The sequence below is a fragment of the Siniperca chuatsi genome, linkage group LG16 (genome assembly GCF_020085105.1).
Source record: "Siniperca chuatsi isolate FFG_IHB_CAS linkage group LG16, ASM2008510v1, whole genome shotgun sequence".
Lineage (NCBI taxonomy): Eukaryota > Metazoa > Chordata > Actinopteri > Centrarchiformes > Sinipercidae > Siniperca > Siniperca chuatsi.
Window position 1 is genome coordinate 21,492,456 of NC_058057.1, and position 129,924 is coordinate 21,622,379.

A 129,924-nucleotide genomic window follows, 5' to 3' on the forward strand; every position below is an offset into this window, starting at 1 on the left:
ACTACTGAAACAAAGCTAGTTGTAGTCAGTGGTTGGTAACCTTTATCTCAACTCAGCCAGAGTTGTAGATTTGAGATTTAGGACCTGGACTCAAGTCTGATTTAAACCTGGTTACTAACTTTGTCTGCCTGCCCCATAATCTGGTCTGCCCTTCGGTGCTGAGCAGATAGTGTACAGTGGGTTTCATCTCTGCTTGAGGCTAGAGGCTAGAGGCTACATTAGCCGCTACTAGCATAACACACCCGATTCTCCAACCACGTTGCATTGTGGGTAATGTAGGCTCCAAGTTTTTACAAGGAAGAAGAATGTGAGGCATCCTTTTTGATCTTTTTTTAAACTGTCCATTGCGAGTCTGACAATGTTATAGGAGTGCAAGCAAAAACATTCAAGTCTGACCCAGTACAATCCCAGAAGAGTAAAATGTAAGACAGCAACATAGACCCCATTTACACTTAGTCACTTAATGTGTCTGTTATATAGCTCTAAGGACTTGATCTCGCAAGACTTGCACCTTGACTTGCAGCTGGCTTTTGAAGACTTGTGACTTGACTTGGACTTTCCCCAAAAGATCTAAAAACAGCTGTTGTTATGCTAGTGTTTCTTCAAATTAGGACCACATTTCCCAAAAACCCTGTTGCTTCTGTTGCTTCTTGCCCTGTTTCACTGGGTAAATATTTTCGCTTTGGAACATGTTGGGGAACATTTTTTCTATCTCCTTGTCACCCATATACAGTACCTCTCTGTTATTGTCAGAAACTCTGAAAACTTCGAAGTTTCCTTTGAAAAATCGGGATCCCACTGTTTTGTTCTTGTTCCACATTTACACTGATCATCTGCACAGCTATACAGCAGATTCCCTGCATGCAGCACAGGCTGTAAAATCCTGTGACCTGTAGAGGTCAATGCACTCTAGCTGTGGCGAACCATCACATTTTTAGACCAGCAGTTCCAGATCAACAACTTTAGGCAATGCAAGTAAAGGGCAAAAACAGAAAAAATGTCACAAAGAAGTACAACAACTCTTGAGGGGAAAACATCTGCATAAAGTTTATTTTGTTTTACTATTTTGTTTACAAGAGGTGAATTTAAAAAGACATCTTCTCCCGAATCCACACAGAAACACATGGTTGTACCATGCAAGCAAGATAACCTCATCACATTCACGGACCTGCTAATATGATGAAAAAGTGCAGTAAACTTAACTAGTTATACTAGTTGACATCACTACTAACACCATTAATATGTAAAACACCTTTGTTCCACATTCGTCTTAAAAACAAATGCCAAAAAACAATTGTTTTTTATTTTTTAGTATGTTTATCCAGGCGAAGGTCTTGCACAATCATTATTGTCTAAATATGTTGGACCAAAATAAATAGTGCATGTGTTGTCCAGACCTGTTTTTTTAGAAACTGTTGTGTTTCTGTAGCTACATCATGGTATTGGTAATTAATGTCAGTAACAATACAGTACCAATGTCTCAAAATGAGTGAAAATACTACATGCTTCAGTTATTTTTGTATTGCGTGTATGTGATGAGTAGCATCTCTTAGGAACTTTCACGCTGTGAGTGTGAGCTTTGATAAGAGTTCGGCGAGGCTGTAAATCAACGTAGAGGATAAACACTGCAAGATGCTCCAAGAATCCCATCTTGTGGACTGCCGTCTGACAGCAATTTGATGTTTTGCAACAACATCCATCTTGGTTTGATGAATCTCCATCCGGAGTATGTCGTGAAGTAAAGAAGTCTCCAGAAATAGAGACAGCGCGGGAGGAAAAAGAGGAACAAATGACAGACATGAAGTGACAGAAACACTTTTCAAATTAACATTTGGCTCTGAATGCAGGAGAAAATCGGCCCAGCGCCGCTCCTCACTGTGATTTAAGTACTGTCACATTTCCATGCCGTATTTTGAATGGATAGAAACTTTGTTTAATACATTCAGTCAACTAAAGCTGCTGCTAATGCAAACAGCCGCTGTTAAATGAGGGATGCTGTGTCACGGCGGGCTGAAAAGTCACACAAAATGTTTACAATTTTGAATTCATTCAGAATGCAGAATCAGCTTTATCAGCCAAGTACGTGCACAAATACAAGGAATTTGACAATGAAATCAACAATGAACAACAACATACAATGTTTATATACAAGTCGATTAAATTAACAGATTATTTTATATACGTGAAGTAGGTGGTTATGTACAGTATATACATGCATACATGTCTATATACAGTATATACAATGTGCTTAGATTTATATTTGACAATGATATGTACATGTTAAAAAAACTGTAATTTGAAGGATGTTTTAGTGTTAGTGTTAATGACACTATATGACTGATGGACTGTGGAAAGAAGCTGTTCTTGTGTCTGGTTGTTTTGGCGTACAGTGCTCTGTAGATGGGTGTGAAGGGTCTGCAGTGATGTTTCCTGCCCGTTTCCTGCCCTAAATGAAGGGCAGATCTGCACCAATGACTTTTTCTGCAGTCCTGACTGTCCATTGTAGTCTGTTCTTGTCCTGTTTGGTGGCAGATCCAAAACATACAGTGATGGATGTACAGAGAATAGTGTAGAAGTGGATCAGCAGCTCCTGAGGCAGGTTGAACTTGCTGAGCTGGCGCAGAAAGTACATCCTCTGCTGGGTCTTTCTGATGATTGGGTCGATGTTGGATGCCCACTTTAGGTCCTGGGGTATTGTGGATCCCAGAAATCTGAAGGTTTCCACAACAGACACAGTGTGAATAACCAGGTTTCTCATTCATGTACACGTCAAAGCCAGAATAAGATCAAAACCAGGATACAAATGTGCATGTAAACATACTTTAAGAACGTAATTTCTTTACGGGTTAAGACGGCAGATAAAATGTAGGTAACCATAATAATACTCTTGATTCATGCAACATTACCAGCTAACTCTCACTGGTGGACTAACCCAAACATGGGTTAAACACATTACAAACTTTTAAAATTGCAGTATGTCATTTTTCTGTGACGAGTGGTCATTATATATGTGCAATAACATGTTCTGGTTTGTGCTAATATAGTGATATAGATAATAATGGGCTTGGGGAAACACTTCTCTGCTTTGTAAAATTTTGGGTGGTTCACCTCAACCCCGTCCATTACTTTCTGATAACAAAGACACCCCATTATGCATTATAGCTTACTTAGTTCATTGCAGCTACAGGCTATTACAGCTGATAGAGATCACAGTCTGGATTTGATTGGAATGATTCTGGAAATAAGAGTTGCATATAATTCCATGTTGGACCATTGTGACATATTTGTTTTGTGATATATTGTTGATTAGATGAGATTTTTAAATATTTAAAGATCTAAAGCAGCCAAACTGAGAAAGCTGGAAGTTGGTTTCAAACTAACTAAAGTAACTAAAGTAACTGTTTGTCTCAAAGCACTATAGGTTATTTATATTTGGACTTTTTTTTAAGGAATATAAATATCCAACACATAGTAAACAATTGAAAATACAAAGTAAAATACTGTATGTTTACAGTGTTGGGATCTCTAGGGAGGAGAATTTACTGTATATGAATGGAGTTTCTGCCACCTAGTGTCACATTTGGCTTTTGCACTGAAGGATGAGACAGCCAGATCCCTCAAAAACATGCTCCAACAGGCTCAGAAGAGTATAATAAAAAACTTTGTTTTTAGTGAAACTCTGATAATTATTTTGTCATGGAGTAAACTTTGTGACGGTTTGTGAACAGAACATGACTGGGTTCTATTATTTGATTTTTTTGTGAAAGAGATCATCATTAACAATACTTAAAATACAACGGAGACCATTGAGAAAAGAAGATACTGTGCGACCAAACATTCAGATGATCAGTTCCACTTTTATCTGCCCTGGAGAGCATATTTAGGATGCTGTATTCTGCTAATGTGGGGTGCTGCATGAATATTTAGTGTGTTGTATATTTTTGTCTTTGAAAGAACATTTTTCTCTTGAACTATACTCTTTGCTCATTCCTCCCTCTTTCCTATTTGTTTGTATTTGATTATTTTAATTTGTTTACCCACCCACCGTGCAACAAGGGTACTGTACATATAAGTTGTCCCTGGTGTTTCAAAACAGTACATTTTTATCAAAAAATGTAAATCTACACAAAATTAACAAACCTTGCTGTTTGTCATTTAAGGTTATATCTTTTGTTGTTGTTTTGTTTTGTGGGATTTTATTTTTTTTATTTACAGTTTTTGTTTTTTTTACCATTGGTAACACAAATTTCTCAGTACTGAGTTCAGTTTGTTTTCTGAATTCTTCACACAGTCAGCACAACAGAAGTCAGTGGGCTAAACTGTTGTTCACTTTTCATTGCTTTGACACAAAATGCATTCAATGACCAAATGTTTCAAAATTCATGAACTCAAACTCAACCACCACCACAACTGTGTATTTACAGTCCATTTTGCACATGTTTACATGCTATTGCGAAAACGGTTAGAAATTTGCAGTTAAAACATAACTTACTAACGTAACAAAATTACTGTAAATTACACTGCAATTTGTTACATTCTGATACATCTAAAAAGAAATAAAAAAAAACATAAATGCATAAATTCCTAATTGGGACACTGAGCGCCTACTTTCAGTCCTTGCTGACCTTTATGAAAGACTTGTGCCAGGTGAGGAAGTGAGGCTGAATCCAGAAAGTTTTGTAATTGTATGTGACGATGTGAAGTTTGACCAGTTGTCTTCCAGTCACTGGGTGGTTTACAGCCCATCCCAGGATGGTGTCACTTTTCCTTCCACCTTACTCTCCATTCCTCAAGCCCACAGAGGAATTCTTCTTCTCATGGAGGCGGCCTGCCACATGATCAGATGTCCCTCTTGGACACAATGGATGCTGGATGTCTGGACATTTCTGCAGAAGATTGCCAGGGATGGATAAGGCATGCGCAAAGATCCCTTCCCAGGTGCATTGCAGGAGACGACATAAAGTGTGATGTCGAGGAGAACTTGCAGAAGACATGGTTGACTAGCACTGTTGTATTTCTATATCGGTGGACCTCCTCTACATGTATGTAAAGTGAATATAACATAGTGTTTTGTATTGTATAACAATTTGTGCACTTGGAATTACTCTACGCAAAAATGTCAAAAAACAGAAGCCTACTGAAGCATATTGCAGCTTTTCTGATTCATTTCGGTGACTTAGATAGATACAGTGTATACCGTAGATGCTTTATTTATCCCTGGGGGGAAATCTCCCACTCCCTCTGGTGAACCGCCACTCAGAATCTGACACACCTGCTACTCATCTGCTGCTACTCACCTGTTCTCCATCCACCAATCAAGACCATGCAGTATATCTACCTGGATCTTCTCACCAGTCTTCGCCAGATCGTCTGTTTACATTAATAGTACTATATTACTGATCGTGTATTGTAGAAAGTTTTCCTGCATGTTTTGTCCACGACTAATCCTCTGACTCCTTGTGTCCAGGTTCACTCCTCAAACCGCCCAGTCTACCTGTGCTCACGGACTGTCTGCCTCAGCCTGGGAATCATCCTCGCTTCGAGCTTCACTCCACACACCCGGTTAATCTACTTGTCCGTACAATAAACCAAAGACTAACCACTTTAACTCTCACACCTTTATCAAGGTGTGGTGTTAAAACATAAGAACAAATATCTCAAGTTTTAATATGGATACAGTGCAAATATTGTTGTTGTTGAACCATTAAACAGCAGATCACAACTCTGCAGAGATGACTGCTGCTGACACAGAGCTAAGGAATCTGTGTATGAGTGCATGAACGTGTGTGTGTACTAGTTCCCGCTACATAGTGAGGACTGAAAACATATATTTTTACCAACAGAGTGTTGACATTTTTGGAAAGTGAGGACATTTTGGCTGATCCTCACAACTTCAAAGGGCTGTTTGAAGGTTAAGACTTGGTTTTAAGGGTTAGGGTAAGGGGCTGGGAAATGCATTATTTCAATGACGGTCCTCACAAGGATAGAAGTGCAAGGATGTGTGTGTGTGTGTGCATGTGATTTACAGAAACATCCATCCCCTGAGATGATGCAGTCCTCACTTGATGTTTATTAGGATTAAAGTGATACTGTTTTGTTTAAAGATACTGAAGTATTAACAATACTTGATTTGACAGGCGCTTGATTTGTTTTTTTAACCCTTTTGTATTCCTCCTTTTGCTGTTTTAAATTCCCAAAAGTCCCGTCACACTTAGGGAAAGTTACAACACATGTTAGCGTAGGCTGATTTTCAGTCAAAACAGTCTGAACGTCTGACATCAGTGACCTCTGAGCTGTGAAAACCGTGTATCTTTTGTAGGAGCTAAGAAAAACTGTTTTTTCAGATAATCCCATGGGTTTTAAAATGGTTTATTTTGCTCAAGGAGTATGAATAGGAACACGCCATCCTTGACTTTAGCTGAAGAATTCACAATCTGGAGATACGTGGTTGTCAGGGAGGCTTCATTGACAAGACACTGACTAGTTTTTAAAAAAGAAGAAAGTTAATAAGAGCAGATTATGACTCCTTTAACATTTTTTCAGTAACTCCCACACCCTTCTGTTTCTGCAGTTTTACTAAAGAAACAAACAATAAGCCTTGTTTTGGAGCAAATAATTTGACTTGTAAAAGCAGGAAAAGCACAAGTGTAATACAGTCATGGCTGCACTGCATCCTGGTGTTAAGCATGGCTTGTTGACATTGGTTTACTGGGACACATAAACATAGCAGAGCCTTCGTTAATGATATTAGTTACACCTGTGCTTTTACTGCTTTGACATTCCAACATGTCTTCGGTGAAAAGGTCTGGAGCCTGTTAAAATGCTGAAAAATACAAATGTTGAAACAAAACTGTTAACAGGGCTACATTTAATAATACATATAGTAAAACTATGACTACATAGGAGATTTTTTAAAATGCCTGAAAGTATGATTAAGTTGCTTGACACAATGCAAGATGGATGAATGACTGAAATTAAAATATTGGTTTTCAAGTTTTGTATTTCATTATATTTGTAAAGCAACACACAACACATCCACACACAGACATATGGGCAGACACACTCTGGCATAAAGCTAAACTAAGGGATTATTCAATACCATTTTAAAGGCTTTGCTTAATACATGCTATCAATGTAGGAACTGTGTTATTATCTGTATTTTGCTAGTATTTTTTGTTTTATTAGCCTAGGCTATAGGCTATACACACACACACACACATATATATATATTTATATATATATATATATATATATATATATATATATATATATATATATATATGTACTGTATATATATAATGAAACTACATATAATTTGGTTTGATAATATGCAGATAATGAAGCTGAAGGTGAAGTTATGAAATGTTGAGTCACGCTCAAGATGAATCAGATGTTTGTCTTTCTGCTCAGCAGCTCTGAGTGCTGCTGCCAATAAATTAAATAACTTCTGGAAAAGTCCTCAGGCTCACGTCAAGTCAGGTAGAGTTAAACACCATAACGGAAAGAAATTGCATTCAAATTTCAAATTAAAAGCACTTTTGTTTTACTTAAAGTGGAGGAAAGGGTATAAAAATCAATTAATCAGAGTGGATTTACTGGCGTTATATTGAGTAAAGCTATTAAAATAAAATAAATAAAATATAAAGTAAGATGTTTCCTCATGACAGAAAAATGATCTAAGGCCAAGACTTATAGTACCTATGATATATAGCAAAATAAGATAACATACATTACAATAATATACAATACATACCATTGTGTGAAACTGGCACAGACATTACATTACATTACATCATCTTAGTACACAATTTCACTATTTTTATAATGATGTGATCAATTAGTTAAGAAATTAATGACATACTGGCAATGTTTTTGTAGTCTACACAGTTACTTTCTAAAAAAAAAACATCATGTGGAGTCTTATCACTTGCAGAAAGCACTTAGATGTTGTGTTTTACTATTTGGGCTGTTGTAAATTCATATCCAGGTTATGGGAAATCCTTTACCAGTTCTTAATATAATATGCAAGATTGGAAAGAAGGGGACTTCTGTTTTTAAAATTCCTTGTGAGGCTTTGTTTGATCATCAATGTTTTACATAAGAGATGTGAAATTTAAACACAAGATCTTGTCTGACAAGCTTATTCATAACAACATGTAATAGAAATAAGAAAAAAGTAAATTAAGTAACTACAATGCCCCCAAGGTGCCACCATCCTGGAAAGTGAAATATTAAAATACAGCTCTCTATGATTTACATTTCTTTTTTCCCCTTGACAGTGTTTTAATTTCTATAGCAGACATCTTTTTCTTTGTGATTTACAGTCATCAACATATTAAAAATGTTAATACAACTGTTATTTCATACATAGATATTATTAATTAATATGTCGCATAAACTGAGCTTGTAGGCCTATTTACTTTATGAAACTATCTGAATGTTCTGGAAAGACTTTTCCCTTTCTTTTTTTGTTTTTTTGACTTCTTTCTGAATTTGACTATTCTTTTCTCTCTCTACAAGTCAGCCCCACTTGCTTAAATTAAATTAAATATTCAAATAGGAGTCAAATTCCTTGTATGTGCACGTGTACACACGCCAGTGAAGCTGATTCTGTTTCTTGGCGCAGTGACTTCCTGGATTCCCCTCTGGTTGCCTGGCAACTACTCAGAGCAAAAGATTTAGCTAGCTAGTCTGGCTCATAAAAGGGCGAATTTCTACACTTCAGGGTTTTGTACAGATTCAACAAACAAGATATAATGTGTTCATTAGCCAACTTTAAAAGTGCTAGTAGGCTGCTTTTGTTACCAGCTAGGCTAGCTGTTTCTACCCATTTCCAGTCCTGATGCAAAGCTAAGCTAACCCGCTGCTGAATGTAGCTAGCTAACTTTATGCTTCATATTTAACCCACAGTGCAGATGGGCATAGGAGAAGCTATTACTATTCCTTTGATAACTTTACAAGCTATTAGATGCCACTTGAAATTTTCATATAGCTATACATCACATGAGAAAACACAGTTGTGTTTCCCCTATATGGCAGTTTTTGTCCAAACTTTGAAAGAAACATTCATGAGAACGATTTATTTTGAACTGTAATACAGGAAATTAGCGTTTGTGTTGATGTAGCTTGACAGTAGCGGTGGCGGGCAGCAGTTTGGTCAGATGAATCACATGTCTGCACCGTCCCCGTTATACGGTGCTATAAATACGAGCAGCAGGGAGACTGAAGCAGCTTCACACTGTCTGGAGTCTCAGGAAAACAGAGGTGAGTCAGAGGGGCTATTATTTATTTTTTATTTCAGAGTCTGCAGCTCGGTGATGCTCAGAGGAAACTTGTCTCTTTACATACAAGCAATGATAACAGTGTTATTATGATAAATTAGAATAGAATAGAGTTCAAAACATTAGCTCCATTCTCCAGGTTTAGCTTATTAAGTGTCAGATTGTGAACATTTCTAACTTTAATTCGGCAGCATAATGATTGATTTTTTTAATTTCAATTTTGTTCCCTTCAGTTGTTTTTGTTCCGAAATGCTGACTTCATGGCTGCTGTTTGTATTGCTTACTCATGGGTGTGACCTCCATCTTTGGATCAAAACAACTGGATTAGGGTACATGACATCATATTGTGGTTGGTTCACTTTAATAATCTTTAGGCTATAAACCTAGGCACACCCAGCGTATAAACATGCTATTTGACGATGAACTGTTAAAAGTGCTGAGTGAAGGAATACATGCAGGATGGATTTTAAAGGCATTTGCATGTAATATTCTAATAATCTTCCAAATTTACATATACTGTAGAATAGCTATTTGGCAATATTGACAGTTTAAAAAAAAACCCAAATTACTTTTTCTTTTCTTTTTTTGGTATATTTTCTACTTTAGAAATGACCTTAATTTCTCCCAAATCATATGACAAGGGAATCCTTTGGGTCCCCAAACACTTAAAATGAGGCCACATGTGCCAGTGTCCCATTTGTTGTAAATGGAGCCCAGATGATCCAGATTAGTTGATTGTTCCTTCTTATTCTGGCACTGGGAAAGTCTGTTTGTGCAGGTTTGAGCTTCTAAAAGAGAGATAATGAGACAGAAGCAGAGTTAATCAATAGCAGCAACCTGCAGTTATCAGCTGATGTATAAGTGTTGCTACAACAGATATTTTAGACATGGCAGTTCAAAAAGATAAGACAGGATAAGACTATACTGATCCCTGGAGGGAAATACATATGTTACAGCAGCACAGATACAGGTAGGGGACGTCTTCAAATAGCTCGTTTTGTTTGACCAGCCATCCCAAACCCAAAGATATTCAATTTATTATCATAAAACCAAAAGAAACCAAAGAAACCAAAGACAAGTATTCACATTTGGAACCAGGGCAGAATCTAGAATCAGTGTTTTGGCATTTTTGCTTAAAAATGACTAAATATAAATATAACATATAGTGTTATATATTGCAGTATGTATAATATACACACACTATACACTAATATTACAATGAATAATATGAAAATACTGTACAGAAATGGAAGAAAATATGATATAGTATATAATATAAAAATACAATAATAACAATATAATAGTAATATAGTATTGTTATACAGTGATGTCTATGTATAGCTTTAGATATGGACTCAAAGAAAACACTCCTACACAGCATCTGATGCAGATGTGTTTGCCTGAAAAAACTTTCTGGAAGGCCTTGCAGGCAACATCTGGACTGGAGGACGGTTGGTCGGTTTGCATTCTTTCACTTGTGTAACCAAGATCCTGCAGCTGCTATTCAGCAAATAATGTAGCTCGACCTCTGCATTGTAAATTATTTCTCCTTTCTTTCCTTTCTGTTTGTTTAACTTTGTCTCTGTCAACCTTTCTCTGTTTGACGCTCTCTGGCTTTGTCTGTTTTTTTCTGTCCTCTTATGCGTTGCTCATTTTCCCCCTCTCTGCACATCAAGGTCTACTCATTCTGGGGTTTTTTCTCAATAAAGGTCTCGCTGTGACTAGTCAGTCCCTGTTTACAAACCTTCCAGTAACTGGCATGCTGTAATTAAGCAAGAGCTTTATTGTTCATGGATAATGACCTCATTGTGTAATCGGCTGCAGTTTGCTGCACTGTACGTGTGAAACTCGTGAACACATGAGCTCACATAGAGAGGAGAAAGTGGGACTTTTTTTTAGCCCCCGGGTGGGCGTCCAGTCCTGCTGGGTTTGGAACAGTTGGTGACATTTTTTCCTGTTTTTTACTGCTGATTAAAAGCACAGTGATTCAGAGATTTTATATCATCAGTACACCGAACTGACACCAGAAACGCTGAATAATAGTTGCTACTAGCTTTATCTCAAAGGTGCAAAAATCCCATTATTCAAACCCAATTTCTTGTGTGATACTGTCAGACAGTGTGGAATAAGATGGGAAACAGTGGGAAATTGTATATTAAGAGGTCAAATAACAAATAAATGTAAAATAATAAAAAAATCTTTTTGTGTTGATTGGACAGCTTTATACCAAATATGATGCAAAAACAACATGCTATGCATGCTGCACTTGTTTCCATAGGAACAGGAGATGGTGGGCGACTGCACAAACATCACTGTGCAGGGGACGGACAAGTGCTGACGAACAAGATGTTTTCATGACATTTTATATTTAACATCAGATAGTAAACACAGCAAACAACTTTATCCTCTTAGCTTGGATAATATAATGACCCACTAAAGCATAACTTACCTTACATGGCCAAAAGTATGTGGACACTCCTGTCCAGCTGCTATAATCAATATTTTGTATATTAACAATTGATTAAACAATTATGTGTAATGTGAAAGGTGTCGCTCATGGTCATGAACCCAAAGAGAATCATCACCTGAGTGCAGTTCCCCTCAGCTTTACAGAGTGTTTTAGCATCTTTCAGCTCATTGTTTTTGTTTTCCGGCCAGCAAGTTTAGTGTTTTGGTTCAGTCTCAAGGCTCTCATCAGTATTGTTTCCAGCAGCAGCAGGCAGCTGTTTTCAGCTAAAAAGCTCTGATAAACCCACTGCCCGCTACCTGCCCAGCATCAAACGACAGACAAAGTTAGCGACTAGCTGGTGAACATAGTGGAGCATTTAGCAGCTAAAGAGCCAGATATTTCTTTCAGGAGCTGGTAGAGACCAAAAACAGAGCTGAAAGAAGTATGAATACTGGACTTACAGTCACCAGGTGGACTCCATTGATAATGTGGATATAGCTTGTTCAGTTATTGATCAGTTATTGTACTTTATGCTCACTTTGTGCCCCCGTGGACAAAGCTAGGTCTATAAAGAAATGGTTTTTTGAGAAGACATTGACTGGCCTGCACAGAGCCCTGACCTTCACCCCATCTGCGAGCCAGGACTTATCGGCAAACATCAGTGGCCGACCTCACTAATGCTCTTGTGGCTGAATGGGAGCAAATCCCTGCAGCCAGGTCCCCAAATCTAGTGGAAAGCCTGAACCAAGGCAAGAGTGGAGGCTTGGAATACCCATGGTTTTAGAATGAGACTTTTAACTTTGTCCATAGTGTTTAATGTATGCTAATTGTTATTCACCATTCTCCTTTTCATGGCTGGCCAACTTCCTTTTGCACATTACAATCATGTCATTGCTTTGCTTGACAGTGGCAGATAGATTGGTGCATTTAGATGCTGTGCTGTGAATTTAGAGGAAAAGGGAGGATTATGTCTGGCTGCAGAAATAATCAACAGAGAGTAGACTCACAGAGAGAGATTTATTCTGGCTGGGAAAAGCTGCACAGAGAGGAGGGAAGGCCAGTCCATCTGTCTGATGACTTTCTCCCTCTGTCTTTATCTTGTGTGCTACAGTCTCTCTCTGTTGAAGCTGTCAAAGTTGAAGATACGGGCAGCTGACCAAGCACACGTCAGAGAAAAAATGGCTAAACAGAGAAAGGGCCTGCTGTTCTCTTTATATAATACTTTTGAAAGGCACAGTTGGTCAAAGTCACAGGAAACACTGATCTGAGGTCAGTTTGGTGACAATGTCCTTGCTAATGGTTTAGTGAACGAAACTGGAGACGAGGGAAATGATCCATTCAGCAGGCACGATTTTGAATTATTTAGTAGTATTGATCAGTGCGGTTACTTTTATGTTATGGTGTAAGGGTGGAAAACTGCTGAGCAAGCATGGTCATTTTCTACTGCGTAGGTCTCTGTCTGTTTTTTTTTTCACAGCTTGTGTCGCCCTCTAGTGGACGTGGAGGGGCATTACAACAAATTTACAACAGGGGAGTGTAGACTGAACCTGGGGTTTTTTTTCAGGGTTTTTTTTTCCTCATCATTGACTGCTGGCCCTGTGAGAGTCAGAGAGGATGTTAATGATGATGATGATGATGAAGAAGAAGGGGTCGAAGTCTTTGGCTGTGGTGGCCCTTCTTCTGGCCTCAGTCAACTGTATCCTTCCTCCATCAAAAGAAGATCTTACCCGTAAGTTTCACTGCACACGCATTAGAAAACTTTAAGTTCACCCAAATTACAAAACAATACTTTTTGTGTTTGTACATTTTCATTTTTGTTATTATTTTATTAGAAAACTGTACAAAGTGAAGTCTGTGGATTATCCAGAGTAACCAGCACCTTGTGTCTTCAAAAACAAGCTGCTGTTGGAACTTTTAAATGCATTTTTTTGAATGAAATACCATTTACCTTCATTATATTGTAGTGGCAGCAGAAATCTCAGAGACAACTATCCAAAAGCCTGGACAAATAAAGAATAAAGTTACAGTATTTTAAATGCTAGAGAGGTAATTAAGAAATTGTAATTTGGGTGAACTGGTCCTTTAAAACCAACTCACCCTCTTGGAAATTGCTAAAGCTTTTGCAAAATTTAAGAGAAATAACCAAAAGTGATCTAGAATGATTATTACATTAATGTTTTAATGAAAATGCCTAAAATGGAAATTAGGGGATTTTGGCAGTATCAGGGGGTGCAGAACAGAAAACATTTTTTTATAAATAATATTAAATAGAAATAAACTTAAACAAACCCCTCATATATTTTATAATTTACTTTGTAATGGAACAATAATCAGTTTGGTCACATAGGGCAGAAATGCAGGAGCCTGTTACAGGAATCCACACCTGCAGTGAATATGTGATACTTTTCTTTTTACAGAGATCTCACTCAAGGGAGAGAAGTATCTGGATAAACAGATTGAAAATGCCATTAACGGAGTGAAGGAGATGCAGAGTGTGATGCAGAAATCTTCAGAGGACCACAAGAAGGTTTTGGATTCCCTGGAGAAGACCAAGGAGCAGAAGGAGGTAGAAACATGATTCAGTCAGATATCAGCACTGATGCCAGAATGAGACAGTGTTTCTTTATATTATAGAATTTCCTAATATATATGGATTAAAAATAACTTTTTCATACATAGATACAGTAGGTGTTAAGATATGATCCACTGGGGGGAAAAATAGGCGTAATTTGTCCCAGTAGAGTTGTCTACTGATTGTAGAAGAGTTAATATGCTTTTTTGGCAAAGCAGAGTAAAACTGTAAAGTTGCCAAGTACTACATCCAGTGGTGTATACCTCCTTTAAAGCAACTGGAAGAACCCAGTGTTATATCTTTTATTTTAGCAAGTGAAAATTTTAAATGGAAAACCTATTGGTCAGTCAGACATTTCAAATAATAATCAACTAATTAAAAAACATATTTTCTCACCGTTCATAAAACAGATTAAATCAATAGTTATATAAATTGTTTTCATATCTTTTTCTGAGATTCTTGTGAGTTACTGCAATGATATATTCACAAGGAATTAAGAAAAATATACACAACTTTATTGATGTTACATGTGGCTTGGGTAACATATGTTGAATTTTTTTGGAAGATATAATGATCCTTAGTTTGATCCCTGAACTAATAGGTTTAAAATGAAAGTGTATGGAGTTTCAATGCATAGCAATGATTGACTTTGAGTTTATATGTTAACTCTGATATAGGATATTATCAAGTAGTAAAACAGTGAGTTTGGACTATATTAAAAGCAATCTTCTAACACATTAAAGCAAAATATATTTAATTATCTTACAATCATTTTGTTCTGTTCTACTAACATTTGATCCCTAGGAAACGTGATGCCACGATAATAATTAGCAATGGCCTCTACGTTCTAATGATCCCACTAAAATAACTTATATTGTTGTAATATTGTTTGTGTTTCACTGCAGAAAGCGATGCGTGCAGCTCAGGAGATGGAAGCCAAGCTCGAGCAGGAGGAGGAGGTCTGCAATGAGACCATGAAGGCTCTGTGGGAGGAGTGTAAGCCTTGTCTGAAGAACACCTGCATTAAATACTACTCCCGAACATGTAGCAGTGGATCTGGACTGGTGGGACGCCAGGTCAGACCATCACACATACACACACATATAGATTATATATATGGGGCTGATATCAGCCTTTGATTATAATCCAGATATTAGCTGGTCAGGGCCATTTTATAAAGGATATAATGCAGTTTCATTGATTACATGTTGCTTTGAGAACCAATCAATACTGCTGGTTCTTTATAGGAACCTCTTAAACTAAAGTGACTGTAATGCAACTTTTCTTCTAGCACAAATAATGTTAATTATGATCAGTGGTTGAATGTGACTAAGTACATTTACTAAAGTACTGTACTTAAGTGCAAATTTGAAATACTTCACTTGAGTATTTTCTTCTCGTGGCACTTTTTACTTCTACTCCACAATTTTTTTTTATCACTTTAGTTACTAGCTACTTTACAAATTAAGATTTTTGCACACAAAACATGAAAAGTAGAGCTGAAATTATTAGTTGATTAATCGATTGACAGAAAATTAATTGGCAACTATTTTGATAAACGTTTTTCATGCAAAAATATTTTATATATAAATATATAAATATTTCCTGCTTCTCACATGTGAAGATTTGCTGCTTTTCCTTTTAATAATTGTAATAATTTTTGTTTATTTATGTTCATAGTTTTTGGTTTGGACTGTTGGTTGGACAAAACAAACATTGTGAAGGTGTCACTTTGGGCTCTGGGTCATTGTGACTGCATTTCTCACCATTTCCAGAATTTTTACAAACCAAACAATCAATTGATTAATGGAATTTCAGTGACATGTAAAGTGTCAAATTTAATGATACTGCATGGCACAAATACTCTGGCAACATTGGTACTTCAACACTCTTTCCCATTCCCTGTCTCTCTCTTCTTCACTCTCCTGATAAGATAGTAAGCTGAAAAGTATAAATAATTAAGGTTTGATTTGAAATCAAATGTTCTCCTTTTATCTGCAGCTGGAGGACGTGCTAAACAGAACGTCTCCCTTCTCCATCTGGATCAACGGGAAGAAGATAGATGTCCTGGAGCAGGAGGGACAACGACAGACGACAGAATTCAAGAACCTGGAGGAAAAATACACAGTGATGGCTGATGGTGTGGAGAACATATTTACAGACAGTATGAAGGTACTGTTTACCTGTTAGACCATAGATATAAACACTGGACACAGAGATGCATATTTGCTTCTATACATATATATCTGAGTGATGGATGTATTACTGTACCTGCTAAGGCTGGCCAATGACTGCATTTTCTAGACAATAACTTTAATATTAAGTAGTAATATACACTGAGAAAACAGATGTTCTGGTAGACATAATCAGATCATCTCATTTACTTTGAGATCTCTTTTTCAAGCAAGACCTGAGAACAGAGAAAACAATTTCCAGTCAGTCCTTCAGCAGAGACAATCAGCACATAATAAACTATGGCAACGGTTAAAGAAATGTAAATTATTCAAGTGGCAAGTCTGATCTGATAATAAAGCTTTTAAATCTCTGTACAGAATAAAATTGTCTACCTTCAATGCTGTTTGCAGATCATAACAAGTAGTGGTGGAAGAAGTACTCAGATCTTTTACTTAATTAAAAGTAGCAATACCACAGTGTAGAAATACTGAGGAGTAAAAGTCCTGCATTCAAAACTTTACTTATGTAAAAGTGTTAGCATTAAAATATACTTAAAGTACCAAAAGTAAAAGTACTCATTATGCAGACTGGCCAATTTCAGAAAAATGCATATTTTATTATTATTTATAATTAGCGATGCAATTAAGGTGTAACCATCACTAATGTTGCAGCTGGTAAAGGAGGGCATATTTTAACTACTTTATGTACTGCTGGGTAGCTTAATCAATAATAATGCATCATGATTTATTAGTTGAATTATATTTTGTAGTAATAATCTGACTCTGCAAAGTAACTACTAACTACAGCTGTCAAAATAAATACTCAAGTAAAGTACATGTACCTCAGTAGTAGTGTTTACAGCTTGTTCTGCTGCCCTCCAAGTGGCCAAAAGAAAAATTGTATTAATTCATTGAATAATGTACCATAAATGCGAGATTTAAATTAGAGAAGAGATGGCCGGTAGTTTTAGAGATGAATCTCAGAACAAAACTAGGGTGCGTCCTGATTATGGGTCTTGAATCACAATCAAGTATTTGTATGAGCCAACAAAAGTGATATGGATACAACAGCACACTCACAGAACAAAGAGGTTAACAGGTACAACATCAACTCTGTGTTGTTGATGTTCCTCAGGTGGCCGATGTGCACTACAACCCTCCAGTGTTCTTCCTTCCCAATTTCCTGGGACGGTACACTCGCCATAGCAGAAGCATTCGCTCTCTATTCCACGATCCTTTGCACGGCTTCCAGAGTTTGTTCTCGCCCATGATGGGCATGAGCAGGAACTTATTCAGTTCAATGGGATCCATGATGGACATCGACACAGACACACCTCCTAATGAGGGTACGTTTTCTGACATATCCTACTTAAATCACAACTATAGATGCCCTGTTTACTTTTTACTCAGTATTCAGAAAGCTTTTTGGAGTTTGCAGGAAGTTTGGCTGATAGCAAATAGAACTGGATTCACACAAGATTGAAACATGGGGAAAAAAATCAATCTACTGTAGATTAATCTACTGTGACCTTTTTTTCAGGTGTCAAAGTGCATACCAGTCTATTTTCATTATCTTTTGATTGTTTATTGTGATAAAACTGCACATTTCAGTCTAAAAGATATTTTTCATACGCAGGAAATAATAACAAAATAACTTGCACACTAACACTAACACTTCAAAGTTAGTCCAATTTAAAATGTCTGTTAACAGCATTTACTGTATCAGCTACATACTGTGGTATGTGAGTTTTCAAAGCAATGTGAAAGAACAAAAAAAAGCTTAAAAGAGGCCAAAACCACCTGTATCCAAAATGTAGATGCATCGGTAGAAAAACTGCACATCTTATGTGACAAGGGGAACTGTATGAAAAATCTTTCCCATTAAAGTCAAAATGTACTAGTTAAAACTCACAAGATATGATGGACAAATACACATTGTACTGCAAATTAATGAAGTGTAATGTTATTTTGTTTACATGCGTGCATATTCCCAGTCATTGCCAGAAAACTGACCTGCAGGCTTCTAGACTGGTTCCCAACCTAGGGGTCCCAACCCCTACTAGGCATAATCAAAGCTTCACGGAGGGGTCGCGAGGCCCTCTTAATTGTAAGGGGTGTAAGAATTTTTTTTTTTTAAAGTATATATCTTTATTTATTTAGTAAAGTTAAAGTGAAACCGTGGTCCTGTAAGGAAAAACGTTGGGAACCGACTTTTGTGGGACACAACTGGTTCTAATGTTAAGAGAGTATTAACAACAGCTTTATATTGTTGCTCTGTCAGCTTCACTCATCTGCACCAGGCTGGGCTCCTCATACGTGTATTCACATTTGTAGTCATGTGACCAGAAATCAAATTACAATCAGAGAATTTGAGTTTAAGATTGGAAACAAGTGGATTTGTGAGTGATCCCTGCAGAGTTTTTTAGTTAGTTTCAAACCATACATGTAAACCTAGAATGAACACTAGGTTGTGAATTGAAACCCCCCCCCCAACATTTTCCAAACTGTGTGTTTGTGTCTTGTCGCAGACGGCAGCATAAATGAGGACGTGGTCATCACCGAACCTTTTGGCAACGGCAGGATGACCTGCAGAGAGATTCGCCGCAACTCAGCCGGCTGCCTCAAGTTCCGTGACGAGTGTCAGAAATGCAAAGACATTCAGCATATTGGTAAGATAACTCTCTGGTGAAGTGTTTTATTCATTCTTTGATGTTGTGACCAATAGTATTAGTCCAAAATGTAAACATGGATACAAGAAGGTATAATAATAGAGACAATGAGAATGATACAAACTTTGAAACAAAAGTTAGAAAGTTAATAAGTTAAAAAATGTGTAACATATAGGCAGCAAAAAGAAACAAATAACGAGCAATACTGAGGGAAAATACATTAAATAAAAATAAAATATGGACAACATCCTTAATAATGAAATACATTATTTAAGATCTCATAAAACAACTAATAATTACCATTCAAAAGGTTAAGTGGGTGTAGTGAGGTCCGGCTGTGTTCTTTGATGCAGCCTCCTCCTGCAGAAAACAGGATATGGAGACCTGAATGATGATCCGGAGATGTTTTTATTAGAGCAACACAATTAGTATTCATGATAATGTTGGGAACAGGAAGGGCTTTAAATGAATGGCAGCGGATGCAGAGTGAGTGTAATTTAATTAATCCATTCCTTTGTGTTGATGATGTTTTTGTTCCCCAGACATCAAATAACGAATCACCTACATTGAGACATTTGGGAAATACAAAGAGGTTCATATTGATTTCGCATTCAGAGGGATGCTTCAGCTAGTTGGTATAAACACTATTGCCTAAAATCTACCTTTAGATTTTAGATAATATTATGCAGCAGAAACACAGATTAATTACAGCAAAGCGAACATAATGTTATGATCGATCACTCAATCACTAGCTGAACTGAATCAAACACATCCTCATCTCATTATCAGTTTAGTTACAAGATGATGTTCTTTCACCTCACTCATTAAATATGTGGCCTTTGCTGTACGATGGCACACAAGCTTAATATTATGTTTAGTAAAAATATGGAGGTGTGCTTTATTTTGGCGGGGCATGGCGCCTTATATAGAAGGACTGTTACAATGGGTGTCGTCCATACTTTTGAATAATCAGAAAAATCAGAGGACCTACCCTTTTCCCACTATGACAACAAAACATATTTATTTTGTTTAATGGCACTTTATACCTTTATTTGATAGACGACAGTAGAAAGAAACAGGAAGGGAGAGAGAGATGAGGATCAACATGCAACAAAGGTCCCCGACCAGACATGGTTGGCGCCTTTTCCCCCCTGAGCCACCTGGGCGCTCCTCAACAAGCATTTTTTCAAACTCACCGCCATTGAAGTAAACAGTGCTTACCCCAAGAATTTCAATGTCATTGGAGGCTGTTTTCAATTTTATAAATATTAACACATGATGAATGTAAGTCCAATATTCTCTCTCTTTTAGCTCTGCTTTTGCTCTCCACCAACTCCTGAGGGAAATATCTCTCTCTTTAGCTGCTAAATGCTCCACTATGTTCACCAGCTAGTTGCCAACTGTGTCTTTCTGTCGTTTGGTGCTGAGCAAGTAGTCTACAGCTGCCTGCTGCAACCAAAACGACGCTATGTGAGCGGTGAGAGTCAACCAAAACAGTAACGTTGCAGCCGGACAGCAAAACAATGAGCTGAAACTCACTAGCCGAGCAGAGCTGCAGATTAGGGTGATAATTCTCTGTAGGTTCATCATTACCAGCAACACCTTTCACATTGTCACATTGTTTTCATATTGTCAGTTGCTACATTGTCGTTATAAAAATAACGATTATAGTCGCTTTAAATACACCACAGTGAAAGTCTTTGGTCAGAGGTGATATAATCAGGGATCAAAATGCCAAACTACATAAAAAATCATGCAATTAAACAAATGTAACGTCCTCTTCTAATCAATGTAAGCCCAGTGTAGTCAGTAAAGTGATTTTTCTAACTTGACTCAAGCTCCATGATGATGTTCTTCTGTTACCTGTTTCCTTCCCAGACTGCTCCGGTAAGAAACCTCTGGAGGGCCCACTGAAGGAAGAGCTGGAGGAGGCGTTGGCCATGGCTGAGCGTTTCACTCAGCAGTACAACAGCCTCCTGAAGAGGTTGGAGGAGCAGATGTTTAACACCTCCTCCATCCTGGACATGCTCAACACACAGTTCGGCTGGGTGTCGTCTCTGGCAAACGACACCAACACCAAGGACAACATCTTCCGGGTTCAGACGGTATGTAGACCTGCTCGCTGCATTAATCTGTTCATTCACTGTGTCTTTCTCCATCTGGCTGTGTTGGTTAGAGACTGTAATGAGTGCTCTGGGGAAGCTGGAAACATACAGTACATATAGGAATACAGCAAATAAAGGAAATATAAAACGCACGGTATTAAGGGTGCAATTTGTAGCCAAAATCAAAATGTCATTATCAAATTACTTGTGACATGTTTTTTACTTGTGACCTGCTTTTATTTCATGTTAGTTGTGTAGTCAGTTATGGACATTTTAAATGAACAAAATATTAATTTCTAACAAGCTGCAGCTGAAGAAATATCCTAAATTTGTGGAGGATCCGCATAATGAAAAATGTGAAAAATATGAGAACTTGAAATCTCCCCAAAAAAAGTCAACTTTCAAGATGAACTTTAAATTTAAAGCAAACATTCTTGTATTTTAACCATTTTCATGTTTTTGTGAATTGTCTGTTTTCTTCGCAACAATTCCTTTAATCCATGACTCTGTCTCTTTTGGGATACAATAAAAGCCACCATAAACCCTACTTTCAGCTTGACAAACACCTTGCAAGTTGGTTTTTATGCTATTAATAAGTACTTAAAAGCTATAAGGGTTGAGAGTTTTACTTTTTGTAGGTGTACAGCAATAATATAACTGAAGTGAAAAGATCAAAATGACCAAAATTGGAGCCAGTATCTGCCCACTATATTTGCATGTGCGCAGTATAATAGTATTGTCTATATGGAAATGCAGATATGCTTAGGCTGTTTGCTGGAAAACTGTTCAGATGAAACCCTCCCTGTGCTGCAGGTGATCTGCAGGGACACTGAGGAGAAGCCAGGTGAGGAGAAGAAGCAGCCTGGAGAAACGAACGTGTCTGTGCAGCTCTTCGACTCTCCACCTATGAACATCAGCGTGCCGGGTGACATCCCCTGGACCGACCCCAAGTTCTCTGAGGTGGTGGCCCAGGAGGCTCTGGACCGCTACAAGGAATCCAGCATGTGAGTGCCGAGCAGGGGAAATAATAACCAAATTTAAAGGGATAGTTTTTCGGGTTATACTTATTCGCTTTCTTGCAGAGAGTTAGATGAGAAGATTGATACCACTCATGTGCGTATGGTAAAGATGAAGCTACAGCCAGCAGCTGGTTAGCTTAGCTTAGCATAGAGACTGGAAACAGGGGGCAAAAGCCAGCCTGGATAGGGGGGTGTTATTTGTTTCACTATTTCTTGGTCAGGACCCTAGACTGGATATAAAGATGGACGACGTGTCTCCACTTCCTCCCACTGTACAAAAATGAACCAAAATATCCCAGATACAGGCGCTGCCATCTTGCATTGGTGACGTCATTTGGAGCCAGAGTCTGTGCAGTAGTGATCTGGGTTGGAGCTGCGGTATCGAGGTCCCGCCCATACACCCGGCCGACTCGTGAGCAGAGCACAGCTGTCAATCATGACATGAAACCCCATTTTTATAGCATTAAATAACTAATTAAAACTTATCAGAAAAAATGAACACTTGAACATACATAAGCGTGATAAGAACTACCTAAAATGACAGAAACCATCTTTGGGAAAAATGTATTTGACGTGTATCTTGGCTGGAATCAGTAACCTTCAGGAATCTCTGCTGGTTGCCTGGCAACAGCTTTCCAGTCTCTATGCTAAGCTAAGCTAGCTGGAGCTTCATATAACACACACACACACACGTTGTGAGAAAGCGAATAAGTATATTTTCCAAAATGTCTAACTATTGCTTTAAGCATTTATAAAGCTGAAACCATCAAATGTTTGGTATGTTTTCTTGTTACTTGTTTATGTGTCTCCATTGAGCTGCTACATTTCCTCAAGGTTACCTAGAAAGTTTCAGAGCTGCTAGAATTTATTCATTCTCTAGATAATACTAATGGCTTTGGAAAAAAGTAACTGAGCAGATTTACTATACTGTACTTAAGTTCTTTAGTACAGATTTGAGGTAGTGGTTCTTTACTTGAGTATTTCCATTTTGAGTGACTTTCTGCTTTTAATCCACAACATTTCAGAGGGAAATATTACGATTACATTTCTACGATCACTGTAGTTACTAATTACTTAGTACATGAATATTTTTTAGAAATTCTGAATGCAGGACATGTAATGGGGTAGTTCTCCCCTGTGCTACTTTTACTTCAGTAAATTATTTGAGAACGTTTTGTGGTTTGAATTTTAGATTTGAAATCTCAGTTGTCAAAATCCCCCCCCCCCTTCAGGATTTTCCCAGACCCCCTCTCTGGAAAAATGGAAAATAGTAACAGGAAATTTAAAAAATCCACGTACTGGATTTTTCCATATTTTATACTATAAATTAGTGCGCATGCGCCAGCCCGCATGCTGCCTGTTGCTGTAGCTCCGTCTCGTCGTCTTACTTTTTCCAACTTTTAACTTTACTTTTTCTTCCAAACTTTTGTAACTTGTGTGTAAGTGTAATTTAAACTACGCTCTTTGCGAAAATGAGGGTAGAAAGTGTTTTTGTACTTTTTTCGCCGTGGAATTTCTTCTTCTGCTACTCGGTCGGGCACCGCTGCAGATCAGCTGTTTGGCCGCATTGTTTACACCAGGGAACAGCTGATCGCGCTGAAGCCGGGCAGCATGGCGCCCAGGACAACCGATGTCCCCACTGAGATCTGGAGGAGGACACACCGAGGATGCAGAGGTGGAACGAAGCGGCGAGGGAAGAGAGAGGTGCAGACAAAAGAGACTTAAGAATAAGAGATTTAAGCCGTGTCTGCCTTCTCTCGTAATGGGCAACGTGAGATCGCTGGCGAATAAAATGGACGAGCTAACGGCGTTAGCCCGGAGTCAGACGGAGTTCCGTGAGTGTAGCTTGATGTGCTTCTCAGGAAAAATGGAAAATAGTAAGACATCTTGCCTCGTTCCGTGCCGAAGACGCCACGTCCCAGTGGCTCCAAGGACTACAGACCAGTGGCACTGACCTCCCACATAATGAAGACCCTGGAGAGACTAGTGCTGGAACAGCTGCGCCCATGGTCAGACCCCTCCTGGATCCCCTTCAGTTCGCCTAAATTTAAGCACGGTGAGGATCATGTTTTTGACTTCTCCAGTGCTTTCAACACCATCCGGCCTGCCCTGCTGGGAGAGAAGCTGGCAGCGATGCAGGTGGACGCCCTTGTGTCCTGGATTGTGGACTACCTGACTGGCAGACCACAGCATGTGCGGCTGCAGCACTGTGTGTCAGACAGCGTGGTCAGCAACACTGGGGCCCTCAGGGACTGTCCTCTCTCCTTCCTCTTCACCATCTACACCACAGACTTCAGCTACCACACAGAGTCCTGCCACCTTCAGAAGTTTTCTGAAATGCAACAAAGTCATCCACGTGGCTAACTGGATTTTTCCATATTTTTCCCTCACATCTTGCAGTCTTTCTCAGCAGATCATCTGTGAACAAAGAAAGGATTATTATTATTTTTTTGTCTATTGTTTCCAAGGTCAAGAAAGAACGCTTTAACAACAGAGGCATTTTAAAGATATATTCAGTCTCGTCCATTTAGGCTCTTTGGTCTTCTGCTATCCCAAAATCCTGCTGTCCTCACTGACTTTCATTTGTAGAGAAACAGCAAAAATGAACTTTTTGAATAAACTTTTTACCTTCTAAGGAAGACATGATATAAAAGAATCACTGAAAATCTTTGACCTCCTTCTCTTTGTTTTTCCAGTGTGGTCAAATAAAGTCCCAGTTGGATTTGTGCCCCAACCTGAACTGTCTGCTGACAAGTGAATGTTCTGGATTCATCAAAACACACCTGAAACCAAGACGATAAACACACCTGGAAAAAAAACCCTGAAGCCAACCCACTGATTCTGATGTAAAGTCCTGCTTTTGCAAACGACAGAGTTTAACCTCAGATATTTATATTGTTACATTAGAGCTCTTTGTCCTGCTGCAAGAGAAGATATTCAGTAGATGTAGATAGCAGGCCTCTTCGTGTCTATAGTACCTCCAACATAAGGCCTTAACCATGTGTCAGCTGGGCTTTGACATGATTTATGCTTGAGTTTCTGTTAAAAGCCCAACTGTATGTGATTAACTCAGTTTATTCTCTGCATTAAGCCTTTCTAACACATGAAGATTAAACTGATATTTCCTCCACAACGGTTCAAAGATTTGATTTGTTGCAAAGATTTGTAGAAAACTAACATTTAAAGTTTATTCAGGCCATTTCAGTGACTTTAATGACCTGATCTGCCCTTCTACAGATCTCTGATAGCTTTTATCTGAGTTGGTTGAAGTGGTTGACTTGCTAGAGTTAAAATCACTGATTGGAGAGATTAAACTTGAGAAAGTGAAAATACGAGTTGATTATGTTCAGGATTTCTTTGAGCACCTCTGTACAACAGCCTAGCAATGAAACAGTACATAGAGATCAAATAAAAACCTGCTCAAACCCATTCTGTCTTTGTCATTTCTGTTGACAGTTTTTCTGAATTCAGGCTTCTTTTGTTAAGTTGACTTTGACATTTACACCTTTGTCAAATAAATGTTTTCTCATGTATGGAGTCAAAATAAATCTATGCTGCAAATGGTGGCCAGAGACTGTATTAATCAAACTGTTGAAATAAAAATTTTGGACTTAAGTGAAAGATAAAAGTGAAAGTTATCCATTTTACTCCCATTTTAATCTCAAGAATAAAACACTATTTATTAAAGTTCTTGTGACTTAGAAATACCTTTAAGTTTAGTGTCTTAGACAGCTTCAGTTCAGAAACAGGCGAGCACACACCTTCTGAGACACATTTTGGATTCAAATCCCTTGGCTTTTTGCAGACTGTGTTATAGATGTGATATGAAATTGATCTCATTTACTTTTTAGTACATCAGTCTACACACAATAGCCCATAATGAGCAAAAAAGTGCTTTTAAAAGGTTTTGCAAAATCAAGAACTGAGATCTCTCACTGAACTATTTAGATCCTTTGATTATCCTTGAGTTATCTCCAGAACTTGATTGGACTTGATGAACAATAGACTAGTTTTATCCAACAATTTGGAGCTGCTGCTTTCCCATCACTCTCCTTGCATCTTCATCTTCTGCTTGTCACTGTGGTACTAAATTCTTCCTTGCTCTGGTTTGGATTTGTATTTCTTTCAATTTTAGTTATTTCCTATTTTTTCCACATTTTTACATCATAAATACATTAGATTTTTTACCATTAATTGCTACTGGAGACATTAAAATATTTCACACAAACAAAATTAACTAACCATACAGGCTTTTTGCAAAATAACATCACTGAGAAAATGTAAGGATTTGCTTAGTTTTTCTGAAGAATGAATAATGGTTGGCCATTCCTCTCTAAGTACACGTGATTAATCACGTGATCACTTGAGAGCTGCTCTTAAAGCCCCTTGGTTTTGTCTTTTAGTATAACATAACTTTATATAACATCCATAACATTAAATATTCATCACATAACAACAATCAAAGTTTAAAAATACAGCCAATAACAAAAGTTTCAACAGTTCTAGGTCTCTGTAGGGATCCTTTCCATTATGTTGTCGGGCACAATCTGAGCCTCTCTGAGGCAAAAACAAGCACTTTTAGTGGACGTACTTTTGACAACCAATTCCAAAACCTTTTGTACCTATATTAGTCACTTAGCCCCCAAAATATGTAAAAATAGGGCCCAATTACCCTTTAAAGGTTCCTTCTACACCTGTACATATTCTAAGTAGGAATAAACTGCTTAATAAATTTGTATTATTCTTTACTGTTTGAGAAATACTTTTACCCCTAAGTTGGTCCTTAAACAGTATTCTTTAAGTGTAATTCTTGATAAATACAACCAATAAAGAAGTCAGTAAAGAGAGCAGTGTTTAAAATATTGTGCCGTTTTTATTTTTGTGTAAAAATCACACAGCTGCTAGTTGACTCTGCAGAGATACAGTACATCCATGCAGTTAAACATCTAGGATCCCACAGCCAAGAGAGAAGGAATTAAATAGAATATTCTTTCGCTGTTAGTCAGCAATTAATGCAAATTTACATATGAGTCCAAAAGTGTGTATCATATACAATATACAACACAGATCTGGGAGCAAATAGCATTCAAAATCCAATCAAAGACTTTGTTAACGACTGATTGCTTCTGCCTGCCTCGATTGCCTTTTGGGTTCAGGGATGGAGGGGAGCTATTGTGCTAGCAAACATAAATCTATCGCACAATAAGGTTTTTAATAGGGTTTTAAATGGTATTAGTTCCAGGTCTGGAAATAATATAACACACTCACACACCAAGTACATCATCGTCCTCGACAGCAGAAAAAAGAAGGCGAGCCTTGAAGAGGAAGGAAGAGAAGTCAGTCAGCCACCGTGGAAACCTGAACGCCAGTCAGGGAGTAAGGCTTTAGAAGAAGACAGATTCTTCGCGAACACACAGGACGCTCCAGGGACAAAACATTATATATATATATATATATATATAAACAAATTAACTAAAGACAGGGTATTTTATGGTACTGGCACAAAAACCTTTCAGTTTCCAAGTTGTACTGAAGAAATAAAACTTAATTGGTTCATTATTTTTCTTCTTAAAGCATCTTCTTTTTTTTTTTTAAATACATGTTAAAGACAAGAACAACATGCAGGTTAAAAGAAAGCAAAGAGAGACGTAACAAATAAAAAAACTCAAAAGAAATAAGGAGGGGGTTTAAGTCCAAAGTGCAGTTGGGTCATTCAGGTCTCCCATTCTGTTGACTGGTCTCCGTCTGTAGTCCTGTTAAGCTTCATCTACAACCAGCAAAGGGTCGTATCTTGCAAATTTAGGGTGAAAGTGCCCAGATAAAACACTGATCTGGAGTTTACTTCCCTCTGGAGCTGGGAGCGGGGGGAAGCAGACTGCTCGTCAGTACCAAAATAGAAACAAAAAGGCAAAATGAATCACAAACATACAGTAGATGGTGTTTTGGAAGATCTAAGATACAAAAACAAGAGTATACTGTTCACACAGTTGCTACTATCATAGTACAAACAGCTAAGTATAGTTGGTCTGTGAAGATGTATCGCCCATACTTGCATAGTGCCGACTGCCCGATTGAAAAAACAGAATTTTTGAAATCAATATCAACTCTATCTGCACCGTCAGTTTGGATCTGTGCACGTGTGTTTACCAACCGGAAAATCACAGGAAAACTTCTCGCTGATCAGCAACACAATTCTTCATGAATTCCGCCTCCTCCAGTCAAGCAGCTGGAATATCTAAAACCCTTCAAGTGAATGTCTGTTTTGACTAAATGCTTTCGCATCCATGTGAAGTTAAAGACTTGAAATAAACACAGCAACCGAGAATGAGAGGATTTAAAGGAAAGCTGAAATGCTGATGCACAGCTAATCAAGAGAAACCTGTAGGAAGGGAAAAGAGGTTGCAGCCCAAGTATAAAGACTGAGCAGGTGAGAGAGCAGAGAGTGATAGTTCAGTCATTTGGCATAAAGTTAAACCATTCAGTCACATCAAACCCCAAACACTGTGTAACAAAGAAAAAAAGACGACAAAGCACATTCATTCATTCACTGCATCAACCACACATGCACAGACACACGTAGACTTCGAGGGGCAGTGAGAAGAGGGAGGTGGGCTGAATTCATGTCACAGGATGAGTCAAAAAAGCCTTCACCATGATGATTTAGCCATTAAAGGCCTCACACAAACATACACAAAAAATCCTGTCAAGAAGTAGCCCCATATGTTTTATGGAGAGACCGACCACACCAAACTCCAGTCAAAAAAACATTGTTTTTTTAACGTTCCTTGCTTACTGGCATACGTAGAGTCCTGGTGTAGACTTTCTCATGTTTTAAAAGCCTCTAATATGTGTTGTAGCATGTTTCTGTGACCAATTTTTAACATTTTTTTTGAAAATGGTGACATTCAGGAGGTAAATGTTCAGTAGGCAGAATGTCTTTGATGATATTTAAGAAATGCTTTTAAAGTCCTGTTTTTCACAATTGTTGTCCAGTTTTGAATAAGTTTTCATTCACAGTAGTAGAAAAGTAGGTACACCAATAAGTGAGAAGACAATTAAAGTAATAGTTTGACATTTTGGGAAATACACTTACACGCTTTCCTTCCGAGAGTTAGATGAAGTAGTTTCAGCATGCAAAACCACAAATTGTTTTTACTTTTCTGTTTCTGTACGGATTAAACAAAAGAGAGACAGAGTGTGAGTTTTAGAGGTGCTGGTAGCTGTAGTTTTGAACTTTGGACAGAGCCAGGCTAGCTGTTTTCCCCTGCTTCCAGTCTTTATGCTAAGCTAAGCTAAGCTTATCATAGACTCCATCTCTGTACTTAACACACATTAGATTGATATTATATTAATATTGATATATTCTCATAACGAAGCGAAGAAGCGTATTTCCCAAAATACTGAACTGCGTCTTTAAATTTGCCTGACTTTTAATAGGAGTTTGGTGTGGCAAACCTTAAGAGAGAATAAACATATTGGTGCTAGCCTCAACTAAGTCACTAAACAGGAACACAACTACACAAACAATCTCACACACACACACACACGACAAACACACTCCGGCTTTCTTCTTCAGTCAGAGAGTAAAGTCATCAGACACCAGCAGTTTGTCTTCCGACCTCACTCGCAGTTGGAGCGTCTTGTCTGCCACTCCTAACAATTTCTCAGTCGGCTGTCATCCTCATGTTCACCTCTCTTTAAAAAAATTGGAAAGTGCCAGTTTGTAACATCCCCCCCGCCCCCACTCCTGTCACCTCCTCCTCTTATTAAGACCGCGCCCTCAGGTCCTTCCGGTTTATGATTAATAATTGTGTGATTGAGCGCAAGAGTTTTAACGGAGCACACTGCAGCAGGTCGGAGCCTTCAGGAAAAGCCAAGATGGTGGAAGGAGGGAGGGATTGAGGGAGGAGTTAAACCGAGGCCCGCAGCCTTGCTTCGGATGAACTACAGCAGAGTTTCCCTCTTCACGTTGGTTAAAGATGAGAGAAAGGTCTGAGCTGCTCCAGCTGGACTTCCAGGGATATCCTCTCTTCAAGCAGATCCTGGAAAATGACAAGATATGAGTCACATTTTTTGCCAGAAAGGAAAGAGTCAGAAAGAAAACATTCATGTGCACATCCTGCATACCTTCAGCTGTTGCTGCAGTTCACTGTTAAGTCGTGCCAACACTGTGTTCGTCTCCTTGTTTCTTCTAATTGAAGCTTGAATCGCCTTTTTGTCTTTTCCTACTGACCTAAAAACACACAAATACACACACTTCTTTATTAAAACGTGATACATACAAAAATAAAAAACAACTTACGTTAAACAAGACCTTCCACAGTCTTGCTAACTAACCAACCATGTCTTCTACCTGGGGATGGAGGGCTGAGTGGCCAGGACGGCAGCTATGACGTTTGATTTCTGCGGACCATGTTGCTCGTCCTCCGGTCGAAGCTCATCTTCAGACTTCAACCTTCGGCGCACAGGTTTTGGAGGAGGGGCTAGTGGACCAGATGAACCCTTGACCTGATGGGAAAACAAAACCAAGAGAAAAATCAACAAAAACATGAATTAAATTCTTCTCTGTTTGCAAGGAAGCTTTCATCTGTCTTTATGTTGTTTCTACAAGTTACAATTTATGTTATCAAATGCATTTAAAGCTGAAACGATGTTGATTAATTAGACGTTTTTGATAATCATTTTGACTACCTTTTTAAGTGAAAGTGCTGGTTCCAGCATCTCAAATGTGAGAATTTGCTGCGTTTCTGTCTCTTTTATGATAGTATACTGAATATCTTTGGGTTTGGGACGATTAGTTGGAGAAAACAACAGTTTGAAGACGTCACATATGGATCTGGGAAACTCTGATCAGCATTTTTCACCTTTTCTGTCATTTATAGACAAATCAATCAATCACTGAATCAAGTAAATAATCAGCAGCTTAACTGATAATAAAAATATTGGTTAGCTGCAGCCCTTACTCATATTGAGCTTTGTCACATTAATAAAAATGTTAATATTCTCACAATGTATACTCAGTAATTACTAAAGACGTGACACCTTCATTCAATTTCTCAGATATTGTTCAGTTGTGTACTGAATTGTTTCAAGTATAAGATCATCTATTCAGTTTATATTTGAAAGTAATTTTCAGAAGATGTTGACTTACAGAGTTGACAGTAGCTGAGGCCCTCTCGTCTGCTTGGCCTTCACTCTTGACTGTTCTCAAAGGGCCGGCTCCCTCTGATGACTTGTCCGCCTGTAGACACAAAAAACACATGTTCATGACAGGTGAAACTCTGAACTCTAAACAGCACAACAGACAACGAAACCTTTAGGTATCAACTATAGAATTATGGCTCTTGTGAGAGGAATCAGTTAGATTCATATTTAAGCATAATTACAAAACTGTCCCCACCAGTGGACACCACAATTATCAATTTTTGTGTGACCATGACCAAAAGGACATTTACAATATGATACTAAAAAGAAATTCAGACAAGAAGGTGAGAATTTTTGACATCCATCAAATTTGCTGTATTATGATTAGAACTTTAATTTTCTACAGACCATCGTTATGGCCCAGTTTGCTGCCAGATTTCTTTTCAGTAGTTACTGAATGATAAATGGCAGAACACACCCACCCATGTAATTTTAATCTGAATAAAAAATTTATTAGACGACTGTGGATGAATCCTTGTCACATACAAATGGTAAATAATGCTAATTTGTTTTAGTGGATATAAAGTTAAGTTACACAGTCTTATTTCACAGTTAACAGCTCAATGTTTGCATCTTGACTCACTGCTGTGAAAGCTTTGAACATAGAATGGCATTGTCAATAAAATGGCAGATGAGAAAGGTAAGAAATTATTTGTTAAAAAGGATTACCATGAACAACTTCCTAGAAGCAGAGATACACACACTCCAGGTAACAACCTACCTGTCCAGGCTCACTGTGCATATCGACCTCTGGCAGGCTGGAAGGCTGTTCAGACGCAGCGAAGGCCTGAAACTGACTGAAGTCTGCGAAATTGGGCTGCTGGGGAATCTGTTGGGGGGAAGTGCTGGTGAGCACCGCCCCGCCTCCCGGTGCACCCTCTGCCTCTACACGATGCCCAGTGTGTGGTGCTGATGTCTAGAGAGAGGGTAAGAGAGGGAAGAGTGGGGTGAAGGTCCCTAATATTGTCAAATCACACTTGTTGACGTGAATGCATTGTTGCTGCTGTTAAGTAAAAGAGTTTTTCTTACCTGTGTGGGCAGCGGTCGAGGAGGCACAGCAGGCGGGTAAGCTATCGTAGAGGGTTGTGGTTGTCCTGGTGCAGATGCCGCGGCGAAGGTGCGGTTCATGTCGAGAGACGAGGAGCGAGAGTGAGAGGGGTGGGGGCGGGGTGGCGGGGAGGGGGCTACCACCTTCAGCGCCTCTGGAGACGTACCCGACTGAGACCTGAACACAAACATTTATGTTTCTGGAGTTATGGAGAGCATACAAATTTTTACTCAATCTATTTAAAATGAGATTTATCAGAGCGCATGCTAATTAAAGTGGAAAGATGGTCATAGATACAGATGCAAGATGACTAAGATCCACTGATACTAGTGATGGGGAAATAACAGTGTATGAGCTGTAAGTGAGAAAGTGTATAAAATGTAACATGTAGTGATTGCCTGATAGATACAAAACTCAAAGACACGTCCACGGTGCCTGTCCATCAAAAGCAAGAAAACAACATAAACCCCAACAATAAACAAAATTAAATCACAAAATAGCAACTGACCTTTGTCTTGTGATTGGCTCCTGGTCTGAGGTGTAGGAGTCTGAACTGCTGTAACCATCACCTTCAAAACAAAAAATGCCCAAAAACATTGGATCAACCTATTGACCTATAATCCAGAAATGTGCAGTTCACAACACAAAGCACAGAAATATATATTTATAGAGTAAAGCCTTACTTAAAGCTAGGCTAGGTAATGTATTTCAGAAGCATTTTTTGTTATATTTGTTGAAATTCTCTTTACATCCAGACAGCAATCGATAAATCAAATGCTCTGAAAAACAAAAAAAAAGAAGAAAAAAAATTCGGCTGTCGCAGGTCTGTAATAAGCCCAGCCAATAATTTCATTCGGCCCGAATGAAATGCTGGCCTACCTGTCTACCAGCCTGTCTACCTGCCTGTCTACCTGCCTGTCTACCTGCACATTGAATTGTGTTTTGGGGGAGTGGCTTTAGAGGAAGGCCTGAAGGGAGGGAGTGGGATTTTTTCAGTTGGATACTTTCAAAATCTCTTGCCAGTTTCTCCAACGTTACCTACTCTAGCTTTTAAGGTGAACTCCACTGATTTTAAAAATCAAAGTCAGTTTACAGGTCTTGAGGAGAACTACTGCACATGTGAAAAAAAGTTGTATAAAGCCTTTTGTGGCTCCAGAGGGAGCTGCGCGAAATCTCATAAATTGCGTGTCCTGTTTTTTAAACTGTCCATCGTGAGTTCAACAATGTTTTAGGAGTGCAATGCTAAATTGGTGGAGTTCTCTTTTAAGCATGAACTCTTTGGCACAGCAGCCCATCCTTTACTCACCTACAGTGTTGGCGGCTACAAACTTCAGGGAGGCAGGTAAATTGGCTTCTTCGGACAGTTCGGGAGGTTTAGCCAGCAGTGGACTGGTAGGGTGGTTGTGGTCTAAAGGTTTGACAAATAACAGGGGAGGCAAAAGTGTTGAGTCTACTGCAGTCAATTATACAGGATGACAACAACAGAAAATTAACCGTCAGCAGTCCTACTACCAATTTCATCCCAAAATATCGTCAGTAGCAGCTTTAGAAACTGCTAATAAGCCTCACCACAAAACATTTCCACTGCATGTTTATGGAAAAAAAAAACCCCAGACGGATTAGGTTTAATGACGTTTCTGTTTACTCATAAATAATGGCAGCCTCTTGAGTTGTTATTACCTCTCCCACATTGCAAGTTCAGCAAGGGACACAATGTTCTGGGCCGTTAAACATGCACTCTCGTACTCGTCCAAAATGTCCTAGTGTGGCTTCTCATACAAGTTTTAATTTTTCTTTCATATTAGCTTTAAATCACATTCATAAGTGATTTCAAGCCCCTCGCATGGAGGGGGGATTGCATATCCATAAAAACAGTCAATAAGCGATGGAAAGGCTTGCGTCAGTCACAACAATTTGCACAGCAGTTTGTTGCTGCACACACATAATGACAGAAACTGACTAAACTGTCATTTATGCTATGATGATGTGAACAGTCAGCCTTAAGGCCAGAGGTCGTCTCACCACTGCCAGTCCTCTTCAGCTCCATCTCCTGCATGTGGATCTTGCTAGGTGTCATCCGGATGGGAACTGGGTGGACGATGGCCGTGTCCTGAAGGACAAATAAAGGGACATGAGGTGAGACAGACAAGTTTCACAGAAGGAGAAGAACTCTTTATTATCAGTTTACTTTGTCAGGCCTTGCCTCCATCTGTCAGTTGACTTGGTTTGATACAAAACAGCCCTGCCTTGTGTATCAAATGCAAACAAAGTGAAGATTCGACTTTATGATTGTTTTTGGATTGGTGTTGACCCATTTTCACAATTTTCAAATGTCATTATTTCAAGAGAATGCATGTATAATATTGACAAAATAATTTTGCAATTACTTTTTCTGAATATTCTAATTGAATTGTGATAAGAGGCACTGAGTATTTCCATTTTATGCTACTTTATAATGATTTTATTCCACTACAATTCAGATAGAAAGATTGTACTTTTACGTCACTTCAATTATTTGACAGCTTTAGTTACTATTTACTTAACAGATTAAGATATTACATACAAAACATATAGTTTATAAAATATGATGCACTGTTATACACTGAACTACCCAACAGTTTATAAAATAGTTTAAATTATCTCCATATTGAACAACTACAACAGTAAAATGCTGCTCACTCTCACTACTGTATCAGTAAGAAGCCAATGATATATGTAACAGTATAACACCCATCATTTTTCTGCATTATGAAAACTTATATTTTTGATACTTTAAGAACATACTTTTATTTGTGTATTTTTTATAATGCAGTATAGCTACTTCTAAATAAATAAAGGATTGTAAGACTTCTTCCACCACTGCGTGCACATTACACCCTCTTAGTAAAACATCTACCTGTGATATTTCATTAAAAGCATTTGCCATTCCAACTTGGGAGAAAAAGTAACTTAAAAGATTGAACGGGTACATTTTACGTCATTGTTCAGGTTCTGCTCAGTGATTTTTGCTGAGGTTTCTGCCCAGAATTTCAGAGCACCTAAAAATCAATCTAAAAAAGAAGCACTCTTGCAATAAAGCAAATTGTGGTAGTCAATACTGCACTTTTTGCCAGATTAATTGTGTAGAGCTATTCGTGCGCCAGTTATTCCTGTAAGGGACAAACAAAATTCACAAAGGACTTGGACAGTTCAACAGTAAATGACAAAAGCACCACACAATTTTAAGTACTTACACAGTATTGACCATATATGGAAAAATTTATCAAACTGCAAATGCACTAGTGATTGGTGGATGTCACTGTAGAAAAAAAAGGTGATGTCCAATAAAAGCCAAGCCACTAAGCCAGCCAAATCACAACACACACTGGCCACTGCTGATGCAGCAGACTGCACTTTGAAAGAACATCATGCACAGACAGAGTGGCAGAGACAGACAGAGAGAGAGAGAGGGAGAGAGAGAGAGAGACAGAGAGAGGGAGAGAGATCCATCATAGGGGGTTAATGTCTGTCCATTAATGGTGAAACCATGCATACTAAGTGATTGACTTACAGGGTCAGCTGGTGCAATGTTAGAGTCAAATTGGGTCAGAGTTTGTGAGCTGGAGGAGCGCTCGCTAAACGTCTCCCACTGCTGCAGGAGACAGACAGACAGTGAGAAAAAAACATGTCAGTCAGCCAGTGCAGTGACATCACAGATTTACATCATCAGCCTGAGCCTCTACCGTGATGCAACATCATCAGTCATCGGCAGACAACGTGGTGATGCGACATCATTAGTGGGAAACAAAACAGACATCGCTGACTTTCATACAGAACAGCAGGCTACCACCACAGTCCAGGAAGTGAGAGAAGAGGTGCTGAATTATCAATAATTACGTTTGATAATGAAGAGGATGAAGTGGCAATCAAATGATGATGGGCTTCACCTAATTAACCCTGAGCAATTAATTATGATGAAACAAATGCAAACACAGCACAAGCAAACAAACATGGAGCTTATAGGATGTGTGAAAACACAATAAGTAATCATGTGTGTCGTGTGCGGGTTGGAACCTCATTGTTCTGGTTCATCTCTGGCCAGGCCTGGTTGAGTGAAGGCATGGAGGGAGATTTGTTGGGGGTGACCTCCACCGGGGAGCCCGAGTATCCAACGTCAGCAGTCGATTCAGGGACCTCTGCATATGAAAAATTAGACACAGGTTAGCCAGATTCCTTAAGAACTAAAGACCCAAATATCAGGGATGTTAAACAAAATGTAATAAGTAATGGCCGCTGTTCAGCAAAAGTTGCATAGGTTTGCTTAAAAAAGTCATTAAATGCCATTCAAACAAACCCTCAGAAATATAAACTGATTATATGGATTATTGCCACTGAATACTACTTGACTTAATTCTGCATGTGGTTTTCTGTTCAGATGACGTCTATATTTAGGGTTTGCACCGCTGTTAAACACCAGGGACAGATTTGGCAAATTATAGGCAAAAAAGGGGAGAAACATTTGTTAATTTAATTTCAAATTCAAGATTAATTCCAATTTCTGTAAGCAGTTCACTAATACAATGTAGTGCAAAAAGTACAACCTGCTCTTCAGAGGACATAATATTAAAACGAACGCTAGTAGTTTTTGGCATGCACACAACACAGCAATGGTACCAAACACTCCAAAGGCATTATATTTGGCAGTCCATGGCTAAAAAGCTTTACATGAAACTTGAAACCCCCAATAGAGACAAATAATTTTGCCTATTGTGTTGCTATTCTCTTAAAAATACAATTCTCTTAAAATACAGAAAACAGTGATCTCCATTGCTAAGAATTTTGTCTTTCTTTGCTGTTCTGATGGTATCCAAAATGTATTAACAAGTTATGTGGAAAATAAACAATGCTTAATTAACAAGCTGAATTTGTCGATCAGCTAATGAGTAGATGTGACATTAAAAGGGCAGCAGAAACATACAGTAGCCCCATCATGGAAAGTAAATAATAAATAATTATAATAAATAAATTAACTACAACCATCGCAATTCAGGTTTTGCATGCTGCAGTGCTGTAACCTTATAGGTTTTATGAGGTCGGGAAATTAGGGCAGAAAGCAACAGAGAGAGAGGCTGTGTACCTGCTGAGTCATCCAGGTCAATCAGCTTTGGCATCAGGCTCTCAGGCAGCTTCTCTGGGAGGTCATAGCCATTCTTCCTGGCCACAACCAGGTGGAAGGCAGCGCAGAACTCATCCAGGGTGAGCGCTCCGTCTTTATCAAAGTCTGACAGCTCCCTTCAAACACACATTAGACATTAGTGAGTGTGTCGTCCTGACAAAACGCGTCCCAGTGGCAACTGTAGGTGCAGCGGAGAGCTTTTTCAAAATGGATCAGCTGCCTTTCAATCTGACTTTAACTTTCCCATATCATTCAAAAGGTTTAGTCTGCCCTCGCTAGTTCAGATGTTGCTTCTTCTTTTTTTTTTTTTTTTTTTTAACATTTAATGATTAATACAGTCTAGTTCACACTCTGTACTGTTATGAGTTAGTGATACTAGTAGCAACGAGTCCTGCTCAAAACAAGTTGTGACAACCAAAATCAAGGGTAGGTCCTACGGAAATGATTCTGTAAGACTCGTAACAGGAGCTGACCACTGGTTTTTGATATGCAGTAATGAACTGAGCAAGGATCCAGGAAAATGTTATTCCCCTTCAAAACAATAGCAGGTTTGTAGATTGGGGTTCAGATGCAAATTCAATTAATCATTTAGGTAATTTATCGAGTAAAAAGCCAATATTTTGCTTTCTACAGCTTCTCATTTATCAGAAAATGTAGATTTTCTGCATTTCCTATCACATATCGATGGCTGTACGACTTCATGCGAAGATACACAGACTAGTAGATCAGTAGCGCTAGATAACACACTGTAAACAAAATAATTAAAATGGTTGTTGTTACTGCCCAATCCACTATTTAATGGCTCTCCACATCAAGTTGAATAATTATGGAAATTACTGTCATCCTGCCACCGTGTAAAAAAAAATTATGAACTTTTGATATGATGGTCAAAAAGCCCAGTATTAGTTGCACTGCAGGTTCAGACATCTTTCTACATGGTACACTAAATATCTCCAGGACGGACAAACACAGCAGAGATTGGCAGAATAGTGACGACTCACCAAATATGTGACAACTCTAAAATCGGTAGTTTTGATTTAGTGAAGAACTCTTTTGCGGCTGAACCTGGAACACAAAGAAACAGAGTGCAGATGATTAAAACAATCCACCTTTGATAACACAAGTCTCGTTTTGTGTGGGTGTGTCTGCATTTTCCTACCAGGTATGAAGCCGGTGAGGTCTGGCTGGATGGTTTTGAACTGGTTAATATAATACTGTCTCTGCTCATCCGTGATCTTCCACGGATCATCGTAGCCGCTGGACTGTCGCTGGATCTCATTGGTTGTTGCTGCTGAGGCCACTGTTCGTATCGTTGTGCTTTCCTAAGGGAAACCACATGGGACATTTACACAAACATTTAAGAAAGTAGCACTGGTTAAAAGGAATACACACAATTAAGTATATTCTTCAGTGGCTATATGTACTACGTGTTTCTTTCTGGTCACAGTTTGGACTTAACACTTAAAACTGTTACAAATGCTCATAAATGTGGTACAAATATTGCATAGCAAAATACTTTTATTATACCCAAAACATATTATTCTGGGAATTTGGACTAGTGGGACAGACAGAAGCCCATCATCAGATCTCATGTTGTTTAGCTCAGAATGACAATTAATAATAAATAATACTGTCTAAGAAACTAAAAATCAGCATGATGCCTCTCTGAAATTAGGCACTGGGTACAGAGGCTGTATGTGTTTCCCTGTGCTGTTTGTCCCTTCTGTCTTCTCTAGCTCTGCCCAGGTGTGCTACATCTGATTGCTCAATGAGGTGCACCTGGCCTGGGAATGAAGTGCTTAAAAGCTGCTGTGCCAGCATCAGAAGAGAGGTTTTCTGGAGTGGGGAATGCTGGTCTTCCTGCTTCTCAGCCTGGGATTTTTGTGTTTTGACAGTCTTGAGTTAGTGTCTTGGTTGTTTGTATGTCTTTATGCTAAAAAATCCCATGGATTTGGTTGTTTTGGGTCAGTGGTGGAGTGTTGTTCGCTTCATAGGGCCGCCTAAGGGTGGAGCGTAACACCAAGCAATGTCAAACAAGTTGCTTGAGTTTTAGTTTTGCACCACTGGCAGAGAAAACACTTGTTGGCTCATGTTTGAGGCACCACTGTGGTTAGTAAGATATCTCATGTTTTATGTTTGCAATGTCTAATGGTGCCTTTTTATCTGATGAAAGAGGCTGATGATGTTTACCATCATTATTAACACAGCATGTCACAATATTGTGCACAGTCATAACTTGCTAATCTATGTTGATGACTTGTATAAACAGCACTACGCCGTTTTTGTTGCATGACTGGTGGTAGTAGTAGTTCAAGTCTATGCATGTGGACTAGGGAAAGACTTGGTTTTTATCAAATAAACCTAAATCCCAAACATTTTTTTAGTATCATAGCAAATAATAGTGGTGATAATGATGAATACATTTTTATAAGGGCCAGAGAGAGAATGTGTTTGCTTGCCAACTAAAGAATTTAAAGCTAAGTTGCTGCAACAAGTGCGTTGCCCAAAATTCAATTGTAATTTATCAGGGAAAATCAGTATGTGTGACCAGCCCAAGTATTGAGACAGTGACAGAAGCGTAACACTGCCCTACCTGGACTGACGAGGGATGCATTGCTGGGAGTGGATGGCTGGATGGTGGGGTGTCTGCTGTGAAACTGACCCAACTTTCCTGCCCTGGAGGAGGAGGCGAGTGGGACGACCACATGCCATCACCGGGCACTGGACCTGGAAGGGAGTAAAGCATACAGTGACATCCCATGGTACACAAATAAATATACTGCAAGTGTTATTAGGGCTGCAACTAATCCAAAACCCAAAGATGTTCAGTTTACTCTCTTTGCTTGAAAAATAATTGATTTATCAAAATAGCTGCAGATTTTGTCGATCGACTAACCGCTTAATCATTGCAGCTCTAGAAAGGATTATTTTCATACTCCACTTTGTTCCCCTAATGAGTAACCGCCACTCTCATCAAACATCATTTATGTACAAGCTGCACCAGGAAGTTGCAAATACCAGGAAGTAACACAAACAACCAATATGCTCTGTGCTGCCTCTTTCTGACCAAAGTCACAGCTAGAATCAACATTTCTGCAAAGTCTGTCACATTTTCATATTGGCTGTTGTCATCATCACCCACGAAGTGCCGCTTCTTTGCTATAGTCACCAAAATATGGTATGTGATCTCCTATAAGATAATGACATTTACTCTTTTCAACTTTAGAAAACACTCCGTTCTCCAGATAAAGAGACCACTATCATTCACCTTGTGGCCTCTGCCTACTGACTTTAATTTAGGGCTGCAACTAACATTTTTAGCATCAGTTAATCTAGATTATTTTCTCGAGTAATCTGTCTATAAAACAAAACAATCAGAAGTCCAAGGTGATGTCTTGTTTTGGCTGACCAACAGTCTTAAACCCCAAAGCTATTCAGTTTACAATGATATGAAACTGAGAAAAGCAGGAAACCTGAGACACTGGAGAAACTGACAGAATTTTTTCTTAAAAAATGACTCAAAATGATTGACTGTTGAATGACTAATAGTTGCAGCTCCACTTTAATTCAAAATGCTAACACATCGGCTAAATCCTAACAGTGTGAACATTGCATTACTGTTAAGAAACTACTATTGAGAGAGTCCTACTCCCCCCTCAACTGGCTCTCAGGCTAACGGCCCTCTCGTGACTGATGACTCCCCCCCCCGCCTGTAACCTCTGCTGTGTCCCTGACTGCTGACCAGGTGAGAGGACAGCTGATGAAACTCCACTCAAACAAGGCTGCAGGCCCTGATGGAGTTAACCCCAGGGTGCTAAAAGCCTGTGCCCCCCAGCTATGTGGAGTCCTTCAACATGTCTTCAACATGTCTTCAACCTGAGCCTGAGTCTTCAAAGGGTCCCTGTTCTGTGGAAGACATCTTGCCTTGTTCCTGTGCTGAAGACGCCACGTCCCAGTGGCTCCAAGGACTACAGACCGGTGCCACTGACCTCCCACATAACGAAGACCCTGGAGAGACTGGTGCTGGAACAGCTGCGGCCCATGGTCAGACACCTCCTGGACCCCCTTCAGTTCGCCTACCAGCCCCGGCTGGAGTTGAGGACGCCATCATCTTCTTGCTGAACTGCATCTAAACCCACCTGGACAAGCCGGCAAGCACGGTGAGGATCATGTTTTTTGACTTCCCCAGTGCTTTCAACACCATCCGGCCAGCCCTGCTGGGTAAGAAGCTGGCAGCGGTGCAGGTGGATGCCCCCCTCGTGTCCTGGATTGTTGACTACCTGACTGGCAGACCACAGCACGTGCGCCTACAGCACTGCGTGTCGGACAGCGTGGTCAGCAACACTGGGGCCCTCAGGGGACTGTCCTCTCTCCCTCCCTCTTCACCATCTACACCACAGACTTCAGCTACCACACAGAGTCCTGCCACCTTCAGAAGTTTTCTGATGACTCTGCTGTGGTGGGAGGTATCAGCAGTGGTGATGAGACTGAGTACAGGGCTGTGGTGGGGAACTTTATCTCACAGTGTGAGCAGAACCATCTGCAGTTCAATGTGACAAAGTCTAAGGAGCGGGTTGTAGATCTACAGAGGGCCAAGGCACCAGTGACCCCGGTTTCCATCCAGAAGGTCAGTGTGGACATTGTAGAGGATTACAAGTACCTGGGAGTACACATGGACAATAAACTGGACTGGGCTAAGAACACTCAAGCTCTTTACAGGAAGGGCCAGAGCCGCCTCTATTTCCTGAGGAGGCGGAGGTCCTTCAACATCTGCCGGACAATGCTGAGGATGTTTTATGAGTCTGTGGTGGCCAGTGCTATCCTGTACGCTGTTTCATGCTGGGGCAGCAGGTTGAGGGTAGCGGACGCTAACAGACTCAACAAACTGATCCGTAAGGCCAGTGACATTGTGGGGGTGGAGCTGGACTCTCTGGTGGTGGTGTCAGAGAGGAGGATGCTGGCCAAACTACATGCCATCTTGGACAGTGTCTCCCACCCACTCCATGACGTGCTGGTCAAACAAAGGAGTACCTTCAGCGGAGGACTCATCCCCCAAAAAAGCACCACAGAGCGCCACAGGAAGTCATTCCTGCCTGTGGCCATCAAACTCTTTAACTCCTCCCTCTAAGTCTATATGACCCTATTACTTATTACTTATATTATTATATTGTATTATTATTATTACATACTTATCAACCAGAAAATCCACTTTGTACTTTACACTTATTTTAATTTTATACTTATATCCACTTTGTACTTAATTTATCTTGCCTGTATTATAGTGTATTATATTTTGATTAGCTTAGTACTTCTATTCCTGTGTGCACTGACGTGATAGTGAGCAGCTGTAACAAAAGAGTTCCCCTCAGGGATCAATAAAGTATTTCTGATTCTGATTCTGAGCAGCTGTGGGTCAGTGGATGTTACCTGCTTGTGGTTCTCTGAACTGCGTCCACACAGCTCCAGCTGCAGCCACCACCGGCTGTCTTTCTGGGTTTCCTCCGCTGTGCTGCCGCTTGTGTTTCCTCCACGAGTGAGGGGAGGTGGGGGGAGACTGGTGAGGGGAGACCACCGGGGAAGTGGGCTCGGGCTGGTAACACACAAATACAATCAAACACATGAAATATGTATGCAGATTTAAAAAAAAAAAAAAAAAAAAAAAAATCAAACTGGGTCAACATGAAAACAACTGCAGATTTAATAACTATGAACGTCTCCAGGCATGCAATCTTTTAAAATCTTAATTTGACAATAAAGAAACAGACGTTCAGTGTGCAGAAGTGTAGCCACTACAAGATTTCCAACTTTAACATGCCACATCCGAGCCAAGTACAGGCAAATAAATACTGCATTGAACCTTTTTATCTGCTCATCACAGATATGGCATGTTCAAGCAACCAGTTAATGAACGTTTCACAACAGATGAAAATAGATATGAGGAAGAAGAGGTCTATATAACTGACAGGCAACACACTGCTGGTTTCAGCAAGCATAAAACTTCAGAGAGCAATTTCAGCTCAAGTACTCAGCCATGCACAGGAAAAAACACAGGAAACACATCAGTATTCCAGTGGCATATCTCTAGTAACTGCTGGTTTCAGCTGTAGAAAGAAACAAAATTTGTGTATCACGTTCCCCAAAAGATAGATAATAGTAAAGTCCATATTTAAGCCAGTTATTGCGGGACTAATTGTGGGAAAGCATGTTGTGTCTTTAAACATCAACCCTATGTCTAAGCCAATACCTTCATTTATTGTCTATGCACATATAAATGTATTTTTATATCAAAAGGACAGGTAATTATAGGAAAAACAGCAAAGAAACACAATGATATAAAACATTAAAAAGTACAAAATGAAAGTAAAATTACCAACCTGTGGTTCTATGCTGGGTGCCAGGGGCTGGATGACCTCGTGGACAGGAAGTGAAGTGGATGACGGGGGACCTTTCTTGTTCTGGAGAGCCCGGCCTGGTGGTCTGGGTATTACTGCGGTGGCAGAAGCCGGGTATAACCCCTGACTGTCTGTGTCCTGGTACAACGCTGCATGCCTCGCCTCTGCCTCATTCTTCCCCACTACGAACCTGGGCAGCGGCAGGTCTTTGACTGGCGAGACAGGAATCCATTCAAAGGATTAAAGGACAGATTTGTTTCATATTGATTTTCAGGTGCTTTAATGCACTAAGCGTGAAGACCGAAATCATTCCCCATTGCACTAAAATTGTCAGATATCATCAGTCTGTGATGTTTGTTATTTTTTGCTGATGAGTTTACTTTTTTGGTGTAGCCACTTTCCTTCATCCTGCTCCCATCTGCTTCTACTTCAGTTATTGACTCCTTACATTTCCCAGAATGCCTAGAGAAGGAGCATGAACTTGTTGCAATCAGCTGTGATTTACAGGTGTTCGACAGCTGTATAATGAGAACAACAGTGTGAGAGTATCCCCTACAGAAAGAGTCAGGTTGCTTCCTCAAAATAAAACATGTACTGACTGCTGGTACATTGAAGGTACTGTTGCTGCAGTAAATGGTGTTTGTTTCCTCTATACTGGACTTGTGTGATGTTGATTGTCAGAACTTTAACTTCCAACATTGCAGCACTGAGGACATCTACTTTATCTCTTTATCTACACAAAATAAATGATAAAAAAAATACAATAAAATAAGCCAGGCACAAATGAGTAAAACAGACATGCGACAAAAAAAGGAAGCGTATAAAACAGATATAAAACACACAGAAATGATTGACTGGCTAATATTTAAAAGAAGATAGTAATAAGAACGCTTATCTCTTTACCCAACTGATTAAAAACTCATTGTGTCATACTGAACAGGGAAGGAAATAAATGAGGTGTATGTTGTATTAGATTGTCATAATTAGCCATAATTAAGTAGGAGTTTAGTTGGCAGATACTGAACCCACTGTAGCCCGACCAATAGTGCATTTTTGGAGCCGATTGTGATATACATATATAAAACTTGACTGCCAACTATTTCGATAATCGATTAATCGTTCCAGTCATTTCTTCAGCAAAAATCCCCAATATTTGCTGGTTCCAGCATCTCAAATATGAGGATTTGCCACTTGTCTTTGTCACATATGATAGCAAATCAAATATATTTCTGTTTCGGACTGAGATAAACAAGCTATTTAAGGACGTTACTTTAGGCTCTGGAAAGCTGTGATAGGCATTTTTCACAACTTTTGACATTTCATAGACTAAATGATTAAGAAAATAATCGGCGGATTAATGAATTATGAAAATAATCATTAGTTGCAGCCCTGTCAAATGGTTTAAGAAAACAACTTTCTATTCAATATCTCAGCATGACCGAGGTGACTTTGGGCTTGCTGATAGCACAAAGTAAACGAACATTTTTAACTCACTGTATCTAATTCTGAGACAGCCTTATCTTTAAGAGAGAAAAGTACAAACATCCCCAAATCTAATAAGCATCACTTTGTACATCATGTCCATTTTGCTATGAGGAAGTGGCCTCTGTGCTTCCTTATATTTTTATCAAATTATGAAATATTTTCAGTAACTTCATGTTGCAATATTTCAGGCCAAACAAGTAACTTCATGCAGCGGGTGACTGTGACATCTTCCCTTGTGTGTCAAACTGAAAGATGCAATTTTGCAGATAAACCCTCAAGGGTTTCGACTACAAACTTTTTATTTAATTAATAGAAAGCTAGTAGAAACAGCCCTTATTGTCAAGCACCTGATAACACCAACATTGGGCTCCTGCCACCAAAATTACAGAATGGCTGCCATGAAATGTATCAAATAATTTCTGATAACATTACATTTTTGTCCGAAGTTTTCCACACACACACACAATGAGCAATTTTGGGTTCAGTGTCCTGCTCAAGGACACTTTGACATGTGGACAGAAGCAGGCGGGGATCGGGCCGCCAACTCTACGATTAATGGACAACCTTCCCTAGCAGCTGATTAAGATGAACTGTGATTGATTTATTTTAACTGGCACACAATGTGTCCACAGACTGCACGTTTTAAGCATCTAACACACCAAAGAGTATTTTTTTCAAGTATTATTCACATCCTTTTTAGTATTAAGCCCATCATTTGTGCAGTTAGGTAACACAGACTGCATTCTTCAGGACTTCCTCTGTAAGTTTTTTACACTGCTCTTTGCTTCCTGTCCCATGACCTCCTCAAATTCATTACGATTTTGACCACCCTGAATACACAAAAAGCTTTGAGATAAACAGAAAAGTGTGTTTGAGAACCCGGTGTGTTTTGTATGATGGTGCTGAGTGGGAATCTGTTCTTTCTTGTGTGAGAGGTGGTTCTGAAGTAAGGTCAATGATTTAATTCAACGGTGGACTCACCCGAGTTGAGGCTTTCCACCCTCAGGGGCAGACCGGCCTGGGCAACGGCAATGAGCTTCAGAGCGATGTAGAACTGGCTCCGCCCGAAGTGACCCAGCCGAGTGGCTCCACATAGCTCTGTGATCTAAACCCACACACAAGGACAAGGAGGAACCGTTAACAACATTGTATTAATCCAAAAACCTGAAATTAACCATCACTGAGATAAGAGAAGACCAGTCTTCCCTCTGACAATTCATAACTTACTAAATTTAACATGGAAGAGTTCAACAAGAAACTACACAATATATAACTAACATTTGGGGTTTACTTTAACACAAGTGTCACAAGCAACACTGCAAACACCTGATATATTGTTCTTAAGTTCTCCAAAGACTTACTGACTTCATGTGATGCAGTTTACCTGCTTTAAGTCACAAAAACAGCACAAGCAACAGTTTTATTTACTCTGTCCACTGGCAGATGTCCTGTGGGTCTCGCCACTACTAAGCCAGATTATCACATATTTTGTTGTACTTGACGTCATGCTGAGCAGGCTTTGTCCAAAATGGTAGAATGGGCAGCAAAACAGAAACTACAAAATGTTTAAAATGTGCACAGAAACATATAGGAGCATTTTTGGTGAGAGTGTATAATGCATAATGCGGTTACATGATTAATATGCGGACACCAGATACCTGTGGGGGATTAACACCCCGGGAGATAAACTTTTTAAACACATTAGGATGACTCCTCAAGTGTGAGTCTTTCAGTACTGAGAGCCACAACACCGACAGCCCGCCACAGCTGACTGATCCCTTTCTTGCTGACAAAGGACTTATTCTGAGTATGTGTGGATACAAAGCACCAATGACTTTTCTCAGCCTGTTACAACATGACACTGTAGCTGTATGTGTCTCACAGGCCACCACAGTGTACATTTTGAAATTGGAGGATTACAACACTGCCTAATTCTTCTATAACACAGCTGCTCCCCTTGTTGACCTTGAAACAGATTCTGACTCACAAACTACAAATATCGGCCTGCTGAGAGACCTGGAGCCATTGAAATGGGCTGCTGCAGTTTAACTGGCTACTCATAACTCATAGTTAACAGGACAGAGCAGGGGCAGTCTGCATGGCAACAATGGTTGGTGTGTGACCATAACATGAATACTGTAATCTGACAAGAAGCAAATGTATCTGTGGGTTAATATATATATATATACACAAGGTCTGTGTAAAGGCTGGACTGTATTGTTGAATGATAAATCATTCCTCAGTCTTGTAATTTTGAGACGGTTTCGGTTAGGTGACAACTTTTATAAATCACACTGACAAGTAGACACTGTGACATTGGGTCTGCATTTCCGCCATGTCAGCTGAACCCAGTAGCGAACAAAATAACAGATTTTGAGAGTGAGAAGACAGGAAATAGTGGGCAGTAATGTGAAGCAAGGGGCTGATGAGGACATAGTTTGCTACTAGCTACGTTATGTACATCAGGCGCTGTTCAACACATGCCCACAATAAGATACTTACACATACCAGCGTCTGTTACATGTATAACATGTTAATTTGAGCCAACATTTTCAGCTAACTATATGACTTTGCTGCCTACTATCTTGGGCTAAGGCTAACGTTAGCCAGAAGAAGGTGTGTCTCTTTTGCTGCGCAGCATTGCTAACCACCAAGGCTAACCATATATTTACTGGATGACAGGTCAGCTCTGACAGCCAGGCAAGTTTGTAAAACAGCGCTACGTTTCGTGGCCAGCCTCACAGTCTGATGATAACACTTTAAAAACTGGCACTCGCTAACGCTAGCTTACCTGCAGGACAACTTCGCTGGGTAGCTGGGCCGCCCGGAAAAGGTCAAGAACTCTTCCATTGGAAGCCACTTTTTTGGTGTTGTCCGTGTCGCAGTAAACGAACAAATCCGAGTAATATTTCTGCTCGATATCAGTCAACGTTAGACTTTCCATCGTAGTACCAATCGAACCTGAAAACCAGACTAGTTGGCTGTTGATTAGCCCTTAGCCAATGGCTGGGGTAGGATCCAAAAATGGGCGAGACTTCAGGATCCCAACTTAGCTAGCGTTACTGCACTAGCTAACGTTGAGGTTAGCAGTAATAATGTTCACAACGCGCTGTGTAGACTTGTTGTCGTCTGATCCCACTCTCTGTAAAAATCCGTAAAGCTATCTGTTGCCGAAGACAGCTGATCACCATTCAAAAAAAATCAAATAAGGAATGCTTTCATACAGTTATTCACTTAGTTAACTTGTTGGGCCAGCCAAGCCAAGCCAAGTAGCCAACAGCTGGCTAGTAGTGCAGCAAGCTAACTGCTACCTTGAATCAAAGTCAGTGGCACTAACGTTAAGCTAACTAGCAAGTCGCAAAGTGCGTCCACCTCCTCAGCCTGGACATCTACCGCGTTGATCTCACGTAATAGCACTTGTTCTCCCTTGAATCCGTTATGGGATGGTGTTTCTGCGTTTCGCTAGAAACAAATTCCTCTGCGCGGCCGTTAGAAGTAAAGTTTCATGGTCTTTGGGTTCCTTCCTCTAGTAATCTTAGCCGCCATTACTACCGCCAGTGTCAAGCCACTCAGAGTGAAAATACAACTTCCGGTAGGATTCTTCAAATTAAAACACCCGTTGACGTGCAATTCAGCTATGTATAGTGGCGTTGTTTCTCCTGCTCAAATTCAAGCTTTAATAACATTTTCACGGGCTATTTTCCTCCACGGCTCAAATGTGAGTATAATTGCAGTGAAGGCTGGATTAGCAACCAGGCAAAGTGAGCAACTGCCCTGGGGCCCTAGGCTGTTTGGGGCCCCGAATGCCCCAAACTCATTATACAAATTGTTTGTGGTAATTTGATTAATTGTAAATGTATTTGGCAACGTGTACCATTAATGATGCACTCTCTGTCTGCCTGTGTCTCTTTCATGAGTGATGCATTGTGCCTTGTGTTGAAATTCACATGGTGCACATTCCTAAATAAAGCAGGGGGTTAATGGGGGCTCTCTATTGGGTAAATCTGGCCATGACTGCAGTGACATTAAGGGACAGCCTAAGGTTGTGGTCTGAATATACAAGAGACTGATGAATACACATATTGTGTTGTGCTTTCATGTTGCATATTCCCTAATTAATTTCAGTTACCACAGGTCAAACCTGGGGCCAAGTAGTATTCCACCATAGAAAAACTGTTCACACTGCACAGAGAAAGAGGGAGGAAAATTAGGTTAGTAGGAGCCTTGCAGCTTCTTTTTGCTCTGGGGCCCCCAGAGCCAACATTAAATTTTAGAGTAGTTCTTACATCTTCTTTCTAAAGGTGAGAGTGTTTTTTTTTTAAATGTATGAATTAAAATAGCAAAAATATCACCCATGTCTCCCAAAATGTTCAACTTTAATTAATTAATTGTAGGCTACTTAAATACTAAGTATATAAATAAATGAAGATAAACGTAATTCAACTGCAACATAAAGTAATGTTCATAAACCGAGAACACTCCTCTAACAGGAGAATCTTCTGGCATATAGCCAATAAATACTATGCTCCCCGAAAAACAAAGTTACGCTTTTGTCCTGAAAACAAACTCGACACACTTCCGGTCTGATCTCGGGTGTCTTATGGCGAGCTTGATGTCTCGCTACGTCACTGGGCTACGGTCTGAGTCAGCGCGAGCTTGCTTGGCCTGCAGGGACCCGGATGAGTGATTTCAAAATAAAACCTACAGTGATACCATGACTGTTGTGATAGAGACGGGACAATTTGCTGTAGTGAGAATACAGCCAATACAGACGGGAAGATGTTAGACTCACAAGCGTTAATCAGGAGTAGGTCACTTACTGTTGTCTTTTTTAGTGTTTAATAATATGTTAATAAATACATTTTGTATCATGACCAAGATTTGGCCCAGATTTTCTTTGTGGTCATTTGATTAAACACATGAATCCAGGAATATGCACCATGTAGGCACAAAACTGAAATAAAGAAGGTACTACATTCTGACACAGGGACCCTCTTTAAGACAGGGCCTTAAGACCAGGTATAGCAAGACCCATCTTAAGGTCCTCATCATGCCACTTGATACTGTGCTTTGGTGATGCATACCCCCACATTTTCAACAAACTATCACAAACAATTGACAAACAATAAGTTTGGAGCTTTCAAAACTCCCCGCAGTTTATCGCTTTGTTCAGTTGGTAACACAGCACAGGAAGACACAACTTTCTGAACGTTGTGAAGAGGCGATGAGCGTCTTGGTGTTTGTGAAGGCCAGTGAGTCAACGGAGATAAGTGTAGAGCAGGCTGGTGAGAAGATTAAATCAGGAATGTCATGCAGGTGGAGTAGGTGGTGAAGGGGAAGAGCCGTAGGGAGGCAGGGAGAAGACAGGACAACGAGGAAGGAAGGGAAAGGAAGAGATATAGAAGAGGAGCAAGGTATATATCGAGATGCCAGTGAGCTGCTGTGGCCCAAGCACAGAAATGAACAGGCAAAAAAGCCATTAGTTTGCTTATTTTTCGTTGAAGCCGCTTCCACGCTGTAGTTATATGGCCCTTACTCAATTTCCCGTACAAACATGTGCATGTGTGCCAGAACCTAACTGCAATGGTCACAGTTGTGATGGACATACATGTGTCTCTATTGTACTGGTAATTTTATGGACAGTGCTCTGAAAGGCCTGACAACAAAAGCTATTTTTATTTAGTAGCTGGATGTGGACTCTTTGCCATTTAAACACCTGTTTAACAGACTGTAAGTCGTTTTTGGAGGAATAGAAAAGGTAACTTTTGCAGGCACAGGACATGCAGACATCCCTGCTCCACGCCATATATGGGCCAGTGCCCGTCAAAGTATCGCATTGTGTCACGATGAAGTCAGATGAGGCTTTTACGGTGCCTTCGGGTGTTATGGGAAATTTGACGACATATGAAACAACCCAATGACAGTAATACATAGAAAGCCTACATTTTTACACCGTACAGTTGCCACCTTAGCGGAAGGTCACTTATTGGAAATTTTGTGAAGCTCTCAGCCACATCTCATGACTTTCATTAGTGGATGAAGTTTGCTTACTGCTGAAAACTGGAAGTTTTTATGCTTAGCTGGTTCTATGTTTTATGTCTATTTAATTTTTTTCTTTTCTTTTAATAGTCACATACAACACCTTTTGAGCAAATAAGTTAAAGCTTGTTTGTAATATCTATCAACCCCTCTGCTCCCAATAGATACAACGAGTCTGATTATGAAATGAATATAGTGGAAGTTTCCGAGCAGACACTGAACGCAGCAACGCTATCCGCCGGATCAGTAAGTCGACCATCATCTAATTAAGAATCAAGAAGAAATAGAAGGTAAATATATGAATGATAATGTTACGTTTAAACTGGTTTTGTGTTGAGTTTAATTAAATCGTTTAGGACCACATATTACATCCGTTCAGCAGTCTGAAACTCCTCAGTCCTCCCTCAGCAGATCTTTTTTTTTTTTGTGCTAGAAGCTAACATTACCGGCGAGCTCATGTCTGCTGCTAATTTGAATGTTTTCTCTTGTACCTGAAGTTATGTAAACCATATCTAAACTGTGGATATTAACCCGCACTTAAAAATGACTACACGTCACTAAAATGAATGAATTACAGGAAGCATTTGTGCTTTGCGGTGGCTAGCTGGGAGTGCTAATCACCCATTTCCGCATTGACGATAGTCCGCCCTGTTCATGTTGTAGCTTGTTACGTTGATCTGAATGCTGCACAGTCAGTGCACTCCTATTAAATGTATTGCTTAGTGTTTTTGTGTATGCTTGATAAATGAAAATTGCATTTGTATTGACTTAATGTCCGTAACAGCAGTTTTCTTGAAAGGGGAGAATTCTAGTCCCAAACTCCGTTCACTAATCTGGCAAAATTTAAATTTCCTTGCTGATAATCAAGTATAATCATGGGGAAGAATATAAGTTACACATTTTTTCTGAATTACTACCCTCTTGTTGAAAATTCGGCATACAGTTAATCACCAAGCAGCATTTAATTTCAATTAAATCTTTTTTTTTTTTTAAATAATTACTTCACACTATCGTCCAAGGTGCCCATGATGTCATTCTAGAAAGTTGAAAATGTTATTGAAATAAACTCTGCTTTGCGAAATTGATTCGGGCCGAATTAAGGGATGTACTTTTATTAAAAATATCCTATGTTTGAGAAGGCATTTACTTTTCCTAGAAGCAACAGAACATGAAAATTACACAATTTTGAACGCAGTTTGGCTTGGTTGTCTCTTTCTTGCAAGAGAGTGGCATGTATCAGGGATCATTGCTCCCATCCCACAGTGTATTTGATGCTTTAAAAAAGTAAGCAGACTAATCTCAAGCTAACAAGTCTATTTGCGTTAATATATTTCTCTCTTGATTTTGTTTTCTCTTCTAGCAACAATGAATGTCTCTCATGAAATAAACTTGCTGGTGCAGGAGATTCAGCGGCTTGGCAGTAAAAGTGAGTCCGTGCTATGATTCTGTATTGTAGAAGAATACATCATCTTGGCCTCTGGGACATTGTTATGAGCTGTTCCCACTGTTTTGTTGTTGTTTAATTGATTACAGTGAGTCGAATAAATAATCGACATATTAATCGTTAAGAAAAGAGTGAAAGTAGTTGCAGCCCCAAAGCCACCATTACCAGCGGTTACAGCAACATCAAATCTAATATTAACACTAATTCAATCTATGGAGCTGTACAGTGTGTGTATTCGGTTTTGCCTGTTAATTAACCAATTTCAATACATGACACAAGAATAATGGATGAACGCTCAGGTCAGAAGAACGGGAGGTTTTTCATTCATTCTTCCCTTCTGCCATCACGGCATGAATGCAGCAGAGCATGCAGCTCATTGCTTTTCTGCAGGTTGAATCTCTATTGTTTTATTATAATTGGCTCAAAGGGTTGGGGAACTCTCTTTTTCTGTGATAATTTTAAGATCATAATCTATCCTACTTGGAAATAACTATCAGTGTGCACTGCTCTCTTGTTTCAGATGCTGATGGTCAAACCAGTGTGAAGTTTGGGGTCTTGTTTAATGACGAACAGTGTGCCAACATCTTCGAGGCGTTGGTGGGCACCCTGAAGGCAGCCAAGAAGAGGAAGGTGATCAACTTTCAGGGCGAGTTGCTTCTACAGGGCGTCCACGATAACGTTGATGTTGTCCTGCTCCAAGAATGAGGCCAAAGTTTGGACCAGATGGGCTTCTAGCAGCTGTGGGTCTTACTGAATCTTTCCAAATACTGAGCTTCTGCAGTGTACCGGCTTGTCGCTGAGCCTCTGTTTTCAGTTATCCTCCTTCACGTACAAGGCTCAGTATTTAAATTCAAACATAATTACCAAACAGATTAGATGAAACTGTACACTTCTGGACCCAGTTGGCATGGCTGCATATGATTTCATTTGATTTCACTAAGTCAAACAGAATCTCAAAAAGGTATTTGAGAATAATTTTAGGTTTTTCAGGGGCTGAATAATGGCCACATTCATAGTTTCAGATCATAAGGAAAAAATCTCTCTCTCTCTCACTCAGGCGCTGCTGTTTTATCAACCCACGGGTCTGACATGTCATTTTGATACACTTTTAAGACTATAAACGCACAAATCAGGAATGTAATAATTTGTGTAAAGCATTCATTTGGGTATCTTTTTGTTAATTTCTGAAAAAAAATACAGTATAGGGTAACTATCACAACCAAATGCCTCTCTTGATGGTATCAGCGTCAGGATAAAGGACGCACAGAACAAAATACGCGCTAGATTTAGCAACTTTGACAAACGTCTTCTTCACAGTTTTAATTAGAGCACTCTGATCTTGACAAATTGTTTGTAATGGATACTTGTTTCTAAAGCTTCACTAGGCAAATTCTCCATTTATCAGCCTCAAGTGGCAATGGGAGACCTCATTACCTAAAAATCATGTGTAGAGATATATTTAATCTAGTGCAGCTTTTAGACAACAGGTAGTGTGTGTCCACCAACAGTGTCACCAAATGGCAGTTCCATTTATTGTTTACATGAGCCATTTATACTACCTCTTGTGGACTTTGTAAAAAAGACGTTATTAGACCAGTGCTTTTGGAAATCTAAGAACAATTCCTTCATAGAAACTGCAAATACAGGTGCATTCCAAGAAAGACTTTTGCACCTTTTTGTACTCATTGCAATCTGCTAGAGTAGTTTTTATTCCTTCTTTTTATATAAGCGGTTAAAATGAATTTTCTCTACTAAACAAACTCCAAAACTATTTGCCTTTCGTAAGAAATAGTTGATGAGCAAATGGCGAATGTATTTCTTGTGCAATTTGTATTAGTGTATAATTACAGGGGGATTGGTAAATGTAAAAGATGAATTTGTAATGTTTCTCAGGACCAAATCGACACAACCAAAATATGTTTAATAATTGTCCTGTGGCTTAAATCAGGTGTCTTACTTGTGACACAAGATGTGCATTTATAGTTTTATTAGTTTGTTTGTTGTTGTTTTTTATTTTTATTTTACCACTCTATATTCTGTTCTGTAGGTCAAATGATACTTGCAGATCAGGCGTGACCACTTCACTTGGTTTCCCACTATCACAATCATCACTTGTGCATGTTTTATTGTGTCTGTTTTAAACAAAGGTCCTTTTTGTTATTTCACTTTGCTGAAATATCATTGCCAAGCACTCCAAGCTCTGTATGGAGGCTCAAAGTGGTAAAATTAAATAGACAAATAAGACATTATGAAATAGATAATCATATCAGTAAATACGGACAAAATATGAAATAAAACATGAAACAATGTATTTTTTAAAACTCACTTTTAAGCTTCTTTTTTTTTCACGATAACATGTCAGGTCATCATTATTTAACTCCAGCTGTTTTTATTTCCAAATGCCACTGTTCATTACAAAGACTTGGCATGGCGGATACAGCTGTGTGATTGGCTGTTCACTCATTCAGACCAAAGCAATAGCCAATCACATAACTGGTTTGTCTTGATTTACAAAAATATGGTGATGAAACGTGGCATTGATGGGTCATTAGGGAAAAAATACATTTTGAAATAAAAACTGCTGAAATAAAATAACCTGTAATAAACTCTTTTATTGTAAAAAGAAACAGAATCAACCAACATTTCATAATCATGAGCTGAGTTTTTAAAATGTATTGGATTATTTAACAATGTAATGTTTACATTTCATATTTTGTCTACATTTATTCAAATAATTTATTTAATAATATCTTATTTATTTATTTTATTATTTGTCGTGGATATACACCAGAAGGAACAACAATCTCCAAATTTTTTGCCTGAATGTAACATCTCCTACTTGGCAGCTGTTGTGCTTATCTGCATAATATCAAGCTCTTCTCATTATATTTTGGGCCTTGTTTCTGTTAGCATCGACACATAACGCCGCGTGAAATCACACCTCATCTGCCAGTGTTATAAGATCCATTTCACATTCACTGCTGTTGTATCAACCTAGCTAAATCTTTTAGGCTCAGGTGTTAGCTGTTTGACTTGAATTATGTGATTTTTGTTTTTCTTTTTTTTTTCTCTAAACCATATAGGAGACCATTCACATGCTTCGTGATTGTGTTTTAAACAGCGTTAGCGGCATAGATGGATCAAACTTTTGTGTAATCGTAGTCTACTTATGAATGAAACTCAAATGTTACCTAGAAAAGATCAGTCATGTGAAATGTAATCATCAGAAGACAAACAAAAGGCTAAGTAGAAGTCTGAACGGTTATGGAAATAATGGAGAAAAGCAAGAGTGAGGAAGAAACATGCTGCTCGCATCACTGTCATTTTAGATTATCCTGCTGTTGTTGATGCCTTCCTGAACATAAATGTAAACAGTACTGTACAAGTCAACATTTAGCAAGCGGAGAAAGTTGTGATCAGAGCAGAACCAATACCGTGAGCCATTTCTGTGAACTAGTGCGATGCCTGAATGATGTGTTCAAGTGCGTCATTACTGTCTTTTCTATTGGCAATAACACATTCCTAAAGGAACAGAGGTTCCTGTTACTGTGGAATACACTCCGGGGAATAAAATCTTTACAGTTGAAGCCTTGAAACTGCTTTGCTGCGTGTTTGGTCTGATGACTCTGTCTTGAAACACACTTTGTAACAACACTTGATTGGATATACTGTATTTATTTGATTTAAATGTGTGCCACTGAGACCGAACACGCTACATTGTTGCATGATTGAAATGTGTTGATTTGTAGTGGCAATGGAAAAGGGACAATCTTGGGAAATGCAAGGAGCTTATATTGTTATTTTTTTTTTACTTTTACTTTACCTTTTACTTTTTATTAACTCTGGTTAACATTTAAATACTAGCTAGTACTCAGCTGCTTTGGAATCACAGTTCATGTAATTAGTTTACACTGATTTGTTTAGATGCTACTATGTGGCGATTTGGTACGAGACGATTGTGGTAACAGCAGGAAAACAAGTTGAAACATTACTGAAACGGGTGTTGCTTGGTGTGTGTGTGTGAGCCGAACTGGAGAGCAGCTACTGTTGCTTTATAAATCGTAATAAGTCGTGGTTTAACAGGTTTGAACTCGAAAAGCAAGAAATCTTTAAATTGTAAGATTTATGAGTGGAGTTTGGCACCCCCGTTTTCTTTTGTCTTGCCATACTTTTCGTTCACTCTGGTATTAAAATATTTGGTTGAATTTAAATACCATTTATTGTTATACATGTACTTTGTTTTACAGTATATACTGCCTGGGTAAGTACTGATTTTGCTGCAAAGCTCCAGTTACCGACCAGGGATTTTGGGGAATATCACCAGGCTGATGAAATATATGATGCCATAACTGCTAAATAAGACAGTGATGCCTCCCCACAGGTATGTGACACTTACTGCTTCTTCTCACCAACTTCTGCTTAGTCTGCTGCTGCTGCATTCATGTACTGTGGGAATATCTGACATAGCTGTTTCAGGTTACATTTGATTTGATTAAGTTTTCCTGGGTACTTTTATATATGTCAATTAAAGGTCGAGAGTGTGTAACTGCCATGTTTATACAGTAGCCCAGAACGGACAAACCAAACACCGGCTCTAGATTGGGCCTTCCGCAAGTTTCGCACCCACCGTACTTTCTCCTACACGCTTGGAGAGATACACACTGCTCCTTTAACAGCAAGTCCTTGTGTTGCTCTACACCATTTGTATGATATACTCATAGTAAAACATACGACAAAAAGAAAAGGGTGGAAACAAGTGTGAACTATCTGGGGCCATTTACTTGTTTTGCTGAAGGAGTAATTAAATGATTAATATCATAGTAGATAATTTGCATTGTGATCAGTGATGGAAAAAAGACTATACTTAAAAGTACTATACTTTAACAATTTGAGGTACTTGGACTTTACATTTTGTACTACGTTACACATTTACTCCACTACATTTATCTGATAGCTGTAGCTACTAGTTACTTTGCAAATTAATATTTTACATACAATACCACATTATATATAATGATGCACTGTTAAAGATTTACAACCCAACAGTATATAAAGCAGTTATAAATAGCTCCACCTTATAACAGTAAAATGCTGCTTGCACATTTTAGTGTTAACAATCCAATAATACAATGTTTAATAATATAAAACTTACAGGGTGCTCAAAGCTCAAAGCAAAAAAAAAAAAGTCAGTGACTAGTTTCATGTAGGAACTATCGGGTGAAAGTAAATAGTTCCTACATGAAACTGAAAACACCATGTCTGGATTATCTTGAGTAACTGGGTCATGATTTGTGGAAAGAGACATTATTGTTGAGTTTTTCAAATGTTTTTTTATGCTACAAGCAGAGTGCCATATAGTCCCTTTTATATATAAAAAAAATGCTGACTCTCACACCAAAACAATCTAGATGGATAAATAGCACTACAGGTAAGAGGAAATTGATTTTGGGGTGTCCCAAACTGTCCCTTTAAGTAAAAGGTCTAAGTACTTCCTCCACCACTGTTTTTGCTAATAATACTAATGTACATTTACGCCAGTTTGGAATGCTTCTTCCTTCCACCATTGCTTGTGATATATAAACAAATAAATATAACAGATTAAATGCTTGTGTTGTAAGTATTAAATAATGTTCAACACAAGCATTTGAAGCGCTAAAGTCCGAGCTTTCCCACATGACTTGAACGCAGCAAGTCGTTGACGGCCAACGCGGGGGGCGGGGTCCTGTGACGTCAGGGGGTGGAAGAAAACAGCGGAGCAGGAATCAAAACAAGCGACGGACACGCCTTCGCTCTTAAAGGTTATAGCAGCTAATTCCTTATAACTGCTGCTGTCAGAGCTGCACAAAACCCCGCCTGTCGTCCACGAGGACGCCAAAAACAACAACTCAAATAGAAAAATACTGCAAAAACACTGCAGAAATGGAGTCCACAGAAATGTCAGGCAGCGTTGACAGCAGCCGTTGATAGAGGTCGAAAATAACACTTGACATCCGAATCCTTTAAAATGCCCAACCAGAAGAACAACAAGGGAAAGAAAAGCAAACGCACTAACAGTAGCGGAGATGAGCAGGAAAATGGAGCCTGTGCGGTCGCAACAGGAGGCGCGGCCGCGGCGGCTGCACCCAGACACGAGCGCTCAAGTGGTAAGAGAGGTAACGGACAGATGTAGAAGTTTAGTGATGCTGCCTTCTTGCAAGGGGGAAGCTATGTCTTGTCTGTGCGACTGTGACATACATGCACTGCGACGTTGCAAATGGCACTATCTCCCTCCACTTCTTTCTACTCTAGAGAACGCTGTGCCAAACCTCGATTTAAAAACGTATCAATATAATGGTTCCTTGATTATCGGCAAATATATGCTCTGTTGGTCGATCACGACTTGAGGCCTTGTATGAATGGATTGGATCTTTTTTTGGTCGTCTGTGTATATGTGAACTAGCAAGTAGCTAGTGCTCAGCTGCACTGAAATCTCGGTTTGCGTAATGGTTTCACGCTCATTTTTGAAAGTCCACTGTGATTTGCTTTGGTAGAAGAACATTGCGGGAACATCAGGCAAACAAGTTAAAATATTATTGAAACAGGTGTTGCTTGGTGTGTCTGATGTTAGCTGAATTGGAGAGCGGTTGTTGTATTTTCGCAAATAGTCTTTAGTCCTGTTTGAACACGTTTGAGGTGTACCCGATAAGTAAGAAATCTTTAAATTGTCAGATTTATGAATGGGTATTGGCGCCTCGAGCTCCTCTTGGAAAAAAAACATTATCACCTATGAAAACAATATTCCTTGTGCTCAAATGTAGCCTCATGGAGTCTTAATGACACAATGCAGCGCTTCTTTGAATGTTATTACATCCACGTTACTGATCTATGGCTGCTACATTACTATGCAGGCCTCAGCTGTCTTTTCCAGACACGCACCTTGTCCACACAGTGTTTGGTTGTGGCCTTCCTCATGGGTAATACTGACACCTCACCGCTTGTTTGCGCACTTAAGTGCAACTTCATCCCATTCAGACTTAGATTCAGTAGGTAGGGAAAAAAAGTCACACTGCCTGGCGTCTTGCACTTTTAAATTTGGTACACGTTTGGTTTAAAACAGACTTGGATTTGGAAAAACAGCATCTCAGAACATATGTAGGTTATTGCACTTTAGATATTAGTGGTGCAATATATTCTGAGTCATTTTCTTACATTTTTATAACAATTATCATGTTATAAGTTTGTTATGCCTACATTGCTTTAGAAAGGTAGGGATGCTCTTATGTTGTATTTATACTTATTTTTCAAAACAGTAAAGTGTATTCTTTAGTCATTATACTTTACATCCCACTGAAGTAGAGCTAAAACCATTAGCCTATTAATCATTAAGTTGATCAACAGAAAACTAATCTGCAATAATTTTGATGATTAATCATTTAAGTAATCTTTCCAAACATTACATTCTCAAATATGTAGATTTGCAGCTTTTTCTTGTCTTAAATTATAGTAAACATTAATTATCTTTGGGTTTTTGACTGTTGAATGAACAAAACATGCAATCTGAAAATGACACCTTGGGCTCTGGAAAATTGAGATGGGCATCTTTTGCTATTTTCTAATATAATATTGTCCAAAAATGAATCGATTAATCAAGAAAATAATCAGCAGATAAATCTGTAGTTGCAGCCCCAGATAAAATGCATGTATATTTTCCTTTCAGAACAGTAAAATAAGTTAAAGTTAAATCAACTTGTCAAAAATATCTTTTATGGAGCTATTGTTTATCCCTGGGTTTCTGTGTGTAACCAAGATTTATTTAAAGATTCATTCAAGCTGAACTATGAACTCACTGTAGCACTTTATTATTTCTATGCACTAAAATCCACAGAGCAAAAAATGCATGGGTAAGTATATTTTTTTTGTGTGTTGAGGGAGAAAAAAAACGCTGACAGTTTACCGGAAAAGGAAGGAGGAAACTATCCCCCTACACACACCCACAGTGTATTATCATGAGCTACTTCTCGTAGAGACTGCGTGCCCACATTTGAATGATTCACATCCAGACTTGACAATTGGCAGGGCTTGAATAAAGCTGCTCACAGGCTTGGATGGCCTAGTTGAATTTCATAAATCGATGACGAAGAGGCAGCAGGGCCACTGAATCACTCCTTTAACATTTTCACCTCATGTTGTGTTGTTGATATGCGATGATGATGATCCTGCTAATGTAACTTATGGTGGAGAGACTTCTTTAATGGCACCGTTGTCCAGTTAAATCAGTGGTGTTTAGAGATTTAGTGTCACCCAAAATGTTTGAGAATTTGTAAGTGCTGAAGATAGGAATCCATTATTTTATTGGTCAAGAAAAATTTACTGACATCAGTTTTGATAATAATGTTTAGGGCTGCAACTATTGTTGATTCATCTGAAGATTATTTTCTTATTCTAATTAACAGATTAATCGCCTATAGAAATCAGAAAATTGTGGAAAATGTCCATCACGATTTCCCAGAGCTAAAAGTCTTCGAATGTCTTGTTTTGTCCAACCGACAGTAAAAACCTTAAGATATTCACCATATTAGAAAAAGAAAAGAAATTCTCCATTTGAGAACTTGGAATTATCAGATGTTAAAATGACTTAAACATTACTCTATTATCAAAGTAGTTGTTGATTAATTCTCTGTGATCATTTCATTTAGCTGTTCTGCCCAGTCCAATTCATTATTGTATATATCCATCAGTATACTTCTGTTTATAGTAATGCCATTTGGGGCGACTGTGGCTTAGTGGTAGAGCGGGTTGTCCACCGATCGGAAGGTCGGCGGTTTGATCCCAGCTTCCCACGTGTCCTTGGGCAAATTGTGTGTGTGAATGATTAGTTTCTTTCTCTTTCAACTGATGAGCAGTTGGCACCTGCCATCAGTGTGTGAATGTGATATGTAGTTGAAGCGCTTTAAGTAGTCAGAAAGACTAGAAAGGCGCTATATAAGTACAGTTCATTTATCTGTATTTAACTGTCCATAGTACTACTTGTAAAATATTTTCATTATACTATCCTGCATTTATGCACACACTTTATATCCTGCACTTAGACCTAAACTGCATTTCGTCGCCATGTACCATGCCATGTACTTGTACATGTGTAATGACAATTGCACATGTACAAGTTTGATTGCAAAGTTGAATCTAATCTAATATCATTGTAAATTAAATATATTTGGGGTTTTTGAACTGTTTCTCAGACAAAACAAGCATTTTGAAGCCTTGACCTTTGGCTCTGGGAAGTTGTGATGGGCATTTTTCACGTTTTTCTGACATTTTATATACTAAAAGATTAATCGATTAATCGTTTGCAGCCCAAGGAACTAAATCAGGCTTTTTGAGAATGTGTGATGAGAACACAACAAAATCATTATCTCTCTGATTGTCACATTTATTGTCAAATATCTGATAAACACACACCTGTGACCATGTAACAATTGATTTGAATATTAGTGATATCAAATATGGAAGAATGCTTTTAAATGTAGGAAAGCAATTACTTTGTTTTACATAATATATTGAAAGTAACAAAAAGCCATGTTAAAGACAAATTATATTGCTTTGTATTGGACTATCTGAATTCAATCTACAGAAAAATAATCAAGAGCAATTTTGATAACTGTTTAAGTCATTTATTATGTAAAAATTGTTGCAACTGTTTGCTGGTTCCAGATTGTTTTTCTTTTCTGTTTTATATCAGTGTAAATGAATGAATATCTTTGGGTTTTGGACTGTTTCTCAGATAAGACAAAAAGATGTCAACATTTGATGGTTCTAGCTTCTTAAATGTGAGAATTTGCTGCATTTCTTTGTCCTCTTTTATAGTAAATTGATTATCTTTGGACATTTGAAGACATCACCTTGAGCTCTGGGAGATAGTGAGGGAAAATTTGTATCTTTTTTCTGATGTTTAATGGACTAAACAATTAATCGAGAAAATAATAAGCAGATGAATCACAACAAAATCCTCCTCTCTCCTCCCCCCTCCTGTCTCTACTTATTCAGAGGTCCAGTGTGCGACCCCCCTTGGCTGCAGCTTGGGCCGTCCCATCGACCTGGAGAAGGATGACTACCAGCGGGTGCTCTGCAACAACGAGCTCTGCCCTTATGGCAACTGGATGCATCTGCAGTGTTTCTACGAGTGGGAGAGCTCCATCCTCGTCCAGTTCAACTGCATCGGCCGCGCACGGTCCTGGAACGAGAAGCAGTGTCGGCAGAACATGTGGACCAAGAAGGGCTACGACCTGGCCTTCAGGTTCTGCTCATGCCGCTGTGGCCAGGGCCACCTAAAGAAAGACACCGACTGGTATCAGGTGAAACGTATGCAGGATGACCGCAAGAAGAAGCCATCTGAGAGGAGCATGGGCAGGAATGGGGCCAGTGGTGGGGCGGCAGGGGACGGGCTTTTTGAGGAGCCCAAGAAAAGCAAGCTACCAGGAGGAGCAGTAGGAGGAGGTAAACTATCCCACAGAGCCTCTAGTCAGGAGTTACCTCGGAGACAATCAATGGACCGTCAGAACTCTACAGAGAGAGGAGCAGCAGCCGCAGGAGGAGGACCCTTTTGTCTGGGGCCTCCTCAGAAGTCTCCATGTGACTCCCCGGGACAGTCTCCTCCAACTGGTTTCCCTTTCTCCCCCACTGCTGTCCTTGGAGCAGGAGGCGGAGGAGCAGGCTTACGAGGTTCCCGTCCACTGGGAGAGTTCCTCAAATCAGCCGTCCACATGGACCCGCAGAGGAAACACCTTCTGGTCGGGGGAGCTCTCGGTCGGGGCGGTGGCTGCTCGATGGGAGCCTCCGGTGGTGGAGCTCACCTCGACCCCGGGTCTGTTCTTTCCCTGCCGCTGTCCTTCGCCCTCCCACTCCACAACAGGCTCACCTCTGGCAGTTTGGGTGACGGCACCCACTCTCACCCAGTGCAGTTCCTGAGGAGGCTGGACCTCTCGGAGCTCCTCACCCACATCCCTCGACATAAACTCAACACCTACCATGTCCGCATGGAGGACGATGCCCAAGCAGGCCAGGGAGAAGAGCTGCGCAGGTACATTGTAAAACATTTTAAGCTGGTCCAACTTAAAAACAGAAGTTTCCCCTCTGGCTAAAATGTGAGTTAACTGAACTAATGTTGAATAATTAGTGTGGTGTGGTGGCAATCGAACAACAAAAAGGCCACTTGAGGGAATTTGAAGGCATTTCCAAAGCGTGGTGGTGCAAAAAATGAGGTCTGCCATGGAATATGCGTTTGACACTTTATTTATATGTAGATTAAAAACACCTACAAAAGCTGCGTGCATTGAATGAATGATATAAAAACGAGCTCGTAAATATGAAAACAAACAAAAAATACTAACAATACGACAGGACAAAACCAGCACAGATGTACACGTACCGTTGAAAAACTGTGTGGCTTCCCCAGTTCTTAATTCCCTGCAACTGTTCACCTGTGACTAATGTGATTACCATCCAATGCCCTCAGGTGCGCAGGTAAAGTAGTAACAGCAATATTTACACAACTTACCACACACACCAGTCCCTAATTGTTACTGTAAAATAACATAATTCAACACCATACAAACAATGGAGCCAATGAAAATTCTATAATGCACGTGCTTGTTTTCAGTCCATAATGTTCATGTATGTGTCCGTAGGGTCAGAGGTAGTGTTGGGATATGGGTTTTACATCAGTCTTTATTCAGCTTCCTGCCAAATACAGATCTTTGTGGCCGGTCGCTCCAGTATGTTGCATTTGGTCTGGACTTTAATAGACCGCACAAGTCCTTGTGTGTCAGGAAAGGTCTGCAGTACCTTCCCCAACAACCAGGATCTGCGAGGGCCAGTAGAGTCTGCTACAATGACAATGTCTCCTGTGACAAAGGTTCTCTTGTCCTTTGACCAACGTTGTCGTGCCAGAAGAGATCTGATTGAACTCACCTCCATCATCGTTTTTTGGTGTACAAGTCACTTTTCTCGAAAAGCCCAGGTGGTAGAGCAGGTTTGCCTTTCAACAAGAGGATGTGATTTGGAGTCAGGTGTTCGAGATCATTAGGATTATTGGAGATTTTAGTGATGGGACGGTCATTCAATACGGCTTCCCCCTCACACAGAAGAGTTTGTAATCCTCCACACTTTGCTGATGAAGTACCGAGTTCAGCACCTTTCTGACCATGCAAATGATTCTTTCCCATGCTCCGCCATGATGTGATGCAGCAGAAGTGTTGAAGCTCAATTTCACTCCAGACTGAAGTAATGAGTTTTGAATTTTCTTGTGATTAAGATCAGATAGAGCTTCTTTCAATTCACGTTCTGCATGTGAGATATTGGCCTCTTCTGGAAATGAATCTGCGCAGTGCACTGATGCAAGAACTGGTGTCTAATGAGTATGCCATTTCCAAATGCTCTGCCCTACTGGCCATGCAGGTGAAGATACTATTTGATGAGGCTGCAGCCTCTCTTCACCTCAAAGGGGCCAAAATAATTAACGGCCACATTTGTGAATGGTGGGAAGTCAGGTTGAAGTCTTTCTTTCAGCAAATCTGCCATCTTTTGTTCACCAAGCTTTCCCCTATAATGTCTGCAAAGGACACAGGAAGAGAGGATCTTTCTAGCAGCAGCATTTGCGCTGGTGATACAATACTTTTGACAAAGTCTGGAAAGCAGGTGATTTCTTCCACAATGTCCTAATTGCTCATGAATGTGGTGTAAAATGAGAGTGGAGATGTGCTGCTCTTTAGCAAGAAAGACTAGGTGTTTCATGCCATCAGGCATTGCTGCTTTGCTGAGCCTTACCCCCACTCTCAAGAGCCTCTTTTCCAGCACCTGATCAAGTTTGTAAATGTGACTACTTTTTTCCACTTCAGATATTCCGCTTTTCAAAGTAGTTATTTCATCACTGAACTTGTCCAGTTCGCAGTACTGAATAATGGCACTTTCAGCAGTGTCACTATCTTGAGACAAGATTTGACCACCCAGTGTGGCTCATAACCTTTGCATCTCCTTTTCCACTTTGTTCTTTTGTTGGGTTATGTCAAGTCCACTGCTGGACACAGAAGTATTTCTTTTCTCTTCTGACTAAACAACTGCAACATCTTTCTCACCTGGTGAAAGCAAGGAACTCAGGTCTTTAGCCTTTTCCATGAAGAGAAATAGGTTATGAGCTGGTTCGTTGCATTCTGTGCATCTTTGTTGATGTCAATATTTGTTGCATTTGGTACATCTTTGATGATGACAGTATTCACTGTAGCCTGTTCTTTGACATCTGGGTCATCACTGCTGATAGAATCAGAATCCATGATGTTAATAGGTTATTCTCTTTCATTCTTGAAAAGAAAGTCTGGGCCATGAGTCCATCTGCTGCCTGCATGTGAGTAGGTACTCAACTTCTCATCAACCGGGTTCTGCTTTGTATCAACGTACCACCATTGTGAGACGGCATCAAAGGATTCCAACACTGACCTGCTGTTGCTGATGGTTTTCACCAGCTGAAACCCTCCCAACTGGCATACAGCTGTCAGGTCTCTCACCAAGGCCATGGCTTCTGCCTCTGAAGGCAGGGACTTCAAGCAGTCATCCACATAGAAATTGTGCTTGATGGTGTCAGTCACATCAGTACAATATATATTGAGTTGAATTAACTTACATTAAGTAAGTTTAAAGCCAAAAGTTTAGTTGATTCCACTAAATTCCTGCATGTTTTACAGTGTAGGGCCTATGGGACATTTGATTTCTTATGCTTGGTTAAAAAATGGGTTACATTTTTTTTAAGTGGTTTTACTGTAGCTTATAGTTTGTGTGTTATTATAAACCAGATTTGTCTGCTTCTCAGCCCTGATTTGCTCAGTCACGGTAATTGTGATTTAATATATTAAAGATGGCTCATAATTGTAGGAAAGCAACCAACTTTTTTTACATGTAGTATAAGTTTTAAAAAAAAAACACATCAAAGACAAAAAGTGATGGACACTAAAGTTTTTCTGAATCTCAATCTTTGTTCAGATACTGTTTGAATAACAAGGCAATTCAAAGTTCTGTACATAAGACATAAAAGGCATTAAGACAAGCTATATAAGAAACAGAAAGCAATATAAAAAGACATAGAAGGTATTTTAAAAGAGTAAATATAAAATATAAGATAAAACATAAGCTAAACCTGAATAAAATACATAAAACAGCTACAGTGCAATGCAAGATATGGATGAATACTCCCAAATTTAATTTAATAAAATGCAGTTGCAAACAGAGTCTTAAGCCTTAATTTAAAAGAGTCTCCTATTTAATATCATTAGTATCTGCCTGAAAAGTCGGCAAACTGAGGAATCAGTTGAATTCCAGGTTTGTACCTGACAACTAATATTTTTCTGATTCTCAGAGGAAAGGAAAGAAAAGTACCAACTCACGGGATTAATTCTTTAGATTAAGCACAACTCAGCTTCATAAAGACAATTCTACTAAAACAATACCAAAGAAAAAAGCATGTCACATAAATCTGCCAGAACCATTCAGCGTAGAGGACTTAATAATGGTGTTTCAAACATGTCGTCCATACTCTGAGTCTGTCCATGTTGTTCTATAGGTTTATCCTGTCAGCCCTCAGTGCAAGCCAGAGAAACATGGTCAACTGTGCGCTGTGCCACAGAGCGCTGCCTGTGTTTGAACAGTTTCCTTTGGTGGACGGGACTCTGTTTCTCAGCCCTTCACGCCATGACGAGATTGAGTATGACGTCCCCTGCCATCTTCAAGGTCAGACCTGGTTTCAAGATCATGGCATGAGACCTGAGATTACTTTACACAAATACTTGTATGGAGTTAACTTAGCTCAAAATAGTGCAAATATTTTGTACATTTGATACATAAATATGAAAAATATTTGACACATTTTCATTTGTCCCACTATGATGCTGTGGAAAACCCATCAAATCAGATTTTCTACAGATAATAAAAGCAAGAGCTTGGAAAACCTTATGAGACAAAGACATTTATATTTGAAGATATTATTGACAAATCGTTACTCACAAATGAAGATTTTTTACTAGCCACACTAGCAGAGTCTAGGCAGGCTCTATGGATGGCAATAAAGGTCTGTTGGTCGGTTGGTCCACCACTTTGGTCCAGACTGAAATATCTCAACAACTATTTGATGGATTGCCATGAAATTTGGTTCAGACATTCATGGTTCCCAGAGGATGAATCCTACTGACTTTGGTGATCCTCTGACTTTTCCTCTAGCGCCGCCATGAGGTTGACATTTTTGGTTTTTAGTGAAATCTCTCTACTATTTGGATGGATTGCCATAAAATTTGGTTCAGACGTTCATTTTACCCTCAGGATGAATTGTAATAACTTCGGTGATCCATCATTTGGTCAAAATTCTAATTTGTCCAATGCTTTGGTTTTTCCATCAACCTCAGCTACAGTTTGTGTTTAGTGCTAATCGGCAAATGTTAGCATGCTAACATGCTAAACTAAGAAGGTGAACATGGTAAACCTGCTAAACATCAGCTTGTTAGCTTTGTCATTGTGATCATGTTAGCATGCTGACGTTAACATTTAGCCTGAAGCACCACTGTGTACATGCAGCCTCACAGAAAACCAAAATTACCATTTGTGAAATATAGAAAACATGTTAATACTATTTACACTATGTTCAGTTTGTACTGTAGGTATAGTGTTTAATCTGAAAACCAACAGAAACACATGAAGCAAGTACTGTTATGAAGCTCTGGATCTCCAGGACAGAATTGCTTGTAATCAAGTGGTTACATGAATTGCAATCATTAACATGTTATTTTGCTCAATTATATATTCTCTTTCTATCTAAAATGCTCAAACTGTGATAGCTGTCCTTTTTATAAAGACAAATTAGGGCTGGTTAATCCATCAATAAGTCCAGTCCATACTGTGTATGTAGACATAAAGGTTTTCTGCTGGCTTCTGCACAGTCCAACATGAATGTGAATTAGCACAGCGGCAGCATGAAGCTTCTTTGATGTGCTGGCCCACAAGCTTTGATATGTATGGTCGTTGATATGCATCAGTATGAAAGGATTATTTATTCAGTTTTTAATGCTTCTGTCAGTCACAATATAAATGTTGGCGTAAGAGAAATGGTTGAATCATGCAGGACAGTTTTGAGAGAGATTTAATTAAAAATGGTTTTGTGTGGATGTTGCTTTGTTTATTCAATGGGAGTTAACAGTTAAGATATTTTTCCCCCTTAAGAGGGTAAAGTTTGGAGCTTGATTTTGTCTTGAAAAAATGGAATTGCATGTGTATTTTTTAGTGAGCAAGTTTACAGGGACTTATTAACACAAGTTAAATGAAAAACACACCAGAACACCATAATCATGACTCTCTTGTGACCAGTTTGCGACTGTGTGAGTGGCTCTGAATGCATTTATGTTTACAGTGATTTGGATGGTAAGCTGCATTGTATTTCCTCCATAACTTCAGTTTGATGAGGTTTAAAGCTCTACTTGGGTAGCATAGATATTTAAAAAAGCATGAACTTTTTGGCACACTGGGAGTGAATCACATGGAAGTTGTACAGAGCTGAGAAAGTTTCCTTTTGTTACTTGCCCAGCATTTTTTTTAAGAAATGTAATCACATCAGTTATAGGCATCATGATAATGAGTTATAGTCAACTTTTATTTGCGGACAAGCTTGCTGCCTGTCCAGTAGCTCAGTCACACAACCTGCTCTGGTCTATATACTGTATGACAGGAATCAGAAACCGTTATTTTATTGATTATCTATAATGAGCCGAGTTTTTTATTTTATTGATTTTCCTGGCTGATTAACAGACCGTTCTGGCTCGATGACAAACTGACTGACTTGTTAGTAAATTTAATACCTCACTATATTTCTTTATTTCCAACAGGCAGGTTAATGCACCTCTACGCCATCTGTGTGGACTGTTTAGAAGGCGTCCACAAGATTGTCTGCATCAAGTGCAAGTCACGCTGGGACGGGAGCTGGCACCAACTGGGCACCATGTACACCTACGATATACTGGCTGCTTCACCGTGTTGCCAGGTAGAAACACTGATCTGTGAGGGGCTTTGATGTGCACATTACTAAAAAAAAGTAAAAAACAACCCTGATTTCACTAATGTGTGAATCCGTTGCTAGGAAACACCTCTAGCAGCATCCAATGAAAAGCAATCAGTTAGGAGCTATAACTAAATTAAACAATATGTTTAGGGGGCCTAGCAATATATTTATGTCAATCCTTTGTGAATGTAGTTATGAATTAGTTTTGTTTGTAAGTGCATACATGGAGAAATATGCGTTTCAAATTGAATAGTATTCATGCAGCTTAGAATGAATGGGAAGTACCTGATTAAGTTATCAGCATAACAGTTTGTAATTTGAGGTATATTGTGTTGTTTTTGTGAAATATGATTTAAAATCTTCCTAGTTTATATCATTATCAAACAGCATTTTGATCAAGTGTCTGGTCAGATGTGTCGAATATATCCCATTACCTCTTTTACTCTTCAATCTATATGTGTATATTAGCAAGCTATGGAACACTTACAGCTGACAGTTACTGTGTGTAAATATTTAATAACTATAATCTCTCTGGTTTGTGTGGTGAAAACCATTCGAATTTTTGGTTAGCAAACACTTAGCTTATAACAAGGCTAAGTTTGAACTTAGAACAGCTGGTGAACCCCAGGTCCAGGGTTATTGCTGTTTCACCAATGTAGTGTTCCCCACAGTGATGAACACTGTGAGATGCAGTTGAAAGCTCAGAAAAAGATAGCAAGTGGACCTTTGAGTTGAGATTATTTCGTCACACATTCTGAACTAAGTGCGTCCCTTCTCCTCCCTTTGTGTCCTCAGGCTCGTCTCAACTGTAAACACTGTGGGAAGCCGGTGGTGGACGTTCGAGTTGGGATGCAGTATTTCTCTGAGTACAGCAACGTCCAGCAGTGCCCTCACTGTGGCAACCTGGACTATCACTTTGTTAAACCTTTCTCCTCCTACAAAGTACTCGAGGCTTATTGACAAATGCTGTTTATGCATGCTAGTTAAGCTGCTTTTGTTCCAATCTAGGAAAGATTTTATTTTTGGGGTCTAAAGGTGGTTTTGTTTTAAAGTTCTCTCTCTCTCGATTTCTTTTTTATGTATAGGAAAAATATGACTAGTTAAACATTTTTTTAAAAAAGTTCCAAGACAGTATCTCTGCTGTTAGAGAAAAGTGTTGATAAAGTGTGGAACTGACACATTAGTCAAACACATTTATCTGTGACAAGTGAATGTATCTGTATGCCAAATTTGCTTTTATTTTTATTTTTTACCAAAAACATAAAAATAAATCTTGAATAAAGCAGAGAAAGTTATGCATATGCATTGGTGTTGGTTTGGAGTGACTGCCTCTTCCACGCAATTTTGACACATTATTGTGAAAATCATCATCAGGCTATTTATTGATGATCTTCAAGTGATTCACACAGATCGGCAACTTTTATTATCTGATCATCATCATCCTTTAGCTCTACGTCTAGGTGGACAACAATCAATGAAATCCACATCTTCTGTGCTGTCAACGTGTTCATAGTAGACTGCCGGGGACATCAGTGAGCCATGTATTCATCACGTAGGTTACATTAACAGACATGAGATAAATAAAAGGAAAAAGCTTTATAAATTATTAGAGAAACATAACGAATGCGGATGCTTCCATATTGGTGTAATGCATGATATCATTAAGCAATTTCCTGGCATGCTGTGTGACGAATAAAAAGTCCTCAGTGGCCTCAGTTTTGGATCAAGCTAGCAGGAGGAAAAGATTTGAGTGACTTTATTCTATGTGATTAAACAGTTTGATGGAAGTGGTCTCTTCCAGAGGGGTCAATGAATGGTTTGCATGAAAATTATGTGAATCATATGCACCTCACTAACACACTCAATGTCACTACAGTGCAATGTAGGCAGTACAATGTCCTCACAAGTCCAGTAGTACGAGATTGTGTGTGTTCTTGATTTTTGGACATTTTTGTGCCTTTACCAGGCTGGCCAAGATGTGTTCTAGTACAGATGTATTAGAACTGAATACAGTGTTCAAACATGGGGCCCCATCTAACTACAATGGAAGGAGTCTGTCTGTCTGTCCTTCCATTTTCTCGACAACAGTTCATCCGATCGACTTAACACTTGGCGGGTGTATTGCTGAGGATCCAAGAAGTAAAGCGTGAAGTTGTCTGGATAAGCAGTTCTCAAGAAAGCTGCAAGCAGCGATACCAGAGACTAAGCAATCGGCCCGTTCCGAACAGGGACGTTTTTAACAGGCACTGCATTAGTTCATTAAAAATAAAGGTCTTTACTCAGCACATATATTAAGAAGGTTTTGGTACCAGTGTTGCTCTGCCACCTTCAAAAGGACACAGCGCACACAGATGAAACTTTCAGAGGACTAATGTCTCCTCCCTTTTGCAGGATGCATCTTTGTTAAATACCGACATAACACACTACAAGTAGAGCCTGATTAAGGAACTCACACCAAACTGTGACATTTAAGCGCAGACTTCAATTTGCTTTTGTCAAAATGTTTTATTTCCATCAGGTCACTGCTGTATAGACCCTTCTGTTGTGTCAGTGTTGCTATCAGGGGAGGTTGTGCTCTGAGTGGTTTTCGAACTGGAGTCGGCAGATTGCGAAGCTGCAGCCTTATTCTTCTCTTTTTGTGACAGTTCCTTCCCTGAAGGTGGTCGGAGGATGCACATGGCGGCTTGACCGTCACGTATGGCTTTTGGCTTGGAAACAAATCCCACCATTACCTCCATTTGTTGCACTATCTGCTCCAGAGTTGTGTCCTGTGGAAAATTAAAAAACACAATGTGAACACATTTCTGTACTGCAATTTCTTGTAACTTTTTGGCAGACGTATACGAAGATAACGTTAAATCTGTGATATCGGCCGTACAAATATTTCATTTGGGAGTGCACATCTCTAATGCACACAGACACTATTATGAACCTGTTTCAGTGGAAGGAGCAGACAATAGAAAGCCTGGAACAGACAATATGACAGATAACATGTTGTCATGTAACATATTCTATATCTAGTCTATAACAGATGCAACAAAATTATTATAACAATAATAATACAATGTTCATACATAGATTTTATTCTGTCAAGGTCAAGAATTGATGTGATAAATACTTGTAACCATGTCTGCTGCATCTCCAGACATATTTTGTTGCAATTCACACTTATACTGAGTTGAATAACATCATTTGCTGTTTATACTACTTAAATTTGTGAGTGTGTTAGGTGCATCGCTGGCCTAGGAGTTAAGGTGCTGACCGTGAACTCCTCATTTCCTGTCATCCCCCTACTGTCCCAAAAAAAATGCCCCAAAAAATAAATGAAAAGAAAATGTGAGTGTTCTTCCTTACCAGGTTGACTGCAGGTCCCCCACGTCCTGATCGCAGAGTAATTCTAACATGGTGCTTCTTCTCCAGCCAGCTCACCACTTGTTTCAGCTTGGTGGTGAGGTCATGAGCTGCGATGCCAGATGAAAAGGTGAGCTCTTTCACCTGCACTGGGGCTGTGGAGAGAATATAGTCGGTCCCGTTTTATATGATGTGTTAGATTGTGTTTCACATACTGTGTGTACAATGTTTTTACTGTTGAATACTGATGTTACTGAGAGGTTACAAAGCAATGCCTTTCTTCACAGAGTAATTGGCTTGTTTAATGAAACATTTTGACTAGATCCCAAAAGGTAATTATTTCGTTAATACCTCTAATCGCTTTGGGCCAGAGGTGGTTTCGGAAGAACAAAAAGGTATGATCTGCAAGTTGTAAGTGTTTTCACTCTTCATCAGTCAGACTACTTGTTCAATGTATATTAAAACAGTGGTTCCCAATCTTTTTGGCCTGTGACACGTCCCTGCCAGGACACCACTTACCTGCTTTTGCTTTCTGTTTCTCCCGCAGTTTCAGCTGCTCTTCGTGGATCTGTTTGCCGCTCATCAGCCGGTAGACGGGGGGATCTTTGTGTTCACTGAGCAGCACCAATTTGAGACCCTGCTCGTCCATGATTCTGATCACATCTGCACGGTGCATGGTTCCCAGGTTCTCGCCTGTGTCACTTATCACCTGTATCTGACGCTGCGGGATCTTACGGCCAATAGTGTTGATTGTGGCATGAGCTCGGGAATCCTGCTTTTTTTTCTTTGGTGCAGGAGTCTGTTCTGTGTCGTTTACAGCAGTGGAGAATGGAGACCATCTCCAGGAGGAAGCAACGATGTTAGATCTTTCACTGCATATGGTAAATCTTGATGCTGGTGTCCAGTAGCCAGGACCGCCACCACACACGGCTCTCACTGTTCGGCTTAGCACCCACCTCACACAACCTGCAGACATGTCCTAGATAAAAAGCGAGGGGACAATTGAGCTGCCAGATGTGATTTATGTGAAACAGCATGCTTCAGGAAAAGGCCACTATTGAGAAATGTTTTTTATATTTTGCTGTCCATTTTATCACGATCTTAGAGTTAAACTTTTCCTGAAATTGTTTACAAAAGTTTATGTCTGATATAATGTGTTTGACACATACATACAGTGCCATGTATTGGCCTGCTTTCCTCATGTTTTTTCTTCCCTCTGTAGGTAATATAAGCAGTGTCTTGTAAGCCATATGGGCTGGGCACCTTTGGGTGTATGACACTTGAATACAAAAATATTCATTAATTAATTCAGTCATTTATTTCCTATCTGACAGGTTAGGCAGAGCTGACACCACAAAATTTTCAATGGATGTCAATTTTATCTGTGCATCATTAGTGGCATCTCGTTTGAAACTTGCAATGCAAAGTTTACAATGCATCATCAGCCAGTTCATACAGCTGTGAAATAATTTTCCAGCTTTGTCAGCACCCCACCAGGCCAGCCTCCATTAAAACATCGGCCAATTAAAGTTAGCCTCTCTTATCTTTCACTGCACACACCACAAATAAGACACTTTTCAAGCCGTCAGGGTCGACTGTGGTATTCGGGATACAACACACTTACTTCATTACTTACTTTTGGAAGTTTTAGGCATATTTGCATTTCAATGAAGTTGGTTCACCTGATATTTTCACAAGCGTCTGCAGTTAAAACAATCGGTGTAAGCAGATTGTAAAAGTTAACATATAATTGGAAGTTCATCAGTAACGTTATGCCGAACTGACCAGCAAACCTTAATAATTCATAAAATGCATAGCAGCAAATGCATCGGGTTGCACTGGGTGTGGAGTTAACATGTCAACATTAAACTGTAAGGTTTTAGATGGGAGTCTGGAATTGATCGAGAGAGCCGTTCACAGTCATCTAGGCTGAGTTTAGTGCAGGCTTAACGTTATGGAGACAATGTCATTTGAATTAATAAAATCGATGTCATTGGCACAAGTTGTCCTGGACGTATTAGCTTGATCTCCGATTACACACAAAGTGAGTTGTGTTAAAAACATTAATGTAGGCACAAAAGGTCAAAGTAGAGATTGACGCCAATCTCGCCAGTAAGTAAATTCCCCAAATGTGTCTTCAGTTCCTGTGATTTTTACTCACTGTAGATCACCGTTGTTCATGCTCTCTGTTGGGTTGCAGGGTGACTGTTGTGTCTTCTTCCGCCATGTACTTCTTCGTTTAATGTGAGTCAGAATATGTGCAAAAAAAAACCACGATGCTGCCCTCTTCCGGACAAAGCAAGACACGTCCCTACTCCATTAAAGGGTCGGTTCACCCAAATCACTAAAAGGAATAACATATGTTCTCATTCGTCCCTAGTAATCTTGCCATCCAGATAGTTCTAGTTTTACTTGCCTAGGTTTTGAAATGTCTGTCTATTACATTTCTGTCTCGATCCTAATGCAATGGAGGTGAAAGGAATTTAACTAGTGGTTAATTAATGGTCGCACGAAACAGATCAGCCTGTGGTGGAAGAAGTATTCAGGTCCCCTACTCACACCTTTAACGTAATTAAAATTGGCCCCTTGAGGACAGTGGAAACAAGCTGTGAACTGCTGGCAAACATGTTAGCGTAATGCACAGTTGCCTATTTACACTCACGTAGCAACATTAGCATTTCATTTGGAGTCGTGTTTCTCGCCATCTGTTGAACTTAGGTCCAATATTTACTCTCCTTTTAGCTCTGTTTTAGTCTCCACCAACCTCGCTAACTTTGTCTGTCTGCTGTTTGGTGCTGGACAGACAGCTAGCATACGATGAGTTTATCAGAGCTTTTTCGCTCAGAACAGGTGTGAAGAGTAATGTTGTGGACCATAAAACCAAAATAATTAGCTGAAAGACGCTGAAACACTATGTAGAGATGAGAGGAACTGCAAAGTTGGTTGATCATTTTCTGTAGGTTTGTTATGAGCAAAGCGTCATCCTTTCACATTACACACAGTCTTTCGACCTATTTTTAACATATTAATGCAGCTTTATCGTCCCAGTCAAAGGGGCGATCACACAGAGATGCGTCTCTAGAAACGTGTCGCCAACAAAACCATTGTTTTCCTATTGTACGGCGCGCCTGGTGTGCGCTCCTCTCTTGTGCAGCGCAGTTTTTTGGGGGGTTTTTAGACTTAAAGGTTAACATATTCTCAACTTTTCAGTGCGAGACGCGGAGTCGCACCACTCGTCAATGTCACACTTGGCCTAGGCAGCCAATCAAATCAAGCAAGAGGCGGGCTTTACTACTTTTTTCCTGTTGCTTGAACGGCCAGGTGAGTCTCTCTGGTGAGTATTATGCTGTTCACTATGCCGATAAATTGTCTAACTAGCTAGCTAGCTAGTTTGGTGTTGGATGCAGCCCCGCTCCAAAGGCACACCAGCTGTATTGCCCGACTCACTTTGACAAGGCGTTTCTGTGTGATCCCCTTTAAGAAGAGAAGATTGATACCTTTCTCATAAAGTTTAGACCTCTCTCATAGATGTCCATTCAATATAAATCTATAACCAGCAGCCGATTAGCTTAGCTTAGCATAAAGACTAGAAATGGGGGGAAACAGTTAGCCTGGCTCTGTCCAAAAATAACAAATGAGTGCATATAATATATAAAGGTAACAAAAAGACTATTTCTTGGTCAGGTGTGACTTCAGAAAGTCTTGGTGTCACTGCTGTTTCCAATCATTATGCTAAGCTAAGCTAACCAGTTGCCTGTATCTCATATGAGAGTCGAAGAAACTTTCATTAACGTTCATTTCATTAATTAAAGGAAACTTTTCCTTTAAAGTAATTAAGCTACTTTACTATTTTTTTTTTTACTTTTTGTGTACAGTTACAAAGAAATAGTGTTTTTTTCATAATTGGTTTATGAAAGTGAGAATTTAATGATCATATGTTTGATAGCAATTTATGTTTTGAGCAACATATCACTAAGCTTGTCCAATCATGTTTTTATCACCTCAGAAACATTGCAAAAATCCGATCTATTTTAAATCTTAGTGATGCAGAAACTGTTGTGCATGCTTTTATCTCCTCACACCTTGATTATTGTAACAGCCTGTTCACTTGTCTTAATCAAAAAACTTTGACACGACTGCAGACTGTACAGAACTCAGCTGCTCGGTTGTTAACCAGGACCAAGAGGTACGACCACATCACACCTGTTTTAGCCTCTTTACATTGGCTCCCTGTTTGTTTTAGGATTGATTTTAAGATCTTGTTGATTACTTTTAAGGCTCTTCATGGCCTGGTTCCATATGATATTTTAGACCTTGTAATCCCTTATGAACCTTCACGTAGTTTGAGATCTTCAGGCAGGAGTCTCCTGTCTGTTCATGAGTCCAGGATGAAAACTAAGGGGGACAGAGCTTTTGCTATCAGGGCCCAGAGGCTCTGGAACAACCTGCCCGAAGAAATTAGGTTGTCTGAGTCAGTGTCTTCGTTTAAGTCTCGTCTCAAAACACATTTTTATCTGAAAGCATATCCTGATTTTACCTGAACTGGCTGTTTATTTTATTGCTTTCGTGTCATTCACTGTGGTATTTTATTTCTCTTGTTGTGAAGCACTTTGTACTTTGTTTTGATAAGTGCTCTATAAATAAAGTTTTATTATTATTATTATTATTATTATTATTATTATTATTATTAGCTGTTGTAAAATTGAAACGTTTGAGCAGATTGCTGTGTGTGTATAGGCAATGAAACAAACGCAGTGAGCCATGCAAATAACAAATACCACAGGCGAAGGGAAATTTAATTGAAAAATATTAAAATTTCCTCTCTCTCACACATGATGCTACAAATACTTCAGCAGCTAGAGCTTATCAGCTGAGCTTACCAGAATTTACACTGTATCGAAACTGGATTTGGCTCTGTTGCCTGCGTAGTTGACTGGTTGGGTTTTTAGGTGCATTTTGTTGTATCTGCACATTTAATATGCTGTTTTCTTTGAAATGATACATTTCTATGGAATGAAACATTTTTATATGGCAAAATAAATGTCAACCAGTCAGATTCTGGTCTTAACAAAATTTTGACTAAATATGTAGTTGCATTTTATAGCGACACATCTCCAAAAAGGTAATCTGGATTTATAGTGAAAGCTCATAATCTTGGTTATTTATTTAAATTTTGTTATTTATTGTATATACAGGCCCAATCTTTACACAAGCTGCATTGCAGACTGGTCTTTGTACATTTTATATTGTTTCAGAGCGATGAAATAATTTGGATGTATTTGATCTGTATAATATATAAATATGTTAATTACTTTTTGTGACCCAGTCAATGTTTTAACAGGTTTTTGTGTGTGTGTGTTTAGCTAAGAACAAATGAAATTTTATGGAGTGGAGATGTTTGGAAAATCCATTTCCAAATGCAATTATAAATGACAAGTAAAATATAATTCAAATTTTAATTTAAATTATTCCTCATCATTTATACTTTCCTCCTGAATATTTACTATTTACTTTACATTAAAAAATATAGGCTGTTATTAAAAATAGTTAGCAGACATGATCCTTCTGAAAAATGATCAAGTATTCTTGATGATGTTTTTGTAAAGGTTATACTCTTCCCACACCCCTGAATTATTTGGTATTCACACATTTAATATATTTTCACCACAAGACAACAAGCCACTGTACATCACAACCACCATTCAGTCTGTTACATCATCACTGGATGTTCACCAAGCATATTGTTATTTGGGTTATTTTGCATGGGAGAGTGGCACAAGGATTAATTTGCAAAACAAAATTTCTGCGGCAAGCAGCTATGCAAAGTCAGTTTGACAACATATTCATCTGGCCAAAATATTCAGCTGCTCTTATTTAGTGCTGCTGTTCAGTGTTTTGACATTACTTCAACCAGAGAAAGGTAAGAATTTAAATACTTGGGTCATTTTTGGCTGATGATCCCTTGCAGAAAAGTACACTATAATAATACTTGTTATTCATCTACTGTAGCAGTGATTGGATCACACATCTTGACTGAGCCTTCATGCCATCAAAAGAACATGAACTGGATGACTTGGGTTTTCTTTGTGAGCCTTCTGAGTATTTGTCTTGTATGTAAGTAGACACAATCTCCAAGTACTAAAGCCTGATGGGATCTCTGTTGAACTTCAAACAACTGCTTGAATATCACATTGTATTGTTCTCTTAAGGAATTACATGTTTTGAGCATGAATATAGAAAACTGGAAAAACATCTACTATGGTTCTTATAATGTGTAAGAAATATTGTGAGAAGAATATGGAATTTTTGTTTAACTTGTTATGTTATGTGAATCTGGTATTTTAGCCCAAGAAACGAACAATACCTGCCCAAAGGATAAGAGTTGTGACAAACTCAGAACATGTTTGAGCGACAAAAATCCACATTTGGTTGTTGTTGATAACTTCAATGGCGTCATCAGTGCACAAAAACAGTGGAATCAAAGTAAGTCAAAACTATAATAAACATTTTAATTACAGTAGTCACACAAGCTATATAAATATTTCAGGCTCTATTTTTTTTTCTTAACCATTGTTTGTTGTAAAATCTTTGACTGGCATGATTAAGGGGTTAAGGTGTGGTACTGCAGCCTACCACATAGGACTGGTAGAGATGGGAAAGATCAGTGGTGGAAAGTAACTAAGTACATTTACTCAGTTACTGTACTAGTGCAATTCTGAGGTACTTTTACTTTACTTGAGTATTTCCATTTTATGCTACTTGATACTTATACTCCACCTGAGACCACAACCATTTTTATGGCAAAAACACCGCTTGTTTTTAGCAACAAAACCAGATATTTTTTGCGAGGCGTTGGGACATTTGCGGATGTTTTTATGGTGACAACACCGGGTGTTTTAACCCAAATCATGTTCCTAATCATAACCAAGTGTTTATTGTGCCTAAACCTAACCAGACCAATCACAGCATTTGAAACGTAGAGATTAAATGCTTTAAATGTACAGACTGCAGGTATCTGTGGTTTCCAGAAATGCATAATTCATACATTTTATTCCAGCGATTGGGTTGCCATGAGCCATCAGTCTAGACTAAATGGCCAGGTCAGATTTCTTGTGTATCCATTGAACTATAATAAATTATTTTGATTTTATTATTTGTAGATATTCCTTTTTGTTTGTAAGTATATCTGCTTTTGGGTAACTGCTGTAAAATATTGTGTAAACGTATGTAAGAGTATTATGAAATTACTACGTGACATAAAAAAGACTGCATTCTTTACCTCTTAGCAGGAAATGGTTGCATAATATTTCTGAAGAAAAACTCAACAGAAAAACGTGAGTACAACCAAATTGTTATACTCACAGAATAATAAATATTTAAAAAAAATGACATCAGCATTTCAACAAGCTAAAAATATGACTCTATTTCTGTTTTTAATTAATAGAGTTGAAGAGACAGTGGCCTCAAATAGAGAAAAAGGATGGTGCCTATCTACTACTCCTTTCAAAATGGCATTTCAACGATAAATGTCCAATACGTCTGTTTGTCCTGCAAGGAAACTGCAACACCACAGTGTCTGGCCTCACAGGTGATACTACATAACTGTATAACTATAACTGTTTTACCTTTTCCAGTGTCATTTTTCAACATTTTTAGCACCACAAAATTAAATTATATTCACCTTCACTGTGTTTATTGTCCAGGGCAGATGAGGAAAGTTGAAAAATATGTCTGTTTTCTTGTTTGTGTGTGTGTATATGTGTGTGAAAGAGAGAGATTTGGGTGAACAGGCCCTTTAAAAATGTAAAACAACAGTTCCTCTTTAAAGATACAAAGATAAAATATGTTTTTGTTAATATAAATTTCTTTTACGATCCAGATTCAGAGTGCATCTTCAATCACACTGTCACAGGTAAGCTGACAGTTCAGTCTGTAAAAATTAAATGACAAAAACAGGTCTAATAAAATATAATTACATTTGCACTTAACTTAAACATTTGCAATGATAAATAGTCTCTTTTAATTAAGTTATTAAATATTAGTTAAATAATGTAGAAGTCTACTATTCACTTTTTTACCACCCCTCATACAGTCAGAGTAATATCAAAGACATTTTAAAATAATTTTAGATATTTACTTTCTGAAGTTGTGTGCCTTCATAGCTCTGTCACGCTTGGCTTATATTTCTTCTTTACTGTGGATGGGTACCAATTCTGACAGTGTTTCCATTAATAGGATCTTGCCAGGTTAGATGTTTGGATACAAAGACCATATGTGAACAATCAACTTATGAAGAAAAATACTGCAGGGGTAAGTTCCCTTCAGAGAAGCAAAAAATGAATGTGTAAATGTTGCTTCTGCAGCTCTCCAAACTTCTATCATATCTGGCTTGTTTTGCTGATAGCAATGAGCGCACAATATAATGCACAACATGCTAATTAATGCTGTGGACACTTGCTTTAATTGTCACAAACTGTTACATACAACTGTGTATTTTACCATACAGATGTTTGATCTAGTGAAAGGAAATGGAATGAATGAAAAACAAGATGACCTAATGAATTAAACTGACAGGAGTGAATTTTGAAAGTTGTCAAAAATGCTAGCTAACGCTTGAGATAAAACTAGATGTCCCTTTCTTTCAGATCAACAGGTCCAGGACAAGTACTTCATCAACATAACAGCAACAAACAAAAGCTGTCTCAACTGTGATAATCCAGTGAAAAAGCCTGAGAAGGAACTTGATTCCGATTATCTCAATAAGCGCAATATGACATTAAACCATAATGTAGGAGAAGAAACTGATGCTGCCCAAGCTGCGTAAGACATGCTCCAAGAATTTATTAAAGGAATAGTTAGACATTTTAGGAAATATATGTGTGTGGTTAATGTTTTTTGTACATGGTCCTGACAGATACATGTAAAGAACTAAACTAAACTAAACTATTCACTTTCTTTCCAATAGTGAGGTGAGAAGATGAATACCACTGTGGAGTTTGAGCAAGGAGGCGATTAACTTAGTTCAGCATGAAGATTGGAAGCAGGGGGAAACAGCTAGCCTGGTTCAGTCCAAAGTTTAAAAATCTGTTTTCCAAACCCCCTTACGCTCACTAATAACAGAAATGCAAAACTGATAATTTGCCAGGAAGCTGTTGTTCACCAAGAAATAGTTACAGCACGAAACTCTCCGTGAAACCATACAGCTTTACATTTCTGAATGTGTGAGCATTAAGCACACAAGATAGAATGTGTTCATTTGTGAACTTTAGAGGTGCTATTAAGCAGATTTTTTAAACTTTGGACAGTGCCAGGCTAGCTGTTTCTCCCTGCATCCAGTCTTTGAGCTAAGCTAAGTTAATCACTTCCAAGCTCCAGCACCATAGTTAATGCACAAACATGAGAGTGGTATTGGTCTTCTCATCTGACTGGAACTATTCCTTCTAAACATTGAAATTAAAACAGGGAAAATGTGTTAGGCTACCATGGTAATGTATATACTCAGGTTTTGACCTTAAAGAAAATGTATGCAAAAACTATTAAAGTACTGATTACAGAGTTGCATGTATGATACCTCATCTATAAGGCATGAATATTCTTCCATCTGTCAACAGTGGATTTATGAACAAAATGGCCAACCTCGCCGCCTCCATCAATGGGTCTTCAGCTACAGTGACTGTGGGAGAAGGAGTCACGGGTATCTTAGTGAGAGAAACAGACCCTGTGAACATAGACGAAGTCTCCTTTGCTTATGTGTCTCCAAATGACAGCATGAGTGTGGGTGCATTACTTTTATTTGACCTCCATACATGTGCTATGTCAACAGAATAACTTCAGAATAACAGTATGTGTTGGATGTGATGATTATCTAACTTGAGAGTGATGAAATGAGTGGTCAATATAAACTTTAAGGACATGTCATCCAGCCACCCTGTCTCTCATTTGTAAATAATTTGTGGTGGTGTAAATGAAGGACTTGTTCAACATTTTGGGAAATACTCTTACTTGCTTTTTTTTCCAAGAGCAAGGTGAAAGGATCATAACCAACATCATGTGTATACGTTAAGTTGTGAGCTGGAATCAGGAAGCGTTTAGCCTAGCATAGCATAAAGGCTGGAAGACTTAAAAAATATGTATACCAAAAACTCAAAAGCATATTAGTTAATGTCATGTGTCATGTTTGGTTAATCTGTATGTACACAAAAATGTAACAAGACTGAGTCTGTTGCCATGCTAGCAGGCTGTAGGTGCAGCAGTACTTTACAGAAATTGCTAAAATGCTGATGTTTACCATCTTAGTTTAGCATGTTAGCATGCTAACATTTGCCAATTAGCGCTAAACACAAAGTACAGCTGAGGCTGATGGGAATATCATTAGTTTTGCAAGTATTTGGTCATAAAAAGTATCGAGCAAACTGATATTTTGACCTGATAATGGCGCTAGGAGAAACTTCAGAGGATCACTAAAGTTATTACAATATCTGTACCAAATTTCATGGCAATCCATCCAAATTTTACTAAAACCGAAAGTGTGAAGCTCGTGTTAGGGTGAGAGGAAAAGTTAGGGGATCACCAAAGTCTGTAGGAGTCATCCTCTTGGAATCACAAATGTCAAAAGTTCATGGCAATCCATCAAATTGTTACTGAGATATTTCAGTCTGGACCAAAGTGGTGGACTGACCGACAGAAAGACTGACATTGTCATCCACAGAGCCATGCTAATGAAAACAGCAGTGTGTTTTATGGGGAGTTACTTGCTGGAACAATTTCTTGGCAAACAACAGCCAGGTGCAGTGACAGTGTGCTGCATTACCATTGTACCTGTACAGAGACAACCTCTGTTCGCCACCTGAATCTGGCAACCTGCGCTATAGCCGGAGATGCTGCACAGAATCACTGGGCGAATGGATTAACATTTGTCTGTCAAGAAATAGTTACAGCACGTATCTCTTCCTAAAATCGCAACAGTAGCACAGTAGTTTCCAAAATGTTGAACTATTCCTTTAACTGATTACATTTACTGAAGTACTTAAATAGCAACTTGAAGGACACAATGTGTTGGTCCTTCCCTCAATACTTTCCAACTTCTCTAATCTGTTTGTGGCCCATTTACTGAAGATGTAAATGTTTAAAAACAGGTCACAAATTTTTGTTTCATTTTAAAAAAAAAAAAGCAAAGTAATTTCCTAAATGCTAAGTAATTTCCTGGATTATAATTGGATGCAGTTAAAGTGAATATTTTCGTAAGTCTTTAGACTTTAAAACTGCACTGTACACGATTTATACAACACACTTGTTATGCTCTTCCTTGCAGATTATAGAAAGCAGAGATAATCTGCCTCAATTTTCAAGATCTGTTACAGTGTCAAAAGAAGCGTTTGAAAAAGCTGTCAGTTTGAACGTTAGAGTTCCATTTGCAGCTCTTTTCCGATTCACCAATCTAACTAAGGTAAGAAAAAATATCTCATTTCACCTTCAGTGATACTGTAAATACTCCTTACATATTTGATCATGTTACTATTTTGTAGTTGTTCCATTTTTTCAGGATGAGATGAACAGCGCTGTTCTCGGTAATGAGGTTTTAGCGGTCGAAATGGGAACCAGTATCACCAATCTCACAGACAAAATATCCCTCAATTTTCTGAATATGAAATACGTAAGTTAAAAGAAATGCATCATCAAATGTGTATTAGTTGTACTTCTTTGAGTTTGTTTACCATCCAAGAGCATATTGTTAATGCAGTTCTGTTGTTTTCTTTACAGGAAGGAATTGCATCTTGTCAATCATGGAATGGTGAAGGTATTTATCCCACTTGCTTATTTGCATGTTGATGTACAGTAAGATGTTGCTTTAAGATTAAATTTTGGATGGGTCTACATCTATGAGTGATGGTGCCCTCTTTTCTCTCTATCATTTATAGGTCATTTAATGTGTTACATGTGTTACATTTTCAGAGCAGACATTTGGACACATCAGCACAAGTGTAATTGATAACAGAAACAATGGCTTTTAGGATCAAAACCCCACAACGTGACTGCTGCTATGACCCAAGTATTTTAGAATAGTACATGAAACATGTCACAGAATACACTGACGATCTGGTGTAATACGCCTTTTTCACAGAAGACATTTTGACATGTAAGAAAAGCACAGGTGTAAATAATAAAATGAACGATGGCTGAATTCCATTTAGATGCTTGTTATTGTGCATGCTAGCACACTGTGCTTTTCCTACTATAAGTCAAAATTTCTGCTGTGAAAAAGGCCTATGAACGTGTAAGATATACCGTGTATAGGCACCATTATTGGGACACATAAATGGGGCAGAACCATCATTAATGGTATTAGTTACGGCCTTTTATGTCCTTTTCTGATGATGGTATTTATTAAATAAAGAAATCTTCATTACAGCTGGAAATCAGTCACATTATATTTTTGGCCATCTGTATATTGAAGGGGCACTACACATGCCTGAATTTTAATTTATTTTATTTGATAGAAAACAGAAGTTAAAAATTTATTTCAAACCAATCTGAAATTTACCACTCTCATCAGGAGTACCAAACATCTAATCAGTTAAATTCTGGGTGACATTGGGGTAAATTGGATTAAACCTGACTTGTCGGAGTGTTGATATTTAAGTCTTCTTGTCGTTCATCACTCAAATGCAAGTTTCAGCTCTGCACTGTTTGCATGCTCCTGTCTTTTAGGAAGACGACCAAACTGGACGGGTGACGGATGTCGGACAATAAATGTTGGAGAGAACATTACATGCCTGTGTTCACATTTGACATTTTTTGCTATCTTATTGGTGCGTTTTACTTTTTGTATTATTTTCATGATATACATTCCGATACAAATATTTGGACATTCCTCTGTATGAGCGTATTAGATGATTGCACTCTGTACCATAGTTACCTCATTTTAAATTTCTCTCCACAGTTTTAAAGGTGGGGTATGCGATTCCAATCCAGTACACGTTTGTTGTCAGATTCAGCGAATGTCTCCTTATGGTCCGCTAGCTGTCCGTTCAGTGTGCGCGCTGAAAAAGAATCCGGTGTTTGTACACAGCCCTGGCTCTGTAAATGGGAAACAAACAAAGTGGCTCGGACCATGATTTGTGTGTCAGGTAACGTTCAATGACTTGCCCACGGACATTCAGCTTACTTTCTAATTTGCCAAGATATGCTGTTGTTGAAATGTTAGCTATAGCAGCAGGAGAGTTGTGAGCATCGCTGTCTGCAGCTGCTGTGCTGGCTCTGGGAAACCGTCCAGTCCTCTCTGGCTGTTCGCTTCACAGCAGCAACTGTAGCGACAGTTTACAAACCCACAACCTAGACAACCTAACATTACTTGCTGTGTCGTCGTTCGCTCTATATCACAGAGTATTTGTCATGGTATTGGATTTCTCCAGAATCGCACCCCACCTTTAAATTTCCCCCTTCAGTAATTAAGTTCATCATAAATCATCCTGATTACCAATGCCAGTGCTTGTGACAAAATGCTTAAAAGTGTTACATTTTTGCTCTTTGCAGACTCCTCCTAATGAAACAGTGTCTAGTTATGACCTGAACAACCTTACCATCATCACCCAAGTTGGCTGTGGATTGTCCATATTCTTCCTCAGCATAATCCTCTTCATGCACTTCCTTCTGAGGTAATGATAACAAAACTTTGTCTCTATAATTAGTTTCAGATTAAATAGTTCTTTCTTTCCAAGAAACATCCAGGAAATTACAGACATGCAAAATAAAGTGAGTAAAGCCTTCTCCACACTAGTACGAATAATACACACACACACACACACACACACATATTATTAGTAATCTCTCTCTCTCTCTCTCTCTCTCTCTCTCTCTCTCTATATATATATATATATATATATATATATATATATATACACACACATATATATTTAGAGTTTTTAAGTAATATCCACCATCTTTTGCACAGGACACGTAGAGATATGAGTATTCAGGCCTTTGCGTGCTAAGTTTTCTCATTATGTAGCCATACATACTGAGATATTTCCTGTACAAAAATTAATTAGAGAGAAATTTTGGTTTTAGTCACAATTAGTAAAAACAGAGTGAACAAATAACAAATAAAAGAGATGAAGGCAACTTGTAAAATCAATAAATCAATCAATCAAACTTTATTTCCATAGCACCTTCCAACAACCGAAGCTGAACCAAAGTGCTGTACAACATTAAAAACAAGATAAAAAATAATAATGATAATAACAAATAATAATAAAAGTACAAATAGGTCAGCAGAGCACAATACAACATTAAGATAAAGAGAAGTGTCACAGGGCCACTAAGTGTTAAAACCTATTCTAAATAAGTGGGTTTTAAGTTTCAAAATCGATTCACAATTGACACAAAGATGCTTAAGTCTTTATTCTAACTATTTATAATGTAAAAACAAGCATCACCGAGTGCAGTAGTATAAAACATTAAGGTAATACAATACAAATGATAGCATGTGTTGTAGTGTGTTGTTCCACAGCGGTTAATGTAGGGAAAGTTCATGTAAATGAGCCCACTTTCGAGAACAGCAGAACACTGTGGTGGGTAAAATGTGAAGACATTTGCAGTAGGTAAATGAGACTGCTGAATAGTAGCTTCATTGTTGGAGTGCTATGGAAATAACTGTGATATGTACCCAATGAATGCCTTATGAAAACAAACATCCATCTATCCCTTACCTCACCTTGTATGGTCACAGGAATATTTTGCACCTAACTTTGCATTCAAATCAGAATCAGAATCAAAAATACTTTATTGATCCCCGAGGGGAAACTCTTTCGTTACAGCTGCTCACTATCACGTCAATGCACACAGGAATAGAAGGAATTAATGTACTAAGCAAATCAAAATATAATACGCTATAATACAGGTAAGATAAATCAAGTACAAGTCGGTATAGAGGTTGATAAGTATGTAAACACTGTTTAGAGACCAAAGGAGTGATTATGTAATATGTAAATAAATATTACTTATATGACCCACGTTTTGAACAGCCTTTATGGCCAGAGTTTGCATTATATATGTAATTCTTTCTATATCTGTGCGTGTGTTTGTTTTCAGTCCAAGAGACATTGGTTATATGGTAACCTCATTTATTTACTATGTACTATATAGTACACTATATCAAATAATACTTTATCAAAAAATAAAGCAAGTAATGAAAACATTTCCAGAGGTGGAGCAAGTATTCAGTTTCTTTACTTAAGTACTAATACCACACTGTAAAAAATACTCCATTACAAGCAAAAGTCCTGCATTGAAAAGGTTACTCAAGTAAAATTAAATAAGTATTATCAGGAAAATGTACTTTAAGTATCAAAAGTAAAAGTACTCAATGCAGAGTAATGGTCCATGTGAGTGTATAAACGATAGTATATGTAATGATATAATATATATGTACTATTATATAGTATATCATTAGATTATTATTACTCATGCATTAATGTGTAAGCAGCATTTTACTCTTTTCATTTCATACAGGGCTGTAACAAATGATTATTTTCATTATCTGCTGGTTATTTTCTTGATCAATCCATTTATTGTTTGGTTTGTAAAAAATTAGAAAATAGTGAGAAATTCCCATCACAATTACCCAGAACTCAAAGTGACACCAGGACCTTGTTTTGTCTGACCAACAGTCCACACCTCAAAATGATTCCGTTTACTGTAATTTAAGACGACGAAAAGCAGAAAATCGTTACATTTGAGAAGCTGAAACCATGAAATCTTTGGCATTTTTGCATGAAAAATGTTTTATTAATTTTGTTTATTAATGTTTTATTAATTTATTGATAGTTGACAAGTCAGCTAATTAATCGTTTAGGGTAAAATTTTATAAACTGTTGGGTAGTTGTTTTTTTAACAATGCATCATATTTTAAAGGTTTTTAAATGTAAAAGCTTTTTGTAAAGTAACTAGTAATTACAGCTGTCATAAAAATAAATGTAGAGGAGAACAAAGTACAATCTTTCCCTCTGAAATGTAGTGTAGTAGAAGTAGAAGTGTCACAAAATGGAAATAATCAAGTAAAGTACAGATACCTCAAATTTGTACTTAAGTACAGTACCTGAGTAAATGTACTTAATTATATTCCACCACTGTAAATCTCATCTAAATGCTTTGTTTGAGGCTTCTCCATCCTCACCATATTTATAATATAACTTCCTTCAATGTGTGAAGCCTCCTCTCCTGCCTTTTCTCTCTCATAGACCTCATCTAAACTGGTCAATAAACATTACTGCCATATAGAACTGTATATTTGGCCTTTATGGTTGTTGACATCCAATACTGTTCCATTAAAATATATAGCTTTATTTAAAATATGCCTCTGCCTCGAATTCCTTTGAATAAATTCCATTTGGTAAATGACAGATGATCACAGTCACATTTTAAATTAATATTCTAATCAAGTGAAAAGACTTTCACATTGTGGTTTTAACGATCATTTTTGTGAACAATTGATCTTTTTTTTGATTAATCGTTTAATTGTCCAGTCTATAAAATGTCCTAAAACAGTGAAAAATGCCTTTCACAATTTCCCAGAGTTCCCAGTTTACAATGATGTAAAACAGAGAAAAGCAGCAAATTGTCATATTTGAGAAACTGAAATCAGTGAATGTTTGGTGTTTATTGGCGATATATTGATTAATATTCTGTCAGTCAGCTAATTCCTTAATTGTCTAAATGTTTCAGTCACATATCATCATCATTTGTTCAAGATATATTTAACTCTTTCACCAGATGGGGTAATTGTAACCCTGTTTTCTTGCTAGCATTCTCCAGTCCCTCTGGCCTGTGGGTAATAAGCACTACAATTTCTCTTTGACTAATCTTCTTTAAATAACACCAACATGGCAAAACAGTGTACACCCAACTTCACTTTCTTCAGGGTCACAGCAGACTCTCCACTCTACTGTTGTATATGTTACTCTGAGTCTGTTACACTCACAACTGTCCCTCATAAAACAATGGCATGTACAAACTAAAATTACTTTCAGGCAAAGGGACATGAAATAGCTACACATATATAAATAAAATAATAGTGCTGTAAATGATAATGAAATAATCATTGTATGTAATAATAAAACTGTCCAAAATAACATTGTGGAATTATTCCTACTGAAATATATATATTCCGTAGGAACATGTATATACAGTATACTGTACAGCTTAATAAGTGGCATAAAGTAGTATGGTAAACTTAGGTAATTAAAATGACCCAAAAAATGTAACATGGAAAGTAACTAAGGTTACATAATAATAAAAAAGATGATTTGTCTATTAGAAATCATAAAGTTATGGGCACCAAGAAGACAAATCTAACTTATTTGACTTCTCTGTTCGTCTCTTTTGACAGGAGGACCAAGGCCAGTAAAGCCACAAGGATTCTCATCCACCTGGTGTCCGCCATGTTCCTGCTTAACTTTACTTTCCTGATCAACAGCTATGTGGCAAAACTGAAGAGCACTGTGGTCTGTAAGATCATGGCTGCTTTCATGCACTACTTTATGTTGGCCACTTTCACTTGGTTTGCTGCGCAGGCTTTCCACCTCTGGCTGCAGCTGTACAATGGGGGCAAAATTGCAATCCATCACTACATACTCAAAGTCTCCATTACCACTTGGGGTGAGTACACATCATGATTTTCTGCTGTTTGACTTGATCATGGACATGACATTTGCAATTCAGTGGTTAGTTGGTTATCATTAATTTTCTTTCTTCATTTCCAGTACTACCAAGTGTTGTTGCGATTGTCCTGCTCATCATAGGAAAATATGGTGAACAAGTCATCTACACTAATGACACTAAAAAAAACGTGGCCATGTGAGTTGGCAAATCATTTTCTGTGGATTATATATTTAATATACAGAATCATACAATAGAACCACGTTTCCTTTCCTTTACTTCCTTTACAGGTGCTGGATAACAGACAGCAACGTCCACTACATTGTTAACATAGGCTACTATGTGTTGATCTTCCTCTTCACCTTCACTACCTTCATCATCATACTGTCCTGGCTCATTTGTCTCAAGAGAACCAAAGCAGGCAACGTAAAGAACATTGGCAGAAATGGCAAAAGTATTGTAGCCATCCTGGGATTGTGTTGCTTGCTGGGGATCACATGGGGTTTTGCCTTCTTCGCTTACGGTGTCCTCCGAATCCCTGCTTACTACATTTTCACGGTCCTCAATTCTTTCCAAGGTATCCACAACTGTGATCAGCCTGGATGTGATCCAGCAGTTCTAAATTATAATCTTTCAATTTATTGCTTTGTTACATTTTAAATAATTTAATTTAATCCTATTTTATATTCACTGCTCATGTAGGTGGGGTTTTACTACTTTACTCAGGATAAAACTGCTTGAATGCTATAATACTTTTATATTAACAAGAGATGAATAGACTGTGTGTAATGTGAAAGGGGTCGCAACTTTACTGGTGTGTAAATAGGCAACTGTTTGCTAACAAGTTTGCCATTTCAACTTTAGAAGGTGAAATGTTGTTTACAGCTTGTTTCACTGCTGCCAAGTGGTAAAAAAAAAAAAACAATTAATAAAACGATGAACTAATGGGGGACCAATGCACAATACTTGTTCGATGCAAAAAAAGCAAAACATTTGATGGTACATGGAGTCATATTTTGCACTGAATGACAATCTTGTATTATTCTCCTGTTAACTGCATTAAAACCTGAAAGGCACGCTGAAGCTGAAGGATGGATGACTGTGAAAATAAATCCCACCTATGTATTACATGAGCAATGAGTGTAAAGTAGGGATAAACTAAAAGTAAATTACATTTCATAGGCTCAGCTTGTCCTTGTGAGTGACCATCTTTTTTTGCCCGGCAGGTTTCTTCCTGTTCATCTACTACTACAACACCAGCCACTCAGGAGAAATAAACAGAGGCGAGAATGGTCATAAAAACACCAGCACCTCCAGCACCCTTAAAACCAACCTGGACAGCTTCGAGAACCCCTACATCAACCTACCAGACACAAAATAAACCCTTGCAAGATGAATGGGGACTAAAGATCGATGAAGAGGCAGTGGTAGAAGTACTCAGATCTTTTACTTAAATAAAAGTAACAAAAACCAGTGAAAAAATACTCCTTTACAAGTAAAAGTCCAGTATTCAAAAATTAAAAGTAAGACGTACGAACCATCAGTAGAAAGAAAATAGTTCCTACATGAAACTGTTCACAAGGTCTGTGGATTATCTTAAGTAACCGTGTCGTGATTTCTGGAAAGAGACTTTGCTGTTTTTCAAATTAATTTTTTTTGCCGCTTTGAGCACAAGCCGAGTGCCATGTAGTCCCATTATATTCAAAAAAGGCAGAAATCTCTACAGCTGATATCTCCAATACTTTGCAGCTGACAACAAAACAATCTAGATGGATAAAGAGCACTACAGGTAAGAGGAAAAAATATTTTTTGGGGGGGTGAACTGTCCCTTTAAAGTATCAAATTTTTTTTTCTAAATTACATTTTCAGGCCCCTCTGATCTCCAACCTACATACAAAATATCATCAGTTGTGGAGATACTGGTGAAAAATTGTTTCCTCTCAAACAGGACATTGATAATTGCAAATAAGGTGACATATCTAAAATATTGTACATCCTGTTCGACCCGTAAGAACTTGCTGTATGTAAAAGCTTGCTTTGACTGTTTGAAATATTAGGAGATGAGGAACATGAGAAAATAAGAATCCTTTATTCAGTTTAATTAATACTAACATTAAAACAAACATTATGCATCAATATACACATTTTCAAACAACTCATTTTAAATTGGGAAATTATTGTACACTTTTACAACAAGAGAGCTTCTGCTTCCTTGAGAGCTTTTTCCATTTCAGCAGCCTCCAGGGAAAAGTTCTCCCTTTCCTGCATCATATGTTCCCGTGCTTTAGCGAGTTCTGTCATTGTAGTTTGGATTTCCTAAAGTGTGTACAATGAGGAACATTTAAAATACACTCCAACCATTCCTTAAATCAACTACTACAAATAGCAAAGTTACATAGTCAACGAGTTTGACTCACCTCTAACCGAGCACGTTGCTGTGATGCAATGTCTCCAAACGCTTTTAATTCATGCAGCAGGTCTGTGGAGACACTCTGAAATAGAGAAAATGGAAGTTGTGTTTACTAGACGGCACTGCCTTTGATAGCCAAAAAGCCTGTAACCCTTTATGTGTAGAACACAAGTATAGTGTACATTTGAATTATTTATATATAACAGGTAATATTTTTTCTCAATTTTCTGTAATTGTGTGGTAATGTGGCATGGAACTGATAACTGCATGTTTCTACTGTAATTTCACCTATTTTCCAGTTTGTAGTTATTTGTGTGAGTTTGATTCAAATGCGCTTTGATTTGAAGTTTGATAAAGCATATGGTAAATAAAACATGACTGTACGTATAACATCAAGTAAACTGAAATAAAATATATTAATATGTATACCATGACTTCTTTTCTTTGCTCTTCATTTTGTAGTGCAGCTTCTCCAGCCCTTTCTCCTAAAACTAAAAATTAAAGAGATTTTATGTTATTTTCTAACAAGCAACAACTGAAATTAGGTTGACAAATATGCATTTTGTAAATGGTGATACATTTTCACCTGGGTCTATTTTGGCTGCGACTAGGAGAACATGACAGTCCTTCAGGTTTTTCTGTACCTCTGCATTTTCCTTTTCAAGGTCACTGAACTGCAGCTCCAACTCAGCTACTCTTTGCTGCAATATAACAAGGACTTTATCAAAGCAACACAGATTCTAATAGCACAAAGTAAAAAAAAAAAAGAAGAAATAAATGCTCTACAATTCCAGCTGACAAGAAGGCGGCGGCATACTTTATTAATCCCTCTAGGTATTGCACACATGCATTAATTTATTGAGAGATGACCCAAGCAGTTAGTGTTTTGGTGCCTTGCTCAAGGGTACCTTGGCAGTGCCCAGGAGGTGAACTGGCACCTCCCCAGCTACCAGTCCACACTCCGTTCCCAAGCCAAGTCCCTACTGACTGAGCTACTGCTGCCTTTAAGTGACATGCGTTCTACCAGGAGCCTAACCGATGTATTCATAAATAATGCTAGTATTACACTAGAGTATAAATACAAGCACTTAGTTATGTTACAATCCCACAAGTACTTCATTAAAATTGCTTTCTGCACCTGTGTGTCTGTGAGGTTTTTCTGCAGCTCCTCATTGGTAGCCATCAAATGCTGATTTTGCTCCTTGAGCTCTGCCTGTTGCCCATACCTGGTGGAGACCCTATAGAAAGGTACAACATAAAGTTGTGGGAAAAAAAGGCTGAATGCACTGCATGTTCATGATATGCAACATAATGTATGACTTACCCTTTGTGAACTTTAGGAGCAACATTTTTTCTGGAAGACAAAGGTGAAAAAAAATTTAATCAATAGATGTGAAGCAAACATACAGAGCCTGACAGGTATCAGGGGTTTGTGATGTTTGTGAGATTAAAAAGCTTTGATTTGTAACTTCCTGACAACAGTGTTAACCCTTGAATTGTGTCTACCTGTGGCAGAAGAGTCGTGTGGAGTGTGGTATTTAGTTCATCTTTATCAGCCTATTGTGTGCCACACCGCCTAGATGGGTTTGTTACGGGTCTACCCCACAGTTTACCATATTCTTCTAAGTCGTAACGTGCAGTTTTTACTTTGAATAGTGTTGATTAGCAATTTCTTACCTTGGCACATTTTCTTTTTGAGATTTAAGGATACCATCTGATTTTTGGACAGCATGTGCTGTTGCAGATACAGCTGCTGTGTCTCTGGATTCAAGTTTATGACCTGTTTTCTTTGTTTCTGCAGGTAACTGCACACCTGGAAAACACACAAGATTGTTAATCAGACATCAGCTTTGTTTGACTTTATAAAATTAAAATGCACATTAATTCAGTCACCAACAAAGTGCAAAAATGGTTAATTCTGCTCACCTCTTGGGATTTTTGAAGACATTGCTCTATCTGCAATGAATATAATGCCAGCAATGACAAAGGAACCTGTGTGAAGACATAATCTGATTAAACACGTTTAGTCTATCCTGGATATCTTTACTGAACCAGCTGTTTAATTACAATTTAACTAGGTAACTGTTAGGCTCTTTTCAAACATATTCTGCTTATATGTATTCAAAAGATTCTATAACTAAATAATGTCTTACCATGCCCTATATATTTGCTATTCAGCTGAATATAAAAATTGACAGATTTTGAATGGAGTTTGGTGCGATTTCCCAAATACAAGGCCTTCAAAAACGTAACATAACAAGCGTCTAGTTAGCTTAGCTTAGCTTAGCTTAGGTGCAAGTTAAGCGTTCAACATAACTAAAACATACTATTATGTGTGACATGGTTCAATAACACAACGTCAATGCTTACCTTTATGGATACGTTAATAAATATGAGATTTGTCACCAGTCAAAACTGAGCCGCACGAATTCAAAAACCTCCCGCCCACTATGGTCAATTCCGGTTTGTTTACGTTATTTCCTGTATAGATAAAACTACTTTTCGCTATTTCTGGTGGACAGAAGGTTTTTATCTCTTGATTAATTCGAGCTAAACGTTATAAGCATTTGTATGAGCAATCTTTTGTTGAGTTAATTTTACTACAGTAAACTGAAATAAGCAGAGGAATCGAGAAAGTAGACCAAAAAAAAACCACACAGACTAGACTGCACTGCGCATGCGTGGAGGCGGCTAAATTCAAAACTCAAGACGTTAGCATCGAGGCTCGTTGACGTTAGCTGCAGTTTGCAGGTTCGCACATCGACCCAGCTATTAGAGTAAGTGACATGAAAACTATTTTAAGTTAGTTTACCTGTAATAACACAACCGTATCCGTTGTAAAACGGCAGGAATAAGCTCTTAACAGCTACAAGGTATGCGCTGTAATGTTTCTTTGGTGTTCAGTTATTTTCTTGTTCATATTGTGAATGGCACGCGAACACGAACGTTAGCATAACTAAAAAAAAGTGCACTAAAAATTTCTTGCTAGCGAGCTCAGTAATGATCAGTTTGTTTTCTGTAATGAATGAATATAAATGTAAACTCATTAAATATTTGGGGGGGGAAAGGTGTTTTGCGGTGGAATACGTAACGTTAGCGTTTGTTGACAAAGGAGAAATCCATATCCGGCTAACGTAGCACTTATTAATTGATCATTTCAGCTCTGTATCGATAGCATCAGTTATTGTGCCGATTATTAAGTTAAAATCCTAAACTGTTGTATGGAAAAGCATGTAATTTCTGTTCATCCAGTCCCATATTTCCCTGATGTCATTGAGGCCCAATACCTTCTTAACAGAGATTGAAGGACGGACACTTCGTAGTTTATTTTCATACCATGGAGGTCATTTTATTTTTCACACTTATCACTTAGTAAGCTTATCACTGCTCTGAAAAACAGTCTTTGTCAACCTGACACACCGGTTTGCTATACCTTTGTGCACCTGATCTACCTATTATTCCACCCCAAAAAACCTTTTTGGTTATTAATTTAATAATCCAGCTAAAGAGAGGCATTCATACTGTATGCAAATGAAAAGGCAAGCAAATTTTGCACATGTCACTGAAAAGGCCTTGTCTTATCAACTTCTATTTAATCATATACTGCAGAAGCTGTGATTTACTGTACCAAGCACTGTTTCTATTTATTCACAGTTGAAAATGGAGCCTCTGGATCCTGCCAAGAATGAGTGAGTGAAAATTATAATATTGAGAGAAAGCAGCCATGTGTGCTTTGTGCCTGAACCTAAAGGCCAATTACACCTGGAATTAACATTAACTTGTGATAGATATGACTGTATTCACGTTGTATATAATAATAAACACCTCGCATGCACATACTCTAGAGCTGAATAGTGTGTTTCATGTTGTGTGTTACAGAGAAAGCAGTGGATTCTCCAGGCGGCGCATTTCTTCGGTCAGTGCTACAAATAATTTTATGGACAAAGTATATATACTTTTTACTGTTTAAAAAAATAATAATAATTTGCCTAAACCATATTGTCTGCAATGTATCATTTTCAGATTTTAAAAGCACCACGGAAATCAATCAGATTCCCTGACCCAGAGCAACAGGAAAATGTGGTAAATGGATTGCTTGATTTAAGAGCTTTACCTTACTGTTTTTATATGCAAAAATGGAGAATTTGGTTGTAATTAAAGTGACTCTCCAACCGTAATATGTTTTTAAGTATCGATTCTCAACTTAACAAGGATAAGATTGAGTGCTAATAACTTTGATTATGGTTTTATATTTTACTTTATACTGTATGTTATTTTTATTTTCACTAAGGTGGAGTGTGCCAAACCAGTGGAAAAGAGGAATTCAAGAAGAGTCAGTTTTGCCCCTGCCAATGATGTCCTCCTGTTTTCAAAGTGAGACCAAAAAAAGCCAGGCTTAATTTTCCATGACACTGACATTTTAACCTAATCAGTATTTTCTCTTTACAGGGATATAAAAAATGCCTCTCCTGCCCGAAGTCCTTTACAAGAGTTAATAACAACAAGTAAGTATGTAATGTAGCATGTATAAGTATGTAATCGTTTTAAATTTTATTTTAAGCAGCTTTTTATAATTTGTCCTGTGTTATTCACAGCAACGGAAGCTACACAAAATAGGTAAGGTGACTTGATCTGTTTTATGATCTACCCATTCAGCTGTATTTCAAATGAAAATTTTCTGTCTTAACATAAATATTGTGTTTTCTTTCATTAGGGTCCGGGTAGCGATCACTGAAGATGGGATTCAACAAATTACGGGTAGGAATATTAATTCTTCAACTTAAAACAACTATTACCAAGTGCTCACATTATCTGTTGCAGTGTAAGATGACTCTTATTAAATTCAAGTCTTAAAATTTAGGAATGGAAACCCTACTGAATGCTCCTCTACATGCTTCTCAACAAAGGGATAAGGTGAGCTTGAAGTCACTTTGATGTGTTGCTTTGTAGTTTTATCAATGTTGTGTTTCTTACCACTGTCACAGCCACCAAATGGTTAAATTGCTTAATCTTAATCTTAATCTTAATATTTAGTGACCGTTCATTGACATAAAGCTACTTATCTTCACCAGGTCAACTTTGATACTGGGGCTGACTTTGGGGAGAAAACTGTGATGTTTTCTACAGATGATGCATTCATGGACATGACCCACAGTCACACTATAAACATTGCCGGTGATGCAGATTTACTTGCAGATATTTCCCTCCAAAACTATAACATTTTACCGAGTAGCGGAGAGAAAACGGTGATGTTCACTGCGGATGATGGATCCATGGATATGACCCTAAGTCATACTTTGAACATGTTGAGTGGGTCAACATCACTACCCACTAGCAGAAACATGGATTTAAGTGTCGAGAAGGGAAACATATCATCATCGGTGCCTTGTTTGGATCCTGGATTTGAAAACTTCCTTGCAAGTCTCTCTAAACCAGGTGGCCCCAGCGTTAATCCTGTGATCACCAGAATGACGCCTCCTACTGGAGGATCCTCTGAAGAAACAAATGGCTCCCTGGCCCAAATTAAAACACAAAGGGCTGATGTGGATAAAGAAAATCAGGCTCCAACTTCTGTTTCAGCTGTGATGGAGAAGTCACTAAATACATCCAGGAAGATTGGTGAATCATCTTATGGAAGTGCACTCTATCCAGAGGGTGATTTAAGCATGGGTATGACTGAAGCTCAGACAGGCCGCATTCAGGGATTCACTGATGATGATGATGATGATGATGATCCCTTTCAGTGTCTTTTTCCCACACAAGAAATGTACTCCCACCTCGACAACAGAGTGTCGCAGACTGCACAGAAGACCAAGCAACAGCAGAGCAGTAAACCACTGGCATCATTCAACCCTAAAGGTATTCAACTTTCTATCAACTAACTAAATGATTAATGGACTAAATGATGACTTAATACATGGCATCTTGTGTGTGTGTGGGGATGCTGGTATTATTTCACAACTTATGTTTGAATAGAGTTTAAATTGCATCTTATTACATTTTAATTTCCAAATTTAGATATGACATCCTTGAAGAATCCTACTCTAAATGCTTCTCATGAAAGACCAAAGGTGAGTTTTATCATTGGTTTACTTTGCTGAACGAATTTCCTATCTTGCCAAAATTTTAAGTCTGAAAATAATCCTTCACATCGTACTGACATTAACCGAAACTAATGACTGCATGGAAACTACGACATGTATGTGAAATCATATGCTAGGTTTTGGAAAATGGTCAGTTTAAGTATATATGAGTTGCTGTTCATTCAACATTCATTAGTATAGTTTTCAAAATGTCATGGATCCTCATTAAAGATTACACATGAAAGTAAATTCTTAGTATGTGATAACATACTGTATTTTCTTTTACAGGTCAACCTTGATGCAAAAGATGAAGGCAGAGAGAAAACAATAATGTTTACTGCAGGTGATGAGTTCATGGACATGACTCAGAGTCACACAGTAAACATTGCCAGTGGTTCATTAGCTCCTCCAAACCAAACTTTTGACATTTTTTTGAGTGGAAAAATGGAGAATGCTTCATCTCTGGAGGAGAGAAAACGTGAGGCTTGTGGTCTGCCAGGCTCTTCAGCAAATGGTTTGGATCTAGGGTTTAAAAACTTCCTTGTAAGTCTCTCTAAACCAAGTGCCCCCAGTGATAATCCTGCAGCATCCTCCAGGAGCTTTGGAGAATCATATAATGGCGGTGCAATCTGTCCTGAATATGATGTGAGCATGGATATGACTGAAGCTCAGACAGGCCGCATTAACGGACTCACTGGCTCAGATGATCCTTTTCAGCTTCTTTTTCCCACACAAGACATGTACCCCCTCTGTGAAAATCTGAAGAGCGCAGAGATGGATTCAGGACAGCAGCACAGAGAAGTACTGGGATCATCTAACTGTACAGGTATGGAAACCACATACCTTCCAGTTTTGTTTTGTTTTTCTCAAATGTTGACCAAATAATCTAGTGTGAGCATAACCAAAATGGGACCTTATTTTGGTAATGTGAATGATGTATGGATTTAAATACCTATATTTATAACATGTTAAGACTAAGAACAACTTCAAAATGAATTCTGTTTTATTATTTTTTAAATGGGGGAATTTGGGTCTGCTTTTTATTCGGTTTATTAGGTATGGAAACCTCATTGCAGCCATCTTTAAAGACAAAGGGGCAACGACATCAGGTGGGCTTAAAAACTCACTTACATTTTTTACGCATGTATTTTTTTTTTTTGCAGAATGAATTAATATACAGCCTACTTGCACTGAATACTGTGTATTTAAAATGTAACATATTTAGAGCTGTATTTGGTCTGTACTGTGTTGTTACATATTGATTTACCTGAAAGAAATACATTTGTCAAGTTATGCAGAATCACAGTGATTGCTTCTTTTTTCTTTTTTTTTTTAAATGGTTACATTCTTTCTTTTCTATGACTGTCCCCCCCAAGGTAAAATTTGATGCTGAAGATGACAGCAGAGAGAAAACAGTGAGGTTTTCTGCAGATGATGCCTGTATGGATGTGACACGAAGTCACACTGTAAACATTGCCACTGATTTCGGACTGCAATCGCTCCAAAATTTGGACTTTCTACCCACATGCGGAGAGAAAACAGCGAGGTTCAGTGAAAATGATGCAGCTATAAATATTGCTAGTAAGTTAGTGTCAGATTCAGTTCCTCCAGTGAAGAAACAAGAAGGTGAGACATGTGGTCTGCCTAGAAACAGATCTTCATCAGCACACAGTTTGGATCCAGGATTTAATAACTTGCTTACAAGTCTCTCAAAACAAAGTGACCTCAGTTTTAATCCAGTGATCCCAAGAATGACGCCTACAGCCGCACAATCGTCTAACATTGGAGACTCATCTAATGGAGGTACAATCTGTCCAGAAGATGATGTGAGCATGGACATGACAGAAGCTCAGACAGGCCACATTTTAGGAATCACAGGTACAGATGATCTTCAGTGTCTTTTTCCCACACAAGACACGTACCCCCAAAGTGGGGAAGCCGAGATGACTTCACAACAGCAGCACAGTGAAGCGCTGGGATCATCTAACCGAAAAGGTATGGAAACACCAAACCTTCCAAATTATTTTACTTAACTGTAGTGAAGTGAGACTTGTAACCAACCCAAAATGAGACTTTTGGGACAATGATGAGAATGAAAACATAAACCAAAAATGTATCATTATTTTTTTCCAAAATAATGTTATTTTGGTAATCTGAATTATGATATATGGCTTTAAAAAGTTTTTTTTTTTTTTTGGGGATGCCTCTTTTATAGTTCAATGTCTTTTTCCCCAGTATGTGGAACAAGGCAACAGAGATTGTAATAATTGAAATAATTCAGTTACATACATTTTAAATGTTGGAATTAGGGTCAGATAGCTGTTCTTGTTTATGTTTATATTGTTTCTTACTTATTTCCCATCTCCACATTTAGGTATGGAAACATCATTGACTGCTCCTTTAAAGTTGAAAGTGCAAAGACATCAGGTGAGTTTTGCTTAATTTGATCTTTTACACATTTGTTTTCTGAATTAATCACTATACTGCCTGCTTGCCCAGAATACTGCATCTTTAAACTAACATTAAAGCTGCACTGATCAATATTTTTTACTATGAACAATTGATGAATTAACTATGTGTAATGTGACAGGAGTCAGTCATAGTGACAAACCCACAGAGAAGTATTACTTAACTCTGCAGGTCCACTCAGTTTTATGGAGGCTTTTAATGCAATTGGGATTATTGTTTTGGTTTTCTGCCCTATAGTTCTTTAGAGTTATTCTATATGAGAGCCTCATGCTCATCAACCTCGTTTCAGCGAAACAGCTCTGATAAACCCATGAACATAGTAGAGCATCTAGCAAGCTAAAGAGCGAGATAGTTTGTAGAGACCAAAACAGAGCTAAAAGGAGTGAATTTTGGACATTGTCAGGTGGCCAGAAACAAAATTCCAAATGAATGCTAACATTGCCCCATATCTGCTGGATGTGTATATAGAGAATTGTTTGCTAACATGTTTGCCGTAACAACTTTGAGTTGATAATATGTTCATTCATCTTGATCCACTGCTCCAGTGGCCATTAGAAAAACAAAACAATGAATACAGCTTTAAATGCTGTATTTGTCCGACCATTTCTGTAATGTCGTGGTGAACTTCTTTCTCTAGCTCTCTTTTTTCATTCTTGACACAACCATTTCTGTCACTTTTCATGACAACAACCAAGTGCGACACTATGGATATCTTCCAGGAGAGACTGACTGAAAATGTTACCCCCATATTCAAACAATATCGCGTCTCACCCCTCATTATAATCACACTTTTCTCTCCGCCTTCCAGTGTGACAGTACGGAACAGCTATATAGACTTTTGATTTTCGACATGGTCTTGCAAACCTTCTTTTCGAGCATAACCAGACCCTAAGTGGGATAGATGCACATATCCTAAAATAAACACATTTGTTGAGGTATAAAGAAACACAGTGACTACGTTCTTTGCTTTAGAAAGGGATAGCAGGCTTTTTTTTCCATGGATGGTGGCACTGAGATGATAAAATGTTTGAAAATGTTATGAAATGTCTAACTCACTGTCATATAAAAGTTGACACACTTTTTATGACTTTCTCCCTCAGGTCAAGTTAGATGCTGAAGACGACTGCAGAGAGAAAACAGTGAGGTTTACTACGGACGAAGCCTGTATGGATGTGACACAAAGTCACACGGTAAACATTGCCACCAATTTGGAACCACAGTCACACCAAAATGTGGGCCTTTTACCTCCATGGGGAGAGAAAACGGTGAGGTTCACTGCAAATGATGCCTGTATGGATGTGACACAAAGTCACACGGTAAACATTGCCACCAATTTGGAACCACAGTCACACCAAAATGTGGACTTTTTACCTTCACTTGGAGAGAAAACGGTGAGGTTCACTGTAAATGATGCCGCCATGGATGTGACACGAAGTCACACGGTAAACATTGCCACCAATTTGGAACCACAGTCGCGCCAAAATGTGGACTTTTTACCTTCAAGTGGAGAGAAAACGGTGAGGTTCACTGCAAATGATGCCGCCATGGATGTGACACGAAGTCACACTGTAAACATTGCCACCAATTTGGAACCACAGTCACACCAAAATCTGGGCCTTTTACCTCCATGGGGAGAGAAAACGGTGAGGTTCACTGCAAATGATGCCTGTATGGATGTGACGCAAAGTCACACAGTAAACATTGCCACCAATTTGGAACCACAGTCACACCAAAATGTAGACCTTTTACCTCCAACTGGGGAGAAAACGGTGAGGTTCACTGCAAATGATGCCGCCATGGATGTGACACGAAGTCACACGGTAAACATTGCCAGCAATTCAGTATCAGACTCATTTCTTCCACACCAAGATTCTAACGTTTTATCTACCCTATCTGTAAAGAAGAGAGAAAATGAGACATGTCGTCCGCGTAGAAACCGATCTTCATCAGCACGCACTTTGGATCCAGGACTGTATAAGACGAGTGGCCCCTGGGCTAATCCTGTGATCACCAAAGCAGTGGCTCCTGCTTCACCGTCCCCTCAAGAAATTGTCAACACAAATGGTTTCTTGGACCAACTTAAAACACAGAAGCCTGATGTGGATATTGAAAATGAAGCTCCAGGTTTTGTTTCAGCTGGTATGGAGAAACCAGTAAATAAAACCATGACCGACTGTCCAGAGGACGATGTAAGCATGGATATGACTGGAGCTCAAACAGCCCATATTTTGGGACAAACATATACAGATGAGCCACCTCAATGCCTTTCTTCCACGCAGGACTTGTACCCCAATTCTGACGATTTGAAGAAAACAGAAGTTACTTCACAACAGAGCAATGAAGCACTAGGATCATCCAGCCCTAATGGTGTGCAAATGACAAACTGTCCATATTCTCTAGACTCAAATGAAACTGACACCAGGAAGGAACCAAGAAATCAAAATTGTTCACAGAGTGCTGTGGACCATGATGTTGATGCAGTGCCTTCACGAAAGTCTAGACGAATAAGTTTAGCCGATCTTCATTCAAAAGTAAGGCGTTTAAGCCACATGATAAATACAGCTCCTGTTACTACTGCCATGGACAGCTGCACAGCACCTATGCCACAGCTGGAACACGACATGGGAAAAAACTCAAAAGACAAAACCGAATCTCTACCTGTAATGGAGCCTGATCTCAAAAGGGGTTTGGTAAACACTGAAGAAAATACACAAGCTCAATGTCTTATGCAAGGAGAACAACCCTCTTCTACTACTACTACTCCTTTCAACTTGAAGACTAAACAACTAATGTCAAGACTCTCAGTGGGAGGCTTTAAGCCGAAACTCCCCCAAAGAAACAAACCAGATGATCCAAAGAAGGTGAATTCTGTGGGAGAACATACAAGGTCGATCACTGTCAATGTTACTAATCAACTGAGCAACTTTGACAATGATGTGAGCGATATTTACGATGAAGAGCTTGGTAGCTGTGAAGATATGTCAGAAATGCTGGACACAAGGAGTCCTCAGAAAGCCACAGAGAAAGTGAGTCCTTCCCAGGAGTTCAACATGGATGAGCCTTTAGAGGATCATGTATTTGAACAGGACTCTATTAGTGCTGTCTATGGAAATAAGAGACCTTTGCCAGTAGATGACAATGATATGGAGGATGAGAAGAGAATGAAAGCATCCACTGAGACGGCCACTGACTTTGAAATGGTATGTCAAATTACAGTACTGTAAATTCTCAAATCATGGCTTGGGTCTGTATTTACCTTATTTACCTTTTCATTAACTGCAGAGAAAACCAGGTTTATATAAGAGACAAGCCTTAAATTTTATTAGTATACATATCATATTTTCTTAAGAAGCCTCCCTGTTTCCTGATGTGCTCCTGTTTTAATTTCCTGTTAATGCAAACTCATGACTTCCTCCATGTTTGCCTGCTGTTCTGATGATTTCAGGATAATTTACATTTACACAGCACTGATTTCATTAGTACAAAAACTTGCTATACTCACCACTCTGTTGCTCTGAGTTATTCTTCTCTAATATATATTAGGCCTGCACAATATGAGGAAAATCTGCGGTGTGCAATAACTTAATGACGATATGATTTGTGATAAATAAAATTAATATTTTAAATATAACAAAATATTGTTTCTAGAGCAGCAACAGAAAAGTTTACAAAGTTTACTATACAGACTTAATATCTCACTGGGAAAAAAAATCTAAAATGTTAATAAAATAAATCATATACACCAAAACACCATATACTCTAAAACATATAAATCAAAATACTGAGTGAAAATGAGAAAGAATGAAGAACACAGAGTCAGTCAGTATCAGTCCTTCCTGCTGTCGTCTGTCCTCCTCCCTCTGCTGCTGCTGTGATTCACCTGCAGGTACTGCTGGTAGAGAGAGAAGGGGCTGGTTTGTCTCAGCCAGCAGTAAGTTTACAAGAATCTGCCAAATTTTAAGGTACGTGGCAAACTAAGCAAAAAAGTTAGACTACATACATACGTGCGTATGTACATACATAGTTTTAGCTTGTTTGTAACAATCCACTATTAGCTGAGCTAGTGCGCGGTGTTTGTGCAAAACACGAGACTGCGAACAGAGCAGATTAAAATATTTAATTTACATATTTATGCTTGTTGAACAGTTGTATTGGCTTTTTACTCGCTAAGGTTTTATTGCACTTACAGTAACAAGTGTAGTTGTCCTCAGCTCGAGTAATCTTCGAGTTCTCTTCACTTCACTGTCTCCACCGCGGTTCTGCATGTGTATGTGGAGGAGCTCAGTTGGACACAGAGAGCAGGGCAGAGGCTGCAGCGTGATGATAAAGACCCCAGGGCCAATTTAATACCGGGCTTCAGTGCCCATCCCTAAATTATATTATTATTCTTATTCATTGCGTCTTTTGCAATGTGTTTATTGCACATGTTCATATCCCAATGATGATGAAAATACGATTAATTGGTCAGCACTAATAGAAATGCAGTTTTTATTCACTAATTATTTACTGTTGTTTCCATTTGGCCATTTTTTGATTGCGGTTAAGTTTGAAACTCACCAATTCCTGAGGTTTTGCTTACTCAGAATGGGGAGTGACTATGCACATCACTAAGCATGATCGGTCCACGTGCGGACTTAGGGCTGGCCATATAAATAATATCTCGATATTTTTAGGCTAATATGCCACGATATACGATATATATCTCGATATACACATTTTCTCTAGAATAACATACCGTAAATTCTCAAATAGCCCAAACATATGATGCATTGCTGTAGATTAAACTACCCAACAGTATATGAAGTAGTTAAAGCTCAACCTTAAACATCTACAGCAGTAAAATACAACACACACATTAATGCAGCAATAATATTAATCCAAAAGCGTCATATATAATAGTAAAACACTGACAGGGACCATTTACTACACAATGAGTACTTTAAGTAAATGTGTTATTATGCACTTTTACAGTAGTAAGGTTTAGAATGCAGCACTTTTACTTGTGATGGAGCATTTTCAAAGTGGGGATGGTATTTGTACTTTTGCTTAAAGGGACAGTTCACCCCGCTCAAAGCGCCCAAAAAAAAAATTTGACAAATAAACAGCAATGTCTCTTTCCAGAAATCATGACCCAGTTACTCAAGATAATCCACAGATTTGCTGTGAGCAGTTTCATGTAGGAACTAATTTGAAACTAATTAGGGAATGAAAACTATTTGTACTTGGACAAACTAGTATTTGTATTCAAAAGTCAAACTTGGATTGGTGAGTATGACATGACGTATGAAATGTATTATACTGAATATATAGGTACTTGCCTCTCTTCAGTTATTTCAGATTTATTTGAATACTGACTTTGATTTGAGAATTTACAGTATATTATATTACAGTTTGTTATGTTTTTTTAAAGAGGAAATTCTTCATTTGTTTTTCTATGTTCTTTGTTTTATTTGTTGCCAGGGATTACAGTCTCATGTTGCAGAGTGTGATGGTAACATTACTACAGCTCCAACCATGACAGCACAGACCACAGATTACTGCAACAGCAGTCACACAGCCAGCATCAGATGTGAAGCTACATTTGAATCAAGTAAGTTGTTATGGATTCACATTGTGTAGTTGAGTATCATTAAGATCTTTATGTTGCAATGTTTTCCTGACGTAATTGTGCTTTTTCAGCTTTCAAACAAAGCCTGTTTGAATCCCAGCTTGAAGACTACGCCAATGATGTACAGAGGGTACAATGTTGACATATTTTATAAAAATATCTTTGAAATTTAATTAACATGTTTTCATGTCAGTTATTTATTGCCTTCAATGTTTTGATTACAGAAACTTGATGATGGCACCATTACAGTGTTAGAGTTCTTTAAACTCTTCAACATAGACTTTGTCATCCATAATCCTCGGCAAAGTGTCCTTCCTGGCAGAGTAGGTTAATCTTCATTTTTATAAAAAAAAAAAAAAAAAAAACAACAGTCAAATGTAGTGATGTGACTTTTTCTTTTGTTTTTACAGCTTTTGTCAGACACAGATCATACACCAATGGATTTATTGAAAGACAGGCATATCAACCGTCCTAAACAGATGGTGTATGAGACAAACGTCCTGAACCTCACAGAAAATGTGGAGGGGTATGTACGCTTAAGATTGTATAATGCATTTATGACTAAGATTAAAGTTTACATATAATAGTTTGTCACATTTAACCTTGTGGTCTTTCTTCCATGTGAGGTGTTCATGTCTCATTTTAGGTTTAAACTTGAATGCTCTTAAAACCTTTAGAAAACTCCCACTAGGAGTTTGTTAAAATGTACAAAGTAATCCTTGATTAACAGCTTTGTAATGTGCAAAGCAGCATATCTCGTTTGGCAGTGTGCCAGAAATTATAGAATAAAATTGGAAGTGGCATAGATAGACAGTTATAAGAACTGTTTAAGTTGTCTCTGAAAATACACATATTAAGACTTTTGTCCTTCCCAGGTTGAAGGAGCGAATGCAGGGTCTGGACAAACCACTGAAGATTGTGAATAGACCTTTGTGGGAAGAAATGAGAAATTCTTCAGAGAAAGAGGTATTAAAGGATAACTTTAACTTTGTTTTTCAAACTGCATTTTGTTTTTCTATTTCTTACCATGATAACTATGTTCATGTGACATGTGCAGTCACATTTGCAGTATAATTGTCAGTTTGTTAAAAGGATGCTTGTGAATACTTTTTGGGATTTAGCTGTTCCCCTTTGCTGTGTATGTAGATGTAGCAGTGGGAAGAGTATCAGTTGGGCATACGATCTTATTCCTAACCCTCACTTTGTTTATTTGAATTCACAGCTCAAATCGTTTGGTGCAAAACTAAAAGAGAGAAATAACTTGTTCAGAAAGATGAGCAAAGTTCAGTCACATGAAATGAAGGAGGTCTTGTACTCAAACCTTGTGCAGGCTAATCTGGTAAGAGCCTTCACACACAAACACTGAATTTCAACATCAGGGATCTTTTGAGAGCATTGAAGGTAATTGACATTTTTCATCTTTTCAGGACGAGCAACAGAGTTTGAGAGGAACGATCAAGAAAGCAGATGAGATGATAAAAAGTTTGGATGACTGTATTCGTAAATTAGAAACAGGTATGGCTGCTGTGGGGAAATGACTTATGGCTGTCCAGTTTACAATGCCACGTCTGTATGAATGGACTAATGATTCAGACCGACAGTGACGCCAAAAAAAGTGGGATGAGTTGGTGTTGTTGTGTTGCTACAAGGGACAGGCAGAGCAGAAGGTGAAACGGCTGTAACACCTTCTGTTTTTCCCTTCCTGTAGAACTTACTGCAGTCGAAGAAAAAGGCTTCGAAGATACACCGAGTCTGAAATCACGTCAGAAAGGTAACTTATAATACCACTTGATTATTTTATTTATTTATTTTTGTTTGTTTTTTGAATTGAATAAGTTATTGATTTATTTTAATTTTTTGACAGAAATGCAGAAAGTCACAGAGGCCTTGGCGGATAATGACCGGTGAGTTGAGAAGTACCTCTGTCATGTTTAGGTACTTTAAATATAGAAAAGGGTTTTTTTTTGTTTCTTATTCTTTTCTTTGTTCCTGCCACAGACAAATATCTGAACTGGAGATGCAGAATAAGCAGAATTCAGATAAACTGAAGAGGCTGAAAGCTGAGACGAGGAACCTTGAGAACCATGTCACCGTGCTGCATTGGTCAGTTTCTGATTTGAATGGGTTTTCAGATCCTAAGGCATGAGACTTGCTTTCAAAACATGTAGGACCTCGTTTACAAAAAGCTGCTTATGCTGAACCTTGTCCACTCTCACTATTAAGTGTGTGTCCTCTCTGTTACTTTCCTCAACTGTCAGTAAAAGAGGTCCATTAGCTTATTTTTGTCAGCAGTCTTGACAATAAATAAAATTGCTTAGCTCAGTTTTTAGCTAGATATTAAAGTCAAATCCTTTTTGTACATGTCTTACTTCAGGGTGAATGAATGGAAGTTTGGAGAGAAGAGAGACAACTGTGCGGTCTACACTTTTCTCCATGAGACCTTCCATCTACAGTTGGTGTATGACAAATCCAATGGTAAGATTGCTTTAGTGATTAACAGTAGACGTGCTCATAAAGCTACATGGTGAACAGCATTTATACTGTTTCTACTAAAATTAAAAGATTTTACAGGCAAAAAAATATTGTTGATCTCTAAAGGCTGAACATTTTAACCATGTGCTCGTAGCAACACTAATGTCAGGGCCTGCTTTGCAATTAAAACTATTGTTTACCACCCAAACTATGCACATAATTGTTGTCTGTTTACTAGGCAGACACTGGGTGAAAGTGTATTTCCAGACTTGTGGTGTTGCAAACACCGATTTGTGTTTTTATATTAAAACAGTGAAGCTCAAGCTCTATTTTTTTAACAAATGTTTTTGCAATAAATAATGTTTTTCTTTTTTATTGTTTTTGAAGGAAATGATGCTGATAATCGGTCTGAGAGGAAAATATCACACATCGCATTCAAACTTCAACTTGATGGTGAGAACAAACTAAAAAGTAGTATATCATGAGAGATAATTTGCTATAGATTGTCAGAATCTGTGTCATGCATGTTGTGTGTTTGGGTTAACATGGGTTAGTTTCTCAGCAGCTGTGAGGTCTTTATAATGAGGGTATGTTTAATGTCCACTGGCATTTTGAGCATGGGGGACATTCTTGTTACTGGTAATTTGTTAAAAACAACTACTGTACATTTTGTTTTCTAACTAGATGAGAAGTCGCAGTGCCATGCCTGCCTTGTTCACAAACTGCTCTCTCAGTACATTAATGGAGAAACTTCCTGGGTGGAGAAGTATCCAACGAGCAGACATGTTCCAAAGGTAGGTGTGAATGGAGATCTGTTTTGTTGTTTGAGAGATGTACTTATACTGTCTGTTCAAATACTGTCACATCTTGTTTATGGTCAAACTTGTTTAAGTTCTTAAAGTCAGTAGACCCATTCCAGATACTGTGTTTTACACTGAGGATGCAAATAGCCAATATTGAGTTGATATTCAATATCTTGAAGTATTCTGTCTCGAATGTGTGTTCTTGCCATGGTGGAAATAACATTTTTCAACTGAGGTATTTTGTCTCTGTTGTATGTAGCTGCTCCATGACGTGGGCCTGGTGGTGAGTCGCTGTCGTCTGCTGGGAGAGGAGTTGCGTCTGCTGAAAATGTGGGGGGGTCTAAGGCTCGATATTCTCAACATCAGCTGCGTGGACACTCAGTAAGAACTCTTCCACACAAGATAGCTTGTAATATTTAGAAACATTTTTGAGGCAACTGTATAATTAATTTAGCCTTTATTAAAGATGAGGATTCCAAACTGCGATATCATCAGGCACATCTTGATTTACAGCACCAAGATAGTGTGAACCTTTCCCCCAAATGTGATAAAGTTGAATCGACATGGTTCCCAGTACAAAGCCGACTAAGTGAACTCACATTCTGCAATAAAAGGAGAACCACAGAATCTCTACTATAATATGATGGTTAGGGGTTATTTGGACTCAAGGCAATGTTACTTATGGACATTGACTTAATGAGTTTTAATATTTACTTAAAATCACATCACAAAAGATGTAGGATCTGTCAATAGGTTAACACATTTTTCAAAAACTAAGCTACGTTATATAATATCCTTTCTTTTTCTTCTAGAGTGCACATTGTTTTCAGCAGTCTCAAGAAATTTTCCAAGTTTGAGGTGATCTTCTCTGTCCGTTTGACCAACCACCTCTGTGTCCTTCAAGTGCAGAGCTTCAAAAACATGATCGGAAACACAACGTAAGTTTGACTCAAATATATATTTATATAAGTAAGGTAGTGCTTTCGCAGCTTTTGGGTGGAGGGGAAATGCAACTTTAAAGGCACTTAATGGACAATGATACTGTGGCTAAGAATATTTAAGTGGCATTACACAATTTATTAACCACTGGGGGCCAGAAAAACTCAAAAACCTCACAAACTATAATATTTGATATTTTCATGTATTTGCAGGATCCAACAGATTGAGGAGATTGTGGCATCGTTCAGTCCAGCCAAGAACTTCTTGACCAAGATTGTCAAAAAGATTCATGAAAATCTTCTCTGTTGAGACCAGGAATACATCCAATATGAAATTTTGATTCCAATTGTTTATAATCAACCTCTTTTGTACTATATAGATCTTGGGGGAGAAAATCTATCAACTGTCTTTTTTTTGAAAAATTAAAAAAAAAAAAGTGTACAGGTTCCCAGTCTGTTTGTTGTTCCACAGTGTGCATGAAGTGGTGTTTTTTTTTGTATTTTGTCCTCATAATACAACTGCACCTGTTAACAGTCATTGCATTTTGTTAGAAATACTTGGACAACATAGTACATAGAAAGGTACAATATAAATGTTCAAATTGCTAGAATACAGGAAATCTGATCTACAGGATCAGTCTGTCTTTTCAACCAAACTTCTCAAACAAATACATTTTGGCAAAATATTTTATAACAGTTTGTTCTTGGGTAAGGTTGAGTGGAATACTTTTGTCACAGCTACATTGCCAATTTTAGGATATTCAAGGCATGCTCAGTTGTGTTAGCTATGTCATCTAGCTAGGAGATTTGGTTTAATTTATATTTGCTTAGTGATCATGTGAACCATTTAAAAGATTAAATACAGTTGTCTTTCATTGATCTGGAGTGCAGTGGTTTCTGTGCAGTTTCCAGAGTCGCCTCTAGATGGTGAACATGAACCGACCTTATAGTACTTTGTTTTACCTACAGCGGGACAATGTTTGGTTTCTGTAAAGGGGCCCTGATATGTTTATCAGATGGAGCCTGTATTTGAGACAGGCCTCAACAAAAGGCTGTATATCTGTCACTTTTTGTTGTAGCTTTGTGCAGTACTGAACAAATGTAAATATATTTTCTTTATAATGCTATTAAAACAGTTCCCCTGATTGTTTGTCATTTTTTGGTGGATAAAAAGCTTTGTATATTTGTCATTAGAGAACAAAAAATGTAAAATAAATGGTCTGGCCGTTGAAAAGATAATTGTACTCAAAAGTTTCCATTAAAAACATTTTCTTCATGATTTTTTCTCTGTGCTATTGTTTGCTTATATGTGTTGTATTTCCCAGGGTGCTTTTTTTTTGCACATTGTCTTCTATGATGATTAACATACCATGATATTCTGTATTCACATCTTAATCTGCATGCCCACAACATGTAGGTTGAACTGTTTTAATAATGTATCATCAGCAATAAAGATCTAATTTGTATTATGTGAAATTGAAATACAGATACAGTGTTAGTGTTGCGTTCAGTTAAGACTGATACTTATTGACTGGAAGTGGTTTGAATTTTGCCTACTTTTCAGAAATGTTTTAAATGACGAATTGAAATATTTAGTTAGGAAATTATAATCAACAATCTCAATGTGTAAAAATACTGCAAAAGTCAAGAAATCTGAATAAAATAGAAATGTATATTAAAAATATGTAAAATATATATATTCTCAAGTGAAAAGAGCTGTACAGTGTTTAAAATGAGAATGGAGTGTGCAAAATATTTTATTTATTTATTTTTCAGGGACCATGCAAAAATATGGTAACAGGTGACAATATGATACAGATGTGTTGCATATAGGATTTCTAGCCAAGGCTAATTTGCAACCCATGACTAAAGAATGTGTCAATACACAATCCTCTTATCTTTTTTTCCTCTTCTGCATGTTATCAGTGTTCTGCTGCTCTTTCCTTTGACAACAATCAAGTTGACACTATTCCCTTGGATAGCCACCGCATTGAATTATTTAGGGAGTGTCTGTTCATCACCACAAATCTTATGCCCTAAGATGAGACCAGGAAAACACATTTTGGCTCCTGTTTGGCTCATGTGGTGCTGCAACAAAAACATAGATAGGATGTGATTTATGTGTTTATGCAGTAAAATTAAAGTCAAACCTGAAACATGGGTTTTTGTGATGAACATTGTATTTCCATTCTCATTTACACAGCCATTTAAAACATTACCTGCAAATTAGACATCAAAATGCACTTTCAGTGTCAGTTGCTGTTCTTGCTGTACTGCGGTTAGTCTTTAGAGAGCGCTATGGGCCTGTAAAATATATAATGTATTCCAATGCCCACTGCCTATCCTGAGTGAAAAATATGTCCTTGTGTCAGGTTCTCATCAGTGTTTTACTAATGTTTAACTTTAAATGGAAGAAAGAGCTTTTAAGGAGTCATCAGTTGTTTTTCCTGAAAAATAAATCAGGTCCCTGCAGAGTTTAGTGGTGTGTTCAAAAGCAGTTGTTCCCAATCTTTTTAGCTCATGACCTCTTAAAACAAGCAATGTCTACTCATGCCCCCTCATCACAGAAAATAGCCTTAGTGTGGATATGAGATGTAAGCAATTGAACCCAATTATTTAATTTGAAGGACTTTTAGAGGCTTGAAGTTCTATTTTTCTTGAAAAAATGCAAAAAATTTGAGAAAAATAAACATAATTTTGTGATTTTTCTTTCTAATTTGTTTAATCATCTTGTGATCTCTCAGATTTATCTTGGGACCCTTTTGGGGGTCCAGACCTTGAGTCAAATACAGGCAAACACAAATACTTTTATGCAGTACATCATTTTGCTGCTTTTCATCTATGTAAACAACTTAGTAAATTAGAAAATTAGGTTTCAGGTTCACCACCATGCATTTTTGATTTTGAGTGGGTTTTTAACAATGTTTCATACATTTTAAGGTTAATAAACAGCATTGTAATTCTTCAACCTACACTCAAGTAACACAATGTCCCCTCAGCAATGACAAGAGAGCAGCTGCACCTCAGCATCAAACAAAGAAAACTCATCTGTGTAGGCTCTCTGTCTTTTGTTGAACCGAGATAAACCTGATGTTGGTGTTTAGCTGCAGATCTTGCTGCTGTTCGAAGCTCATTGGCAACAGCCAAAACATGACTGACATGGACAGTGTCCAGAGGTCATTTGAAAGGTCAAACAGCCAGAGACAAGCCTCTGAGAGTGTGTATGGGGGAGGGGGACGACGACAGTCCACTCGTGAAGCCTGATGTCAAAGGTCAAAGTGGACTTTCCAAACCGTCACCCTCGAGTGAGCCGTCAGGGGACACGAGTTTCTCCTTCCCTCCCCCAGAAACAACGGCTGCTGTCAAACCAGACAGAGGACACACAGGGTGTCCAGGCAGGGGTTAAGTTTGGCTGAAGCAGCATTTGGGTCTCCTGACCTCAGCCTCGGGGTCAACTCAATTTCATTTCAATCGATCCATTGAAGGATTTTTCATTATTCATGTTTGTGAAACTGAATCATTTATTAGATCATAATACAACATTACAAATAGGTATTAGGTTTTTTACTCCAATTGAGTAAATTCAAAATGATTGTCTCATTTTCTGTTTGTGATTGAATTTCTATAACTTGTTTCTTTGCAAATTGCTTGGTGGTTGAGTCATTGTCTTTGGTCTGTTAAGAAAAAGGTAAATCCTAATGCACTTATCAGATTGACAAAATTATAAATGAAAACCTAATTTTATGAGTATTGGTTTTGGACTGTTTAATCTCTTTTGCTAGCTCTCTGGGATATGCAGACAGCAGGATTTCATGTGGAATAAACATGAAAAAGCACCGCTTATGATGTACTTATGTAGCCTCGCCCAGGTAAGATTCACATTTTTCAGAACACAGACTCTTAAAATGATCTGTGCTGATAATTGTGGTAATTATCTCCATCTGCAATCACTGTAATTTTAGTGTTGACTGAATAGAAATTAGAAGAATACTATTAGAATACTGGGTATAATATATGAGACTAGCATTTTGCCAAATTGGACTGCAAAGGTGTGAACACTGAATTAACTACTTGAAAGAAAAATGACCAAATCAATGTGTTTTGTGTTTGTTATGCAGCTGCACACTGAAAACAAGAGTCTACAGTCTTGCTAGCTAGCTGCTCTGTGAGACTGTACTCTTAGCTTTGAGCTAAATGCTAACACTAAACACAAAGAACAGATTAGGCTCATGGAAATGCCATCAGATAGTTGGTCATAAACCAAATTTACAACCAAATATTAAAATTGTTGACCTTATAATGCCGCTAGATGAAATATTAAGGGATTACCAAAGTTATTACAAGTCGTTGTTAGTTTTTACAAAAACATGAATGTGGCAATCCATCCAACAATTGTCAAGACACTTCACTCAAAACGACAAATGTCAACCTCATGGTGGCGCTAGAGGAAAAATCAGGGGATCACCAAAGTTAGTAGGATCCATCCTCTGGGAACCATGAATGTCTGTACAAAATTTTATGTCAATCCATCCAATAATTGTTGAGATATTTCAGTCTGGTCTGACGTGGTGGACCGATTGCCATGCTGCTGTTGTGGCTAAAAATCTACAAATCTTTATCTTTTTACATAAAACTGAAACCTGTAAAACAGCTGTCATCTCAACCCTCTTATCATTGCATGAAGTTAAGTTAATTTAATTGTGTATTGCCCAATAATGTAATGTAATCATTACCACTTGAGATTAAATGCATCATCTCATATGAGAGGTGCAATGAAACTCCTTTCTGAGTGACAAATGTAGCCGTTTATTGGGATTTAGATGAAGTTAGATGGCAACATATTGTCAACACTCCAAATGTAATTCTGTAAAGTGGAACATTTGGCCCCGAGCCTGGTTCAAATCTGTTTATCCACAGATCCAGGAGCAGTATTTCACCTTAGTAACCTCATCAGTGTCCTCCAATGCCATCAGCAGGGAGGGGGGTTTAAGGTTGTACAATTGGTTTCGGAAGATGGATAAGTGCTTTAAGGTTTACTTTATATTAAAGTCAAAACATGACCACCTGCCAGACACACTGGTGCGTTATGCGTTAAGAAACAAAAGAAACGGAAATGAAGAGCATATGCACTTTATTCTAGTGGGAAGGACTTTTTTCCATTTCTAATTCTAGAAATAAAATTATAAATGTAATAAATTCTTGCTATGACTGTTCTGCATGTTATACAGAATCATATGCCAACAATATAAGAACACTTATGTGGTCCAGATGTTAACTGTATTGTCCATTACAGGACCTGCAGCGTCAACATTCAGCCATTAATGGTTCCTGCTTAGATTAAACTTGGATAATAAACTAAGTTTTAATATTTAATAGATAACTAAAAAAATGGGTTTGATACAGTTGCCACATTATATTTCCATATAAATATAATGTGGCTCCATTCTGGGATCAGTGTTGTTTGGCCTCACGGTATCAACATTGCTGGGCCAGACCTCTTTCAATATGTATAAATTTCTATTTAGTAAATGACCAGTTGGTTAAATGTGGTACCATGGCCTCCCACTACAGAGAGAAACAAAAGACTAGGTACCAATGCTCCATAGTCCAGCTAGTCAAGAATAAAATGTTTGGTCATGAGTTTATTGTTCCTCAGGGTTAATAATGATGGGTTTCAGCTGGGTAATGAACATATATTTGGGCAAGAAATTGAACATCTGAACATCTGTCGTTATTTAAAGAAGGTCAGAGTGCATCAGAGAGCTCATTTGCAGTAAACCAACAACCATTGCTGTAACTGTAATGACAGACTGCTAACACCTCCAATCTGCAGTAATTCACCTCCATTGTTCCTCCCTTCCTCTGGCCTTGGTGGCCATGTTTGTTCATAGAACAACTCAGCCATGTCTTATCGTAATTATCTAGCAGTGCTGTTGGAGTCCAGCTGCGACAGTTTCACTCATACAGTTAGAAAAAGATAAAGGCAGCACAGTTTAAACAAAGTGTTGGATTTTACAGCAGGTCCAGAGGAAAGGCCTGTATTGAAGCCAAAACACAATGGATTTATTCTTAAAGCATTACTGTACATTTACCGCACATAATACTTTCACTAAGAGGTATAAGAATAACTGTCTAGTCTCATGGTACTCTGAAGTTGGTGGAGGAATGTCAGCCATGGCATAACCTAGAAAATGTGCCAGTTCATAAAGTGTGATCCTACCAGATTTATGCTGTTGATTTTGATGAAAATGAAGACATGGTTGAAAAAGTAGTTATGTTTACTTTGCTGGTGCTTTTGAACAGATGTATTGGCACTATCAAGCAGATAGTTCTGCAATGAGTGTTCTGTATTGGCAGAAAATAGTGTCACCCCATTAAGCCTAAATGTCACAGGTTGATATATTTGAAATATTACTTGATGTCAAAACATTGAGGATTCCAACTTTAAGTAAATGTGTAGAATAATCTAATGGAGTATAGATCAGTTCTACCCATATGCAAACATAGTCTCTCATAGCCAGACTTCTTTCCTGTCAAGCCAATCTAATTGCTACTTGACGATTTCCAAAAGCCTCTTTATTTTTAAGTTTTATCAGATGGAGGTCTGACTATATGTGAGATCAGCACACACAGTTATTCCAAATTAACACCATGTGACTGCATAAAACTATAGTCAAAAAGTTACAGTGAGTTTTACCCATCCCTGACCCATTCATTTTAAACCAGAATTCAGTCCAATAAAACAATTTTCATGGTTCAATGAAATGTTTTATTTCACTCACTTTAGCTGAAAAAGTATGAAGCCAATACAAAGAATGTGGATATCTTTGAAATATAGGAAGTACGGAGACTCACCTGCTGTGATGACGGCTCCCAAATTGATTAAATGTTTGTGTTTGTGCATTGGCATCCTGAAACAGAGACATAGAGAGCCGTGTGTCTTCACAGTTGACTTCAAATGTCACTGTTCATGCCACTATCCTCCACTTATGTTCCTCCCCACTTCCCACTCACAGCCATCCTGCACTGCAAGCCTTGTGTAGATTATCTTGTTAGGGGGCATTAGAGGGCGTCTTAATTGGTCCTTCCAGGCAGGTAATTAGCTCTGATGACATGTGCTCCCATAGTGATGCGAATGACAGGGACACAGCCACGTCCGACCCCTCACCCCAATCACCAACACACACACACACGTAAAGACTATGTAACCCAAGGAGTTTCCACATTCTCTGGCCATTCTTGGGAAAAGACAATAGGTCTGGCTTGTTAAAATAGGCTCTCTCTCAGCAGGGGAACAGGAGCCACAGCAGCTGTCCCATAGTATCAAGCTTCAATGGTCCCAGCAGCCTCAGAAAACATCCAGTCCAGAGGTTTTGTGTTTTTTTTTTTTACCTTTGTGGAGACATATTACATCTCATTAGCAGGGAAATACAAAAGAAGCATTCATTTAAATGTTCCCTTAATCTCTGTGCAGTTATATGAAGAGAGAATGTTTCACAGCATTCAAAGCCTGTTGAAAATTCTGTTAAAATTGAAGTATGACACTATAAAACACACTTAATTAAAATGCATGGTAAGTATCTATATAAAAACATGAATCTTTCTTTACTGCAGCCCATCAAATTACTGTAAAACAATATCTTTGCATACCTGAACACGTTACAGGTGTGTCAGCAAAAGGCAGCAGAACTTGAATAAATCTGAAAAACATAAAGAAGAGTTCACACTGAGTGATCACACACATATTGCACATATTGAATTTGTTTAAGGCCTCTGTATACTTCATCAGAACTGCTTGTCAGATGGTCTAATAGCTTCAGAAACCCCCTCACAACACGTTGTACAAACTAGTTGCAGAGCCCAGCCCTAAGACTGATTCTGATATTTTGTAGATTAACTATCTGAAAATTTGTTTTCAGGCCACACCATTTAGACCATAATGAAGGTAGAAATAAATCCGAAAATGTTACTGAACAGTTAAATTAATAAATAAAAGGCGAAGTTTTGTTTTGTTATTTTATGAATACTTTAATGAAAATCTTTGGTTGGTGGCTAGTCAAAAATTCCCCAGATCAGCATAGTCCCGCTGGGGGACTCTGAACACCAAAATCTTGGTTATGACCCTATATATAGGTCCTTTAGACCAAAACATTGTATGAAATAAATCAGCTGCAAGGAACACAGTGTGCCATTTTTTTTACTGCAGCCCACAAAGTAAGATACTGACGGCAGTTTACATCAGTTACATTACAATGTGATTAAATATATATATATTTTGTATTGTATGATGTATTATTTTGTGCTTGTGGGTGAAAACTGTGGTATTTTCTCAAAAATCAACCCAAAATATGTCACTTATCCTCCTTATACAACTTCTATGTCTAAAACCTACAGGCATCTGAAATATTATTGATAATATTATTAATTATTATTGCATAATTGGGCCTTGAGAGACTTCAAGGATAAATTAATTTAAATCTTTTTGTCCTCTGGAAGCCTGGTCCATCTATAGCAAATGACTTCAGTGTAACTTCCAGCTGAGTTAGACTGAATCCAAACTATTCTTTGCCACAATAGCTTCACTTAGCTTCGGACGAATGCCATTTCAGGTCTATTTGTATCCATGGAAGACAAACAAGTACCAGGAACCCCAGCTAACAGAAAGCATTGTGGATGAGTTGCCTATTCTCTGGTAGAATAATGATGACAAAACAGGAATTCTGCCCTTGTTCAGGGGAACACATCCTGGGGCAACAAGGGAACAGAACAATAATAGCTTTTCCTAAAAATATAAGGGCCTGACAGAGGAGAGTTTCCATTACAATGGCCTCTATATACTATATTTTATGGAGCTCTTTTGGTCTGTTTTTCGCAATGACCTTTGCTAATAAACATTTTAATGAAGATGAAGTTGATATACAGTACTGCAAATAAAATTGCAGACAATATCTGCAGAGCTGTTTTTAAATCTTTTATGGCAAGTCAGTCTAAGTCTTCACAAGCAAATTGCAGGTCAGTTGAAAGTATTTCATGTTTCTGCATGCTGACCATTAAATGACTTGACATTTGGATATTTTGCTTAAAAGCTGTAATATTGTTTTTACATAGTTACATACCAAGTCATTTCAATGCATATGCTTAAATATTAATGGTGTGTGGCCATTCAAGATCCGCCTGTTGCTGTTTGTTTTATGTATTTTTATTGTTCTGAGATTTTGCCAAAATCAAGTTAAAACTTAACTTTATTTTTGCTTTCAGTCTCAAGTCAAGTCAATTCTTTTAGGGAGTCAAGTCTCAATTAAGTAAATTCATAGATAACTCAAATCCAAGTCAAGTCATTTTTGTGACTTAAATTTGCATTAATTGATTTTTTTGGCCACTTGGGGGCAGTGAAACAAGCTTTAAACACAACATTGACATATCATCACCGTATAAAGTTGAATCTGGCAAACTTGTTAGCAAACAGTTGCCTATTTACACATCCAGCAGACACGGAGCAACATTAGCATTTATTTAGAGTCGTATTTCTGGCCACCTGAAATGAATGTAAATCCAATATTCACTCTCACCTGATCAGTTTATTTGGAACTTGATAATCGCAGTCCTGTCACCATCATGTCTTACTGTCTTCACCATGGATCCTCCATCAACTCCTCACACACCTCAACCACACAACATACAGGCTGTCTTTACTGTGTTATCGAGTGGCCCTTTGACACATGGTGCTATTTTGAAATCCAAGCTCACATGGGAGGATATAGGAGCATCTCCCGGACAAGGCGAGTGGCGGCTGAACGTCCAGACTGTTGGATGGGTGGATACCAGCCATCTTGACCCACACCCTGAGCCCGCTAACAGAGGTACAGCAGCCGCCTTGACTAAGTGCATTCCCCGAGCCGCTGACCCAAATCCCTGCTTGACCCTGGCTGATAAACTATGCTATAGATAGACCAGTGCAGAGTTTTTCCCTTTAAAATAAGAGTTAGTAACAAAAGTTTCCACCACAACAAAAGTTTTTTTGAGGTACTACAGTCCATGTTGTGGGCCATAAAGGTTTATGGAACCCAAAACCCCCATATACGTATGTTCTTTCCAATCAACCTAGCACTATCAATTTTTCATCACTTAATATCACCAGTATTTTATTAATATATTAATATGTTCACACAACAGTTAATTTCCAGTCCATTTCCTCCACAAATGTATTCGTCTTAATGAAAAACGTGAACAGCATTCATACAAAGAAATACAACTTCCACAACACAAAAAACACCAAACTTCACTGAAAGTCTTAAAACAAGAATAATCATCATCAAAATGCATTAGAGTTTATCTACATCACATAGAAATTTGGGTACTATTGATAATTTGATTTGATTGATAAATGTTAACCAAACAGCTTCTTATTCATATTATTTAAGGTATTTAGAGAACAGACTAAGACTGATATTTTAGATATAAAAATCAAATAGTTTTAAAGTATCACATATGATAAATCCTAAATAGGTTGCTAAAGTGAAGGAAGTGTACTGTGTGTAATTGATTGTATACCAACAAGTTGAAAAGTATTGAACTGTGGTAAAATTACTGTAAAAGTTATGATTTAATGAAACAAAAGTGAGATGGACCAAATTTAGTAGGATGAGTGTAAGCGACAGTAAGACATAAAAAGACAGACAGGAAGATAAGATTTGGGGGCTTCAGGAGGCTCCAGGTTTGGCGTTGAGCTAAGCCCGGGGAAGTCTGGCCTGCATCAGCCGCCTGCAGATAGTAATTGGTCATGACTGTGAGGACCCTGCACCCGCATGTTCGTGGAAGGATGGGATTAACACGTTATGGGTGCCTCAGGACCCGGCTGAGGAGCTGATAAAATTTTTGGAGGCCTTTTTGTGGGTGATGTTCAAATGAGGCCCAAGAGAGGAAAGAAGAAATACCGCAAGTTTAACATTTTCTGGTGACTATGTTCCTCTGAAAGAAGTTCAGATGCATTTTCAAGTTCACGAAAAAGTGATGTAGCACCCATACAGAGGTCGTTTTCATACAGTATGTAAAAGACAACAATAAAGTTGTCATCCAGCAGAAATGATACAGACCTCTTGCAGCCACTAAGTAACATACTGTAAATGTTGCCTTATTTTGGCCTGCATTTTTAGTGTCCAATCAGCCCCATAAAGTATGTACTTGCAGTGGTGGAAAGTAACTATTAAGTCAAGTACTGAGGTATCTTTACTTTACTTGAGTATTTGCATGCTTTTGATGCTACTTCTACTTCTACTCTGCTACATTTCAGAGAGAATTATTGTATTTTTTACTCCTCTACGTTCATTTAACAGCTATAGTTACTAGTGACTTTCAGATTAAGAATTTGAATAAAAACATATGATGATGATTTCTCTAGTTTCCTCTCCCATTAATCATCTCATAACCCCTCAGATTTCTCTTGTGACCCTTCGGAGGGGCCCAACCCCTAGATTGGAAACCACTGGACTAAACCACCTAACTGTATGTAAAGTAGTAAAAACTAGCTCCACCTTGATAGCTACAACAGTAAAAGGCTGCTTACACATTGATGCATTAGCAAGAGTAATTCATCTTATAATGTCATATAAAATAATATGTTGTATATAATGCTGTTGTAATGCTGTTGTGTCAGTACTTTTACTTAAGTAAAGGATCTGAGTTCCACCACTGGGTGCTTCGATGATCCCCGAAAGAGTTTCCCTTCGGGGATCAAGAAAGTATTTCTGATTCTGACCGTTTGCATCATGTGAAGGTGTCAGTGTCAAGTAGTCTTTATTAACAGGAACATGTGACCTTCTATGATGTTCATTGCAGTTTAAAGATAATGTTTGTCAAGTTTGAATTCACTTTCCTTTCTTTTCTGTACTTCTTCCATCCATCCATCCATCCATCTTCTTCCGCTTATCCGGGGCCGGGTCGCGGGGGCAGCAGTCTAAGCAGGGACTCCCAGACTTCCTTCGCCCCAGACACTTCCTCCAGCTCCTCCGGGGGGATCCCGAGGCGTTCCCAGGCCAGCCGAGAGACATAGTCCCTCCAGCGTGTCCTGGGTCTTCCCGGGGCCGCCTCCCGTGGGGACATGCCCAGAACACCTCCCGAGGAGGCGTCCAGGAGGCATCCGGATCAGATGCCCTAGCCACCTCAGCTGGCTCCTCTCGACGTGGAGGAGCAGTGGCTCTACTCCGAGCTCCCCCCGTGTGACTGAGCTCCTCACCCTATCTCTAAGGGAGCGCCCAGCCACTCGGCGGAGGAAGCCCATTTCGGCCGCTTGTATCCGCGATCTTGTCCTTTCGGTCACTACCCAAAGCTCATGACCATAGGTGAGGGCAGGAGCGTAGATTGACCGGTAAATCGAGAGCTTTGTCTTTCGACTCAGCTCCTTCTTTACCACAACGGTCCGATACAGCGCCCGCATCACTGCAGACGCTGCACCGATCCGCCTGTCAATCTCACGCTCCATCCGTCCCTCACTCGTGAACAAGACCCCGAGATACTTAAACTCCTCCACTTGGGGCAAGGACTCCCCACCCACGCGAAGAGAGCAAACCACCTTTTTCCGGTCAAGAACCATGGCCTCAGATTTGGAAGAGCTGATTCTCATCCCAGCTGCTTCACACTCGGCTGCAAACCGTCCCAGTGCATGCTGCAGGTCCTGGTTTGAAGAAGCCATCAGAACGACGTCATCTGCAAACAGCAGAGATGAGATCCTGTGGTTCCCAAACCGGACACCCTCCGGCCCCTGACTGCGCCTAGAAATTCTGTCCATATAAATTATGAACAGAACCGGTGACAAAGGGCAGCCCTGGCGAGTCCAACATGCACCGGGAACAGGTCTGACTTACTGCCGGCAATGCGAACACAGCTCCTGCTCCGGTTATACAGGGACCGGACAGCCCTTAGCAAAGGGCCCCGGACCCCATACTCCCAGAGCACTCCCCACAAAGCGCCCGGGCACACGGTCGAATGCCTTCTCCAGATCCACAAAGCACATGTGGACTGGTTGGGCAAACTCCCATGAACCCTCGAGCACCCGATGGAGAGTATAGAGCTGGTCCAGTGTTCCACGACTGGGACGAAAACCACTCTGCTCCTCCTGAATCCGAGGTTCGACTATCGGACGAATTCTCCTCTCTCAGTACCCTGGAATAGACCTTACCGGGAGGCTGAGAAGTGTGATCCCTCTGTGATTGGAACACACCCTCCGGTCCCCTTTCTTATACAGAGGGACCACCACCCCGGTCTGCCAGTCCAGAGGCACTGTCCCAGACCGCCACGCGATGTTGCAGAGACGTGTCAGCCAAGACAGTCCCACAACATCCAGAGACTTAAGATACTCAGGACGGATCTCATCCACCCCCGAAGCCTTGCCACCAAGGAGCTTGCCAACAACCTCAGTGACTTCGGCCAGGGTGATGGATGAGTCCGCCTCCGGTCCCCAGCCTCCGCTTCCTCTTCGGAAGACGTGACAGCGGGATTGAGGAGATCCTCAAAGTATTCCTTCCACCGTCCGACAACATCCCCAGTCGAGGTCAACAGCTCTCCACCCGCACCATACAAGGTGTTGGTGAAGCACTGCTTCCCCCTCCTGAGCCGTCGGACGGTTTGCCAGAATTTCTTTGAGGCCGACCGATAGTCCTCCTCCATGGCCTCTCGAACCTCTCCCAGTCCTGAGTTTTTGCCTCTGTGACCGCACGGGCTGCAGCACGCTTAGCCTGCCGGTACCTGTCAGCTGCCTCGGGAGTCCCACGAGCCAACAAGGCCCGATAGGACTCCTTCTTCAGCCTGACGGCATCCCTTACTTCCGGCGTCCACCACCGTGTTCGGGATTGCCGCCGCGACAGGCACCAGAAACCTTGCGACCACAGCTACGAGCCGCCGCATCGACAATGGAGGTGGAAAACATGGTCCACTCGGACTCAATGTCCCCAACCTCCCGGGATCTGGGAGAAGCTCTCCCGGAGGTGTGAGTTGTAGACCCTGCTGACAGAGGGCTCCGCCAGACGTTCCCAGCAGACCCTCACGATACGCTTGGGCCTGCCAAGTCTGTCCGGCTTCCTCCCCGCCAGCGGATCCAACTCACCACCAGGTGGTGATCGGTTGACAGCTCCGCCCTCTCTTCACCCGAGTGTCCAAGACACGCGGCGGAGGTCAGATGATACGACAACAAAGTCGATCATCGACCTCCCGCCTAGGTGTCCCTGGTGCCACGTGCACTGATGGACACCCTTGTGCTTGAACATGGTGTTAGTTATGGACAAACTGTAACTAGCACAGAAGTCCAACAACTGAACACCGCTCGGGTTCAGATCAGGGGGCCGCTCCTTCCGATTACCCCTCTCCAGGTGTCACTGTCGTTGCCCACGTGGGCGTTGAAGTCCCCAGTAGAACAACGGAGTCCCGGGTGGTGCACTGTCTAGTACCCCTCCCAGGGACTCCAAGAAGGCCTGGTACTCTGCACTGCTGTTCGGCCCGTAGGCCACCACAACAGTGAGAGACCTGTCCCCCACCCGGAGGCGGAGGGACGCGACCCTCTCGTTCACTGGGGTAAACTCCAACACGTGACGGCTGAGCTGTGGGGCTATGAGCAGGCCCACACCAGCCCGCCGCCTCTCCCCGCCGGCAACGCCAGAGAAATGGAGCGTCCAGGGGTAACACTTTACTTTAACTCCCCATATTTAGCGTTTATAAGTGGTATATAAACATTTAATAAATGGTTAATAATACACTATAATGTTTTGTATGCAGATATAAGTGTCAACAACTATAACTCCTCCTGTGGGCACCTATTGGTGGAGGCTGGTGTATAAACAGATCATTAATGACATTATAGTAAAGCACCGTTGTAATGACATAAAATATGTCTTCATTGGAGGAGTTGTAAATGTTGACAAATACTGTAATTTATAAATACTTTAAAATGTGTGTATACCCACATTATAGTGTGTTATAAACCATTAAATGTTTATATACTGCTTATAAATTAAATAAAGGTTAAATAAAGTTGGACCAGTTATTGTTTTGTCAGGGTGACAGGGAAGTTTGGATTTGTCACATGAAACTTACAAAAGGCCTGAATCTAACTGACCACAGATAGTCAACAAATACCTAATGAAAGCAACGTAGTGAAAACCTGTTGCCAATTTGGATCAGTACTAACTCAAAGCTGAAAATGCCAATATTTACAGTTGGTTACCAGGGCTTTTCCACCTCAGCTAGAATGCATTTTGTTATAAAGCACAGACTGCTGGTACTTTTTAAAAACATTTGAACAATCACAAATAAAGATATTGGCACAGCGTGTTGGCTGTGAAGTCCAAAAAATCAGCCTTCACAAACCCAGAACAATAATTTGTGACAAATTTTGTCAAAGTTAAGACAACGGGGAATATTCACGTATACTCATGTATTTTCACTTCTTTATTCCTAAGTCTCATTTCATCCCCTCATTCTTCTGCCACCGTTTCTTTATGTAAATTTTTCTGAGTGTGTCAGCAAACCAGAGCAGGTTGACTTCTGTACAATGTTTCAACTCAGCAGTCCCCCCCCCCGTCTTATCGTGCCCTGCAGCTTGGCTGGATCGGGCAATATAACTTGGACGTGCCCAGAGGAGAGACGCCGGTTCCTCTTTTGGGTCCACACATTGTTTCGTCTAGGCCTGTATTTACTTAGATGTAAATCAGCTCGCAATAGTGTTGCGTCCTGTCCTTGTGTAGTGGGCGGTGGACTGGGGCTCATTTGTTGGAGGAAGTCAGCTCCATCAAGATTGGAGCACTGCAGATTGTTTTCCATTATAAGGCTGTTATTGATGTGAGGGGGTGACATCATGCAGCCTCACCCTTGAAGGCAGGGTTGGTGAGAAAGAGCTCCCACATCCATTTCTTATTCATTACTCAGCACAGTAAGGATGCTGGACTTCTCATCTTTCGACAAAGGTGCACTCTAAAGAGTTACCTCACCACCTAAACTCAAACACAGGATCGGAACATGCTGTCAATCCCAAATCCATTGATAAATATTGAATTAAACTAAGCTGTTAAAGGAATAGAGCAACATTTTGGGAAATAAGCTTATTGAAGCTACAGACAGCAGCCACTTAGCTTAGCATAAAGATTGGAAGCAGGGGGGAAACAGCTAGCCTGCTCTGTCCAGAGTTAACAAAATCCACCTACCAGCACCCCTAAAGTTAATTAATTTACACTTTTATAACTCGTTTGTTCAATCTGTGCAAAAACCATAGTGTAAAAACGACATGTTGTGATTTACAGGGGTTTATGTGCTGGGCTACTTTTTGACCATGAACATTAACTTCCCAGAGTCTCTGCTGGTTGCCAGGCAGCCTGTCTCGGCCAGGAAATAGTCTGGCACACAACCTCCTGCAAAACAATGAATCTTCACCTTCTCGTCACATTTAACATACAAACATGAGAGTGGTGTCAATCTTCTCTTATCTAAATCTTGGCAAGAAAGTAAGTAAGTGGATTTCCCAAAATGTCAAACTATTCCTTTAATGTTTTCTGAACCTGCTGACCTTTTATGCGGGACATTTCATTCTTGACCGTTAAAATAGGGGTTTGACAAAAAAATTGTAATAACTAGCTTTTTTCTGGCGCTTTCGTTCATGCATCTCACAGTCTTAAATCAGCTGATGAAGACTGTGAAGACCAGTTAAAAGCTGCCCAACAATATTTTTGTCAGCCTGCTGAGGTTTTGTTTCCATTAGTAATATTTGTAAAGCAGCATAGTGAGCAGTAAATAGGCCTATATTTTAGTTATGATGAGTTGAGAAAAACACACATAATGCAGATTTTTCATCTGTAAAAAGGCTTTGATTATATTAAGTATGCAGAAATACTTTCAGTTTAAATGGTCAAAAAACATACACATTTGGTCTTTAAAGAAATCTTGTCTCATTGCATTTACCAAAAAGGTGCAGAGTAAAATACTTTTAGCTTGTTCTAACACACAAAAACACCAAATGATGGATATATGCACTCCTCCTTTGGGCCAATTAGTAACAGTTACGTCATCTTTATTACCTGTGACTGGTGGTTCCCCTGAGCCAATCAGCGTCAGTCCATTGTCTTTCTCTTAATTTCTTGGCTGTCATCTGTGTCTGATGTTAGGCATACATTTTGAACATTTCCATGATTGCTTTTTTAAATAATGCCTAGGACACAGTATTGAATAAGGGTTCAAGTGTGTTGGTGTGGTGTGCCGGCCCTCTAATAGACTGGAGACATGTCCATGGTGTAGCCAACCTTTTCCCCAATGTGAGTTTGGCTCAGAATGAGCAGGTATGACTAATGGAAAGACACATAGCATGTATATGATGCTGTAGTAGTTTGTGATTGAATCTTGCAAAGGTGAATGGAGTTTGATGCTAAAACGCTAGTCATTTGGTATGGATAACTTTTTTTTATCTGTCTTACATGAATAAAATGCAATTTGGCACTTTCTGCACTCCACATCCATGTTTGTGCCAATTCACACACTGTGATGATGAATAAACCAAAGAATCCCACACACTGTCCACCACTCACCACTCAGTTTATTAGCAATGTTTCAGTCCTCAAACCTTCATTAGGAAAATCTCAACCAGGAATTTTAGCTCATGAAGATCTGTTTGGTGACCCAAAGATTATTGATAAATTGAGTACAAGTAATTGACAGTGTGGGGGAGACTTTGGTCCATTTAGTCAAGAGTTTTTTATCTTATGTGCCTGTCAAAAGGACTTAATGGCGTACAAGAACTTTACTGAAACAGAAACAAAGGCTTCAGTCTCCTTTAAGAAACATCTTCTCACCTTTTTAATGTTGCTTTTAAGTAGTCTGGCCTTTACTTAATTTTACAGCAAGTTTATTTTTATTTCATTCAATCTTATTTTAAATGTTATTCATATTATTCTACTCTATATATACTACTCTTCTACTTTATATATACACAATTTGATGCAAAACCCTTTGAGCTGCATTGTATGTATGAAAGGTGCTTTACAAATAAAGTGAATTACTATTATTA

General features: G+C 38.8%; 8 protein-coding genes across 17 annotated transcripts; 5 read left to right on the top strand and 3 right to left on the bottom strand.

The window, feature by feature from the left end:
* The first annotated feature begins 9,117 nt into the window (after positions 1-9,117).
* Positions 9,118-25,698, top strand: clu (clusterin). Its single transcript, XM_044169304.1, has 10 exons — positions 9,118-9,264; positions 13,295-13,459; positions 14,148-14,296; positions 15,208-15,378; positions 16,304-16,474; positions 17,612-17,822; positions 19,005-19,145; positions 21,024-21,250; positions 22,064-22,254; positions 24,966-25,698. Exons 2-10 carry the CDS (start codon positions 13,345-13,347, stop codon positions 24,976-24,978), a joined length of 1,389 nt encoding a protein of 462 aa, XP_044025239.1. The 5' UTR covers positions 9,118-9,264; positions 13,295-13,344; the 3' UTR covers positions 24,979-25,698.
* Positions 25,699-27,122: 1,424 nt separating this feature from the next.
* reps1 (RALBP1 associated Eps domain containing 1) lies at positions 27,123-49,135 on the bottom strand. Of its 3 annotated transcripts, none has more exons than XM_044169306.1 (19): positions 48,345-49,135; positions 46,535-46,658; positions 44,051-44,280; positions 43,104-43,266; positions 40,339-40,403; positions 38,836-38,998; positions 38,678-38,741; positions 37,638-37,792; positions 36,575-36,696; positions 36,072-36,152; positions 34,544-34,631; positions 33,828-33,929; positions 33,030-33,090; positions 32,503-32,698; positions 32,195-32,389; positions 31,421-31,510; positions 30,623-30,777; positions 30,397-30,502; positions 27,123-30,311 (listed from the first exon to the last, which is right to left on the bottom strand). In XM_044169306.1, exons 1-19 carry the CDS (start codon positions 48,495-48,497, stop codon positions 30,243-30,245), a joined length of 2,382 nt encoding a protein of 793 aa, XP_044025241.1. In that variant the 5' UTR covers positions 48,498-49,135; the 3' UTR covers positions 27,123-30,242. The 3 variants fall into 3 exon arrangements, with proteins under 3 accessions (XP_044025241.1, XP_044025240.1, XP_044025242.1); XM_044169305.1 differs by having other exon boundaries at positions 40,270-40,403; positions 48,345-49,134; XM_044169307.1 differs by lacking the exon at positions 36,072-36,152 and having other exon boundaries at positions 40,270-40,403; positions 48,345-49,134.
* A 2,621-nt stretch (positions 49,136-51,756) lies between these two features.
* Positions 51,757-56,632, top strand: abracl (ABRA C-terminal like). Of its 2 annotated transcripts, none has more exons than XM_044169309.1 (3): positions 51,757-51,882; positions 52,953-53,018; positions 53,557-56,632. In XM_044169309.1, exons 2-3 carry the CDS (start codon positions 52,958-52,960, stop codon positions 53,739-53,741), a joined length of 246 nt encoding a protein of 81 aa, XP_044025244.1. In that variant the 5' UTR covers positions 51,757-51,882; positions 52,953-52,957; the 3' UTR covers positions 53,742-56,632. The 2 variants fall into 2 exon arrangements, with proteins under 2 accessions (XP_044025244.1, XP_044025245.1); XM_044169310.1 differs by having other exon boundaries at positions 51,808-51,838.
* Positions 56,633-58,547: 1,915 nt separating this feature from the next.
* heca (hdc homolog, cell cycle regulator) lies at positions 58,548-71,399 on the top strand. 3 transcript variants are annotated; one of them, XM_044169668.1, is made up of 5 exons: positions 58,567-59,188; positions 63,060-64,092; positions 67,621-67,787; positions 69,926-70,080; positions 70,894-71,399. In XM_044169668.1, exons 1-5 carry the CDS (start codon positions 59,041-59,043, stop codon positions 71,056-71,058), a joined length of 1,668 nt encoding a protein of 555 aa, XP_044025603.1. In that variant the 5' UTR covers positions 58,567-59,040; the 3' UTR covers positions 71,059-71,399. The 3 variants fall into 3 exon arrangements, with proteins under 3 accessions (XP_044025605.1, XP_044025603.1, XP_044025604.1); XM_044169669.1 differs by having other exon boundaries at positions 58,573-59,179; XM_044169670.1 differs by lacking the exon at positions 67,621-67,787 and having other exon boundaries at positions 58,548-59,188; positions 70,894-71,056.
* Positions 71,400-72,583: 1,184 nt separating this feature from the next.
* mtif3 (mitochondrial translational initiation factor 3) lies at positions 72,584-75,722 on the bottom strand. Of its 2 annotated transcripts, none has more exons than XM_044169672.1 (4): positions 75,611-75,722; positions 73,969-74,428; positions 73,453-73,604; positions 72,584-72,866 (listed from the first exon to the last, which is right to left on the bottom strand). In XM_044169672.1, exons 2-4 carry the CDS (start codon positions 74,423-74,425, stop codon positions 72,618-72,620), a joined length of 858 nt encoding a protein of 285 aa, XP_044025607.1. In that variant the 5' UTR covers positions 74,426-74,428; positions 75,611-75,722; the 3' UTR covers positions 72,584-72,617. The 2 variants fall into 2 exon arrangements, with proteins under 2 accessions (XP_044025607.1, XP_044025606.1); XM_044169671.1 differs by lacking the exon at positions 75,611-75,722 and adding an exon at positions 75,086-75,130.
* A 3,589-nt stretch (positions 75,723-79,311) lies between these two features.
* On the top strand, positions 79,312-93,940 carry LOC122863239 (adhesion G-protein coupled receptor G2-like). Its single transcript, XM_044169522.1, has 18 exons — positions 79,312-79,369; positions 79,459-79,563; positions 79,795-79,932; positions 80,736-80,783; positions 80,894-81,037; positions 81,329-81,361; positions 81,685-81,759; positions 82,095-82,269; positions 83,061-83,223; positions 84,761-84,895; positions 84,992-85,102; positions 85,210-85,246; positions 86,158-86,258; positions 86,983-87,104; positions 90,836-91,104; positions 91,209-91,302; positions 91,395-91,681; positions 92,331-93,940. Exons 2-18 carry the CDS (start codon positions 79,509-79,511, stop codon positions 92,483-92,485), a joined length of 2,142 nt encoding a protein of 713 aa, XP_044025457.1. The 5' UTR covers positions 79,312-79,369; positions 79,459-79,508; the 3' UTR covers positions 92,486-93,940.
* knstrn (kinetochore localized astrin (SPAG5) binding protein) lies at positions 93,173-96,026 on the bottom strand. Of its 2 annotated transcripts, none has more exons than XM_044169523.1 (9): positions 95,885-96,026; positions 95,441-95,506; positions 95,192-95,327; positions 94,839-94,868; positions 94,653-94,752; positions 94,101-94,215; positions 93,944-94,005; positions 93,522-93,596; positions 93,173-93,420 (listed from the first exon to the last, which is right to left on the bottom strand). In XM_044169523.1, exons 2-9 carry the CDS (start codon positions 95,460-95,462, stop codon positions 93,292-93,294), a joined length of 669 nt encoding a protein of 222 aa, XP_044025458.1. In that variant the 5' UTR covers positions 95,463-95,506; positions 95,885-96,026; the 3' UTR covers positions 93,173-93,291. The 2 variants fall into 2 exon arrangements, with proteins under 2 accessions (XP_044025458.1, XP_044025459.1); XM_044169524.1 differs by lacking the exon at positions 95,885-96,026 and adding an exon at positions 95,668-95,871.
* A 128-nt stretch (positions 96,027-96,154) lies between these two features.
* On the top strand, positions 96,155-113,166 carry knl1 (kinetochore scaffold 1). Of its 3 annotated transcripts, none has more exons than XM_044169519.1 (32): positions 96,155-96,291; positions 97,169-97,203; positions 97,394-97,430; positions 97,538-97,597; positions 97,806-97,888; positions 97,964-98,019; positions 98,110-98,131; positions 98,229-98,272; positions 98,376-98,428; positions 98,587-99,373; positions 99,533-99,585; positions 99,886-100,423; positions 100,654-100,706; positions 100,974-101,592; positions 101,972-102,024; positions 103,167-105,266; positions 107,527-107,656; positions 107,746-107,804; positions 107,899-107,997; positions 108,085-108,200; positions 108,550-108,640; positions 108,897-109,013; positions 109,102-109,189; positions 109,383-109,445; positions 109,539-109,578; positions 109,673-109,777; positions 110,049-110,149; positions 110,534-110,599; positions 110,831-110,940; positions 111,209-111,330; positions 111,762-111,887; positions 112,101-113,166. In XM_044169519.1, exons 2-32 carry the CDS (start codon positions 97,175-97,177, stop codon positions 112,195-112,197), a joined length of 6,117 nt encoding a protein of 2,038 aa, XP_044025454.1. In that variant the 5' UTR covers positions 96,155-96,291; positions 97,169-97,174; the 3' UTR covers positions 112,198-113,166. The 3 variants fall into 3 exon arrangements, with proteins under 3 accessions (XP_044025454.1, XP_044025455.1, XP_044025456.1); XM_044169520.1 differs by having other exon boundaries at positions 96,249-96,387; XM_044169521.1 differs by lacking the exon at positions 96,155-96,291 and having other exon boundaries at positions 97,167-97,203; positions 97,948-98,019.
* Positions 113,167-129,924: the final 16,758 nt, after the last annotated feature.

Bases quoted from the DNA above. Each gene is read 5' to 3' on its own strand.
- clu (XM_044169304.1), top strand. From the start codon at position 13,345: ATGTTAATGATGATGATGATGATGAAGAAGAAGGGGTCGAAGTCTTTG. The intron at 13,460-14,147 runs GTAAGTTTCACT...TTCTTTTTACAG, and splicing joins ATCAAAAGAAGATCTTACCC to AGATCTCACTCAAGGGAGAG. The intron at 19,146-21,023 runs GTAAGATAACTC...TTTCCTTCCCAG, and splicing joins CAAAGACATTCAGCATATTG to ACTGCTCCGGTAAGAAACCT.
- reps1 (XM_044169305.1), bottom strand. From the start codon at position 48,497: ATGGAAAGTCTAACGTTGACTGATATCGAGCAGAAATATTACTCGGAT. The intron at 38,999-40,269 runs GTAGGGCAGTGT...GGTTTCCCTTAG, and splicing joins TGCATCCCTCGTCAGTCCAG to GAAAGCACAACGATACGAAC. The intron at 34,632-36,071 runs GTAAGTCAATCA...TTTGTCCTTCAG, and splicing joins ACATTGCACCAGCTGACCCT to GACACGGCCATCGTCCACCC.
- abracl (XM_044169309.1), top strand. From the start codon at position 52,958: ATGAATGTCTCTCATGAAATAAACTTGCTGGTGCAGGAGATTCAGCGG. The intron at 53,019-53,556 runs GTGAGTCCGTGC...CTCTTGTTTCAG, and splicing joins TCAGCGGCTTGGCAGTAAAA to ATGCTGATGGTCAAACCAGT.
- heca (XM_044169668.1), top strand. From the start codon at position 59,041: ATGCCCAACCAGAAGAACAACAAGGGAAAGAAAAGCAAACGCACTAAC. The intron at 59,189-63,059 runs GTAACGGACAGA...CTACTTATTCAG, and splicing joins GCGCTCAAGTGGTAAGAGAG to AGGTCCAGTGTGCGACCCCC. The intron at 70,081-70,893 runs GTAGAAACACTG...TTGTGTCCTCAG, and splicing joins CTGCTTCACCGTGTTGCCAG to GCTCGTCTCAACTGTAAACA.
- mtif3 (XM_044169671.1), bottom strand. From the start codon at position 75,112: ATGCAAATATGCCTAAAACTTCCAAAA. The intron at 73,605-73,968 runs GTAAGTGGTGTC...TTCTCTCCACAG, and splicing joins GAAACAGAAAGCAAAAGCAG to CCCCAGTGCAGGTGAAAGAG. The intron at 72,867-73,452 runs GTAAGGAAGAAC...AATTTTCCACAG, and splicing joins GGGGACCTGCAGTCAACCTG to GACACAACTCTGGAGCAGAT.
- LOC122863239 (XM_044169522.1), top strand. From the start codon at position 79,509: ATGAACTGGATGACTTGGGTTTTCTTTGTGAGCCTTCTGAGTATTTGT. The intron at 79,933-80,735 runs GTAAGTCAAAAC...TTTACCTCTTAG, and splicing joins ACAAAAACAGTGGAATCAAA to CAGGAAATGGTTGCATAATA. The intron at 84,896-84,991 runs GTAAGAAAAAAT...CCATTTTTTCAG, and splicing joins GATTCACCAATCTAACTAAG to GATGAGATGAACAGCGCTGT.
- knstrn (XM_044169523.1), bottom strand. From the start codon at position 95,462: ATGTCTTCAAAAATCCCAAGAG. The intron at 94,216-94,652 runs GTGCAGAAAGCA...GTTATATTGCAG, and splicing joins AAAACCTCACAGACACACAG to CAAAGAGTAGCTGAGTTGGA. The intron at 94,006-94,100 runs GTGAAAATGTAT...TTTAATTTTTAG, and splicing joins CGCAGCCAAAATAGACCCAG to TTTTAGGAGAAAGGGCTGGA.
- knl1 (XM_044169519.1), top strand. From the start codon at position 97,175: ATGGAGCCTCTGGATCCTGCCAAGAATGA. The intron at 98,132-98,228 runs GTAAGGTGACTT...TTCTTTCATTAG, and splicing joins ACGGAAGCTACACAAAATAG to GGTCCGGGTAGCGATCACTG. The intron at 109,446-109,538 runs GTAACTTATAAT...ATTTTTTGACAG, and splicing joins TCTGAAATCACGTCAGAAAG to AAATGCAGAAAGTCACAGAG.